Genomic DNA, 107,475 nt, shown 5'->3' with positions numbered 1-107,475 from the left:
CTGACATTCTCTTCCTCAGTTCTAGAATCATTAGCATCCCAGAAACACAAGTGTTCTGGATTCCCTGGCATGGAAAAAAAACAATCTCAATAATCTAGCTCTGTGAGCATTACAAAATACCCCCACATTCTAGATCACAGACATTCCAGAACACTCGTGTTTTAGAATCACTCACCTTTTAGGCCTCCCACTCATGTTCTAGATTCTCTGGCAATCCAGAACCCCTTGACATTATGGACTTCTTCGAATGCAAACAAATCCTCTAGTGATCTGGAAGGGAAGGGCTGGCATTCCAGAATATGCCTATGCTCTAGATTTCCTACTAATCCAGATTCCTTTCTGTTTCCTATAATTATCAGCATTCCAGAATGCCTGGCTTGCAAAATATTCCTACTGGTGTAGATTCATAGGCGTTCTAGAAAACTCCTCTGTTCTAGAATCATTGACTTTCCAGGTCCTTTTTCAGAAACTTCTACAGTCTGGATTCTTTGATATGCAGGGAGGAAGCCTAATACTGCTCATCCACTAGTACTCTAGAATATTCCTGTGTTCTACATTTCCTAACATTCTAGACCCCACTCCCCTATGTTACAGAAGTTCTGGCATTCCAGAAACTCTGGAATTCCAGGGTTAGCATATTCTAAAATCCCTTGTTCTTAGTTGGCCCACTTTCTCTTCTATTCATTGACCCAAGGAAAAGATGCAGAAAACTTCCCTGAGGTATTAACTGGGGAAAAACCTCAAGGATGTCAGGCTGGGGTGAGCTGATCCTGTTCTACATACCCTCCCTGGTGTGGGCAAGAGAGGGGTGAAAGACTGGGCAGCCAGGGATATGGACAAAGTGTTTGCAGTGGTGAGGTTTGGGGTACAAATGTCACCTAGCCGACATCTGTGTTTCTGCCAACCTGTTGGCAGAAATTCATCCCTGTTTGTGGTAATAGTACCCTGAATCACCTTTCAGGAACTCTTCCTCCACTGTCAACATGGGGCTGACCTCACTGCCTGGCTCGTGAGGGCACGTGATCCCTGGAAGGACACAGTGATTGGTTCAGGAATGGCCATCTGATTCAGTTTAAGTCAATGAGAATCAGTCCTGTGATTTTGCTGCTGCCAGAGAGAAAAACGTTGCTAAGGAGCTACCTGGAGGTATCTCGGCACAGAGGGGGGAAAACCTGACTGAGAATGATCCCAGAGGAGAGCAAAGCCAAAAGATGGAAAGATATTCTGGATGAGTGTTTGAGCCCTGGATCCAGCCATGCCTGAAGCCAGAGTGTAAACCAATTCCCCTTCTTTACTTAAACCAGGAGAGACAGATGTTCCTGAATCTACAGCCAGGGACCTGGTTGGGCACCACGGCTCTCCTACCCTTTCCCTAGGGGTGCCCAAACCCTCTCAGAATGTGACCAAGGTGTTGGCAGTGAGAACTTTATTAGGGAAGGGTGACTTTGGCTCCAGAAAAGGGAGATGATGGGGGCCTAGTAACACTAACCACTCCAAGGAGGCCCTGGCCCTGAACCCAGGGCTGTGACAGGAAGCGGGGCAGGCACCTGAGTTCCCCAGGGCCTGGGTATCTCAAGGCACCATGGCAGCCATGTTCAGAAGGAAGTTTCAGTGAGCTTCATCTTGGGGGGTGCAAGGGGAGCCCCGAGACCCGCGGAGGGCCGGGGGGCTGGTATCGGTGGCCGCTGGGGCTCCGGACCACTCCGCACCAGTTCCTGGCAGCGTTCCACGAAGCTGCCTCCCCAGCGGCGCCGGGCCTCAGCCTGTGGGGGGCTCGGGCTCCCACGGCGGCCAGACAGGGAGGTGCTGCTGAAGGCTGAGTGGAGACTGAGCGGGTGATGAGGGTCAGTGCAGGTCATCAGGGTGGAGCTGGGTCCCTCCTGCCCCCAGGCCACCGTGTTCTGCCCTCCGCCCCATTGCTCAGAAGGGGAAGTGGAGTCACGCCTACCTGGTGAGAGAGGTCCGGGGCGAGGGGCTGGGGGGAGCGCCCCTCAAGGAAGCCAGCGGGGCTAGTTCGCACTGCTCCAGCTGTTCCAGCAGCTCTTCCTCTGTCAGGCCCCCTGCTGGGGGGGAGCAAGGAAGCAGGGTCAGGGGCAAGACAAGGGCACAGGTCAAGAGACAAAGGTCATGTGCAAGGACTGAGGTCGGGATAGGAGGAAAGATGCAGAGGTCGATGGACAGGGGTCAGAAGCTAAGAAAGAGAGGTTAAAAAGCAAGGGCGGGGAGGGGTTGGGGGGCAGGGAAAGGGGCCAGAGGGCAAGGGCTTGGGGAGGGAGCTCATGGTGAAGGAGGTTGTGGAGAGGGTGCAGGGTGGGTCTGTGGGGCTTGGGACGGGACTGGAGCGGGAAGTACCAGGCGCCTGGCCGAGGCCGTCCATGGCGGTGGTCAGGTCCCACATGGCCAAGCTGCCGTTGGCCTGGCCAGTGAGCAGGTAGCGCCGGGGCCGGGAGCCCAGCCTCCGGGAGCCCTCACACTCGAGCACCGTGAAGGCGGTGGTGGGCGAGCCGTCCACGGAGCGCACGGAGCACACCCTGAGAGGGGAGGGGCAGGGGTCACCTTGGCCACACCAGGGCCTGGCCTGGTCCCTCTTCTCATCTTTATACCCCTCCCAGGCCTCAGTCCCCACCGCCCTTGTGGTTTCAGTTCCTGCTTCTCGGATGATCACCCAAGCCTCTCCACCCCTCCCAAATCTACTGTCTTGGGTTCCAGCCCTCTGGGGACCAGGAGCCTCCTGGATGTCCCCAGCCCCACACACCCACCATGGGGCCCAAATGGGATTCTCCCCCAGACATGTTGCCCTCCCTGTTCCTGTCTCAGGGAGAGCCCAAGACTCATCCTGGGTGCCTCCCTCACTTCCCAGCATTCCCCATGGCCGGCCCCCTCCTCCCCTCCCCATCTGGCCCTGACCAAGCCCTGCCCTCTCCGGCCAGGCATCTGTCCCAGCCTCCTCCCTGGGCTCTTGGTCTCCTCTCCAACCTTCAGTCCAGCCCCCTCAGAGTGGCTATGGCTCCCCAGGACACTCAGGACAGTCTCAGCTCTTCCATATGATTGGCAAGGCTCCGCCCCTCTGCAGCCCCATTTCTCACCTCTTGGTGCTCCAGCCCCCAGAGACCACGTGCATGTCCCTGGTTATCCTCTCTGGCTGTTCCAGCCTTTGCACATGCTGCCCCTTCAGCCAGGCACAGACTTTCCCCGCCTTCCTTTCTTCTGCTCATTCCTATTTATCCTCAAGGTCTCTGCTCAGAGACTTCTATTCTACAGGCCCCCTTCCCAGGCTGGAGCAAGCAGGCCTCTGGGCTCCCACAGCTTCCCGTCCCTCCCCCATCCTGGCCCTGGCCCCCCAGCCTGTGCACACACCCCCAGCCCCCAGCCCGGCCCTGACTACACTGGGCATCTCTGCTTGCGGTCCAGCAGGGGCACCTGGGATTGTTCCAGCTTCACTCCCATCCACACATGTCACACCTTTGATACCCCAAACTCCAAATCTAGGACCAGGCTTGTGCTCCTTCCCAGCCTCTGCTCCTGCGGTGCCCCTTGGCTGGGATGCCCTTCTGACCTCCCTGGCATCTTGCCTTCTCCTCTGACACCCCCCCCCACCGTTTGACGCGACAGTCCTCACCGCTGACCAGTGGAGGAAAGACGCACGAAGAGCTGGCTGGCATTTGGTACCACCTTCTGAATGAACACTTGCTGGTCATCCCGCTCGCCGTAGGGGCCTGGGCCAGGTAGAGGGGGGTAGTCAGGGCCAGCTGGGGTCCCTGTGACCTCCAGGTCCCAAGACTCTGCCTCCTTCCCCACTGATGAACCTCCCCCCCAGGACCAGGTCCCCATCCCCAGGTGGCTAGAGTTGGGTGAGGTCAGACAGGGTTGGGTGTCAGCAACAGTCAGTGCAGTTCAGGCACATCAGGGGCAGGGGGCGGATCCTGGGTCAGCAGGAATCAATGGGGGTAACAGAATTCAACTGGGATAGCTGGGAGTAAGCGGCGGTCAATAGGGGTCAGGTGGTGATGGGTGGAGGTCAACCCCATCAGCTCGGTGGGTCAAGAGAGGTCTACAGGGGTCAGGAAAGGGATCAGTGGAGGCCAAGGGAGGTCAGGCAGGGTCCGTGCGGTGGGGGACCCGGGGCTAGGAGGCACCAATGTCATTGCCAGCACTGCAGCCGCCATGCCCATCAGCCGATTCCAGCGCCAGGATCTTGAATGAAGCGAGCGGGGTGGAGCCAGGCTGGGTGGAAATCATGCCACGGAAGCGAGTCACAGACCACGTCCGCACGTGGTTGTTGTCGGCACAGACTGAGGAGCCAGGGGGCAGTGGCAGGTCAGGCGCGGCCGGGCATCACCACTGCCCGACCTTCCTGAGCCCCGGGATGACCTCCTTTCAAAGGTGTCAGGATTCAGGCCCCTCTGAATTCTTCCCTTTCAGAGAATTCTCTCTTCGCCAGAACTCCAAATAGTTAACAATCCCGTTGGCTCTGCCTCCAAGTCATTCCAGGGCCTGATCTCACTTTTCCCTGTCCACTGCTCCCACCCCACCCCTACCCTGGTCCTGTCCATCTCATCTCCTGCCTGGACCATTGAAGCAGCCTCCTCCTTGGCCTTCCTGCTCCCATCCTGTCCCCACATGCAGTCAGAGGGACCCTGTGGACACCTGTGTCAGGTCACAGCCCTCCTCTGCTGTGAGACCTCCCGCAGCGCCATCTCATTCAGGGTTAAGGACAAAGCCTTCTCCATGGGTTACAAGGTCCCATGGACCTACCCCATCACCCCCCACCCTCTTCCTCACCCACTCCACTCTGGGCCCAGTGGGCCCCTGCTCTTCCTTAGACACACCAAACATCCTCCCACCTCAGAGCCTTTGCAATGCCTGTTCCCTCTGCCTGGAATGCTTGTCCCCACTGACCTGCACTGCTCATTTCTGTTCAGAGCTCCTTCCTCAGGAAGAACTTCCCGAACCATGCACTCTCCAGTGATCCTGGCACTCTCTTGGCCTCTCACATAGCTTTGTTTTTATTCATGGCCCCCATCCCCATTGCCAGATAGTGATTTATATTTTTATTGATTTATTGTCTGCTGCCCCCACTAGAGCATCAGCTCCACGAGGGTAGGGACTTGGCCTGTCTTATCACTGTATCCCCCGTGCCTGGCAATCACTAAATTGATTAATTTTCTCCTCTCCCTGGCAAATCCACTCTCCCCCAGACTGGTCCCCTTCACGGAGTTCTCCAGAGGCCACTCCCCACACAATGTCTCTCCCCAGTGGAAACCCTCATCCACCTGGCTTCGTGCTCACAGCTAAGCCATCCCTCCTGCAGGGAGATGGGCATGCGGGGCAGCCAGGTAAGGCTCACCTGAGATGAGGTGCTTCTCTGACAGCATGATCTTGGTGACGGGGCTGCGGTGCACGGTGAAGGTCTGAAAGAGCTGAGGCCCCGAGCCCACGGTCTCAGGATGCTGCACAATGACACGCACACCCCCTGAGCTGGTGCCATAGGCGATCTCGATCCAGTTCCCACTGTCACCTGGTAGGGGCCGAGGAAGAAGAGAGGGACAGGGTCACAGAGTGACAGAAACCAAGGTAGAGAGAAGAGGCAACAAAGAACAGATGCAGAGTCAGAAAGTAAAGGGAGAGGGAGAGGTGGAGAGAACAAGGTGGCGAGACGTGGGAAACAGAGGAATGGGAGACAGAGGGACAGGGCAGAGAAACCAGAGACAGAAATTAAGACAGAGAGAGCGACAGATTGACATATGTACACTAATATGTATAAAATAGATAACTAATAAGAACGTGCTATATAAAAAATAAATTAAAAAAGACAGAGACAGAGCTGAGAAGAGGGGGAAGAGAGATCGAAAAATAGAGAAACAGGGAACCAAGAAACAAATCACAGGGAGGGATACAGAGACAAAGACTGACAGAGAGAGAGAGATGGAATTCGAGAGAAAGACAGAGAAACATAGAAAGGGACATATAAACAAACAGGCCAGGGTTCAGTCTCTTCAGGGAACTAAGATCCTGCAAGCCACATGGTGGGGTGGGGTCAGACAAACAAACAAAACCAGACAGACAGCAAGACAAGAAAATGAAACTCGACCCAGCGTGCCTGAGGGACTCCCCACCCTTGCCAAATTTCCACAGGGGAAAGGTTTGTTGTAACGTCACAAACTTAATGGACCATCTTAAGGAATGTGGGTAAAATGTGGTTTTAATATTTTATGCAGGAGTTAGAAGCAATGGATTCAGGTTATGAATAGTAACATGGATGGATATTTAACCTAGGGCAGGATGGACAAAAGTAAGATATATAAACTGAGTTATATACCCCATACCATTTATGCAAATTCAAAAACATGCCCATGGGCTTCCCTGGTGGCACAGTGGTTGAAAGTTTGCCTGCCGATGCAGGGGACACGGGTTCGTGCCCTGGTCCGGGAGGATCCCGCATGCCACGGAGCGGCTGGGCCCGTGAGCCGTGGCTGCTGAGCCTGCGCATCCGGAGCCTGTGCTCCACAACGGGAGAGGCCACAACAGTGAGAGGCCCATGTACCGCAAAAAAAAAAAAAAAAAACATGCCCATAATATCCATTTTGTAAGGACACATACAAATGAAAATATAAATGCTAAACATGAGAGAATAGTGGCACGTGGTGAGGAGGGGGATGGGGAGGAAAGGAGTAAATCAATGAAATAAGAAAGGGGCCTTAGGAATTCCCTGGCAGTCCAGTGGTTGGGGCTCCGCGCTCTCACTGCTCACTGCCAAGGGCCTGGGCTCGATGCCTGGTCAGGGAACTAAGATCCCACAAGCCACACGGTGTGGCCAAATAAATAAATAAATACAGTTTTAAAAAAGAAAGGGGACTTATGTGATGACATGCTGTGAAGTTAAGTTTATTATTAGTTTACGCCTGCTAGAAAAAAAATTCACTGTGACCCCTACCTCACACCATACCTAAAAGTTAATTTGAAATGGAACAGAAACCTACGTGTAAAAGCTAAAAGTGCAAAGCTTCTAGAAGAAAACATAGGGAAAAATCTTCACAACCTGGGGGTAGGGTAAGAGATCTTAAGCTCCAAAAAAGCACTAACCATTAAAAAAAAAGTAATCGTTACCCAAAGTGAACAAAGTCAGACACAAAAAGCCACATACTGCATGATTCCATTTACATTAAATGTCTAGAACAGGCAAATCCATAGAGACAGAAAGTGGATTAGAGGTGTCCAGGGGCTGTCAGGAGGGAGGACTGGGGTGTGACTGCTAACAAGCATGGGGTTTCTTTTTGGGGTGATAAAAACGTTCTGGAATTAGTGGTGATGGTGGCACAACTTTGTGAATCTACTAAAATTACTCAGTTGTGAATTTTACGGTATGGGAATTATATCTCAGTAAAAACAAACAAAAAAAACTATTTCTCTGCATTTGCAATCAAGAAAACAAAACACAAAGACTGTCTCAAGTGAGAGAACTCAGCTTCATCCACTGTAACACATGCATCCTCTTTTTGTTTGATCGTTTATGTTTTTTTGATTTTGTTTGTTTTGGGTTTTTGTTTGTTGTTTTTTTTTTTGGGGGGGGGGGGTTGGCCATGCTACACAGCTTATGGGATTTTAGTTTCTGACTAGGAATCGAACCTGGGCCCTCGGCAGTGAGAACTCGGAGTCCTAACCACTGGACCACCAGGGAATTCCCAAGACATGCATCCTCTTTGTTTTAGGAGCGTGCAAGCATCACGCCCTAATCACAGATATGGGAAAGAAACACCAAGATCAACTACTAGAGGTCAATTTTGCCCCTGGTGAAGAGGCCCGCCGTGGCTGAGCACCTAGAACAGTGCCTATATGTAAGTGGTGCTCAGTAACTGTTTGTTGAATGACTGTATGAGCTGAATCTGTCTCCTTCTCCATAAATCTCACTGGGTCATGCTACACAAGTGATGGGGAGACAGCTCCAGGCTGCGGCCGGGGCTGGCTGCTGATGGCAGGGCGGGGAGCTGAGCTATAGCTTACTGGTCTTTGGGGTGAGGTAGACGCTCAGGGCTGTGACTCCATCCTCTGCCGGGTCCCGGTAGAGCTCGCTGACAAGGAGGTCATTGTCCTTCATGCGCAGGGGGAATTTCTGCACATCTGGGGTGGACAGGGAGGATGGAGTGGGTTTGTTCAAGGTACCCCAGCCTTTCCCCTCCTCTCCCACCTCTCAGGGGAGGTTCCCAGGCAGCTGGGGTGCCGGCTGCTGCTCACCCACGTAGTAGATGGAGCCGTTGTTGCAGCCCAGGAGGAGGAAGGAGCCTGCGGCATCGTAACTGGTGATGGGCTGCACCTCCTGGACCTGGGGGTGGGGCGGGGTGGGCTGTGGCCATGGTGCCATCCCTTCCTGCCTTTGCCTCTGCAGTGCCCCCCCTGGCATGCCCATGCCTCCCTGCTCCAGCACCCTCCCTCCAGCTTCTAGGCCCACTCCTCCCCAGCCTGGCCTGCTCCAGGCCTGCATCATCGGCGTCTCTGAATGGCTCTTGGTTGGCGCTTCTGTCTCGTGGCCTCTCCTTGACTCTGTATTTCTGACATTTCTTTATTCATCTCCATCTTTCTCTCTGTGTCCCTTCATCTACTACAGTCATCCTGGTTTCTCTCCATCCACCCTCTTTCTGTCTCTCTGGCACCTCTGACCTCCTGTTTCTATTTGTCTGTTTCTCTGCACCTCTGTTTCTTTCTCTCTCCTTTCTGTTTGTCTGTCTCTCTCAGCCAAACGCTCACACTTTAGAAAACAACGCTGTGGGTGTATTTTCTGTTTTACAGGTTGGACAGAGCTTGGGGCGAGTGCAGAGAGAATGACGGACGTTTGCACGTCTGTCTCTGGGTTTCCGCCTCCTCTACCATCTCCCCCCACCCGGCTTCCCACTCAAGTGTCTGGAGAATCCTCTCTTCCTTTCCAAACCCACCCTCCTTCACGTCAGCCACGAAGGTCTCCTGGATCCTCCTTTGGCCTTTATCATACCCCATCCTACCCCACCCCTGGATCTGGCCCACTGCTGGGTCCCCTGGTTCTCTCCAGGTCGGGTGGGGCAGAAAGGAACCCCGCCCTGGGTCTGACTGGTCTGGGCACCTGAGAAAGAGGCAGCCAGGTTGGCCAGTGCCCTGACCTGCCAGTGCTTGGTGACGGCATTCCACACCCCAATGCGCCCTGTGTGGCTTGTGGCGATGAGCTGGTTCCCGACGAAGAACAAGGCCTCCACAGGCACGCCCAGATGGAAGACTCCTGCACAGGGTGAGGAAGGCTGAGCCAGGACCCCCTTTCACGGGGGAGAAGAGGGGTGGCAGGAAGGACTCCAAGGGCCAGAGGATTCAACTTGGTCATAGAATCTTTACAGGCTAGAGGATTCCAGCAGGAATTACAGAGGATTACAACGGGCCAGATTCCTGCTGCGGTGTGGGACTCTAACAGGGTGTGGAATTCTAACACAGCTAAGATTTTCAACAAAGGCAAAAAACTCTATGGGCGGCAGAGGATTCTCACGAGTATTAAGATTTGTTAGGGAACAGATTAGTCGAAGGAGTCAGATTTCTAATGGGAACAGATTCTAACAGGTCTGGGGTTTTACTGGCATGGAGAATTCTCCCCAAGCAAAGAGATCTAACAGGGCAGCGAATTCTGACGGAAGAGAGAATTGTATGTGGGTGGATTTTTCTACCAGACCAAGGAATGCTAACAGGATACGGAATTCTAAAGGGCTGGAGCATCCTAATAACGCAAAGAGAATTGTGGCACGTGGGCTGTTTTAACAGGCCACAAGTTGAAGTAGAATTCTAAAGGGCAAAAGGGTTCTGGGAAAAGCCTGGTGCCATACCTATCTCAGAGCCACCGCCTTCTGCCTGCAGAGCCCACAGCAGAATCTCGCTGCCCATGGCTGCTGCCACCATCTTGTCATGCTCACCCAGGGCCCCACTGAGCACCCGGGCTGTGAGTGCCAGTCGCTCAATGGGCCAGTCCAGGCGGGGACTGGAGAACACCAGCTGCCAGCCAGAGGCTTCCTTTAGCCTGGAAGATTGAGGGACATCATGAACCCTCACCCTGAGCCCTCCCCATCAACAGGGCTTAAGGTGTCCTCCCACCGCCTTCCCTGAGCACCTATAGCAGACAAGAAACTGGGTATAGGCCACAGCAATCCAGTTGTTGTGTCCACACACCAGGCGCACCATTCCCGGCTCCTCTGGTAGCCCTTGGGGGGAAAGGCAGGGATCAGGGCAGGGTCACAGGGGCCCACTGGCTGCCCCAATCTCCCAAGAGACAGAAATGTACCTGATGGGGAGGGAGGGGCTTTCTCATCTAGCATTCGGCCCAGCAGCCCAGCATTGCCCAGGTTGGGGGGCATCGTGTTGCTCCGTCGAACAGGGGCTGGGCGTCCCCCTGCTTGCTGGGGCCCCACCAGGCTGTGCCTGTTCCGCCGCTTCACTGGGGACACTGTGGCAGGGAGAAGGGGCAGAGTGACAATCATTGTCATAATTGTAATAATTGTCACATAGCAAGCACTTAAATTGTGCCAGATACTGATTTTGCCACGTGGGTAGCATCGTCTCCTAGAGAAAAGATTTTCGGTGGTGCAGGGACATGGCGTTAAATGAGACTGAATCACAAAGCGAGCTGCTCCCTTTTCAGTTCCTTTGAGCCCATCACAAAGAAAGAATCAGTTTGGGGCTGCCACGATATCGATACCTCTTCAATATTTGGCAATCTTTCCTTTTAAGAAATGGAAGCCTGTCTCAGTGGCAGACAACAGCATCTACCCAGAGTTTAATTACACTGTTATGTTTGGGGTTTATTTCACGTCTACTTATTTATGGCATGAAGATAGTGACAAAAAGCTTCTATTTAAAACAATTAAAAAAAACAGGGTCAAACTAAGTTAAGAGAACAATACGTCTTCATATTTGACAAACTTCATGAAGGTTGTAGGTCTTGACTGAGGTTAGGGAAATAAAGCCGTAAACTGAATTTCCCCACTCTGTTCCTTCTACCTATCAGCAAAGCCTAGTAGATTACAGTTCCCAATAACCACTGGTGCATATTCTCCATGGCCAGTGGGCTGGCTGCTCCATGGAGATTATAGTCAATAACTCTCCTCTAATATTTCTCCCCTCCATGCAAAGGACACCAGTTCTCCCTAAGCCTCCCTACAAGGAAATCAAACCTGGACTACAACTCCCATTAGGCTCTAGGGTAAGCTTCTGAGCCTCAGGGAGACTAGCTTGGCCCATTGCCTCATTGGAAATGCTGTTTCTTACTTCCTTTCCAAGCATCAGTCCAAGCATCTGATATGGAACTACAACTCCCATAGTGTCTCAGGGCCCACAGCTTAGGCACCCAAGAGCTGCAGCCTTATGGGAAATGTAGTTTTTAGTCCCCCCTCCATTCCTTAGTAGTTCCCACCTGGTGGAGGCAGGAAACCATTGAAGAGGACGTTTCCGCAAGAAGATCGATCCAACTCTTCCCGAAGCTGCAGACGACGAACTAAGACGGAAGGACTCAAAGGCTGGGACTTGGAGAACACTGAAGCAGATCCCTTTCCCTCTCCCCCATCTCTTTCTCCACAGAATATCACCACCCTCCTGAGACCCACGACCAAACCCAGGGCTCTCAGCTCTAACCCAACCTTCTTTCAGGAGAGAGGGGAAAGGGGGAGCATCACTAGAGGGCTGGTTTTCTATGGGATGAGGATGCTAAAGGGGGCCCCACTTACCCAGAGGAGTGAGCCCATAGAACTGGGCTTCGTGGAGGAGGCTGGAACCGTGGACACCCCTGGGTAGTAGAATTGACTAGGGGTCAGGGTCTGGGGAGTGGGGGTGGACAGAGAATTCTGAGGACGAAGTTTTCAAAACTGCACAGAGAATCTCAGGAGGTAGAAAATTTTGATGGGATCAAGATTCTAAAGGAGCAATGATCTGGGCGGTGAAAATGTGTGTGTGTGTGTGTGTGTGTGTGTGTGTGTGTGTGTGTGTGTGTGTGTGTTTGTGGGGGAGAATTTTAAGGACACATAATTTAAGTATGATCAAGAAGCTTAAGTGAACATTCTGAGGGGAAGAAGAGACTTCCCGGGGGGGGGGTGAAGACGGTGGGGGACTCCCCTTTATCTTCCATGCCAACCTGGGGTCCAACTCTTTGGTGCGCAGGAAGTTGAGGATAGGGGCGAAGACGGTGGGGTCCCTGTCGATGAAGATCTGCGGGGAAGGGAAGCAGAGGAAAGATAGGGCAAAGAGCGGGGCTGAGCGCGGATGCTGTCCCTCCTCCTACCGGCCGCCCCATATCAGCTCTTGCTCTACTCACGGCTCCGGTCTCATCTTTCAGTGTTGAGATGCGTCCGCTCAGAAGACTGCAGGGAGGGGACGCAGAGCAGGTGTCACGGGCCGGGGTGTGTGTGTGAGGGGGAGATTAGGTCTCCCCATACCCTCTCCTCCCGCCCCCCCACCCCAAACTCGCTCTTCCAATCACCTGGAGAAGAAGGAGTCTGGGATCCAGGTGAGAGTCTGGCGAGAGGTACTGAATCTGTGCGGGGACCGTAAGCGGACGCGAGATGATGGAGGGAAGATGAGGAATGAGGCCCCCAATCTCAACCCGGTGAGTTCCCTTCCTTCCCCCAGCACCCATCCAGGCTCCCCGCCTCCAGCAGGGGGCGGAGCAATCCCTAATGGACAGGAATTCCCCCTGGAGAGGCGGGTACTCCCACCCCGTTCCCCGCTCCCGAGAGTAGCGCCTCAGGAAACTCCTACACTCACCTCTTGCCTCCCACGTTCAGATGAATCACCTCCCCGGGAGGTCCCCGACCTGGGACCCCGTCTGCTGCAGGGGCTGCGGCTGCCATGGCCCCCGGGCTAGCCGGTCGGCCTGCACCCGCTTCCGGGTGTGCATCCCGCCCCGCCCCCACCGGGTGCTCATTGGGCAGGAGACTCCCGGAGCCACCGGCGATTGGGTAAAGCGCTCACCCATCGCAGTTAATTTCTCCGCCTCCTTAAAGGGTCCCGCCTTTCCTGTCCTGGACGGGGCGGACCGAACGGCTCCTTTGGGGAAGTTGTTACCAGGGATAGCAAAACGTTCCTCCATCCCTCTGGGGTTCCCGATTTAGGAATGGCATCTAGGTGATTCGTCGGGGACACGTGTTTAGATCTCGAAATTAGTCCACACCAAGAGGGACATCTAAATGTTCTCCGCAAGACAGTTTCTTCCCCTCGCCCCACCCAGTCCTCCTGGGCGCAGCCCATGAAACGCGAACAAACCAGCACAGACCGTCAAAGCCAAAGGATTTATTATAGGTACACAGAGTGCGCGCCTGCCACACGCCCCCACACCCCTGGGTCCCAGCGGCTTCTCCAGGTAGCCATGGGGGCTGCCCACAACCCGGTTCCCCCACTCCCCAGGAAAGTGCTCCAGCCAGAAGCATGCAGGGGGAGGGCTTCCCCTCGCCCCTCCCCTCCCGAAGTGGCATTTACAGCTGGAGGGGGGAGGAGAGAGGAAGACAGTTTTGTGCTTTGACGCCCCTCCCATTAAAAGCCTTCGCGGATGCGGGGCAGGGGGAGAGGAGGAGGTCGACGTTTTGCAAAAATAAACTAAGTCAGGAATTAACCGCACGGTTCTGAGACGGCGGAGTGCGGGGGCTACGGCCCCTTCACTCCCCCTTCCCAGACAGAGATCAAGGCAGCATTGGAAGTGAGGTAAAGGCGGGGAGGGGGGCGTCCCCTCCCCACCCCCTAGCACCCTGGATGGTCCAGGGGACCTCACCAGCGCCCCCATGCCCATCCCTAGGGCGGGAATTATCGCCCCTACCACCCCAGCTTCTTGGGGCTGGATCTGGGCATCCGGGCAGGGAGCTTGGCTCAACTGGCCCCTTACCCGCCCCCCCCACAAGCTCAGTTATTGCATAAAAATAATGGAGCCCCAGCACCTGGGGTGGAGGTGGCGAGCGGGAAGGGGCCGAGATATGGCTATAGGGGCAGCAATCCCCCCACCACTTCTTGGGGTGCAGAAGTCCCCTCCTTTCCGGTGCCGGTCAGGGCGCGTCCGCAGTGTTGGTGGGACTAGGGCCTCCCACCCCTGCGGAAGAGAAAGTGTCTTTGTGCCCACAGTGCGGGGAGGAGGGGCGGGGAGGTGAGTCAGGCCCTGCGGGTGGGAAGTCACTTCCGGCGCCCGCTGGCCCTGCGCTCCCCCGCCTCCCGCTTGGGATTGCCCTCGTCTGTGGACGACGTGGTGGGTTGTGTCTGGCCCCAGCGGGCGATCTCGGCGTGTTCCCCCACCGAGGCAGCCACAGCCTCCAGCCAGCCGTTCATCTCCTCCTGGTGAGAGAAACAGGACACAGTCTATATTTGGAAGACAGGAGACTGATGAATCTAGAATCAGACTGCCCACTCTGAACCTAAGTTTCCTCATCTATTAAATGGATAATAATAACAGTAATGATGATGATGATGTAAATAGTTACATAGCACTTATTTTGTGCCTAGCTCTGTTCTAAGCACTTTTGTGGATTAATTCACTTAATCCTATGCATTTGGATTATATCTAACTCCCACTATAAACAACAAGAAGCAATAATATCAGCAGACACAAAGCACTGTAATTTTATGGGCCCTGTAAGTGCTCTATCTGTATCAACTTATTTAATTCTCACAATAATCCTATGATGGAAAACTATTTTTATCTCCATTTTAAAGATAAGTAAGAGGCATGGAGGGAAGAAAGGCCTACTTCATAGCCTCTTGTGATGATGAATGAGGTAACAAGTGTTACTATTTTCAGCATCTCTTCAAACCACCTCCATGCCTGCTCCTCCTCCCCTGACCTCTCCCCTTAGCCCCAGGCCCAAGGTCCACTCACATTCTTGTCTCTCACCCACCTCCTCCTCCCCTCCCCACAGGCCTGCCCTAATCCAATCTTGTGCTCTCCCACTTGGGTTCCTGCCCTGGCCACCTCCTGTGCTCCACACCTCCACTCTCGCCCTCTCCAATCTACCCTGCACATGGTAGCCAAAAGGATCTTTCTTATCCATCGCTGTAACCCTCCCTTGCTCAAAACTCTGCCATGGCTCCCTAGTGCCCTTAGAATAAACTCCAGCCTCTGAATGATCCACGGTGTCCTTAGAGATCCAGCCTCTGGGAACCTTTCTGAGAACTTTCCTCCTTGAACTCTCCTCCAGCACAGTTAACCCTTTGCGATTCTGTACTTCTGGTTCTTTGCACTTGTAGTTCACCTTTTTTTTTTTTTTTTTAAGCTAACTCCCTCCCAACTTTCTAGTTTCATCTCAGAGGCCAAGGCAAGGAGGTTGGACGTTGTCCTGGGGCCTCCAGGCCAGCCCCTGATCTTCCACCTCCCCCCAGCTAGATTAGGAACTTCTTCTGGTTTCTCATTGCCCATGGGCTTTCCCATTTCAGCCCTGGTAACTCTGGCTTGTGCTTCTCCTCTTCACAGCCCCATCACTCTGGGCCAGGAGTCAGCCAGCCAGGTGGTTCCTGAGGTCAAATAGGGGAGAGAAAGGAACAGATCTCACCTCATCTTTAGCCTGGAGCAAAAACTCACTGCCATCCTGGGTTCTGTGGGAGAGGACACAGGATCTGGGGGCTCTGAGGCAGAGGCCCAGCCCACCCATCCACCAACTGTCCTCCAGGGAAGCAGGGTATTGCCGGGAGGGGGAAGGTGGGTCTTGGACCCTCCCTCTTGCCCATTGAGGGGGCTCACTGGAGCTTGAAGACGTGCTTCTTTTTCTTGTAGTCACTAGCCACCTCGCTGGTGGCCTTGTGCAGGCTGAGCAGTGGCTCCCCGCCATGTGTGCCCCCCGATGCTGGGCCCTTGGCGTCCTTGTAGAAGCCCAGCTCCCCCTTGCTGAGCACGCAGTACAGGCTCACCCACGACCTGGGGTGACGACATGGGGCTCAAGGCAGAGTCGCAGCACTCTGCCTGAGTACTCTTCATTAATACCCTTCATGGGCTGAATATGCTTGAGCCTTCCTCCCTCTGGACCTTTGCCCTAGTTGGGCCATACACCTGGAGTGCTCTTCCTATGGCAGTTGCTGAGCTGAGAGGAGGGTCTAAGTCTCTGGGTACCAAGCCTTTGTCCAGGCTGGCCACTGCTGAGGTTGGCCTTCCTTATCCCCGCCCACACTAAATTTCCTGAAGGCAACACTTAAGCTGTCTCCTCCACAGGCCTCTGCTTGGGCATGTTCCTCGCCACTCCTCCACCACCCCCACCCCGAACCCCGAATCCCCTGAAGGGAGATCTATTGGTCTATTGGTCTACTGTCTGGAGTGAGGAATTCTTGTCTCCCCATTCAGAGGAAGCACCAACCGAGGAGGAAGTCTTCCACGATCAAAATACATCCAGGTGCCCCTGTTTACTCCCACCTTGGTCTCAGCACAAGGAGGAAAGACTACCTCCACAGGCAAAACCTCAATCTGTTCTGCCAACTCCTTCTGCTTGTTCAACGCCTCCCGTATGGGCTCCACCTCTCCCCACATTCTGCCTCTCAGTTGGACAAAAAAGGGTTGGACAATCGGGAGCTGGACTCCAAGAGTAGACACATCACTGTTAGGCCCCCATCTGGAAACCTATATGAGGTGCCCCCCACCCCTCAGCCCTCAGTTTGGGATCCGCCCCTTATCAGGCCCCTCCTCAATTTTAAATTGAAATAAATGAACCCACCCCACTCACTGGTTGAAGGACCTCTCAAGGCTCCACCTCACGAGCCTTGAGAACCCTCTAGACGAGACCCCACATCGTTTGCTATTAGCTCTAGTTAACTCTTGAGTTGGTTGCTATGAGATTGAGTAGTAATAACTTTTTCTTCAGGTCCCGCCCCCATCTAAGCTCCACCCACTCACCCATTGGACGCACTAACCTTAAGCCCCGCTCCTCCGGTTCATTGATTGATTCTTTGAAGTTAAGGCCCCCTTTTCAGGCTTCGCCTACCCCGCCACGGGTTGGGCGCCCTGAAATTTAGCCCCACCCCCCTTTTCAGACCCACTTATTCATTCATTTGGCCCTGAGCTTGGGACCCGCCTTCCAAAGCCCCGCCCACACGCTCACCGGTTGGACGACTTGCGGTTAGCGTCGAGCTCGCGCTTGCGCAGCAGGAAGCCCTCGTGCTGCACTGTATGAGTGGGCGGTGGCGGAGGCGCGGGGGCGGAGCTGCCCTGGGCCGGGGCGGACCGCGAGCGCCGGCTTCCCCCGCCCTCACCACCCTCTCGGGGCCGCGGCCGCCGTCGCGGCTTGGGCCGGTCCCGCGCCCGCGGCCGGTCCGGCCGAGGTGTCCGCTCGGGCGGCTCAAGCCCGTTGGGCAGGCGGCCGGGGGGAAGCTCGCGAGGCTGAGGCAGCGACGGCTGTGTGAAGGGAGGGGGAAGAGGGGTGCTGTCCATAGTGGGGTGTGGGAGCCATCTGTCTGGGGGAACTCACAGGTCTGGGGGTCCCATCTGTCTGCAGGGCAATCTGTCTTGAAGGCGAGTATGGGAGGATCTCAGGGTTGGAGGCCCAACTCTTAAGGGCTCCCCCGGTCTTGGGAGTGGGTCTGTCAGGACCCCTACGTTTGGAATCCCTCTCTATCTAAGGGGGAAGGGAGTTAGACCTATGGAGGTAGGGGGTGCAGGCAGGTAGATGTCCCAGCATCTTTGTAGGAGGAATCTGGGGCCTCCTGTGTGTGTACGGTTGTCGGTAAGGAAATCTGAGACCCCCACTGGGCTAGAGAAAAAGTCCAGGACAGATGTGGGAAGAGTCTGGAGTCTACTTGTGTGTGTGTGTGTGTGTGTGTGTGTGTGTGTGTGTGTGTGTGTGTGTGTGTGTGTGGAGGGCGGTATGAGTCTCTTATGTCGGTGGCCTCATCTTTCTAAGGGAGAAAATTTCAGACTGTGGGAGGCATCTGGGGGCCCTCTCCATCCCCTGAGAGCCTCTGCAGGGTTCAGATAGGGGGGCAGGGCTAGGCACTGGTGTTTCTGGGATTCTGACTCCGGTTCTGAGGAGAGGGGCCCCCACACCCCCACCCACACCGAGGCTCAACTTACCCCAACAGGGAGCCCTGGGCCTGCCTCTTTCTCCTGCAGCTGCTCCACAATGTCAGCCAGGGTGGCCTTCCTGGGGGTGGGGGGGTGGGCACAGAAAGACCCAATGGAACTGGGATGCCTTCTCCCAGAGACCAGCCTGGCTGGCCAGAGGAGCCTCAACCTCTTAGCCTGAGATGCCAGGTCCCTGTCCACTTCTGCAGCTGCCTGTCTCAGATGTCTGCCTTACACACCACAGGTGCTCAGCACATGTCTGCCAAATGGAAGATGGAACCTCTCTCCCCTCTTGAGTTTTAAGCAACACAAAGACCAAAATGCAAACTGGTGCCTTCAAGCCTTTGAACATACTGTTGCCTTTTTCCACGCACCCCCTAATCTTTCAAGCTCCCTGGACTTCCCCCATCCCAGCCCTGATCATTCTGGGTCACACTCTCTGGTGACAAGTCTGTTTCCCCCACTGGACTGTGAGCCCCATGAAAGCAGGGCTGGAGCTGGTTGGGTCATTGCTCTCCCCAGCACATACCACACACAGAGTGGGCACTCAGCCAATGTTCACGAAATACAAAATTAAAAGGGGTCAGGAAGTCATTGTCACTGAAACGTATTTGACCAAAGGCCTCTTTCTGGGGACACAGCTGGTTGAAGTGATGTGCACAACACACTCAGGATTCTGAAAGGCCTGAGTTCCAGTCATGCTTCACCCAAGCCGAGTGACTTGCCCTCTGTGAGCCTCAGTTGCTCCATCCATAAAATGGATATGATTACAGCACCCAGTTTATAAGGTTGAGAGAGACTGTGATAAAGGGTCTTAACTCCAATCAGGGAGGTGATGGTTCCACCATTAGCCCAGTGGAGAAACTGAGATGCAGAGAGGATAAAATCCCTGCCCAGGGTCATCCAGGGGATTTGATGCAGGGGTCAGAAACTCAGTAGCAGAGAACCTGCACCTAGAGGAAGCCATTGCCACTGTGGGATAGTGGGAACGACTCCCAACCTCTTCCAGCCTCAGTTTACATCTCTGCAGAATGGGTGCCACAAATGTGTATCTCCCTCCCTAGGCAGTTCTGAGCCCGGAAGCCCTCTCCGCTGGGCCTGTGCGGCTCCAGGAGCTCTCCGTGTCCCCCTTCCTCCACTCCCTGGGCACATGGGGCCTCACCCCTTGGCCAGGTCTCCTCTGGTGGGCATCTCCTGTTCGCTGGACTCCTGCCGCTCCAACCGCCGCTCCCGCCGCTCGCGCCGCCTCTCCATCTGCTCGTAGCGGCCCAGGGTAAGGCTGTGTGCCACCTCATGTTCCGTTGACTCCGGCCGCTCTGGCCGCCGCCTCCGCGCAGCCTCCTCAGATTGCTCGGCCGATTCCTGCCGCTCCTGCCGCCGCCTCCTGGGCAGCTCCTCCGCGCGATCAGCGGACTCCTGGCGCTCTGGCCGCGGCCGGACCTGCTCCACTGCCGCGGGGGCCCCAGGGGTCTCCGCGGCGTCCTCTGGTGCAGCCGGCAGGGCCGTGGGCTCCACCCTCCCCGGGACCTCCGGCAGCCGATCGATGCGCGGCTGGAGGCGCTCCGGCTTGAGCTCCTGGCGCACGTACCCCACCCGGGTCCGCACCTCGGCCGAGAGCGTGTCCGAGGCCCGGCGGGCCAGAGGCTCCAAGCCCCTCTCATAGCCCCCTGGTCGCAGCAGGGGCGCAGCCTTGGCCGCCAGTTCCGCAGGGTCTCCAAAGAACTTGCGCCCCAGTAGCGGGGTGGGTGGCTGCTTGCTCTGTTCTGCCTTGAGTTTCTCGATCTGGGGACAGAGGGGCCAGGCTCAGGTGGAAAGGCGGGGTGGGGGCGGGGCCTGGGAAGGTGGCTCTGGGTCGTCTGCCTCACCACCTAGTTTATTAGTTATTAGTGAAAAAGCAAGGTTGTCCAGGCCTGTCTCTGCCAGGAGCTTAATACCTATCTTCTCCTGCAAACACCTAGTGTTCTTTTAAGAATTGGCTAAATCATCACTTTCTCTAGGTGCCTTTCTGCCCCCCTCCATTGCCTCCTTCCTTCCAGACCTTAAGACTTTTAATTACAATGGTCCCTTCTCCTCCTTCTTCAAGTCTCAGATCAGACTCCCCCAGGCCAAGCCAAGTGTTTCTGGGCTCTCATGTCCCCCCGTGCTTCCCCCATCCTAGCCCTGGACTGTCGCTGGTGACAGGTGACAGGTCTGTCCCCTCCCCCCTTCAACCCCCTCCCCCCACCCCTGTACCCCCCAGAACTGGGAGCCCAATGAGGGTGTGTCTCGGCTCTCACTCAACACAGCGCTGAGCCCGTGTGTTTGTCTCATACAGAGAGATGGGTGTGGAGCCGTGGGAGGGGCGCTGGGGCAGGAAATGGGGTGCTGACCGTGGTCAGGCGCCGTAGAGAGCTGAACCTTTCTTCCCAGGCCGCAGCCGCTTTGCGGAAGGCCTCGTGTCGCCGGATAAGCTGCTCCACCTCGTCCACGCTGCTCCCCAGCTCCCGGCTCTGCAGGAGCGGCTCCTGGGCCGTCAGCCAGGCATCAGCCACCACCGCCTCCTGGGCAAACTGGTGCACTTCCAGCACTGAAAGACATTTGGGGTAAGGGTGCTGGGGGCACCTGTGGGCCCTTCACGGGGGCAGTGGCTATTTTTTCTGGCCTTCCACACCCCCTTTGGTTTCCCAGCCCTGACCGCTCTGGGCTCTGCAGGAAGGAGAGAGGCGGGGGCTATTTCTGAGGGCACCAGCTTCTCCCCTAGGTGTCTGCCATCAGGGAGTCAATGATAGGGCAGCCCCCTTGTCCACCCTCTCAGGCCTTCATGTTTGCTGCTGAGGACCCATGGGGTGTGCAAAGCATGACTGTCACCCTCTGGGCTTTTCCTGACACGCTGGGGCATATCCCTGTGCCCTTGAGTCACGTGTGTCTGGGGCCCCACTCACTCTGCTGCAGCCATTCCCAATGGCGGTCCCACTTGTCCGACACCTCCTCCTTCCTGGTTCCCAGCTTGTCCAGCTGTGCCTGGATCTGGGAGTGGTGGGCGGGGAGGGAGAGGCGTCAAGGGTGGCTCCCACCCCGATGGGCACAGATGGCAGAGGGAGACCCCTGCTCCCCTCCCACCTCATCAGCCACGGCACTCTTGTTGAGCAGCAGAGAGCGCCCCAGCTCCTGGCAGGCTGTCAGCTCGGGCACCCGTGCCTCCAGCTCAGTCTTCAGGGCCTGGTGGTAGTTCATGAGCACCTCCACCGATGACACATCCCTACAGTGGGCGGTGGGTAGGAATCTGAGCCATGGGCCGCCTCCCTCAACCTCTCCCACCCCTTCACATACGCAGCTCCTGATGAGCCCAAATCCCTGAGGCTGGGATTCCACACCACCTCGGGACACCCCCCTCCCATGATCAAGTTCTGAAGGGCCAATCTTCTTCACTGATTCAATGATTCCAACTTTCCCAAAGGGCTAAAATGTCCCACTTTGGTGATTCTAACCTAGAATTTCAAGATCCAATTTTTCTAATTTTCTAAAGCTATACTTCTGAAGCTTCCACTAGCCAATGATTCTAACCTAAGTCTGTGCTGTCCCATATGGTAACCACTAGACATGTGTGGCAGTTGAGCACTTGAAATGTGGCTGGTCTGACTTGAGATGTGTTCAAGTGTAAAGTAGACACCATATTTTGAAGATTTAGTATAAAGAAGAAGGTAAAATTATCTCGATAATTTTAATATTGACTACATGTTGAAGTAACAACATTTGGGGTATAATGGGTTAAATAAAATGAAATACTAAAATTAATTTTCACTTGCTTCTCTTTACTTTTTCTAATGTGGTTACAAGAAAATCTTAAGTTATATATGTGGCTCACATTTGTGGCCTGCATTGTATAACTATTGGACAGTGCCATTCTAAGCTGTTATATGGCCAACGCAAATTCCAAATTTCTGAAGGTTCTGTCAGTCAACAAGTGTAGCTTTATAAGTCTTAATATGTCCAGGGACTTCTCTGGTGGTCCAGTGGTTAGGACTCCACGCTTTCACTGCTGAGGGCCTGGGTTCGATCCCTGGTTAGGGAACTAGGATCCCACAAGCCACACGGTGCAGCAAAAAAAAGAAAAAAAAAAGACTTAATATGTCCAAATGTATTTCTGATGGTCCCACATTGTAATGATTCCTACCTAAGACTTCGTATGCCTAGAACAATCTCCCTGATTCTCCCCTATCTCCCAAACGTACCCTCCCCAAAACTGTCTACCTCAGTAAATCCACCCATCATTCATCCGTGACTCCTCTTTTTCCCTCAGCCCCTTAAGCTAATCCATCAGTCAAGACTGGACATTTATAACTTGAAAACATACTCTGTGAAATGATATGAAATCTGAGATTTGTTTTAAAATAACTCCGTCAAGGGTGGAGGGGACGTGGGGGAGTGTATAGATGAAGATGGGCCAGGTGTTCACTGTACACATGTGGGTTCCCTATGTGTTACCGCTACATCTGCGTAGAGTTGAAATTTTCCATAATGAAAAGATTTTTTCAATTCCTAAAATCAATCATGCTGCCTCATTTCTTCAACGGCCACACTGGGCCAAGCCAACATCACCTCTCACTTGGATGATGGCAGCAGCCTCCTGACTGGCCTACCTGCTTCCACCCTGGCTCTCCACAATCTATTTGTCACAGGTACCCGGAGTGATCTTTCTCAAATGTGTATCATATCACATCACTCACCTGCCCTAAGCTCTCCCATGGCTCCCATCTCACTCCAAGCAAAGGGAAACTCCTCAGCATGCCCTATTGCCCCTCTAACGTCATTTCCTGCCATTCCCCACTCTCCCCCCTCACTCCAGCCAGCCACAAGGACCACCTAGCCTTTGCTGAAACATGTCTGACGACAGCCTACTTCAGGGCCTTTGCACTTGCTGATCCCTCCACCTGGAAGACCCTTCCCCCCAAAACTTTACCCAACTCACGATCACTTCACTCAGGTCCCCTTACCTTGCTCTATTTTTCTTTAATTACTCTCTGAAATAACATTACGTGTTTGTTAATTTACTTATCTGTTGCCTGCTTCCTCCCTCAGAATGTAAGCTGCATCAGGGCAGGGTCTGGACCTTGCTCACCATCTGGCATACAGCAGGCATCAATAAATATTTGCTGAGTAAACGAATGCAGGCTCAAGGCCCTACAGTTCACAAAAACAATGTTATGTATCCACCACTCTCCAGGCCCTTGTTTTCCTGGACACACTGTTGGGCTAACATTTCCCAGCCTCTCTAGCAGATAGGTTGGGACCACTGAGCCAACAGAACATGAGTGCAGGTTTAATCCCTAAAAGGTCCCACGGTATCCTCCCGCTCTCTTTTTCTCATCTGTAGCTGGATGCAGAAGGTCCAGCAAATCACCCCAGGGCTGATGATGGAAGAACACTGGCTCCCAATCACCGTGGGACAGGCTTCTGCTGGATACTTATATCGAACTGTTACGTGAGCAATAAATCAGTGCCTACTAGGTTAAGCCCCCAGTACACCTCCCTGTCCCTATCTTGAGTCAGCCCATCCCATGCTGCGACACCTCCACAAAGGCAGGAGGATGCACTGTGCTCTGAGCCCCAATGCCAGGCCTGACAAGGGGTCTTAAAACACGAGAAGCATGTAGAACAGTGCATGGTAGGCAGAGATGCCACACAGGTATTGGCTATTGTGATTTTTTTTTATGGGAAGGGGACTGCTGATGGGCTGGGGGTGGCTGCCCAAAGGCAGGTCAGAAGCCTGAGGTGATGAGGGGCACCTGGGCTTGTCAGTTGCCCCAATCTGGCTGGCGATGCCATCCATCCAGGAGAGCAGGTCACGGGCCTGGCTGTGGAATCGCAGGGCGTCGGCCGTGGAGCTCACGTGCAGGCGGGCGTCCTCGCAGGCTGCCAGCAGCTCCTTCCAGCCCAGCAGCACCTCCTGCTCCCGGCTGGCGATGGCCTCCGCGTACTCGCCCGCGTACACCGTCCGCAGCTGGGCTGCCCCCTCCTGGAGCTGCCGTACCTGAGGGGCATGCCAGGTCGAGCACCAGCCCTCCACGGGGTCCAGGCTCCACCCTCTCTTTCCCCCATCTGCTGGCTGGGTGCAGAGCCTAAAGAAGTAAGGAGCCTGCACCCCTGAGATTCCAACTGGGTTTCATTCTTAACCGCTGCCTGATTTCTTTTTGACTTTCCCACTTTCTGACTTCTTTTAGACCCACTACCGTATTTCTCTCATGTCTGCTGCCTGATGTTTCTTTGACTTACCTGCATTCTGACTTCTTTTACACCTACCATCAGGTTTCTTTCAGTCTACTGTCTGATTTCTTTTAGTCTGAGAGCTCTATTTCTATTGGGTCTGCCACCTCATTTTTTTCAGGCTCACCTCTATCTTGTTTCTTTCAGGAAACCCTTCCTCCACCCTGACATCTATTAGACATGCTGTCCAATATTTTCCACTCAATTTTTTCAGACCTGCTCCCTACTATCCAATTTCCTTCAGAATCGCTATCCAATTACTATCAGGTCTCCTGCCCAATTTCCATTGGTTCTGCTGTGTGAGTTAGACCCACTGCTCACTCTCCATGAGCTCAACCACCTGATTTCTTTTGGAGGGACCACCATACTTGTATCAGACCCACCATGTAATCACTGTCAGTCTCTCTGCCTGATTTCTAACAGTCATCTGTATGATGCATATAAAATAATTGTCCAATTTCTGCCTTCCATTAGACCTGCAACCCAATTTCCTTTGGTTCTACTGCTTGAGTCCTATTAGGCCCACAGCTTCATTTCCATCTGATTTCTCAGATCCACCTCCTAATTCCTATCAGACCCACTGCTTGATTCCTATTAGCTCTGATTTCCATTCATTAAATCCAAACCCATCAAATTTCTTCAAGGAAAGTCATGTGATTTCTATCAGAGACCTGCTGCCTAATTTCTATCTGCCCCACAGCCTAATTTCTCTCAACGCCCTCCCAATTCCTTTTAGACTCTCCATCTGGATTTGGGTAACAGTTTCTGGGAGAACCCCTGCCCCATCTCCACTGGAAACACTGTCTACTTTCTATCGGCCACGCTATACCACTTTTCTTCCATCACTGTCTGAGTCTGTGCAGCAGGCCATCAGTCCGTTTTCCACCTGCCGCATCATGTGACTTCTCCCTGTTCCGTGGTCTGTTTTCTATCTATCCCACCATCTAATTTCAATGTGGTCCACAGCCTGATTTTTGCCTGCTCTGCTGCCCCCATCCCTTGGTCACACTGTCCAGGCCCTCCCACCTGTCCCTCCTGGCCGCCAGCTCCGCACCTGGGACACGAGGAGCTGCAGGTCATGTTCAAAGGCGCGCAGGGTCCGCTGCATGGAGCCGGCGCCGGGCCTCGGCTCAGGCGGGGTGGTCAGGCGAGGCAGTCGCCTCCGCTTCTCCTCGATCTGTCCCTGAAGCTCTCGGGCGTCGCTGAAGAACTTGTGCAGCTCCCGAGAGGCGGCCAGCAGCTGGGCCCGTGTGCCCATTAGCTCCAGAAGCTCAGCCCAGGCCTCGTTCAGCCCGTCCTTCCATTCAGCCATGGTGGCCGCCGCCGTGTGGCCGCCCTCGATCAGCTCGTCCACCATCTGGTTCACTGCCGCCAGCCGCTCCCGCCCTGCCGTGCCGGTCTCACTGGCGAACTCCGAGAATTTCTCCTGCAGCACCTGCCACCAGGAAATGGGGGGCCCAGCGTGGGCAAAGGTGTTGTACACGCCAGCCCCCTCCAACCCACCATCTTGTGGCAGGTAAGAATAATAACAACACTAATGATGACAACCAGAACAAAAAATATCCTACACTTACTGAGCACGCATTCTGTAGCGATAACAGTAACAAGAATAAAAATAAGACGACAAGAATAGGCCCTGTGTGTGCTCAGTACCGTCCTAAGGGCTTTACATTAATCCATCTGTGTCTCAACAGAGCCATGAAGTGGTGCTATTACCATTCTCCTATTATGGATGGGGAAACTGAGGCCCAGAGAACCTTAGTAGCAGACACAGTGGCCACTGGATCATTGTTCCTTCCTAATGCTGCTCACCGTGACGTGCTCAAAGTCCTGGCCAAGCTCAGGTGAGCCAGCTACCACCTCCTTCTCTGCGATCCAGTGCTCGAGCTCGTCCACCTGGCGGCTGAGCTGGTACAGCCAGTACTGCTGCTCCAGGCCCACCCGGCGTTCCTCGCCCAGCTCCTTGAGTGCCACGTACAGGCGGTCCACCTGAGACTGCCGCCGGCTGATCTGCTCGCTGCTGGGGGACAGGGAGGGGCAGGGATGGAGCCCCCTGAGACTTCCAGGACAGAGCTCTGACCCCCTGCCACCCCCTCGCTCAGGGCAGAGCCGTGCAACCCTTCAGGCAGGCCACCCTTCAGGCAGGGTTGAGTCCCGTCAGACTCCTTCACGAGGGACTATGTTCTGCAAGCCTTGGATGCAGCCAACCCAGCACTTGCATCTCAGCGCTCAGGGAAAATTCTGCTTTCCTAAGCTTGATAAGCTCATCACCCCCTCTCACCCCCTCCCAGCCTTCCAGTCTGTGGTCCCACACCTGGCCCCTCCAGCGACCTGAGTGGGACTCCAGACCCCCTACTTGGGTCCCCAGCCAACCCACCTCACCTCCAGTCCCAGTCTCCAGGCTCAGGCGGACAGAGGTCTAGCTCTGTGCCTCTGTCTCAGATCTCACCCCTCGGCCCAGCCTCCTAGATGTGGGCCCTGCACTTAAACTCAGGGAGGCCATATGACCCGCTGTCCAAGAGGTCTCAGGCCATGCCCAATCACAGTGCTCCAGGATTTTCTGTCCTAGGGAGAGGACCCTTCTCTGTCCTGAGCTCTTACTTCTCCCCTCAGACCTAGACATCACCCCCCTCCCCTACACTCAAATCCCAGTGCTCCCAGCCCCACCCCCTCAAACATCCCTGCGCAGCGCTCCTCTCTTCCTGGCCCCCAGCCACTTGCCAAAATCCGAAAGCACCAGCCCGGGGCAATGAGGGACCCCTCCCACCCCAATGTCCAATCCTGGCCTTGCCCCAATTTCCAACAGCAAAGCTCCAGATCCTGCTGGACCATCCCCCAAGAACCGGCCCCGCCCCTGCGTGGCCCCGATCCCCCGCCCGCCCACCTGTCCGGGTGCCCCATCTCCAGCAGCGCCCGGCACTGGCGCGACAGCTGCGCGATGCTTTCCTCGTAGTTCTCCACGCCCTGCTCCACCTGCAGGTGCTTCTTGAGCAGCTGCAGGGTGCTCTGTTCGTCCTGGGGGCACACGGCGCCCGCGATGAGGCGGCAGGGGCCGGCCCCGGGCTCCAGCGCCCCCAGGCCCCCCCGCACCCCCAGCCCGGGCGCACCTTGCCCTTGTCCTCACTCATCATGAGCAGCTCCTGCTCGCCCAGCCACGCCTCCACCTCGGCCACGTCGAAGTAATACTGCTCCACTTGGAAGGCGGCGTCCAGCACCTGCTGCCGCCGCTCGGCCGCCTCCCGCAGTCCGGCCCAGGCGCTCTGCAGCTGCTCTTGGCCGCGGCGCACGGCCTCAGCTTCGGGGCTGCGCAGCGACGCCAGGGCGCCCGCGCGCTCCAGCACCTCCTCCAGGCGCGTCCCGTGCGCCTGGATCTCCCGCCGCAGGCCCTGGGGGTGGGAGCGGAGAGGAGCGTTCAGAGGGCGCCTCCATGACTGGCGCTGCCCAGGAGAGGATAACAAACAGCTGCAGATGGCCCACCACGTGCCGGGTACCACTTAAGCATTTTGCGGTTCCTCGATCACTCATCCCCCCCCACCACCACGTTTCAGGTGGGAAAACAGGCACGGAGAGGTGAAGTACGTTGCCAGAGAACAAGCAGCTAGTAAGGGGGTGACAGGATTTGAACACAGGAGGCTGGATCCAGAGACTCTGCTCTCAAACAAGATGCCCGATGATAGCAAGATTACCCCCCTAATGGTTGCAACACAGGCCTAAACACAGGTATCATTTACATGCGTATCATTTACATACAGTGAAGTGCACAAATCTTAGGGGTACAGCTCGACACATTTTTACACACTATACACCTGTGTACCCAGATCAGGATACAGAATTCTTCCGTCACCCCCAGAAGGTTCTCTCCACCAGCGCTGTGATTGCTGAGTACTTTAGTTAACCTCTGCTATGCCTCGGTTTCCCAACTGATCTGGAGTTAATAATAATAGCCAACACCAAGTGCCTGCCAGACACTTTGCTAAGTAAGGGCTTTGCATAATGTAGCCACTCTTTTTTTTTTTTTCCTGCCACACCGCATGGCATGCGGGGTCTTAGCTCCCCACTAGGGAGCGAACCTGTGCCTCCCGCAGTGGAAGCGCAGAGCCCTAATCACTGCACTGCCAGGGAATTCCCTGCATAGTAAGTCTTTAATCGATGTATTATTATTATTGTTATCATTATTATTATTTTTTGGCCATGCCGCGTGGCATTCGGGGTATTAGTTCCCCCGACCAGGGATTGAACCTGTGCGTGCCCCTACAGCGGAAGTGTAGAGTCTTTTTTTTGGGAGGATGGGAGTTTCTTCTTTTTTTTTAACATCTTTATTGGAGTATAATTGCTTTACAATGGTGTGTTAGTTTTTGCTGTATAACAAAGTGAATCAGCTATATGTATCCATATATTCCCATATCCCCTCCCTCTTGAAGCATAGAGTCTTAATCACTGGACCACCAGGGAGGTCCCATCACTGTATTATTATTACCTCTCTTATATATGTCTTACTTTGGGCTTTGGTGAAAGAGTGGCTTTGATCAAAGGGTTCCTCTGCAATTAGGTTCCTCTGCAAAAGGGTTCCCTAAGCAATTGGAGAACCATGGCTCTAGACCAAGTCTCTACTTATTTAGATGTGGAAATTGAGTCTCAGAGAAGTAAATAAAGGTCCAGAGATTTTTAGTAGCTCAGAAGCCCCCCACTGTGCTCGGTGTAGGTGTCAGCCTCCGATTATCTCTGTCCTCTCTCCCTATAGGTGTCTGCGGTTCTTGTTGGTTTGTTGTTTTCTTTTTCATGGCCCAGTAGCCAGTGTCCTTACTTCTAGTCACAGGACCCTAATTTTCATTTGGGGAATCCCCTTGCCTCCATCTCAGCCCAGATAAAGTTAAGGCTGACCCCACCTACAGGTTCCAAGGGTGAGCCCTTAGTCCAGACCAGGCCATTCAGAGCTGTCTAAATCCCTGGCCACCATGATTAGTTCAGCATGGACATGTGATTCAAGTTGAGCCCCAAAGAGTTATTCCTGGGACTACTGCTGAAATTATTGAGAGAGAAAAATTCTCTTCAGTTTTACTGGTGGGATATAAACTTGAATCTGTTGGAGTTCTTTTACCAGCAGGAGAGGAAAGCTGGCCTGAGAACAAAGCTAACAGGAAAAAAATATATGGAAATGAGAGATTCATGACATCTTGGAAGCACCTGATGCATCTATCTGCGGTCCACGGTCTCCCCAATTACAAGAGCCTATAAATTCCCCTCTTTGGCTTTAACCACCTTGAGCTGTTTTCTATCATTCGTATCCAGATGTGTCCTAACCCACTCCCTTGCCGTGGCTCTGCTCACCTGGTTCTTCTTGATGTACTGCTGGACGGCCTGCAAACCATTGCCTCGCTCTGTCTGCATGGCCAGTGGCAGCCGCTCCTGGACCCATGCCTGGAGAGGAATCAGGGAGCAGGTCAAGGTTAGGACACAGGGAGCAGGGCAAGGACCCCTCCCTCCCAGCTAAACTGTAAGCATCCAAGCCTCCCCGGCATCCAAGGCCCTTCCTCACCTAAAAGTCTGCTCATGTCTTCAGCCTCCTCTCTGGACATGTTCTGTCTTGCTCTCTGCACTCAAGCCAGGCTCATGCTTACCTGTGGCCTTTGCACAGGCAGGTCTTGCTTCCTCGAATTCCCTTCCCACTCCCTCAGCAGGCTCCCTCAAATGTACTCTTCCTTCACGTCTCAGCTCAGACATCCCCTCCTCCAGGAAACTCTCCCTGACTTTGGAACTTGGCCAGATGCCTCCTCCCGGCTTTCACAGCCCCCTGCTTCCCCCATCACATTCCTAACCACACTGGGTTGTCACTGACTTAGGACAAGTCTGTTTTCCCCTTTGGACTCATCTGTGGGCAGGAACAGGGTCTGCCTTGGCCACTCCTGTGACCTAGCATCATGTAAGCACAGGGTTGCGCCCAGAATGATCAAGTGAATGAGCAAATTAGTGAATGACTGAATGAGGAAATGAATGGATGAGTGACAAGCGAGTAAGTGAATAATAAATAAATGAGTGAAAGAATGAATAAAGGATGAGTGGATGAATAAATCAATAACTTCATGAATAAATCAATGAGTGATTGAAAGTGTTAATGAAATGTGAAAGAGTGAATGAATGAGTGAATAAGTAAGTGAAAAAGTTAAGGACTGAATGACTGAGTCTATCTGCTTATTAGTGGATAGGTCCCTCAGCCATCTCCACCCTTGAACCCTCCTAAGTCCCATGGCCCCGCCCCCATCCCAGTCTCCACCCCCTCTGCCCGCTGGCCCGCCTCTGGCCTCCTGCCCCGCCCCACCCTCGCACACCCCTCCTCTTATCCTGGCCCCGCCCCAGATCCCCGCGCAGATCCTCACCAACTCGTCCTCGACGTCGTGCGCCACCTGGTGCAGCTCCTTGGAGGCGAGCAGCAGGCGGCGGCGCTCCTGCAGCGGCTCGAGCAGACGCACCAGGCGCTCGCCCACCGCGTTCTGCCGCTCGCCCACCAGTTCCTTGCTCGCCGGCTCCAGCGGCAGCGCCGCCGTCTGCGCCTGCAACTCTCCCACCTCGCGGTACCACTCCTCCACTTGAGACTCCATCGACTGTAGGGACAAGGGTAGGGTCAGCAGGCCCCACCCTCCCTCCTGATCCCGCTGTGGCTCTCCAGTACCTTTATGGTAGAAGCCAAACCCCTGATCGAGGCCCACTATTCCACTCTCCCCTGGCCCAATTCCTTCCAGAAGCGCTGCCCTCCTCTCTGATCCTGCAACCCACTAAGCTAGTTCCTGTCTCAAGGCCTCTGCCGTAACTATTCCCTCTGCCAGGCATGCTCTTCCCAGTCAATCAGATTTCAGCTCAGCTGTTACCTTTTCAAAGAGTCTTTCCTGACCCCCTGGACTAAAGTGGCCCATTAGTTCATTAGTTCTCAGAAAAACCCTTTGAGGTTGGTGGTATCCCTATGTTACAGAGGAGGAAACTGAGGCCCAGAAAAGTTAGGTAATTTGTCCAAAGAGTCAACCTTTCCAAATATCAAAAATAAATACAAAGCTATAATGGTTGATGTGCCACAGGGATAGACAGAAAGTGGAAAAGCAGACCCAAATACACAGGAGAATTCATACAGTTTATAAATGCCATTGCCAACCTCTGAGGAAAGGATGGGTTATTCAATGAATGGTCAGGGGCCAAGTCACTGACCAATTTAGCTGGATCCCTTCCTCACTCTTTATGCTGAAAATAATTCCAGATGGATTAAAGACTTAAGTGGAATAAGTAAATCCATAAAGCATACTAAGAAAACCGGGGCAAATGCTTTTATAACCTTGGGATGGAGACAATCTTTCCAGGCACATAAACCGTAAAGGGAAAGATTTATAAATTTGGCCACAAAAAATACTTTTGTTTTTAAAAAAATACTTTTGCAACAACCAAAATTTCTAGATTTAGTTAAAGGCAAATGACAAGCTGGAAAAATAATGTGTTAGAGCAAGGCACTAGTTTCTTTAACAGTAAAAGAATTCCCTTTTATCCTGCTTCCTTTGTCTCTGCAGCACTTAACCATCATCGGATAACTGTCTTTACTTGTGAGGCCTTTTTTTATTGGTCTCCTGCTTCTGGAATGTTAGTCAATTCACCTCTGTATTCCCAAGTGCCTAGAATAGTGTCCAGCATGTAATAGGCCTTCAATTGCGATTTGTTTAATGCACAAATGAATGACATCAGCAAAGAGAGGTTGCCCCAAAGAGAAATGGGCATTAGATGTGAACAGGCAACATAAAGAAGAAAAATTAAGCGCACGAAAAGATTCCTAGTCTCACTAATCAGCAGGATAATACAGATTAAAACAAGGTATCCTTTTCTATTCAACAGATTGGCAAAAAATTAAAAGATCAATAATATCTAGTGTTGGCAAAGATACAGGGAGATGGGCACACTCAGCCACTGTCAGTGGTGGTGTAAATTAGTAGAGCCTTTTTGGAAGGCAGTTTGGCAGGTCCTATCAAAATGCAATATGTGTCAAAATGCTTTGATTCAGCACTGGCACTTGCACTTCTAGGAATGTATTTAAAGAAACACTGGCACAGAGACTTCCCAGGTGGCGCAGTGGTTAAGAATCTGCCTGCCAATGCAGGGGACATGGGTTCGAGCCCTGGTCTGGGAAGATACCACATGCTGTGGAGCAACTAAACCTGTGCGCCACAACTACTGAGCCTGCGCTCTGGAGCCCACGAGCCACAACGACTGAGCCCGCATGCCACAACTACTGAAGTCCGCGCCTAGAGCCCATGCTCCACAACGAGAAGCCACCGCAATGAGAAGCCTGCACACCGCAATGAAGAGTAGTCCCCACTTGCTGCAACTAGAGAAAGCCCATGCACAGCAACAAAGACCCTACGCAGCCAAAAATAAAATAAATAAAATTAATAATAATTTAAAAACTAAATTAATAAAAAAAAAGAAACACTGGCACATATGCACAAAGATGTTTGTCTGAGAATGTTCATCATAGCAGAGATGTTTGTCCAAAGACCTCAACATAGCAGAGCTTATAATGGGGGAAAAAAATGGAAACAACCTCGATGCTCATCAAGAGTGAAATGGTTAAACAAATCCACATCAGTATTGAATAATACCCAAGATTTACTGTTAAGAGGGAAAAAAATTTAGAACATACTTATGAATAGATATTTGTAGTGGATTACACATGCATAAAAATTCCCTGGAATAAACAAGAAATTAATAACAGATGGTACCTATTGGGGGGATGAGAATTTAGTGAATGGGGACAGGGATGAAGGAGAGACTTTTCACATAGGATTTTTTATATAGTTTTTGATGTCTGAACCATGATATTTATTTATTCAAGAATTTAAGTTAAGCATGAAATCCAAAGAAAATAAAACCATTGGTAATCCATATAGGTACATCTATTAACACATAGAAAGAGATCTAGAAGGATGCACACCAAGTAATAGTTGAAGTCCCCTTTGGAGTGTGGGATCCGGAGGCATGTTGAAGTGAGACTTTATGTTTTACCGAAGATATCTAGGTTAGTAGGATCTTCCCCCTGCCCCCAAATTTTATGTATTGTGTGATTCTAAACAGATGGGGGAAATCTAGAAAAGAAAACAAAATAATGAAATTAAGTGGTAACAGATTACAGCAAAAGACTGAAACCCAAAGCTGGAAACTTAAGAACCAAATCAAGACTTTTGTTGGAAGGTTCTGTAGTGCAGAGGGGTTGGTTTTGCCTGTCTAACATCCGTCCCTTCCTTTGCAGCACCTGAAAATCCACTCTCAGGTCCTGAACTTCTTGAGGAACTAATAAAACCTAGAGGGCCAAGGTGGCCACATAATCTAAACCTGGCCAATCAGAACACTGGGTCAGGGATGGTCATATTACCTAAGCTGGGCCAATGAAAACTATTCCTGCTTCCTAAGGGGCTGATGAAACCAAGCGGTCCAAGAATGGCCATGTGACTCAGGCCTGGTCAATGAGAACACTGAATCACCCTGGCCACAAGGATTGGGTAAGAGATGGCATGTAACCTAAGATCAGCCAATGAAAACTCTTCCCACTTTTGCTGGAAAGGTGTGTGAGCTCAAAAGGGGTGGCCTCCTTCTCATCGTATTCCTAAAGGTAGAAGAACACAGACCTGGGATACTGGAGACAATTTTGCCACCAAGAGGGAACAGGCTCCCCAGTGACGGTGCCAACACAGAGAAAAGCAGGGTGCAGAAACAAAGAGAGATTCCTGAGGACGTATTTGAGGAACCGATCCAGCCATGCCCCAAGCTCATACCCCCTGGATCTTCCAGCTATGTGAGCCAACACTGTCCCCTTTTAGCCTAAGTCCTATGAACTACACCCCAAAGAATCCCAGCTGATACAGTTCACAATCTGTAGGAGTCATAAAAATGGGTAAAAATCAAACCTTATAACAAGTCAAAACAATGTACAATGGAAAAAAATTTAAAGGCACAATTATAAGTGGCAGAAATCAAAGAAAAATGAAATAGTCATCCCCAAAACGTTTTCGCTAAGAAAAACATTGTAGTGATGTGTAGGAAAATAAAAATGCATTAGAATTCAGGAAACTTTCAAATATAGTCTGAAATATGAAGGTTATAAGTTCCACTTGCCCATGAAATGAAAACTCCTCTACCACCTCTCCAGCAAGTGGCCATGTGACCCGAGATGGAATAATTCCAGGGGCTGCCACTTTTCTACTTCTACAAAAATGCCACGTATTTTGAACACCCATTTAATGTGTATCCTTTCCTGCAAACATGGGCTAAGGATACAGAAGTACAATGGTCCTTAAACACATGAAAAGATGTTCAGCCTCCTTCAATATTTAGGAAAATGCAAATTCAAATAACTACAAAATAGTATCTTTCACTTCTCAGATTAGCAGAGATGAAAAAGCTTGCTAATACCTAATGATGTCAGCCATGTGGGGAGATGGATGGCTCTCACACTGCAGGTGTGTCCACTGCCATTTCAGGGGAACACTTGGCAATATTTATCAAAAAGTTTAGTGCATACATCTTTTGGTCCCAAAATTTTACTTTGAGGATTATTATCTACAGAAATATTTGCACGTAGGCTCAAATACATATGGACAGGGATGTCTGTTGTGGCATTATTTATACGAGCAGAAGATTGAAAACAGCCCGAAGGTTTCTAAAAGGCTGGTTAATGACATTGTCAAACTATCCCTGGAATACCATGCAACAGTTTAAAAGGACAGACTATATCCTAGATTTTGTGACAAGGAAGGATGCCTCGGGTGTTTTGTCAAGTGAAAAGGCAAGCTTCGCTACAGTCTGTATGTCATGTGTATGTGTGTGGGTATGCATAGAATATTTCTAGAAGGATAGAGAAGCAACAGTTGAGAGCAGTTACACCCCTGCGGAGTGGGACTTGCATGTGGAGGAGGAAGGAAGACTTCACTTTTCACATCATACCCTTCTGTTTGAACTTCTTGCCATAACAGCAATAACGGGTAACACACCCTGACTGCTCTAAGCACTTGACAAGAATGAATTAGTTTAATCCTCACAACAGCATATGAGGTCAGGGAAGATGCGGATGTTTGTATTATTCACAACTGGAGACCAGCTCCTGGCTCCATGCCTGGCACAGAGTAAGTCTCCATAAATGTGTGTTGATTTTGTTTGTTGGATTGGTCGCCATGCTCTTCTGCATCTCTTGGTATTAAAGGTTAACATTAAAAAAAAAAAGTAAACTAGCTTTAAACGTTAAAACCAAAGAAACAACATGGATGATTCTTGAAAACATTAAGCGAAAGAAGCCAGACACAAAGGACAATATATTGTACGATTCCATTTATATGAAATGTCCAAAATAGGCAAATCTGCAGAGAAAGTAGACTAATAGAGGGAACTAATGGGTGCAGGGTTTCTCTTTGGGGTGATGCAAATGTTCTCGAATTAGACAGTGGTTGAGAGTCACTTGACTTTGTAAATACACTAAAAATCACTGAATTGTACTCTTTAAGAGTGTGTATTTTGGGAATTCCCTGGTGGTCCAGTGTTAGAACTCCGTGCTCTCACTGCTGAGGCCCTGGGTTCAATCCCCGGTCGGGGAACTAACATCCCACAAGCCGTGCAGCACAGCCAAAAAAAAAAAAAAAGATAAAAAAAGACATTAAAGGTAAAAAACAAAACAAACAAACAAAAGACAGAAGAGCCTACTTCCAAAAGAGCTTCAGGAGCTCTGCCACATGGTGACACACAAGCCCTGACCCCCACATCAACCTGATTCCTACTCGGATCCACCTGCTGTCTTCCCATATTCCAGCTGGGGAGACTGAGGCTCAGAGACGATCAATGCCTGGTCCAGAGTAAAAACTGCCAGAACCAGAATTTGAACCCAGGACCATGTGACCACGAAACCCTAGTGGCCCTCAGTCACTCTGCTTCTCTGTAATTGGGGATGATGCAGCTCAGAAAGGTGGGGTCACTTGTCCTCAGTCACACAGTAGGAGAACGAGGGTTCAAACCCTGGACTGTGTAGCTCCTGACTCTGGGCCATGATGAGCTAGATGAAGAAATGTGGGGGCAAAGAATGAAAAGGGGCGAAAAGAGTGTTTTTTCGGCCAGAGAAAAGAGCCTGGCTTAGGGTGGGAGGTAGTGTTTATGGACTCAGCTCAGCAGCTGCAAAGACTCCAAGTGCATCTTCCCCTGACTGGTCCCCCTTAGATGGCAGGAGACCAGCTCCCCGCTTCCCTCCCCAAGCAAGAGCCCATGGCTGAGCCAGCCCAGCTGGTCAGACCCCTGGGACTGGGAAAGCAGGGGTTTGGGACTCTACCATCTGGCCCCTCAGCCGGGAAGGACAGTTGGAGGAGGCCCTGAAGGAGGACTCTGGGTCACATGGCCTAGACCTGGGAGGCGGGGCTCCAGGAAGGCTGCTGCAGCAGCTGGGGTGGGGGACAAGGGGAAGGACACGAGGAGGACACAGGGATGAGGAGAGATCAAGGAAGAGGGGCAGAGATGGAGAACTGAAATGAAAAGAGACGGAGAGAAGAGAGTGAGAGAGTAAGACAGAGAGAGAGAAAGAGACAGAGACAGAGAGACAAGTGAGAAAGAGAGAGAAAAAAACGAAGAGAAACAGAGACACAGAGGAACTGGGGGAGCAGGACTGGGAGACAGGCCCAGAGTGAGGCAGAGGGGGAAGAGATCACTCTCACAGCCACACCCTCTCGGACCCCAAGCCAGCACCGCCCCCAGCCCAGCCTGGCCCTGGTGCCCTGAGGGGTAGGGCAGCCAGGAGATGCGCCCGGCTGGACCGACCCCTTCCCTCCTGCATATGCCCAGTGTCTGGGATCTCAGGCAGGTCCCAGGGGACAGCAGGGCCTTGGGAGGCCACTCCCCTCCCCAGTGGCAGCTCCTGAGGCCCAGCTGGACTCCATATGGGGGCCTTGGCCCACCGAGTCACTCCCCACCTCAGGCTCCCTCTACTGGGGAAAAGGGCCAGGAGTCCTGTGCTGGGCCTGCCCATCACTGCGTGACCCCCCGACCCAGGCTCTCATCCGCCCTGGGCCTCAGTGTCTCCCTTAAACAATGGGGACCTCACCTCCTGGTCCCCAGGGCTTGGTGGGCCTAACCCCCTCCATGTGGAGGGAAGAGCCGGCTCTGCACTTGTCTAGGGCAGGAGGCCCCAAACCTTCCCTCTGAAACCTAAATGGCCAAAAAGGGAGACAAGGATGCTCAAGGTCACCAGTTCCCCCCAAAATGCAAATGCAAAGACCGCAGTGAGATATGCTGCCTATTCACCAGACTGGGAAAAAACTCTGAAAAGTCTGCCAACACCAAGTGTTGGCAAGCGTGGGTAGAAACGGGAGCTCTCATTTGCTGCTGGGGCGAGAGCATGAAATGGCATCAGGACTCAGGCGAGCAATCTGTCACAACCAGGTGAACTATAAACTGACAGCTCTAACTCTCGGCGCTATATTAACGTCTCATATAGCACCTCCCCCCGCCCCACCAAATACATTTTTTAAAAGCTACATGGATGGGGGGAAGTGCCAAACTGGAATATAATCAGAAACAAATGAAACAACTATTTCACATAAATAACATAATCTATGGAAGGCAGAGAAATAACCCAACTTTTGAACACAGTATAGTGACATTGTGCCCTCTGGTGGAAGACAATTAAAAATTTAAAACCTGTAAGCAAGAATTGTCTCTTAGTTAGATTTGCTGGGTCAGCAATTCTGAAACTACATCATGCAGTACGTCTTGTAATCTTTACAACGTTCGTATGAAATCACTACTGTTATTATGTCCATTTGACTGAAGAAGAAACTGATGCACAAAAAGAGAAATAATTCCAAGTTAGCCAGTTGGTAAGTCACAGAGCGGGGCTTAACCCCAGGCAGCCAGGCTCCAGCATCCATGGCCTTGACCTTGGCATGTACTGCCACCCAGAGTCCCGCTGTCACCAAATGGCTTAGCATTAGGGTCCTTCCCTTTGCACAGAGGAGGCGCCTGAGGCTCAGACCAGAGGCAAAGCCACGTGCCTAACATCACACACCTCGTAAGTGGCAGAGTTCTGATTCAAACCCACACCTGCTGAGTCCTGAGTCTGTGCTTTTATTCACTGCAATAAACTGCTGAGGAAGAGTTAGTAATCATCGTAAGACAATGAATAATCTTAGTAATAGTTGCTGCCGTGCTGGAGGTCTCCATTTGCCCCTCCTGACCCACAGTCTAAGCTTCTCCATCCTGCTCTGTGCCCCGGGGTCGGCGGGGGCGGAGTGGGGTGGGCTGACCTGTATGGACCACAGAAACTGGCTCCCCTGCCTTCTGGCTTCCAGGTGGGCTGGGCTCAGGATTGGCTACATAATTTGCAGGGCCCAGTGCAAAATGAAAATGCAGGTCCCTTGATTCAAATGTTAAGAATTTCAAAACAGGACAGGGACTTCCCTGGCGGTCCAGTGGTTAAGAATCCACGCTTCCACTGCAGGGGGCACGGGTTCTATCCCTGGTCGGGGAACTAAGATCCTGCATGCTCCGCAGCACGGCCAAAAGAATTTCAAAACAGGACAGCAGAGCATAAAACCGAGTGTGGGGTCCCGTGGGACTGCACCCATGAAGTAAGTCCTGTGAACTAAGCAGAGGGGACCTATCATTTCCCGGCTCCTCCCTGCAGCAGCGGCCATTCTTGCCTAAGGGTCCCCGCTCCTTCCAGGCGACTCTGCACCCCTGTCCTCCCCCACCCCCCTCACTCCTGCCCGGAAGTGAAGCTCCCTCCTACTGGCCCCAAGGCTTCCCCATTCCCTGCTCACACCTTTGTCAAGACTCTCGATAGGCCCTCTTCAAATCGTCCTCAGTGGAGCATGCCTTCTGTTTCCTGTTGGGACCCTGACAGTCACAGATCCCCATTTGCTGGGAACTCACCACATCCCAGTGCACACCTTCACCTGGCCCTGGGATGCCCGCGCTGAGGCAGTCCTACTTAAGATGAGACGACAGAGGTTCAGAGAGGGACTACACTTGTGCCCTGGCTGGGATTTGAACCCAGGTCTGTCTGCCACCCCTTAGGGCCTTCACCACTTGGCCCCTGGCTGCTACTACTCCTTGTTCCCTCCTCTGTCTGACCATCCAGGCCACCACTTGTTTCTGCCAATATTCCAGGTGATCCCTCAGAGCAGACCTGGGGCCGAGTCATCCCTGCGTGACCACTGCCTGCGCAACTAATGCAGTGTGGACCTCGGGCAGTGATGGATTTTTCAGAGGCCAGTGAGAGGGTCATGTTCCCCACTATGGTCTGGGAGTATTGAGGGAGAAGGGTGGATGGGAACTAAATGTGGTCCTGAATGGCCACTTGGTGGCTGTGTGGCGTTGGGAGAGCCAGGACTCCTTCTGTGTTGTGGTTTCCTCACATGTCCAGTAAGGATAAACCACAGCACTTCCCTCGTAGGGCTGCTGGGGAGGAGGGACACGTTAGCAGTGGCTGGCACAGAACACAGATCAGCGGTTCTCAAAGTGTGGTCCGGGTACTCCTGGGGATTCCCAAGATCTTTTCAAGGCGTCTGCAAGGTTACAACATTGTTTAAAAAAAATACTAAGCTGTTGATTTGCCTTCATCCCTCTCATTCTCTTCCAGGTGCACAGCAGGGTTTTGCAGGGACCGTATGACCAGTGCTATTGCAAGAGACACTGAATACAGAAGCAGAGGTGAGAAGCCAGCGCTCTTGTTTTTTTTGGCCACACCGGGTGGCATGCAGGATCTTAGTTCCCCGACCAGGGATTGAACCTGTGCTAACCACTGGACCGTCAGGGAATTCCCTCCAGTGCTCTTTTTTTTTTTTTTGCTGTACGCGGGCCTCTCAGTGTTGTGGCCTCTCCCGCTGCGGAGCACAGGCTCTGGACACACAGGCTCAGTGGCCATGGCTCACGGGCCCAGCCGCTCCACGGCATGTGGGATCCTCCCGGACCAGGGCATGAACCCATGTCCCCTGCATTGGCAGGTGGACTCTCAACCACTGCACCACCAGGGAAGCCCCCTCCAGTGCTCTTTTAAGCCAGGCATGAAAGGGAGCTGCAACATTGAAAACGATGCCAATCTTCTGCTTACGTTTTTTTGTTGTTTTGGAAAATACAGTTATTCTTCATAAAATAATGCTTTGGGGTTCATATGTGATTGACTTATTGTTGTTGTTTTAAAACAAATCAATCGTTTAAATGTGTCTCAGTTTTCATTTTTTAATATAGTAAATATTAAACACGCAAACAAGCTCTCTGGGATCTCGGTGATTTGTAAGAGGTAAAGGGATCCTGGAGACAAGGCAGTTGAGAACCGCTGGGGTACAGAAAGCAATGATGTCCCTGACATCCTATTCAGATCTGTTGCTCTTTGCTTCTTTGCCCGTCTCCCTCACCAGAATATGAGCCCCACGGGGGCCCTGCGTTTTTGTCAGTTCTGCTTACTGCTGTATTCCAGAAAAGCGCCTAGCGTGTTGACGTAGGTGCTCAATAAAGATCTGCTGCATAGATAACTGCATAAATACTAATTAGTGTCATGTGCTTTTATTATCAGTCGACTTTTTTTTTTCTTTGCCAGACACTGTGTCAAGCACTTTAGAAGCATAACTATGCAGGAGTGGTGAAGAGTTGTGGGACCTGGATTTGAATCCAAGCACTGCCACTGGCTACCCTGGGCCACTAGTTCACCTCCCAGAGCCTCAGGCATTGTTCCTGGGATGTAAAGGCAGGAGCTGTCACACCTTGGGAGGTGAGATGCAACTCCTACATTCGCACCTCCAGTCAGCGCATCAAACAGTAAGATACCGAGCACCACAGGCTGCCAGCCTAGGAGCAGAGATAAAGCAGACACTGCATCTGGAGACACTGGCTAGCTGTGTGTCCTTGGGCCAGGCAGTCTACCTTCCGTGCCTCAGTTTCCCCGTTGGTCAAATGGGGGATAATAACAGTACCAATCTCTCAGGGTTGCTGGGAGGAGTCAGTGAGAGCTCGGCACAGAGGCTGGTGGGGGAAGCACTCCATGAATGCCGTTATTTTATTCATTTATTTATTTTGGCTGCCCGAGTAGCATGGGGATCTTAGTTCCCCCACCAGGGATCGAACCCATGCCCCCTGCACTGGGAGCGTGAAGTCTTAACCATCGGACCGCCAGGGAAGTCCCATGAATGCTGTTATTATGCTGTGCAAAGCCAGCCCCCTACCTCTGGGCCTTGGTTTCTCCATCCAGGAAACAGGTGTCAGGGTCCTGGAAAACCCGCAGTGTGCTTGTTATCTACCTACTGCTTTTTGGCTCTAAATCTCTCCTCCCCCTTTGTACCCCCTGCCCTAGGGGTGGTGGGTGCTTCCAACAGTGGCTACTAGCTGGACTGCCTCAGTATTCCCTTTCTGTTTCCAGCTCTTCTAACACATTTGAAATAAACCCTTATCTTAAATCCCTTCTGTCTGAAATATCTCAAGTGGGATCTGACCCTGACTCTGGCCCCACTGTGTTTAGAAAGCCCCCATCTGTGTCAGCCAGGCCGTACCTGCAGCTTCTTGAGCTGGCTGTTGACAGTGGCCAGGTCCCCACCAGGGTCCACATCTTGCAGCTGGCTTTCCATGTGAAGGAGCTTCTTGTCCAGCTCAGCGAAGCTCTGCACCAGCTGGTCGGCCTTGCTGGCCTCAAAGAGCTGCCTCGCCTTGGCCTGGGTGGTGCTCTCCAGCTCCGCCCAGCACTGCCGGATCTCACCCAGCTTCTTCCGCACCGAGGCTGCCAGCTCTGGTTTCTCCTGCATCAGTTGCTGGCCCTCCTGCCCCAGACGACGGGAGACAGGAAATGAGGGGGAGGGAGTGGATGGTGGGGAGGGACAGAGAAATATGGGGGCAGCAGAACATAGGGAGAGATGTGGAGAGAGAGACAGAATCAAGGAGTTGGAGACACACAGAGAGACAGAGACATGAGGGGTGGTTGGAGAGAAAGCACCAAGCATGGGAAGAGAGACGAGGAGAGACAGACAGACAGAGGTGTGGGGAGGGAGACAGACAACACAGAGGCATGAGAAGGAGACAGAGAGAGACAGATAGCCATAGAGTGATGGATACAGAGACGTGCACAAAGTTAGAAACATGGGAAGAGGACCATAAGACAGAGAAGGGGAGCGAGAGACAGAGATGGAAGAAAGAGACAGAGAGAGAGAGAGGCAGAGAGAACAAACCTCCATTAAACTCAAAGTCAAGGAGAGTGGCTTTGCCACGTGCCACCATTATGGGGCATCGGTGGCCATTTAAGGGTTTAAGACCCACCTGGGTGCCTCTGTTTGAGTGAAAAGAGTGGGGGGATCCAGGGCAGCAGGTCTAGGGGCAGTTTTGGGGGTTGATGCTTAGAGCAAAAATCTGCCTGGGTCCCTCCAAGCTGAAGTCAAGCGCCAATATATGTTGGCCTAGAGCCACATATATCATATTACATATTAAAAATAACAATACCATAGCAATTACAGCTCCTAGGTGCCTGGCCTTGTGTTAATAAGCACTTTATATACTCAAGAGCCTATATTTATTATTTCCTAATTTTAAAGCAGAGCATAAACAACAAGGTCCAATTGTATGGCACAGCAAACTATATTTAAAATCTTGTAATAAACCATATGAAAAATAATATATATACATGTATATGTATGTATATATGTATACACATATATATAACTGAATCACTTTGCTGTACACCAGAAACTAACACAACATTGTAAATCAACTATACTTTAATAAAAAATTTAAAATTTAAAAAATAAAGCGGAGCAAACTGAGGCTCAAAGAAGTTAACACAATTCTCCCAAGGCCCCAGAGCTGGTAACAGGCATAGACCGAATGAGAACCCAAGGGTGTAGGAACCCACTGTTCACTTTAACCCCAGCTTCCCAGGCCTGCCCCAACCTGACTACCTGACTTTCTATTTTAAATGCTCCAAATGGTGTGGAAGGAAGCCTGGCGGGGGAGATTATAAGAAGGGGTGAAATATTTAACAACCATTCAGAAGAGATGTTGGCCATTTTATAGACACGCAAACTGAGGCTCAAAGAGGTTACATTAATTACTCAAGGCCACAAAACTAAAAGCAGATGTGGAAATTATCTGAACCAGTTCAGGGGTATGAGAAGAGCAGGCTGGCAGTGGAGGGTGAAGGAGGTGAAACATGGGTTCCCTGGAGGCCCCTGGCACCTGGCATGGGCAGCAGGTCCTTCTGCATACTCACCCTCTCAATCTTCTCCAGCCACTCCTTATTCTGAGCCAGCTCTGCCATGAACGCCTGATGCCGGAGCCATCTCTTATGCAGCTTGTGGCCGTCTTCCCGCGTGCTGTCTCGCGCCATCAGCATCTTCTCATGGATCCAGCCATCCAGCTGTGCAGGATGGGGGAGGGGCTCAACCAATTCCCACAACCTGTCATAGGCCCCCCCATTCCCTCCATAATGTCCCAGGTTCAGGGCCTAGGCTTCTAGGACTGGGGAGGGAGAGAAGGGTGGGATGGAAAAAGCTGTGCAAGTGAGGCCTTTATGGCAGGGGTGTGCAGCTTAAGCCCTTTCCTAGGGAGTAGGGGATGGATGAAAGGGTCCCCAGAATGCATCATCTCTTAGCCCTCTGTCCTCAGGGCAGCCCCTCTCAACTCCTCATAAGCCCTAAGCCCCAAGGTAGGGTTCCTAGGCCAGTCTTCCCACCCATAGCCAAATCAGCCCTCCAAAACAAGCCCTCCAACCTAATTTAGCTCACTTTCAATTCAGTCTTGCACCCCTCACCCCCAGCAATACTTAGACCCTTCAATTCAGTCTCAGCCACCTCCCATAAGGACCAATTCAAGATCTCCAACCCATTCCCAAAGGTATCAGGTGAAGCCCCCATATCTAGTCCCAGACCCCCAATATGGCCAGATGAACCCCTAAAAAACATCCCAACTAGTGCCAAGTCTAGTTCCCTCCAAACCATCCCTCCAGTGTGGGGTAGACCCCTCCCCTGCAGCCCAGATCCAGCCTCCTTGATGAGCCCACAGGACTCCCCAAATCCAGCCTTGAGGATCCAGCCCAAGACCACAGTTCACCAAAACCATGATGCATTCTGGCCCCCAACCAAAGCCAACCCCCCAAATGCAAGCATCAGGGCTACCTTCTGGCTCCCCAGATGAGTCTACCCCAAATGAGATGCTGCAAATCTAGCATCACACTCTCCAGCGTGGACCAGATAGAACCTCAGCAGCCAACCCCCCCTCCCAAACTAAAGCCATTTCTAGTGCCCCCACTCACCAACAAAACCAGTCATCCCAAATGCAAGCAACAGGAGTGGGCCCCTCTCACTACCCTCAGCAGGCCCAGTCACAGGGCTGCTTTCTGAGCCACCCCTCCCTCCCAATGAGACTTGTCCCTCAAGGAGGAACCTCCCCACTAATGACCAAACCTGGCACCTGGGCAGTTTGCTCCTCCCCTTTCTCCTCCCCCCTCAGTCACAAGATCCTCCTCCTCCCTCTTGGAAAAAAAAAACAACAAAAAACCACGGACTCTGGCTTACAGTCATAGCCAAGGACAAATTCCCAGTCGGCCAAACCCCACTCCATGTCCCCTGAGCATGTGCTCCCCAGGGGTCCAGGACAGCGTCATACTCCCTCATACATACACAGACACACACACGAGCCAAGTCAAATGCTGAATCCCCCAATGCTATCAGATTCCCGACAAGCAGGGAAGAGTTTGCCAATGGCAGCCACAGCTCATAGGGAAGGCAAAGCCCCTGAAGGAGAGGTACTCTGTCATCAAGGTAAAGCCCCCCAAAAGTGATTGACCCCCATCACTGAGGGCAAAGCCAGAGTCCCCAACAACCCAGGAAAAAAGCTCCCAAATGTCAGAGCCCTCCAAACCCAGAGCGAGTCCAAGACCCTCATCGCCCAAGGCAGACCCCCGCAAAAGTGATTCGCCCCCATCATCTAAGGCTAACACAGATTCTGCAAGAACCAGGGAAGAATCTCTCCAAAGGTTGAGAGTCCCCCAACCCCAGGGCAAATCTCAGATGCCCCATTAGCCAGAGGAGAGGCCCCTAGAGAGGCTGGGACCCCCTTAACCCCCAGGGCAAATCCACACTACCCCAGGAGTAGCCTTAGAAGTCCTCCCTTTCCGCTACTCTCCCTTGGGACCCGGCCCCTCAGTCCGGCCCGCAGCAGCACCGCGGACAGCTCCCGGCATCTGGGCCCCTCCCCAGGGCTGGGGTCCCTGCGCCTTACCGACCCGCCCCCGCGCCGCCGGCGCCCCTCCCTCCCGCGGCGGGCGGGCGAGCACGCGCCCAAGCCCCCTCCCCCGCCCGCCTCGGCGGGGGTGCGCGTCAGCCCCCTCCCCTGGGCGCCCCTGAGACCTGAAAGTGGCGGAGGCGTTGGCGGGCGGTCCCTGCAGCGGGCGGGCGGGCTCTTGCCCCTCTACCGCGACGGCGGCAGCAGCGGTGGTGACGGCTGAGTCTCCGGCGGACGCGCGCCCCCTCCCCCGCCACCGCGCAGCGGCAGCGCGCCCGCCCGCGCGCGCCCCCTGCCTGCCTACGTGCCCGCCTCTCTGCCGGGCCCCAGATGCGCGTAGAGGAGAAATCATCACCCTCCCTAAAGCATGGGGAGGGGGGTGTTCCTGCGCCATCTCAGATGATTGCTGCTTGGTCCAGAACAATCTAACGAGAGGGGGAAGGGGCTCCTGGGCCAAATCAAACGGCGGGGGGGAAAGAGGGTAGGCTGGGGCCTGGGCTACCTCAGCTATGTGAAGGGGTGAGGTGGGGTGGGAAAGGGCTCAGATTCCTGGCTACCTCAGCTATACAGGGGTAAAAACTATGGGAGGGAGCGGGAAATATCTCTTATAAGACTTCAGTCCAGAATAATCTCCAGTGGGAAGAAGGGGGACAGGGGGTTCTTGAACTCATCTCTAGTGGGCTCGAGTCCCAGACCCATCTCTAATGGACTTGAGTTGGGAGGGGGAATATGGAAGCCCTTATCCATTTCATGTGTGGGGAGAACATGGGGGTTCACCATGGGGGGAATCAAATCATCTTTAATTGGGGAGATTCGGACCTGGTTCCTGAACCATCTTTGGTTGGGGGAAACTTAAGATGTATCATCGCGGAGGGGGTACTAATTATCCTGAGTCAGGTAGATAGATGAGACCAGGACCATCTCTGTTTGGGATTAGGAAAATGTTTACTGGGCCATCTCTCATGGGGCCATCTCTTATGTGGTCAGGGTCCAGAATAGTTTCTATGGAATGCAGGGTAAGGAGAGAAAGGCAGCGTATCTCCTGGGCTGTCTCTAATGGAGAAGGGGACCTGGACCACCTCTGATTTGGGTTGATCCTAACGGCTGTGTAGTTCATGTCTAAAGGGGCAGAGCTTGATTCCTGGACACTGTTAAAGGGGCGAAGGCTTGGCCGGGGACTGTCTCTGACCGAAGCTGCGCTCTGGGCTTCTGGTCCACCCACGGCTCCCCCCACCACTCTGCTGTCTCCCGTCCCTCTCTCCCCAGCAGAGAGCTTCTCACGAACCTCCGGCGGGGAAAGGTGAGATCAGCGCGCGTCCCCGCGGGACCTGTGGGCGCGGACGCGCGCCGTTGCCAGGGGCACCCAAGGCCCCTCCCTCCTTCCCCAGCGCGTGGGTGGAGGAGACTTGAGGAGCATGCGCACTGAGGCCAGGATCCGCACGCCTCCTGGCGGTGTGAGGTGAACCTCGCTCCGCGACCCACTTAGACGGGGCGTCCCCTCCCCCACTGCGCCTCAGTCCTGGAGCACCTCCCTGCCTAGGAAAGAAGTCCCTGTGCCCCAGCACAGGTGGAGTTCCTACCTCGTGGCAGTCTCGGAGGAAGTGCTGCAGCCCAAGTTGGTCGTGTAGCTTCTGCATCCATTGCTGGGCCCGTAGTTGGTTTTCTTGGCTCCTGGGGGTGGGGAGATAGGAATTGGGGGAAGCCTGTGTCTGGGGGCGCTGGCAGTAGGGCTGTGAGGGCGTCTGGCTTGGCAGGGCTAGGAACCTGGGGCATATGTACGAGCGAGGAAGAGGAGAGAGCAAGGTAGGGATGGGAGTAAAGGCAAAGAAACATCAGTGGGGGCAGAGCCAGGGACAGAGCTGGGGGAGGAAGAGAGAGGAGGGAGGGAGAGGAAGGCGGGGGAGAGAGAGAACGGGAGAGAGAGGGACAGAGACAGACAGATATCTGAAAAGAAAGAAATACCCTTAGAGAGACACAATCCCATAGAGAGAGGTAACAGACCTATAGAGTAAGAGATACTGAGAGAGATAAAAACTTAGAGAATGAGAGACACCTAGGGAGAAAGAGAGATCAGGAGGGAGAGATAGATTGACGGGGGGTGGGGAGGTGGGGGTATGCAAAGGCTTAGAGAGATAAACAGGAACACATACAGGCACAAGACCAAAGATAAAGAAAAACAAAGACTTCAAGAGGGAATGATTGACAGAGACTTGGACTAGAGACAGACAAAGAAAGAGACCCAGAGATAGAGAAAATAGGAAGACACAAGGGAAGAAATGAAGCAAGGGTAGTGCCAGAGACAGCGAGAGAGATAGAGAGACAGAGAGGAGAGCAGTAGACAGAAAGCAGAGGGAAGGAAAGTGACAGAGAGGGTCAGGGGAGGGACAGCCCAAAAAGGGACAGGAAGAGAAGTGGCCAGATGCCCCCAGTAAAAGACACAGACAGACAGACAGACAGAAGGCTGCAACAGAGTTGGAGAGAGGGATGAGAGCAGGGCATGGATAGATGCAGCTGGAGCCACACGGAGGCAAGGACGGGCAGGCCCTTGGCCTAAGTGAACTGGCCGGGCTGGACCCAGGCCCCGCCACCCCGGAGCCAGCAAGCACCGCAGCCCCAGGCAGTCTGGCCTCCTGCCCACAGTGCAGGGCAAAGTGCCCAAGAGGCCTGGTGGAGAGGGCTGAGGGGGTCCCTCTTTGCTGTGCCTTGAATAAGCAACTCCCAGCTCAGGGCCTTGGCACTGGCTGTTTCCTCTGCCTGGAATGGTCTTCCCTCCAAAGTGTACTCAAATGTCACGCACGTTCTTAGCGAGACCCCTGCTGATCACTCCCCAACACTTTCTGGCTTTCTTTCCTTCTTTAACTTTCTCCTTTGCACTTAACACTATCTAACATACTGTATATGCTACATATTTCTCTTGTCTGTCTCCCCCCCAGGATTTCATTCCATGAGGGCAGGATTTTTTTGTCTGTTTTGCTCACACCTGTATCCCCAATGCCTAGAAAAAGGAGCTGGCACACAGTAGGTGCTCAATACGTATTTTATGAATGAAAGAAAGCAAGAGACACAGGCAGAGAGAAGAGGGAGGGCAGAAATAAAAGTAAAATATCCGAGAGAGAGAGAGAAAGAGGCAGAAAAAAAAGACAGAGAGATGCAGATATAGGTAGAAAAAACAAGGAGAGAGAGACAAGGAAACAGAGATACGTAGTTGTACAGGGAGATGGAGGCAAAGAGATGGAGTGTGTGGGAGAAAGTTACAGAGAGAACCAAGGTCAGAGCTGGATGGAAGGGCCAGAGACAAGCAAAATATGTACTCCCTCCTGCCAAGACTCAGCTCAGGAACCAGGAAATAGGAAATGCCTCTGAAATTGAACCACACTCAATCCCTCCAGGCCTTCAGCAGCCAACTTGTCAAGCATCAGTCCTAGGGGTGAGGAAAATCCCTTGTTTCTGGGAAGGTGAGAAAAGAGCTGTGACCTCTGGCAAGTCTGTTCCCCTCTCTGAGCCTCATGTGCCAAATGCAGACAAGATGCAAGAGCGCCCTGCACGCAGGACTGGGCCAGGTTCCAGGCGAGGTGAGGCTCGTGGAGAGAGAAGTGACTTGCTCTGAATCTACAGGTTGAGAGGCAGAGCTGGGACTAGGACCAGGTCCTGTTTGACCCCAGGGCTCCCACGGCCCCCTGCATCTCTCCCATCCTGGCCCTGACCATTCTGGGCCATCCTTGTCAGACAGCATGCGAGCTCTCTGAGGGCAGGAATCGTATTCTGTCCTGGTCACCGCTGCGCGCCCAGCATTGCCCCACACAGGGCCTGGAACACAGCGTGGACTCAGTACTTGTTTAATTGGCTGAAGAATAAATGAATAGGGACTTCCCTGGTGGTCCAGTGGCTAAGCCTCTGTGCTCCCAATGCAGGGGGCCCGGGTTCGATCCCTGGTCAGGGAACTAGACCCCACATGCTGCAACTAAAGATCCCACATGACGCAACTAAAGATCCTGCACGCGGCAACGAAGCTCCCACGTGCTGCAACTACGACCCCGGTGCAGCCAGATAAATAAATAAATATTTTTTAAAAGAATAAATGAATAAACAATAGAATGAAAGGAGCCACTAATGACTGCAAAGGAATGAAGGCATGACTCAGAAGGAACAGCCCTCCAGGCTCCACCTCCTCATTCTGCAGAGCCCGGCAGAGAGCAGACACTCAAGAAATGCTGGGTAAAAGAAGGAAGGGGCCAGGCCTGGAGCGGAAGGACGCTAGATCATGAATTTGCATCCTCAGGATGAGAATCTCCATAAAAATTTTCCTTTAGGAAACTCCAACCTTGTCTCAAATGAATTTAGGGAAGCCAGAGACTGAAAAGCCAAGGGGCTGGGGCCTCGGGGCTGTGGACGGTGGTGGAGGGACTGGGAATGATTTCCATCAGGAGACAGAAGATGGAGCAGCACTGGGCTCTCTTCCTGCCTCGCTCATGCCAGAGAGGAGAAAGCTGGGGTCACCAGGACGGGCAGAAACAGCAACAATGACGGAAAGAAAGAAGCGGGCCTGAAGGAAATCCTATAAGGGACTCTGCTTGAGGGCTGGGTTTTTTTTTTTTTTTTTTTTGCGGGGTGGGGAAGGGTTGCTGTTTTGTTCAGGGCTTAGAATAGTGCCTGGCACACAGTAGATGTTAACATTTTAACAACCAGTCCGGCTATCCCAGGCTGAGGGCAGGCTTGGGAGAGAAACTTTTCATCGTATATCCTTTTGCAGCTTTTGGGTTATCAACCACAAGTTACCTTTTCACAGATCATCAATTTAAAGCGAATCTAAAGCAATATGGAATTAAATAGAAATCAAAGACACAGAGAGGGAATTCCCTGGAGGTCCAGTGGTTAGGACTCCACGTTTCCATTGCAGGGGGCATGGGTTCGATCTCTGGTCAGGGAACTAAGATCCCGCAAGCCGCATGGCACGGCCAAGAAAAGAAAAAGAGAGAGACAGAAGAGCAGAAATGTGATGGAAAGAAAGGGAATTCTGGCCTCCTCGACCCTCCCCTGTGCCGAGGTCCCACCCCCTGTGCCCCTGGGGTCTGAGGGACCTACTTCTCCAGCAGCCGAGTCACGGCCTCCTGGGCCTGCTCCCCGTAGGCGTTGCCCTGTCTCAGCAGGCTCTCAGCAGCCTGCACGGCCACCTGCATCTTCTGCTGGTTCAGCTCCATCGTGGTGAGAAAATCCCGGTGCCGTTTCAGTGCCTCTTCCACCGACTCCACGGTGCCCGGCAGGTCCAGACCCGACAGTGCCACCTCCTGGGAATGGGGGAGGGGTGATGCTCCGTTTAGCCCTGCTTCATTCCAGGACCAGGGAGAGGCTGCCAGCCTGCCTTGCCACCACTTTCCTCTCCCTTGCTCACTGTGTTCTAGCATTGAACACGCCAGGTATGGTCCCACTTCAGATCCTTTTCCCATGCTGGTCCCTCCAGATAGCCCCATGGCTGGCTCTTTCACTTTCTTCAGGTCTCTGACCATCTGTCAAAAATAGCATCCTCCTCCCCCAGCCATATCCCTTTATCCTGCTTTATTATTTTTCATAGCATATACCTGACATGATATTATATATGCTATTACTTGTTTATCATCTCCTCCCCCACATATATACACACACACTAGAATGCCAGCCACACGAGGGTGGGATTTTGTGTTTTGTTTCCTCTGTGCTCAGCCGCAGAATAGTGCCTGGCACAGAGGAGGCACTCAGTAAATATTTGGTTATTTGATGAAGACTGACCTGGGTCCTGTGTGACTTCAAGGAAGTTCTTTCCCTCTCTGGGGTTAGTTTTCTAACTGGTAAAATTGGTGGATCAGAAAGGGTCTCTCAAGGCCACCTCAGCTCCAATGTTTAGTAACCTCATGATTCCAGGGGTCCCTGGTCTGTTTCTCCAGATAATCCTCTAACTGGGTCAGCTTTCTCTAGATAACCAGCACAGGTAGTCATGCTTTCTAAAATGATCCCTAGGGACTTCCCTGGTGGTCCAGTGGTAAAGAATCCACCTTACAATGCAGGGGACGCAGGTTTGATCCCTGCTCAAGGAACTGGGGTCCCACATGCCATGGGGCGACTAAGCCCGCGTGCCACAACTGCTGAGCTCGCACGCCTCAACTAGAGAGACTGTGTGCCGCAAACTACAGAGCCCACGCGCTCTGGAACCCGTGCGCCACAACTAGAGAGAAGCCCATGCCACAGCGAAAAGTCCCACATCCTGCGGGCCGTAACTAAGACCCGATGCAGCCAAATAAATAAATAAAATGACCCCTAAAAGCTGGTACCTACTCTTGGACAATCTGAAAACTGGGTGTTCCATCTTGTCCAAATCCTCAAATTTGGTTCCCATCCCAGAAAGACCCCCCAAATGGATTAGCTGTTACCAGATAACCACGGCACTTGATTCCTCAAGCCATAAAGGCAGTTACCCTCTCCAGAAAATCTGCAAATTACCATTCCCAATAAGAAGATAATCTGCTAATTTAGGCCCCCAGAACCACTTAATCCACCATCATTTACTGACCCCAATAATCTCTCAGCCTGAATTCCCTCTACCATAATCTTCATCCTCTGTTATCCACCCCAAGATCTTCTTTAAACCCCATTGACCATCACCAATCAACCTCATACTCTTATTTCCTTCCAGATAATCCACAAACCCAAGAAGCCACTCCAATGAACACCCAAATGCATTACTTACTCAGAATAGTCCATAAACTGTTAGTCACCTAAAATAAGACGCCACCCCACACATCGTAATACTCATCGTAATCCTCAAATTCTGTTACACATCCACCCACACATGTTCACACTGGATGCTCCACAAACCCAGCCATCCGTACCAGATACCTGCCACACACACACACACACCGCCGCTGACAGCAGATAAGCCACGAAGCCAGTGGTCCCCGCAAACACACTCCTCCATACATTCCCTTGTCCCCGAAATCCCCCGCGGCCTCAGACACCCGCCTGCGTCAATCCCGAAGCGGGCACCTGGTTGCGCAGCACCGCCCGCGCCTGGCGTAGGTCGCGCAGAAAGAGCTGGTAGACGTGCGCCTGGACCAGCGCCTCCCTGCGCGCCTCCCACAAGCCGAGCAGCTTGTGCCAACCAAGTTCGAGGTGCGGCAGCCACTCGTCGAGTGCCAGGCCCGGACCCAGCTCGGTGCCGTCGCCCGCCAGCAGTGCCTCGCTGGCCGCCACGATGCGCGCGTAGTCCTCCTCGCGCTGGTCCACTTCCTCCTTGAGGGCGGCGTGGCGCGCCAGCAGCGCGTCCGCCTCTTCCAGGCTGCCGGGCAGGGGCCCCTCGCCGCCGCCCGCCGTCTCCTGGGCGCGCACCAGCCAGTCCAGGAAAGCGTCCAGGTCATGTAGGAAGCGCTGTAGGCGCCCGGCCGCCGCCACCGCCTCGCCACAGGCCTGAGCCGCGCTAGCCAACGCACCCCACTCGGCACCCAGTTCCTCGGCACCCTGATGCAGCCGCGCACCCTGAGCCGGGAAGCGCACAGCCAGCAGGGCCGCCTCCTCCTGGAGGGCCGCCTGGCGCGGCTCTAGCGCTTGCAGAGCAGCCTCCAGGCCGCTGAGGGGCCACTGCAAGGCGCCGCCCGCGCGGGGCGCGTTCTCCACAGCCCTCCGCTTCTCGCGCACCTGGGCGCGCACCTCCGCCACCTCCAGCAGGTGGTTCTCCACCAGCAGCACCGCGTTCACCTCCTCTTTGCGTTGTTCCGCCAGCTCCACGATGCGGTTCCACCTGCCCAGGGGAAGCAGGGCGGCTTAAGGAGGACGGAGACCCCTCTTGGGTGTGGAGGGCCCATCGACCCTAGGTAGAACCCGTCCACTGTGTGGCCTTAGAATGTCACCTTATCTCACCGAGCCCCAGTTTCTGTCTGTGTAAAATGGACTCTACCGGGTACATTTGCTTAGAACAGCGGTTCTCAAAATGTAATCTGAGCAAGGGCAAAACTATCTTCATCAAAATGCTAAGATGCTATTTGCCTTTTCACTTGCATTCTGTCCCGAGTGCACAGTGGAGTTTTCCAGAGGCTGCAGGACAAAGACTGACTGCAGAAGCAGACCTGAGAACTCAGCTGCCTTCTCTTAAGCCAGACATGAAACAGATGTGCAAAAACGCAGAACAACACCATCCTTCTTGCTACATTTTTTTTTGTTTTGAAAGGTTTTTTTTCATTAAAACATGTTAGCTATGTTAACAGACTAAGTTTATTATTGTTATTTTTAACGACGTAATATTTTAAAATTACTCAGTATTAATTTCTAATATAGTAAATATTAATAGATATAACCCACTAAAACAAGCTCTTTGGGGTCCTTAATAGTTTTTAAGAGTGCAAAGTGTTCTGAAACCAAAGAGTGTGGGAACTGCTGGCTTATGACATCAGATAATACATTGGATGCAATGAATAGTTACTGAGCATGTACTATAAGCCGGGTGCTAAGGCAAACCTGTTTCATTCCAAAATAAATAAATGGGGAAAATTACACATTGCCCTGTGCCTTCAGGCAAGTGATGATATTTCTCTGGGCCTCAGTTCCCTTTCATAGGCAGTGTATGGTCCAGTTTATAAGCACAGAATCCGAGCCAGACTGCCTGGCTGTGTCAGGCTCAAAGTCAAATCTGAGCTATGTACCCTTTGGTTAGTAACCTTCTCTGTGCCTCAGTTTCCCCGCCAGTAAAATGGACATAGCACAGTATCTACCTCATAGGGGTGTTGTGAGAGTCAAATGAGTTATGGTTTGTGAAGTGCTTAAAACAGTACCTGTTAGCTACTATTATTGAGTGGGGATAATAGTCCCCACTATTGATATGGGGACTTGATATGGCCCCGAAGACCATATCAGGGCCTTTGCCTTGGCTGTGCTCCCTGCCTGGAATGCTCAGTACCCTCCCTCCCCTCCCCCATATGTACTCTTCCTGTGGCTGGATCCTTCTCGTTCCCCCCACCCCTTTTATTAAGCTCTGCCCTCACCATCCTGAAATCCTTTTCTCAGCCAGCCCCCAGGGAAGTGGCCCCAAAGCAGGCTGCCCTCCCTTCTCAGGGAAGCTGAAGGAAAAGGGCTTCCCCCAGGTCCACCCGAGCCCCCCGGGTCCCTCACCTGGAGGACCCACCTGATGGGGGGACCTTCCTTGGCTGCCTTCTCATCCCCTTTGAGGGCCCAGCTCAAAATGTTATGGCTGACCACAAGATCTAAAATCACCCCCAAGCTCCAGTTATGCCCTACCAGGTCATAAATCCTTAAATAAATCCTTAAAACTCTCTAAATATCTTGTCCATGTATTAGTCTATTTGTGAACTCTCTGTCACCTCTAGAATGGACACACCACAAGGGCAGAAATTAGGACTCTGAAAGCAGAAGGACTCAAGTTCAAGTTCTGCTCTGGCCAGATTTGCCATGTGAACTTGGGCAAATCATTTCCATCTCTGATCCTGTTTCCTTATTTGGAGAATGGGGATAATTATGTCCACTTCATTGGGTGTTTAATGAGTTCATGTGGCTAAAGCACTTAGCACATCATCTCACTAAACGGCGTAAATCACTATTGCTGTCATTATCTTTTTAGGCCCTGGTGCCCTGGGATTGTTGAGTCTACAGAGACTTGGAAATCACTGGATATTGGGATCTTCCAGCACAGCAGTTAAGGGCACAATCTTTGGAGTCAGACAAATCCAGGCTTGATCCCCATAACTTGCCATGTGACCTCAGGCCACCTTCCCCTCTCTGAGCCCCCATTTCCTCCTCTCTCACATGGGTAATTTACACCCCACAGAATTGCTGGGAAGACTGAATATATATATATATACATATATATATATATATATATATATATATATATATATATATATATATATATGATCAAGAGCCCCAGTTCTGGATTCAGGCAGAACTGGGTTTGGCTCCTACTTACTAGACTGAGTAAGCTTGAATAAGGATTTCACCTCTCTGGATCTGTGTCTTTATCCATAAACCCTACCTTGCAAGAACTACTGGCAGTGTTCTAGCGGGAAAGATTTAATTTGTTGCTATTTTTAAAGACTTCTGAATTCTGGAAACGTTACTATGGAAATTGGGATATTGGGAGATAAAACCAAAGTACTTGGAAAATTTCCTGGCAGATAGTGGATACTCAATAAATCATTTCTGAACAAGTAAGTTAATACCCCATTGAAATGTATCGTGTCCTCATTTTACCACATCACCACTAGCACTGGGTATTTTAATTTTTTCAAGATTTTGCTAATTTACTAGATGGCCCTTATCATCTCGGGGATTTGAAAGTGCACGTTCTTGATTTCTACAGTTGGTGAATGAGGAAAAGAATGATGGGAAGAACTGGTGTGGGATACCTAGAAGAACTTCCAGCCCCAGGCCTCACCTACCTGCTGTTGAGGTGGTCCTGGCAGGAGCGCACCTCCTCTGAGCTGGGGTGGCCTCCTTCCACCAGTTCCTGAACTGTGCGGTTCACATCCAGGACACGGCCCATCAGACTGTTCATCTCCTGGTCCAGACTCTCAAATCTGTGGAAGAAGGATGGACGTGCTCAGAGAGGCCTGGACCCTGGGGACCTGTTCACTGGCTTTTGGGAAGCTGCCTTCCCCTGGTTCTTCTCCTAACTCTCCAACCTCACCTCCTTAGGCTCCTTTGCTGGCTCCTCTTCTTCTACCTGCCCCTTAAATGTTAGATTCCTCAGGGCTCCATCCTGGGCCCTCTGAGCTTTCCCTCACATCCTGCCTGGCCCATCTCACCCACTCCCACAGTCCTTGCCCCTGAACCCATCACCCACACATCTGTCTCCAGCTTCAACCTCATTCCTTTTGAACCTGTCTCCAACATTAAAGCCTGCTGTGCATCTCCTCCAGGGTCCTCACTGTACTCAAACTAGCTTCAACATCTCCCCCAGTTTGTTCTCCCTCTGGGTCTCCATCTCAGGGACAGCCCCCACCCCCATTCCCTGGGTTCTGTTTTGGACAAACAGTCCCCCCAAGCCTGTCTGCCCCCATGGCCTGTCTACTTAGGCTCCAGCCCTGGTCCAGTCCTGTCCTCTCCTACCTGAATCCTCACCCCAGCTGCCTCTCTGGGCTCCCAGCCACCATTCTCACCCCCTCCAACCTACCCTCCACATGGCAGCCAGGGAAATCTGTTTTAAGTTGGCCATGGTCCTCCCTTGTTTAAAACAATGCCCAAGGCTGTGGCTTGGGTAACTGTGGGCACCTAACAGCGGGGACCAGGCCTGTGTTTCCAGCAATGCTCAGCCCAAGACCTGGAACAGGGCAGGAGCTCAATAAGTACCCACTGAATGAGTGGATGCATGAACATGCTCAGAGAGAGATGCAGAGGGTTCATCCGCTATTTTAACAACCCGTTTCTAAATCTGCCAACAGACAAATCAGTATCTAATGTGTCACACGGTGGTAACTGCTGTGAAGAAATGTGAAGTGGGGTGAGGAAAGAGAAAGTGACAAGGGTCAGAACAATTTTATAGCTAGGGAGGTAACATCTATGCAAGGGCAGTGGGAGTCCCAGGGAGAGGGGTCAGGCTGGGACACCCCTGGAGGAGCTCAGGTTAATTTCGTGCCAGGTGACTATAAGCCTCATAGTAATAATAGCAGCCGCTCATGGAATGCTCCCTGGACCCAGGCATTTGCTAAGTAGTTTGCACATACTAAGTCATTTATTGTTCTCCAGTAGCCTGTGAGGTTGGGACTAATATCATTCCCATTTTACTGGAACCCCCGGTTCCAGGTGAGTGGACATGGGAACTGTTGAACCAAGGAACGCGAGATTGTGTGCGTGAGGAAGGGGACCGGGGAATCCCAGCAGTGCGCGCTCACCGGTGCTGCACCACCTCGACGTCGTCGAGTGAATCGGGCACACGCATGGCGAGCAGCCACTGCTCCTTCTCACCGATCCACAGCTCGCACGCGTGCACCTCGCCGAACATGCGGTAGACAGCGAGGGCATCCCGCAGCCACTGGCGCCGCAGAGCAGCCACCTCGGTCACCTCGGAGAATAGCTGCTCGGCCTCCACCACGCGCACCTGAAGTGCCACCACCAGTGGCCCGGCGCCGCTGGCGCCCCCCAGTGCCGCCAGCTGACGCCGCAGGCCGCCCACGGGCCCGCGATGCGCCTCCACCTCCCCGGTGAGCGCGCGGTGCTGGCGGGCCAGGCGGCGGCTGGATGCTTCGTCGTGGCCGAAGTCGCCCGCGGCTGCTAGGCGGTAGGCGTCGCGGAGCCAGTCCAGGAGACCGTCGAGGTCAGCACCGAACTGGTGCAGCGCCCGCGCCTCCTGCAGCCGCCGCTCGCGCCGCGCCGCCGCCTCTTCCAGCCGCTGCCAGCGCCGCCGCGCGCTCGCCGCGCGCTCCGCCAGGCCCGCCAGGTGCACCGTCTCGGCGCCCGGGCCCACGGCGCCACCGGCCGCGGCCAGCTCCTCGCCGCGCCGCAGGGCCTGCTGCAGCAGCGCCCGCCGCCCGCCCACCTCGCCCTGCAGGATCTTGTGCTGAGCCAGGAGGCGCGCGGTGCTGTACAGGTCGTGGGCGCCGTCCGCCGCTCCCGCCGCGCCGCCTCCGCCCGCCGCCTCTAGGAGGCGCTCCTTGTCGCGGGCCCAGCTCTCGGCCTCCTCCAGCTCCTGCAGCAGCGCCCACAGGCTGCGCGAGGCCTCCAGTTCCGCGCGCCGCCCAGCCGCCTGCTCCTGCAGCTCCGCCAGACAGCCGTGCACGTGGTTCACGCGGTTGCAGATGACCTGCGGATCGCAGGGCTGGTAACCTGGACCAGGAAAAGGGGCAGATCCCGGGTTGGGCACGGGCCAGGGGGCGTCCAAGAGAGGGTGGTACAAGGCTACCTGCCTAGTCCTTGGCCCGACTTTATCAGATGCCAGGTTACACCTCCCCTCCTCCAGGCAGCTTTCCCTGACACCCCAAATCTGGAGCAGGCGCCTTCTCTGGCTCTCCCAGGCTTCTCTGCTTCCCATCCCAGCCCGGACCACTCTGCCTGTGACTCCTTCACCCAGCTCTGAACCCTCTGGGCCGTCACTGACAGTCTGTCTCCCCTACTGGACTGGGAGCCCCGTAAGGACAGGGCCAGGGACTGTCTCCAGCACACCATGTCCCCACCACTGCCCAGCACAGGGTGGAGCCCAGAGCAGTCACCTAGTGAAAACGGTGACTTACTGATTGAATGATGAATGGAAACAGAGATTCAGAGAATCCTAGAATGTGTATATTTTAGTGTAAATATACAGTGTTTTCCCTTCAGAAATGGACCCGATGGAACTTCTCTACTCTTAAGCTGTGCTTCTGGGTTCCCTCTCTCATCCTCTGTCACCTTATCTATTAACCCAGTGATGACCTAAACTCCTTTTTTGTCTTCAAATATTTCACCTTCCTCCTGGACCTCTGGTTTGTGACTAAGAACTCTGTGAGATTAACTTAATGGGTTGCAGCCAGCATTTCTTTAATGAAATGGAATAGAATGAATAGAAAATATCAGAGGTAAGGAGAAGCATTGTTTTATAAAGACTTTGTGTCTCTGTGTGTCTGTGTGTGTGTGTGTCTGCACGTGTGCCTGTGAACTCTGGGTCATGAGGTAAATGTATTTCTTACTGGGTCAAAACAGTATGAGAGACACTGCCCTAGATGGCCTGTGGGATTTCTGCATTCCTGGACATTCACTGAAATTGACCCAAATATGGAGGCATCCAACTGAATAATAAACATCAACAGCATCCATGTATCTGGCCCTTACTCTGACACACTGTCATTTAATTCTCACAACCATTCTATGAGGCCAGTATCCTCCTTAGCCCCATCTTGCAGATGAAGAAACTCACACCCAGGGACGGAAGCTACTTGCCCAGGATCAGCTAAGAATTAGTTGAGCAGGATGCCACACTCTGGACCACTTATCAGACAGCGCTGCCTCCCGTCACCATGACAACACCCCCACACACACTAGTCTCTTTGCTGTTTCCACGGTGCTGCTGGCGCATTGTCACCAGGCACCGAGACCTCACAGGGAAAAGACCGAGGGAGCTTCCTTGACAAACATCCGTAAGAATGAGGATGAAGAGTGAAGATGAAGGAGAGGGTCCCCACAGTGTCTCGTGGGGTCATGAGGTTGGTGATGGGCTGAGCTAGGATGGGGATGTCTGCACTGGGGCTTGGAAGGAGACCTCAACATCTGCTCTTAGGACATGACCCAGTCCATGAGGGTGAGAAACCCCTGGCCATCCTGCAAGCTGGACAGCGTCTTCCTTTCCTAACAATGCTCCAGGATTCCCAAGGGCCATGGCTCCAGATAAAGGAGTGAGACAGACTCAGCCTCCAAGCGCTCTCTCTGATCAGCTCTGCAGCTCTGGGCCTCAGTTTACTCATCAGTGAGAAAGAAAAAAGCAGCCCTGATGCTGTCAGCACTCATACACAGTTGCACAGGACACAACATCAGACAAGACCGCTCTGCAATAGGGATGCAGCGGGACGAAGACAAGACCGTTCCACAATCACGTCTGAGAGCACCCAAAACAAAGTCACTGTGCAAACCACAAAAATGGCCACCCCCTGCCCGCCCCCTCACCTGGCCAAGGTGAACCACTCCTGCCAATCCTGTTCCTCCCACTACCTGGATAAAAATGATTAAGATGTGCAATCATCTAATTACCCCCACTTCCTGACAGCATCCAATCTGCAGCAAAACACACTATGTTAAATCATCCCAAATCACCTAACACAAGCCCACATCCTATAACAAGCCCCTCTTAACATCCTCTTACTAAGATGCCCCATGGTTCCCCTGGTGTGTGCAAAGGACCAAAAAACCCAGCTTGGTTTGACTACAGCAGGGTTCCTGGTGGTCTTTGGCTGGAGGGCGTTGACATCAGTAAAATGAGAGCATTTTTAGAGCCAGTCTGGGTTTTGCCTATCAGCATCCATGTCCCTGCATCTGATAATGGCGCCCCACCCCCCTCCTTCTCAGTTCATGTCTTTGAAGGGAGCTGACCCCACTCTTGGCTCTGGGAGGGCATGTCGCATAGATGTGGCCAATTAGATCACTGGATAGCCTGGGGCCATAATGCTTGGCTGAGTGATGGGAACGGGACCTACAGTGGGCTAATGAAAACTTTCCTTGGACCTTTTGCCAGGATATTGAGAGAAAGGGGCCTGTCTCTTGCTGGGTCTGCGAAGCTGCTGGATGATCCCAGATTTACACCACAAGGGGAGGCACAGCCCAATAGTGACACAGACATAAAGACTGGAGTCAGAAACAGATGGAGTCTTAAAAGCATCACTGAACTATCCCTGGATCCAGCCACACCTGAAGCAAAGCTCATCCTTTCCTGCACAGTTAGTTACATCAGCCAGTACCTTCCCCTTTCCTCCTTAAGTGAATTGAATTGAGTTTCTCTCACTTGATGCTAAACAAGCCTTGACAATAATTACCTTACCCAGTCTTTTTATGGTATTCACTGAGATCAGTTGTGAAAGGCTTAGCACATAACAAGTGCTCAAGAAACGTGAACTATTACTGCAGAATCTCAAAACAGGAAGAAGTCATGTGGTCCAACCTCTCACTCAAGGCACTAATTTCCCATGTGATATCCCTGATGGAGTGTGATCCTAGTTGGTGCTTGAATGCCTCCAAAGATGGGGAGCTCACTCCTTCATTCTGTCTCTCAGGAGACATTCTGCTTCTATTAGCACCAGCCCTGAAAGTCTCCACCCCAATCCCCAACCTCAGACTCACCCTGAAGCTGGGAGAAACGCAGGGCACAAGCATTGAGCGCCTCCACCCGCTCACTCTGGGCCGAGATGTCCCCCTCCAGCAGTCCATGCTTCTGCAGCAGGTCCTCTGCCTCCACCAGGTGCTGCCCACACTCCCGGGACAGCAGCTGAGCCTACAAGTAGGGTCAGCCCTGAGTATATTTTTGGCCTTGGCCCTTAGGCCACTCGCGCCTCCATCGCCCATGCCAGCCCTCTGCTTCTCTACTCCATCACTTGAACTCTGATCTGTCTCAGTCTCCGTGTATCTGTCATCATCTCTCTCCATCTCTGTCTCTCTGGATGTTCCATCTCTCATCGTCTCCCCAATTCTGGGCTCTGTCTATGTCACCGTGTCTCCCTCTCTATGCCTCCATCTCCCTCTTCTTCTGTCTCTCTTTGCCTTCCCCCCTTTCTCATTTACACTTCTGTCTCCATCTCGACCTCTATCTCTTTCTTTCCATGTCTCTCTCTCTTTTTTAAAAAAATATTGGGACTTCCCTGGTGGTCCAGTGATAAAGAATCCACCTTCCAATGCAGGGGACGCAGGTTTGATCCCTGGTCAGGGAACTAAGATCCTACATGCCGCGGGGCAGCTAAGCCCACGCGCCACAACTACTGAGGTCACACATCTCAACTAGAGAGCCTGTGTGCCACAAAACTACAGAGCCCACACGCCACAACTACAGAGCCCATGCGCCCTGGAGCCTGTGCACCACAACTAGAGAAGAGAAAACCCTCATGCCACAACTACAGAGAAGCCTGAGCGCCACAACGAAAGATCCGGCATGCCTCAACTAAGACCCAATGCAGCCAAAAATAATTAATTAATCTTTTAAAAAATATTTATTTATTTATTTGGCTGTGCTGGGTCTTAGGTGTGGCATGCAGGATCTTCTGTTGCAGCATGTGGGATCTAGTTCCCTGACCAGGGATCGAACCTGGGCCCCCTACATTGGGAGCATGGAGTCTTACCCACTGGACTGCCAGGGAAGTCCCTCCATGTCTCTCTTCGTGTCTGTATTTCTCTCTCTCTCTTTGCTTCCATCCTTCTTATCTCCATCTTGCTCTGTATCTGTCTATCTGTCTCCAGTAGGTCTCTCTCTCTCTCACATGGATTCCATCTTCCTATGTGTCTTTCTCTGTAGCCATTTAGATTTCTGTTGCTACCTTTGGGTCTGCTTCTCCAGCTCTCTCTCCTTCTTTCTCTGATTTCTCTTTCTCTCAAACTGTCGCGATCTTCCTCTGACTTAATCTCTCTGCCTCTCTGTCCCTGACTCGCTCTGTCTCCATATTACTGTGTATTTTTATCTATTTCTCCAGATATTTTTCTCTCTTTCTCACACGTTCTTTTTTCTGCCTCTGTGTCTCTCTCTGTATCTTTCACTCTTTCTTTTTGTCCCCTTTTCTCTTTACCTCTTTCTGTCTCTCTCCCCTTCCCCCTCCATCTTTGACAACTCTTTCAGTGTATATACCCTTTCCTCCCCTCCTGGCATGCCACTCCCATCATTGGCCCCCGATCTGGCCCCTACCTGCATCTCCTCCATCCAGTCCACCATGTACACCATCTCCTGGAAGACTTTCTGCAGGGCCAGGTTCTGCTCGAGCCGTGTCCGCCGGGCACCTACCAGCCCAGTCAGCAGGGCCCACTGCCGCAGGACACTGTCACGCTGGGCTGCCACTCGGCGGGCATCATAGTAGCTTTCAATCGCCAATGCCTGGGCCAGCTCTGCCACGCCCTGCACCCGCTCCTCATAGGCTGCAATGTCTGCCTCAATCGCTTCATGCTTCTTCATGGCTGCCTCCACTGCTGGCAGCTCATACCCAAAGTTGTCCTGGGGCAGGGCAGGCCACAGACACTCATCCGCGTTGCCTCAGCAGTCAACCTGTTACCTTGAGCCTGCGTGACCCTGGAAACTCCCCCACTGGCTCCTGTTACTCTGGAGACCAGTCCCATCCTTCTCTGTTACCCTGGAGAGCAGCCCCACCACCCCAAGTTACCCTGGAGACCAGCTCCACCCTTCCCTGTTACCCTAGAGACAAGCCCCACCATCCCCAGTTACCCTGGAGACCAGCTCCACCAACCGCAGTTACCCTGGAGACCAGCTCCACCCTTCCCTGTTACATCTCTAACCCTAAACTTGTTACCCAGGAAATAGGCCCCATCCTTCCATTTCCTTAGAGACTGGGGACCAGGCCTACCATATCCTGTTACTTAGGAGACCAATTCTATCCTCCTGAGTTACCCTGGACACCAGATAACAACCTCCTTTGTCACTTAAGAGATAATTAAATACTCTCCCTCTTCTGTCCTCTCTAGTTACCCTGGAGACCAGTCTCACCTTCCTATTACCCTGGAGAGCAGGCCCACACCCCTCCCCCGCCAAACACTTAGGAAAACAATTCTCCCTTCCCACCTTCATTTGTCACCTAGGAGACTAATCCAACACTTCTCTGTTGCTTAGGAGATCAAGTCTCTCTCTCTGGTCCCAGGACCATCAGCGCCATCCTCCCTCCCTTTCCCCCAGAGCCAAGCCCTACGCCCTGTACCTGGGACACCAGGCGCTGGTTCTCATTCAGCCAGCTCTCCCGCATAGCCACCTTGTGGTCAAACCTCTGGGCTAGTAGTTCCAGCTTCTCCTGCCGGATCAGCTCAGCCCGTAGGGCAGCCTCCCGCTCGTGTTCTGCCTTCTCCAGCTGTCCCCATGCCTAAGGAGGCAGGAGGAAGCAGTCAGATTCCAACAACTGCCCACAGTTTAATGGCCCTGGCTCCTCTATTTGAGGTCACTCCTAGCACTTGTGGCACCTTTGTGCAGATTGGAAAGAAACGTTGCTTCCTCGGGACACTTTACTGCTGGAAAAACCATCAGAATGAATATCCAGTCCATGATGTCTGCAGTGTGAACGGCTCCCTTGAGCAGTGCACAACCTACACAACTTCACAGAGCAACCCTTCCTCTCCCCTACATCCTCAGCCTCACCTTGTCAATATCCCAGATGCCACAGCCCTCCCGGGGCACGTAGAGGCGACGGTTGCTGGCACGCAATTTGCTCTGGATGCTGAAGAGCAGCACCTCCAGGTTCCCCTTCTCCTGAAACCTGAAGGGGCCTGAGCTCAGGAACCCTGCCTCCACACCTCCACCGGCTACCCTCCCCCCGGAGCTGGGCCTCACTTGACGGGCTTCTCCAGTGTGCAATAGGCTGTGAAAGCCTGAAGCTGCTGCTGCACCCCACTCAGTGAGTTGGCAAACTTCTGGTTGCTGATGAGGCCCACGGTGCGGTGGATCCAGGCCAGCAGCTCGGCTGCCAGCTCCTCGTAGCGCTCAATGATCTTCCCCACCTCCAACACCTGGTCCAGGACCTGACCCGGCAAAGGAAGGTGGGGTCAGCCTCATCCCAGATATGGTTCCCAGGCTCCCACCCTCCCCATTCCCTGGCTCCTCTTACCTTCCCAATTCGCTTCCCCTCCACAGCCAGAGCCTTCATCTTAGAGAAATAATGGTAGAAGGAGACCACATAGGTGATGATGGACTTCTCATCCGGAGCCTCCATGTTCACATCTGATGATTAAAGGAGAGTGAGGGAGCATGATGATGAGCGCTCTGACAGAGAGACTGAAGGTATTAAGTGGTGGGAGGGAGAACTCACTCTTACTTGCTGTGTGACCTTGGGCAAGATAACTAACCTCTCTGTTCGTCAGTTTTTGTATCTGCCCAGTGGGCATCTGCCTCATGGGATTAACTGTGCCTGACACATATAAACCACCATAGAGAAATTATCTATAATAATTTTTTTGGGGCTGCTTTGGGTCTTCGTTGCTGTGCACGGGCTTTTCTCTATTTGCAGTGAGCAGGTTTTCTTCTCATTGCGGTGGCTTCTCTTGTTGTGGAGCATGGGCTCTAGGCGCGTGGGTTTCAGTAGTTGCAGCTCATGGGCTCAGTAGTTGTGGTGCACGGGCTTAGTTGCTCCACAGCATGTGGGATCTTCCCAGACCAGGCTCGAACCCGTGTCCCCTGCACTGGCAAGTAGATACTTAACCACCGTGCCACCAGGGACGTCCCTCTATAATGATTTCTGGAACACACTATTCTACCTTCTACCTCAGGGCCTTTGCACATGCTGTTCTGTCTGAAACACTGTTCCTTTTCTTCATGCCAAACTCCCACTCATCCTTCAGGGCTCCACTCGACTTAAGTTTCCTCAAATAAGCCTTTCTGTTCATCCTGTCTAGAGATGGTCTCCTCGTGTTATTCTTCCTCATAACGTCTTATCATTTCTTCCTAGAATGAATCACAATTTATAATTACATATTCTCTTATGTGATTATGTTCTTACCTAGAGTTTGAGCTCCATGAGGACAAGGGCTATGCCTGTCTTTTGCCACTGTTCCTTCCATGCCCAGTACACAGTAGGAGCTCAGTAAATACATACACTAAGTGTATGAATGGTATGTGAAGTTTGAAGTCAAGGACACGGGCTTTGGAGGCAGCCTGAGCTTGAATCCCAGCTCAATCACTTACTCACTGAATATCCTTAAGAAATAAACCTAACTTCTTGGAGCTCAGTTTCCCCATTGTTTTTTTGTTTGTTTGTTTGTTTTTGTTTTTTTGCATACGCGGGCCTCTCACTGTTGTGGCCTCTCCCGTTGCGGAGCACAGGCTCCGGACGCACAGGCTCAGCGGCCATGGCTCACGGGCCCAGCTGCTCCGCAGCATGTGGGATCCTCCCGGACCGGGGCACGAACCCGTGTCCCCTGCATCAGCAGGCAGACTCTCAACCACTGCGCCACCAGGGAAGCCCCCCACCTTGTTACAGTAAGGATAGTCACAATGCCAGCCACCTAGAAACACTATCAGTATTAGAGAGAATAACCTGGCACAGAGGAGAAACTCAGTAAATCCTGATTATCATTTTAATTTACTCATTGAATGCACAGCATTATACTTTGCCCTTATTCTTCCTCATCTCATGAAACCGACATCCAATAAACACCTACTATGTGTCAGGCACTGTAAGAGGCAAGGTAGAGGAATGATTCAGACCATGAATCCTGGAATCAGAAAGTCGTGTTTACTGGGTTTTCAGTGTGATGCTGGGCTACTGACTTCACATCTCTGAGCCTTTGTTTCCATCACTTTATAACAGGATTGATGACTTCTATCCAACCAGGTCAGTGTGAGGATGAAAGGGAACAGTGCTGATACAATTCCCAGCCATGTGCTTGGCACATGGTAGATGCTCAGAAAAAGGGAGCAACCCTTATTCCAGATATGAGGGATTGGTGGGGTAGGATTATGGCCATTATTCCAGAGGTGGGGGGTTGGTACTGGGTGAGATCATAGGCTGGGAATGAGGTTGAAGTCAGGGGTGGGGTTGGGAATAAACTGAAAATGGGAAAGGGGTTGGGGATGAGGACAGAGTTGTGGATGGGGACAGACAAAGGGATGGGCTGGGGATGGGGAGGGGGTGGGCATGGGAATAGGACAGTGCTGCAGATTGGGTTGGGGATGGTGTTGGCTTCAGGGATGGGGCCGGGGTTAGGAAGAGAGGGGGGTTGGGTTTGGTGGGGAGGTGATGAAGGATGGGGTTGGGGAAGGGGGGTTAAGCTGAACACAGGAATGGAGATGGGGTTGGGTTTGAGGTAGAGATAGAGAAAGTAGAAGATGTGGGGATGGGAAGGAGGTGGGATTGGAGATGAGGAAGGGGAGGGAGATGGGAGGGAGCTGGAATTTGAAGTGGCCTTGGGGTTTAGGATGATACTGCAGCCAGATGGGGTTGAGTTGGGGATGGCACTGGGGTTGGGAGTCCCCCAAGAGGAAATCTGGGCTGGGGCCATGCAGGGCTCACCCTCAGGGTCCAGCAGACGTGCCAGCCCCAGGTGCTGCTCAGCCGTGCGGAAAGCTCTCTGCAGGTTGTAGTTGGCGTTGGACTTGGTGAGTTTGCTGAAGTCCACGAGATCGGGCCTGGGCAGGGGCACAGAGAGGGCAGGCAGCAGGCAGGCTCCAAAGCCAGTGGGCAAATGGATGAAAAGACATCCCTGTCTGAGTCCCACCCAGGGCGAGGGCAGGAGGAGCACGACCCGGCCAGTGGGAAAGCTGTGTGTGCTGGTGCGCGTCTGTACAGCACTTAGCTGTGGGTGTGAGCGCTGCGTGAGGGTACATGTACGTCTGACTTCATAACGCACACGTGTCTACGTGGGTGTGTTTCTGTATAGTATTATGTAGTGCTTGGAAGTATGAGGTCTGGAGCCAGTGCTCCTGACTCAAGCCCCAGCTTGGCCATTTCCTGGCTGTCACTCTGGGTGAGCTACTGCATCGCTTTGTGCCTCAGTTTCCTCGTTTGTAAAATGGGTAGAATAATAGCATCTGCCTCTTAGGGTCATTGAATATTAATGACTTATTGGAAAGCACTTAGACCAATGCCAGTACACCCAGTAAATTGTCCCTTTGTTAGCAGGACCCTGGTTACAGCTTGCGGGTTTCTGGGTATATAGGTGGGGCTGGGTCTCCCCATATGTGCATGAGTGTGTACATATGGGTTCTGGCTTCCCTCACACTAGAGCAAGTCCCTCCCAGTCTCTAGGCCTCAGTTTCCCCAAACTGTCACATGGTCAATCATGATGTGGGTGTAATTTGTCTGGGTACCCTTCCTCAGCCAGCTCAGCCCCGGGCCCTGAAGTATGACTAGGTGGGTTCACAGGGAGGCAGATGGGGGGCCTGGGAGCTCACCATGAGGAAGGACTTTCTGATGGGAGGAGATGCTGTGCACACTCCAGAGTGGACCATCCATGGGGAGTGAGCTGCCCACCCTGTGGGCATCCAAGCAGCAGGCAGAGGTAGAAGCCATATATGTGCATGAGTATATTCCTGTGTGCACACATCTGTGCAAGGGCACACGTGTTTCCATGTGTGTACAGGGTATGTGGCCCGGACAGGGGTCTGTGTGTGCATCTGTGTGTAAGTGTGTGTGTTAGAGCATGTGTGTGAACGGAAATGTGTATGTGTGCAGAGAGGGGAAGGGGGTGGGTCCTGTGTCTGTGTGTGTCATCTATATACATCCGTGTACAGGTGTGTACCTGAGGGATGGGGGCGGGGGTAGGGTGCAGGGCAGGGCTGCCCCAGGCCAGGTGGTACCTGTGACGGTGGATGAGGGCATTGAAGGCCAAGCCGTCCCGCCAGCTGGTGGTAAAATTCTGGATGTTTACCTCAGGGTAACTGGCAGCATGGAAGGGAGAGACAGAGGAAGAGATGGAGAGAGTCAGGAGGAAAGAGGCAGGAAGGGAGAGACAGACAAACAAAGATGGATTGATGGATGGTTGGATAGATAGATAGATAGACAGATAGATAGATAGATAGGAGATAGATAGATGATAAAAGATAGATGATAGATAGGTAGGTAGATAGAAGGGTAGATAGATATAGATGATATATAAGTAGATAAGGAAGAAAGAAAGAAAGAAAGAGAGAGAAAAAGAGAAAGAAAGGAAGGAAGGAGGGAAGGAAGGAAGGAAGGAAGGGGAAAGAAAGAAAGACAGAAAGAAGGAAGGAAAGAAAGAAACAAAGAGCCAGGAAGATGGAAAGAGAAAGAGAGAGGGAGGGAGAGGGAAGGGGACAGGAGAGGAGCAAGAAAGAGAGAGAGGCAGAGGGAATAAGCAGGAGAAGGAAAGAAGGAGAAAAGAGGAACGGACAGAGAGAGACAGAGACAGAGAGAGCAAGGTACAGACAGAGATGGGGAAAGAAAGGAGTGCGGAGAGAGATACAGGAGGGGAGAGAGGAGGGGAGGAGAGATCGGAACGAGGAAAAGCAGACATAGAGGTAAACACAGACACACGGAAGAACAGATAGCATTGCAAGACAGACAGAGAGCCCCAGGAGGACAAGAGTCAGAGAAAGCCCAGTCTGCATCCATACCTGCCCCTCCCGCCTTCCTCCCAGGGCTGCTCTCCAGAGGGCACTTCAGTTTCATGTCAGGCCCCTCCCAGCAGGGGGACCAGGGACATGCCCGGTGGTGTCTGCGAGCCCCTCTTCCCAACCCCACTGAAGGTACCAGGACCCTGAGCTGCCTGAGCCGTGGTGTGTGCCCCCCCAGGCTGAGGGGTGGCTGCTTTCAGGGGTGGGGGAGCGGGGGAAAGCTTGGGAATAGGGTCAGGGGTCCATCCAGGTACACATGAGGCCTTTTGAGGTGCAGGACGAGATGGGGGGGGAGAAGGGAGCAGGATGAGGACAGCCCACCACCTTCTGACATTGTTCCCTGAGGAGTCTGAGTTCTAAATTTGAACCTGGCCTTCCAGATTGTTATACAGGTTTATTCATCAAGGTCGGAAGAGTCTGCTACCAGTTCATTAATTTCAGATGTAACTTTTGATGCTGAGGATTTGGGCTGCCCCTTGAGCTCCTGTCCCAGAGGGAAGCCCAGAGGTTAGGGCCTGGCCCTCCTCGGGGTGGGGGAGCTTACCCAGCTGTCTTCATCTGACACCACAAGAGCAGCGCGTCCTTGGCCGAGCGAGTCTCTCTGTTGTCCTCAGTCTCAATTTTGATGACTTGAATCTGTGAGGATACAAAACATGGCTGTTGGGGTGTGGAAGGCTTGAGCCTGAGAGTGGCAGCAGAGATGGGAGAGGCAGCTTCAGGCTGCGGGTGGGAGAACCCCTTCTCTCCCCCTCCCCTTCCCATATGGCATGTCCACTCCTCCCTCCTCCCAGAGTCTTTCCTACCTGGCCCCCTCTTCACCTCCTTATGGCCACACGGTGGTCCAGCTCCAGTCTCTTCCTTGGGCTCCCAGCTCCCAATTTTGGCCATGACCCTCAACCCAGAGGGATCCTTCTAAATCTGATTATGCCCCTCCTCTTGATAAAACTCTCTAATTTCTCCCCATCTCAGACAGAGTAAGATCAAATTGCTCATCACAGATCACCAAGGCCCTGCCGACCCTTCTGAGCTCAACTCCTCCCTGTCTCCCCCCTGCCTCCCAGTCTCTAGCCATACTGGTCTTTCTGTACCTGTAACATGCCAAGCTCATTCCCACCCCAGGGCCTTTGCATCTGCTGTGCCCCCTGCCTGGAATGCTTTCTCCTTTCATCTTCACTCAGCCATCAGCTTCTCAGAGAGCCCTTCTCTGGTCCCCAAGGCTAAAATCTCAACACAATCAACTGGATATTTTAGATCGCTTTTACTGCTTTATCATAATCTATTCTTTTCTCATAGCTCTTTTTACTTCTCTGCCTAGAATTGATCCTTTTCCCATACATGTCTTGTTTGCACATTGACGTGTTTATTTATTATCTGTCTAACCTCCCCACCCGTGTCTTGCTCCATAAAACAGAAAATTTGTCTATTTTGTTTCTGAACTGGAGCAAGACTGCCTGGATTCCAGTTCCAACTCTACTACCTAGCTGTGTGATCTTGAGCATATTACTTCACATTCCTCAGCTTCAGTTACCTCACTGGTAAACTGGAATAATGAATAGTACCTAATTTTTGGGGTTGCTGTGCATATTAAATGCCAAGTGCTTAGAAGAGAGTAAAAACTATGTAAACGAGGATCATAATGATGGTGGTGATAATGATTTTTTAAAACAGGGTTCCTGGAACATATTAGGAATATTTTTGGAATGATTGATTGAGTGGGTGAGGGACACCGTCCTAAGGCCCCACCCCAGGGGGTGGACTGGGCTGGAGTCACTTGGAGATCACCTGGAAGCGCAGGATGATGGTCCAGACCAGCCCGAGGGTGAGTCGGTGGTTCCCGTCCACGATGTCATGTGAGCCCACGTTCTCCAGGTGCACACGCTGCTCCTTCAGGAACTGCAGTGCCTTGTCTACATTTTCCAGTGAGTGGATCCTCATGCGACCACGCGTGGGCCTTGGCTAGGGCGGCAGGGGCATTAGGAAATCCGGCACCTCGCCAAGAGCACTGTGCCCTCGACCCCACCCCTTCCAAAGAAGGCCACCCCCATAACTACGCTCCCCAACCCCATGTCCAAGTCCAGGCCACGCCCCTTCAGTCTTATCAAAGACCCAGGACCTAATCCTTCTAAAGAAGGCCTGACCCGTTCATAGCCAGAACCTTTCAAGTCACCTCCTTTCAGGACTTTTTCAAGTTCCAGGCCTCGCCCCTTCAACTTAAGCTCCACCTCCAAACTGATAGCCACGCCTTTTATCATGAAGCTCCGCCCTCTGCCTGTAGCCATACTCCCGCCCCTTCCATTGGATCTCTGCCCCAGGCCACCAATGTTTTGCCACTAGTTCCACCACTCACTTCCTCCTTTTCAGGTCCCTGTCTTGAGCCACGCCCATTCTATCAGGCCCCGCCCCACTCCAGGGCTCTCCTCTTTTTTTATAGCTCTATTCCTTCCAAGGGTGTTTGTTCCTATTCTATAGCCATGGCCCTCACGACTTCCTGAGCTTCAGGCTCTGGTCCTTTAACCAATCTCTAGCTCCATCAGAACACCACCCTTTGCGATGAAGTCCCATCCAAGCCCAGAAATACAACTGCAACCCATACAACAAGCCACACCCATACAAGAGTTCCTTCTCTCCCCCAGACTCCCGTGACCTAGGCCTCACCCTTCCGATGACAACCACACCCTCAACCGTAGACCCCCTACAACAAGAGTCCTGCCCCTGTTTTATAGCCATGCCTCCTACTACCGCAACCCCAGGCCAGTCCCTTCTAATAAAGCTCCTCCCTTTTCCAATAGCCCCACCCCTTCCAGCGGAGCCCCACTCAAGCCCAGAGTCCCGCCCCGAAGGGCAGCCCTCTCTGACGGAAACCCGTCTCTGTTCCAAGCCACAACCCCAGGCTCCTCACAACCAGGCTCCATCCCTGGGCCATAGCCCCGCCCACCCAAATGAGGTGCCTTTTACCCACCCCGCCTTTCTTAGGTGGCTCCATCCACCCATTAGCCAGGCCTGCAGTAGTCCAGCCCGAGACGCTAGGGCCGCCCCCTTTACCCAGCCCTTCTGGCCCCCTCACCAGCTGCTCCCCGGACAGCACTTCCAGGAGCCGCGTGAGCACGAAGCCATCCCTGAGGTCCGCATAGAGGTCCCCGATGTGGCAGCCAACGCGAGCGAGGTGCGAGTTCACCCACTTGGTGAAGGTTTTCTTCTGCACGGCCTCCCGCTCATCTGCAGGACACGCCCTGATGAGCCCTCGTCTCCTCCAGGAACTCCCCCTTCCAGCTTCACCCCAGCCCTCCACCGCCAGCCAAATCCTGCTCAGGCCCAGCTCCCTGCAACTATCAGGTCTCTGGGCAGGCGGCTCCTCCTACCTGGGACGCCCTCCCCCTCTCCCCCCCCTCCCATGCCCACCTGGAGACCGCTTCTCTGTCCTTTCAAGTTTTCCTGAGATGTCACTTCCACAGGAAAGCTGCCCTGTTTCTTACCCTAGTCAGTGCTGTTCATTCGTTCAGGAAATACCTGAGCACCCACTATGTGCCCCACACTGTTCTAGGCTCTGAATACGAGGCAGAGCTCAGTTTAGTGGGGACACATAATACGCTAGGGAGCCACAGAGGGTTAAGGAGGGAGAAGGACAGGATGAGAGTTGGGTCTCAGGAATATCTCTGGCTTCTGTGGGAAGGGTGCATCAGAGAGAGCAAGAATAGCAGCCCAGAGCCCAGGGAGGAAGAGACTGGGGAAAGGACCCAGGAGAGAGAGGAAGAGGCTGGACCAGGGCAGAAGCTGAGGGGATGGGAGGAGGCATACTGGAGAGTTATTTAGAGATGAAAAAGTAAGAGTCAGCCACTGACAGGCTGTGGGGAATGAAGAGGAAGGAATATGCTAGACTGAATGTCCCTTGAGAGCAGGAACCACATCTCCCCCTCTGTAGTAGCTGGACTGCCAGGTTTCCCACATCCCTGGGGCAAGAAGTAGGCACGGGATTACTTAAGCGGGGTGGGGGAGGGGAAATGTGTACACTTTCCGCCTTGCTTGCTTACAAAGAAATTGTTTGGGACCTCTCTTCCCTCTTCCCATTTTTGTTGTTTTTTTGGCGGCGTGGCATTTGGGATCTTAGTTCCCCAACCAGGGATGGAACCCATGCCCCTGCGGTGGAAGCGCAGAGTCCTAACCACTGGACCGCCAGGCAGGGAATTCTCGCCCCATTTTCTTTTTTTTAAGTAACAGTTTTAGGGACTTCCCTGGTGGTGCAGTGGTTAAGAATCCGCCTGCCAATGCAGGGAACACGGGTTCGCTCCCTGGTCCGGGAAGATCCCACATGCCGTGGAGCTACTAAGCCCGTGTGCCACAACTACTGAGCCTGCGTGCCTAGAGCCCGTGCTCTGCAACAAGAGAAGCCACCGCAATGAGAAGCCTGTGCACCACAACGAAGAGTAGCCCCTGCTCGCTGTTACTAAAAAAAGCCCACGTGCAGCAACGAAGATCCAAAGCAGCCAAAAATAAATAAATAACTTTAAAAAAATAACAGTTTTAGTATGAGCTACATTCCCATACTATAAAATTCACCCTTTTAAGGTGTAAATTCAGTGGTTTTTAGTATATTCACAGAGTTGTGCAACCATCACTTTTATCTAGTAACATTTTTATCACCCCAAAAAGAAACCCTGTACCCATTAGAAGTCACTCCCCATTCTCCCGTCTCCTAACCCTAGGCAACCATTCATCTATTTTCTGTCTCTAAGGATTTACCTATTCTGGATACTTCACATAAATGGAATCATGCAGGCCTTTTGTGTCTGGCTTCTTTCAGGCAGAATAATGTTTTCAAGGTCTGTCCACGCTGTGGCATGTATCAGTACTTCATTCCTTCTACAGTCAAGTAATATTCCATTATATGGATATACTACATTTTACTTCTCTATCCATCAGCTGATGGACATTTGGGTTGTTTCCACTTTTTGGTGATTATGAACAATACTGCTACGAACAATAAGGTACAAGTTTTTGTGTAGACACGTGTTTTCAGTTATCTTGAGTATCAACTGGGAGTGGAATGGCTGGGTCATCTGGTAACTCTATGTTTAACCTTTTGAGGAAATGCCAGACTGTTTCCCAAAGCAGCTGAACCATTTCACATTCCCATCAGCAATGTACAAAGGTTCCAATTTCCCCACATCCTCGCCACCACTTGTTATTTTCCTTTTTTATTTTATTTTTTAAAATTACGGTCAACCCAGTGGGTGTGAAGTAGTTTCTCAATGTGATTTTTTCCCCCAGGTTCATAATTTATTGTACAAATTGAGTATCACATGATGAGTTGACATTAGTTTCTCCAGGCATGAGAACTTATGAGATGAGGTACAGTTTAGAATCCATTTATGTGGCTTTCACAGCTGGAGTTTTTTTGGACCTTAACTTGAAGTATAAGACTATCCAAGCAATGCCTTTATACGTGACCAGTACACAGTTCATTCTCCCTGTGAGAGTATAAGAGTTGAAATATTTTTTGATACCAGTGAAATGGAATTGGGTGTCAGTTTCTGGACCTGCCACGATTTCAGCCTTCTAAAAGGCACAAACCGCCAGCCTGTCTCAAGGTGGTTTCGACTTGCACTTCCCTAATGATGAATGATTTTGAGCATCTTTCACATGCCTATTGGTCGTTTGTATTGCTTCTTTGGTGAAATGATCTATGCAAATCATTTGCCCACTTTTATTTTATTTTATTTATTTATTTTTGGCTGTGTTGGGTCTTCGTTGCGGCGCATGGGCTTTCTCTAGTTGCGGCAAGTGGGGGCTACGCTTTGTTGGGGTGTGGGGGGCTTCTCATTGCTCTTGTTGCAGAGCACAGGCTCTAGGCACACGGGCTTCACTAGTTGTGGCACGTGGGCTCAGTAGTTGTGGCACACAGGCTTAGTTGCTCCACAACATGTGGGATCTTCCCGGACCAGGGCTCGAATCCATGCCCCCTGCATTGGCAGGCGGATTCTTAACCACTGCGCCACCAGGGAAGCAAGCCCTGGTCCACAGAGCACGGGATGGAAGAAGGAACTGGAAACCCACACTAACTGCTTGGAGCAGAGCCTCCTTGCCAATGAGGCTGCTCATGTAGGAACTATCCAGGGGAGAGAAATAAGCTTCTATCTCCTTTAAGCCACTGTATTTTTGGCTCTCTTGTTACAGCAGAGACCTTAGCCTGTACAGACACTGTTTGCATTTTATCACTAAATAATTTAGCAGTCGCACTTTTAAGTTTCCCATGAGTACAGAAATCATGATTTATATTGCCAGTTTATTTCCATTTTTAGCCACTTGAAATCTCCCAATAACTTTTATTTCCTAACATTAACCATTTGTAACATTATCAACACTGCATTTGACTCTGGCAGTAGAAAATACACATTGCTAGAAAACACACACTGACTGACCTGTATTTTTTTGTGCTTCAAGTTGGATCTTGAATGTTTGCCTCTAATTTGAAAGTGAATATGCAGAAACAAACAGTAAATCCAAATGGCAATCTTGTTTGCCTAAGTGTGGGTTTTGTGCTGTTTGGATAGGATGGGGGACCTGTGTGAACACATGGATCACACATGAGGAAGTGATGACAGAAAAGATGCTGAACTGGGTATTTGGTGATTCTGCCTTCCAAAGGCGATGCCCATAGCAGATTGTGGTCCATGCTGAGGCCCAAGTAGAACTTGAGTGCATCCCCAGCATGGTGCAGAATGAGGGCAACTGGATTCAGTCCTGCTTTTACTGATGACCAGCTATGTGACTTCAAGAGCACATCCCTCCTCTCTGGGCCTCCATTTTCCCATTTCCAAAATGAGGGTTTAGGACTAGATCAGGATTTCTTCAGTGGGTTCTGGGGGACCCTGGGTGTTTGGGAACTCATGCTTGGAAGACAAGGACCCAGGAGAATATTTTTAATTTTGTAACTTCATTTCAATGATCCTCAGAGAAAATTAATAGAAACACATCCTGGACTACCTGGATGGTGACTTTATAGAGGACTATGCTGTGAGACTTGGGGGTTTGTGATTACAATCTCGTTAGCATGAAGCTGGGGTCCAGAACTGAAATGCCCACCAGGGCCAGGCAGGCTCCACGTGAGAGAACGAGGCCCTCCTAAAAGGGGGCAGCGGCCACATGGCCCTGGCATCTGGAGTCTCACAGGAGTGAAGGCCTAGTGTTGCCATATCACATGATGGCCCATGAGGTGCCAAAAATCTGGAGATAAAAATCTCCCTGTTTTTAAACGTTGGCAACTGATTTACGTTTTTATAAAACACAGTGGGGCTGAAAACCAAATGTGTCCCAGAATGCCACTTCTGACCTAAGTTGACATTGAATGTTTACTGTGTTGGTGAGTGTGTGTGGCTACCTCACTGGGTGTCTTCCGTCTGCCCCTCAGGTGCCTTCTCCCCTCTTCTGCACCTACTCTGAGCCCAGGGAGCCTGGCTGGCGTGAACTATATGAATGGGCTCCCTGGCCCTTAAAGGCCTCAGACTTTTGGCTGGGTTTCGCTAGCAGGAGATGAGAGGAGAGAGAAAGGGCTGAGGGACTTGTTCCCTCCCTGCCTGACCAGCTTCCCCAGGACCTGGTGCCTCTCCCTACATCCCCCACTCCTCCTGGGGATGCCTCTCTCCCCTCTCACTACTCCCTGCCCTGCCCCAGTCCCTGGGGGTGGGGAGGAATCTCCACACACCTAAATAGTCCCTTCATTCAACTCTCCTTAATTTTACCCCTTTGAGGGGGCCATCTGCTTCCTCCTGGCGCTCTAGCTGGCACACATACCTTTGGGTTGTCAAGACTCCAAGGCAAATGACAAACGTCCTACCTCTGCCATTGTGCTCATATTATTTTGCCATTTATATATTCTTCCCCACTGTGGTAGTCACCAATCACAAGTGAAATGCATTTCCTTAGAATAACACTTTAATTTTTCACATCTTTAATACATTGAGGTTTTCATAGAGTAGGAACTAACTACTCCCTTATCTACTACTGGTTACAAAGAAAGGATAGAGAGAGACAATATGTAAATGATATGTTGGCTATTAGTCTGCGAAAAGTTAGGAAGCCGGAGACACTAAGTATTGGTGGAAATGTGAGGACATCATAACCCTCATGCCTGCTGGTGGGGCAGCCATTCGGAAGGCAATCTGAGTCAAATTAAATTAGTGCATAGCCGCCATGGGCCAGCAATTCTTTCCCTATGTATATGGCCCATAAACTTTTCCATGCTGGTTTATAAAGAGCATGTATGATGATGTTCAGTGTAGTGCTATTAGCGGGGACGGGGCAGGGACAGGTTGGGGGTTGGGGAGAGCCTGGTTGTCCATTACTGGGAAAGTGGAACATGGCGAGTGCACACCATCAACTCCATACAGCAGTTAGAAGCCAGAGTAGAGGCGCACAGAGCCACATGGATGAGTCTTGAGGCTACAAGGCATAGCACTGAATGAGAACATAATGCAAAAAATGCAATCGAGACTATGATAAAACATGCATCGATTAGCAATACCTGCATGTACAAACCCACATGTATAGGGCTCCCAGATTTATGACAAAGTGAAATTGCAGTTCAGTAGGGAAAGTCTTTTCAATAAATGGAGCTGAGTCAACTGGACATCCATGTGGGGGAAAAAGAGAACCTTGACCCACACTGTACACAATAATAAATATACTAAATACCATTTGGCTTATAAATCTAAATGTGAAAGGAGTACAATAAGGCTTTCAGAAGAAAACATCAAAGAATATCTCCATGACCTTGGAGTAGGCAAAGATTTCTTACACAAGACACAGAATTTTAGCTGTACAGGAAATAATGATTAAGTAATTATCAAATTAGACTACCTTTAAATTAAGAAATACTGTTCATCAAAAGACAACGTTAAGAGAATGAAGAGGCAAGCCACACAGTGGGAGAAAATATTCACAACACATATATCAGACAAAGGACCTGTACCCAGAATATATAAGAACACCCGCAAAACAATTAGAAAAAGGCAGGAATATTAATAGGAAAATGGGCAAAAGACTTGAATGGGCACTTCACAGGAGGCTATCCAAATAGTCAGTAAATATATGAAGAGGAGCTCCACTTCATTCGTTGTTTTTAGTCATCAGGAAAATGCAAATTAAAACCACAGTAGAATGCACACCCATTAGAATGGCTCAAATTACAAGACTGACCACACCAAGGGTTGGATGTACAGCAACTGAATCATTCATACACTGCTGGTGGGAATGTGAAATGATACAAACTGGAAGTTTCTACTAAAGTTAGATATACACGTACCTTATGACCCAACAATTTCACTCCTGGGTGGGTATAAGCCCCCAAAATGAGTGCTATGTCTCTCAAAACATGTATATTTAGAGCAGCAATAATCTGTAATAGTCTGTGATACTACAAATCACTAGTTTGTAATAGTCTAGTTTGTGACATCCCCAAATTAGAAGCAAACCAAATGCTCATCAACAGGTGAATGGATAAACCATGGCATTTTCACACTGTGGAATACTATACAGCAATGAAAAGGAACCACCTACACATACAGGTAGACATGGGTGAATCTCATGAGGAGCGTGTTGAGTGAATGAACCCAAACACAGAAGGGTACCCACTGCATGATTCCATTTATATAAAGTTCAAATGCTAGCAAAATGAATGTACACTGGCTAGGACAGTGTTTACTCTCGGGATGATACAAAGGCAGCCTGAGAGGGACTTCTCTAGGGCTGTCAGATTCTGTTTCCTGATCTGGTTAAAAGGGGGTGCTCATTGTGGAAATTCTGGACACACAATATATCTGCCTTTCTGTGTCATGTAATACCTTTTAGAGTTTAAAAAAAAACATGGATATATGCACACTAATGAGCAACGCACGTGTTGTGAAGAAAAAGATTTGCATTAAAACAATCAGAATGATTGCCTATAGGAGAGAAGGCATTGGTGTGAGATTTGGGACTAAAAGAGAATAAAGGAGTAGATCAAGAGGAAACGGGCTTCCAACATTGTGAAGCAACTATAGTCCAATTAAAAAAAAAAAAAGAGGAAAGGGGCCCCCACACAAACTGTGGAGCATGGGACTTCCCTGGTGGTCCAGCGATTAAGACTCCGTGCTCCCAGTGCAGGGGGCTGGGTTCAATTCCTGGTCAGGAACTAGATCCCGCATGACGCAACTAAAAAGACCCTGCATGTTACAACTAAGACGCAGTGCAGCCAAATACATAAATAAATATTTAAAAGAAAAAAAAACAAAAAAACTGTGGAGCATGATTATGGGAACTCTCTGTAGTGGATGGGACCAGACAACTTTTAAAAATATCTTCATGCAGGGACTTCCTGGCGGTCCAGTGGTTAAGACTCCATGATTCCACTGCAGGGGGCATGGGTTCGATCCCTAGTTGGGGAACTAAGATCCCGCATGCCGCACAGTGTGGCCAAAAAAAAAAAAAAAAACACCATGCAAAAACATATTACGGAGGACTCTGCTCAAGGGTTTGGCCTTAGTGTGAATAGAGGAAAACCATGAGAGAAGTGGGCAAAGGGATGCAAAAGAAAATGCACCCTAGCTGTCTACGTCATGTTAGTATCTTGACCAGCAGGATAGCAGCATCTCGAAGTCACTGTTAAGCTGAAGTTACTGGTTTTGTGGTTTGGGTCTGGAATCCAGTATAATGTGTTTTAGTTGTAGAGAAGCATAGGCATAAGAGATATAAACAGAGCTGTGTGTTTTTGTGCATTTAAGAAAACCATATTTCAATGATAACACTTATATGTGGCATCTAAAATACGACACAAATGAATTTATCTATGAAACAGAAACAGACTCACAGATATAGAGAACAGACTTGTGGTTGCCAAGGGGGAGGGGGATGGGGGAGGGAAGGACTGGGAGTTTGGGATTAGCAGATGCAAACTATTTTATTTAGAACGGGTAAACAACAAAGTCCTACTGCATAGCACAGGGAACTACAATATATTCAATATCCCGTAACAAACCATAACGGAACAGAAAACCATAGTTCTAATAATTAAGTAGACACAGGGAGTGTATGAGAATTTTTTTTTTTTTCTTAGCTGGGTCCCTACATTTCTCTGGACTCTGTGCTGTCTGAGGTGTCCAGGGCTGGTGCTCTCTGAATCAGTGGTTCTAACAGTTGAGGAGTCCTTGATCCTCACGTCACCACATCCCACTTCTGCTTAAAATCTCACCATAGCTCCAGGTGCCCTCACCCTCTTTGGAATGGCCTTCAAGGCCCCTCAAGATCTGGCGGCCACTGGCTCCTTGCCTGCCATCATTTACTCACCACTTCGCTCCAGCCACTCTCAACTTCTAGAGGTCTTGCCTATTCTGTTCCCTCTCTCTGGAATATTCTTCCACTCTCCTCCCCAGGGTTCACTCTTGTTTGTCCATTAGGGCTCAGCTCAGCCATCTCTTCCTCCAGAAAGCACTCTGATTCTCTAGACTGGATCAGGCCCCTCATCTGGTCTCCTACAGCCCTGAACTTCCACATCTGGCCTCTGCCTGTGCCTCCCCCATCTCGGCCCTGGTCCCTGTGAGTCATCATTTGGGGCTGGATCTAACTTTCCCACTGGACTGGGAGCCCTGGAGGAGCGGGACCAGGGCTGCCTCAGTCACCACTATGTCTCTCATATTGTCCAGGACAGGACAGGCGCAGAGCAGTCACTGATTAAATATTTTGTGGATGAAATAATAAATTCTAGAATTCTAAGTAGATACGTTCCCAAGTTTTTTAATCTATGAGTCTAAAAATACAATTTTGGGACTTCCCTGGTGGTCCACTGGTTAAGACTCCACACTTCCAACACGGGGTGGGCTCAGGTTTGATTGTTGGTTGGGGAACTAAGATCCCACATGCCGTGCATCACGGCCAAGAAAAGAATAAAAAATTTAAAAAAATTTAAAATACAATTTTGGGCTTCCCTGGTGGCGCACTGGTTAAGAATCTGCCTGCCAATGCAGGGAACACGGGTTTGAGCCCTGGTCCGGGAAGATCCCATATGCCGCAGAGCAACTAAGTCCCTGCACCACAACTACTGAGCCTGCTCTCTAGAGCCCACACACCACAACTACTGAGCCCTCGTGCTGCAACTACTGAAGCCCACGTGCCTAGAGCATGTGCTCTGCAACAAGAGAAGACGCCACAATGAGAAGCTCGCGCACCGCAACAAAGAGTAGCCCCTGCTCGCCGCAACTAGAGAAAGCCCGTGCGCAGCAACAAAGACCCAGTGCAGCCAAAAATAAATAAATAAATAAATGTATAGAAAAAAAATTTTAAGTTTCCACGAGTATATGTTTATATTCTTCTAGGTGTCTAAACCAGAGGAAGCTAGCAATCCATGGGTTGAATCTGGTTCAGACTTTATGCACTTACAATTGTTTTTTGTTTTTTGTTTTTTTTGATTGGGAAATTGCAGATAAACATCAGAGCTAGCAGCTCTGGGCCTGCCTTTCCCCATGGTTAGAGCAGGTGACTAGGGCGACCACAGTCCCCAGGCCACTCACTCGTGTATGTCACCTGCTTTCCCAGAGGTCCTTGAGTTTAACAACCTGCTTGACATCTTATACGTTTCCAAGGATCTTAATATTGAAGATCCCATGATTGTCAAATGCTGAGTTACTAAAATTCTGAGTTACTAAGATTCTAAGGGAACTCATTCTGACTTTTGGATTTTAAGATTTCATGACTCTTGACAATATATATTTTATGTGTATAACACTCCATGTTTCTGAGATATTAACATTCCAAGGGTCATCGTGCTAAGGGTCTAATGTTTTAAAGGCTTATGATTATGGAGTTACATGTCTCTGAAGGGTCTTTGTTCATAAAACTTTACTATTGATGATTAAACACTTCTGAGATTCTAAAGCCCCGTGAATACAAAGTCCTAAAGTTCAAGGGCCTACAGTTCCAAAGGTCTAAGATCGTAAGACTCTATAACTATACAGTTCTCCAGTCTTTGCTTATATTGTCCTAAAACATCCAAGTATGGTGACCAACCATTCCAGTTGTCCCAGGACTGAGGGTTTCAGTGCAAAAAACATGAATGTGTGGTTATTCTTTCTTAAAGTGCTCAGGATCCACGTTTCTAATCTGAAATCCTATAGGTTTAGGATTATAAAGCCCTAAGGATCTCTGTGCATTAGAGTTTAAGTTTCTGATGTTCTAAGACCCTAGGAGCCAACGATTAAAATGTCTTAAGATCTGTGATTATAAAGTTCTGTTTACACGAGTCTCCACTTCTAAAGGTCTTGGGTTCAAAGAATCTCTGGGTATGACATTCCAAGGTCCTAAGATGCGAGGTTTCAGCACTTCGGGATTCTAAGGAAGTATGCTTAGAAAGTCGCCCGTTTCTGGGATTGTATTAATACATTTCTACGTTTCTATGGCTGCACTGCTCCATACAGCAGCCACAAACCACATGTGGCTATTGAAATTTAAATTAATTAAAACTAAATCAAATTAAAAATTCATTCCCTCAAATAGCACTGGCCACATTTCAAGTGCTCACAGCCACAGGTATCAGTGGTTAGTATATTGGACATCACAGATACAGAACATTTTCCCATCATCATGGAAAGTTCTATTGGACAGTGCTGGTCTAAAGATTCAAGGTCCGGGCTTCCCTGGTGGTGCAGTGGTTGAGAGTCCGCCTGCCGATGCAGGGGACGCGAGTTCGTGCCCTGGTCCGGGAAGATCCCACATGCCGCGGAGCGGCTAGGCCCGTGAGCCATGGCCGCTGAGCCTGCGCGTCCGGAGCCTGTGCTCCGCAACAAGAGAGGCCACAACAGTGAGAGGCCCGTGTACCACAGAGAAAAAAAAAAGATTCAAGGTCCAAATGTCTGTAACTCTCTTCCCATCCTCCAGGCCATCAAGGTACAAAGACACCATCCCAGCAGCTTCCTCCCTTCCTTCCCTCCCACCCTCGCACCCCAGCCCTCCTCCAGGTACCTGCCAAGGCCTTGATCCTGGAGCACTCAAAGAGTGAGGCGGCCGCGGTGGAGGCGGCTGGTTGCTCCCGTTCCCAGCCCCGATCTGGACTCTCCCAGCGGGCTGCAGGGTTGTTATTGTTAGGGGCTGGCGGCCCCTCCATGTTATCCACTTCCCCTGGTACCTGCGCCATCAGGGAAGGTGAGGCCTGGGGATGAGGAGAGGAAGGTTAGGACTAGAAACAGGGCCTGAGTTCAGAGGTCCCACTTCTAACAGCAACTGGCTGTGAGTCCTGTTCCCTCTCACCTTCAGTTTCTCTGTCTTTAGAAGGGACATGATAATAATGGCAATAGTGTTCACCCTGACCACATCATAGGGCTGTGGTCAAGCACCAAGTTTAGTGCAGGGTGGGGGCTCGGCAAATTGTCACTGTTGGGACTTCCCTGGCCGTCCAGTGGTTAAGACTCAGCGCTTCCACTGCAAGGGTCACAGGTTTGATCCCTGGTTGAGGACCTGAGATCCCGCATGACACAGAGATCCCGCATGCCGTGCGGCAAAAAAAAAAAAAAATTGTCACTGTTATTATTGTTAGAAAGATAACATTGTTATCAATAGAACTCTATAAGGCAGTAATAACAATAATTCACATTTATTGAGCAGTTGCACTGTGCTCAGTACTTTATATGCATTATCTTATTTAATTCCCACAAATTCAATTCTGTAAAGAAAGGTACTATTAAGCCTATTTTACAGAGGAGGAAGCTGAGGCACAGAGGGGGTAATTCACTTGCCCAAGGTCACACAGCTAGTGAGTAACCAAGATTCAAATGTAGCCACTATGATCAAATAACTGCATTAATGCCCTCAGTTCTTCATCCTTATAGCCACACCCTTTGCCATATAACTCTTCAGTGTTCTCCCACTCTGGGTTTGGGAGGAATGGAAGAGGGGGTTGGGGGGACATGCCCTACCCCTTGACTCTGGGTTTGGCCACATGACTTGCTTTGACCAACAGTATTAGGTAGAAGTGCTGGTGAGTTCTGAGCCCAGGACTCAGGAGACATTGCATGTTTTTGCTTGTGTTTGACTGTGGCCATGAGACTGCTAGGCTAGTCCAGGTCCAAGGCCCTCATCACAGCCAAGGTCAGCTAGAGCAACCAACAGTCAACATCCCCCTACCCATCCCAACTGGTGAATAAGCTCATATAAGCCCAGCCTAAGTCGCTGACCTCAGACTGACTCGAGGCTAAATAAATGCTTAGCGTTTTAAGACACTGAGTTTGGGGGTGGTTTCTTATGCAACATTATTGTGGCAACAGCTAACTGACATACTGTCTGACTCCAGAGCTATGTTCTAGAACACTGCCAGATTGTAAATATGAAATTTAAGGGTGTGGGAGACATTAGATACATCTCCTCCACCCTCTGGAACCCCAGGCCTGATTCTAAGACTAAGAAAGGAGGGAGTTGAGAGGAGATCAGTGTCCCCATTCTCAAAATATTCCAACAGTTGCCAACTCACCAGATTTTAGGAAGGCAGGGTCTAGGTCTTGGTCAGTGTAGTGGAGACTGTCCCTTTCAACAGACACTCAAAAATCCATTATTATTTTTCCCTTCTTCCATGGAAAGCTGTAAGTGGGCACCTGTGTGACCTTGGCTGAGTCACTTACCCTCTCTAGGGCTCAGTCTGTTCATCTGTAAAGTGGTAATGATAATGGTACCCATTTCCTAGGGGTGTTTGAAGATGACAGGATTAATAATGCAGGGAACATGGTATCTAGTACACAGCAAGCCCTCAATACGTGGGCCTTGCTATTATTATTCATCCTCCAGTCACGTATCTTAGCAAATAAAAGTGCCTGTGCTGGAGTCTGATAGAAATGAGCTCCAAGTCCTGCTTTATTCTTGCTGTATCTTTAAACCCTTTAACTTGGCTTCTCTGTGCCTCAGTTTCCCTCCCTGTGAAACGGTGAGCACAACTGTTTCCTCAGTGGAGGATACTTGGAGATGGAGAGGCACTTAGCACTTCGTGATCTCTCAGGCAGTCTGGCGGTGGAACAGCCCTGGCCATTACGTGATTCAACGGGAGAAGGAAGGGAGAAGGCGGTGGCGGAGGTGGAAGGGGGTGTCCTGCAGACTCCAGGAAAGGTTGGCTGGGCGAGGCTGGGGATGGGACCTGAGATAGGATGCTTTAACCCTTCCAAGGCCGCGCCTCTCTCTCCCTGCAGTCTAGTCACCGTTCCCAAGGAGAGGGGCCTGGGAAGGACAAGGCTTGGATGAAAGACCCTCGCATGGCACGGAGGCTGGACTGGGCTGAGGGATGGGAGCTGATTCTGCCCTCGACCCTCCGCCTCCCCCAGCCGGGGAGAACCTCGGGGCTCAGGCCATGCCCAAGGCGCGCGGGGGAGGGATGCTAGGGCAGGTGGGAAGATGCTGGAGGGAGGGGCTATCCATCCCCAAGCCGCTCACCTGGGCCCGCGGCCGCCGGTGCCGCTGTCCCCGCTGCTGACCGTGCCCGACCGCCCTCCCTGTCGGCGTCCACTGCCCGGCCTGGCCGTCTCTGCTCGGCCCCACCGGCCCAGCCGCTCGGTCAGATCCGCATGCGCCGCGGCCGCCGGCGCACCTCCTCCCGCTCGCGCGGCCGCCGCGCTCGGCGCGCCCCCGGGACCCCCTCCCGCCCGCGGTCCCCCGCCAACCCCGGCCGCCTGCAGCGCCGGCCCACGCGCGGTCACACACCCGGCCACGGCGTGTGATACACAGCTGCAGGGGCCCGAGATAGCGTCACACACAGTCCACACTCTCACGGGGTCACACAGTCCCACACTGCCACACACACACGGGGTCACCTACAGCGTCACAGACATTATCCACATCCACACACTCACACTGCCACCCCCTCACATGGGGTCACACAGTGTCAAATATTCAAACCGTCTCACGCAGTCATAAGCTCACACGAAGTCCCGCCCTGGAACAGGGCGCGACAGCGTCACACACTGTAAAACACTCAAATACTGTCACCACCATTCACGCGTTCTCATACACAAGCACACATATGCCACACACTGTTGCACACCTCCATGGGGTCACAAAGAGTGTCATATACTCACACATCACACACTGCTTCCCTATCACACAGCGTCACACACTTTTACACACTCAAACTTGTTACATCCCTTACACACTCGCATGGGGGTCATACACCCTGCACTGTCACCCACTTACACATCACACAGTCACAGGTCACAAATAGCACCACCACAACAGTCAACACCCACAGCCACACTCAAATGATGGCACGTTGTCACACAACTTACATGACACACGCAGTGTCACACACTAAGTCACACACTCCCACATAACACAACTCACACATGTCCCACACTCACACCATATCCCCCAGCGGCATGGATGCATACAGCATCACAGACTGACACACCGTCACCCAGTGTCACCACAAGGTCTCAGAAGAACAGCATCAATGTCTTCCACACGTGGTGTCACACACAGTCTCATACTGTAATACGGTGTTTTACGCAGAGGATGGCACATGGTATCACCCACAATCATGCTCTCCTTTGGCGTTATTCACAGTCACACAGGGCCACACGGGCACATAGACACGCAGTTACACAGTGTCACACCCACGCACCCACACTGGCCTCCCTCACTTTTTCCCCTTGTAGCCTAGAGGAGCTTTGGGGCGTAGTGTGAGTCCCAGATCAGCCTAGTGGCCCTGAGAGAGGGGGTCTGAGCGAGGAGATGTGGGTGTGGCCCGCGCTCGCCCCGCCCCTCTCTGGGAGTTTAGAGCTCGGAGGCGGGGCACTGGGTTCACCTTCGTAGACCGCCAGATACGGCCACGCCTCCCAGTCTAAGGGGCGGGCTGGAAGGCGGTGCTGGGCCGCAGGCGGAGGCGAGCCGACTCCCGCCCCGCCCACCCCGTTCTTAACCAGAGGAGAGGCCTTATGGCCCCGCCCCTCGGCTGGAGTCGGGGGCAGGAGGCTGGCTGAGGCGTGGCCCTCTGAGCGGCCCCGCCCCGTCTCTCCCACTAGGGAAGGACGGAGAGGGCGGCCTAGCCGCCAGTCGGTTCCCGCGTGTCCTGCGACTCCGCGGCCTCGCACCCCCACGACCCCGCAGCATGGCCGTCAAGAAGATTGCCATCTTCGGCGCCACCGGCAGGACCGGGCTCACCACCCTGGCGCAGGCGGTGCAAGCAGGCATGAGCTGGGGCGGGCAGGGGGTGTCACGGGGTGCACAGACAGAACTTTAGGAAGTGGCATCATGGGGTCGGGCCGAGGCTGGTTGGGGCCCTCAGTGCCTTGGTGTGTGAGGACCTAGGGGGGCAAAACAGGTGGCCACGGGGGCAGAAACGGGGGACGCTGTGAGGTCCAATTTTACGTGAGCCCAAGGAACAGGTATTGGCCCTAGGAAGCTGGGGGACTGTAGTGACAGGTTTAAATTAAATCCAATGCTCTGATGAAATGTAGTTGTTATTGTGGTGCTGGTGGTTGCACACCCAGCAAGGGCTTAACTAAGCCAGGCATTGGGCTGGCCTCCCAGCACTGTCCTCTCTTAGCACGTGTTAAATTCGCACAGCATTCATGTCGGGTAGGAACTAGTATCACGCCATTTGACAGGTGAGAAAACTGAGGCCCACTGAGTGATCTGCCCAATGTCACATAGCTGGAAAGTGGCAGTGCTGGAATTTGTACCCAGTGCTTGCTCTTTGTTTGTTTTTTATTGAGACCACCAATGGGTCTTCCCCCCCCCCATTTTATTTATTTATTTATTTATTTTTGGCTGCATTGGGTCTTCGTTGCTGCGCGTGGGCTTTCTCTAGTTTCAGAGAGCAGGGCTACTCTTCGTCATAGTGCGTGGGCTTCTCATTGCGGTGGCTTCTCTTGTCGTGGAGCACGGGCTCTAGGCGTGCGGGCTTCAGCAGTTGCAGCACGTGGGCTCAGTAGTTGTGGCTCGTGGGTTCTAGAGTGCAGGCTCAGTAGTTGTGGCGCAAGGGCTTAGTTGCTCCGCCGCATGTGGGATCCTCCCGGACCAGGGCTCGAACCCGTGTCTCCTGCATTGGCAGGCAGATTCTTAAACCACTGCGCCACCAGAGAAGTCCCACCAGTGCTTGCTCTTAACTGCCAAAAGTCCACCGGCTCTTGGTTTGGGCACCAGGGCTTAAAGTTGAAAAAGCTGAGGGGTGGGTTGCTGTGGGCACCTAATGGAAAGAAGATCACAGAGACAAGGGTGAAGACTTGGGCACACGGGTCCCGGGAAAGTCAATGAGCACTGCAAATTTGCAGTTGCCCCAGGAAAGGGGGCAGGAAAGGGCATCAGTATCATGCAGCAGTACCCTGCCCCCACCATCCAGACTTCACCAACCCCCCTTGGAGCCTGACACTTCCAGATATAGCACCCCACCCTTGCTGGCCTTGGTGACTCTGAAGATATTGACTATCTGGTTGCCCCAAAAGGGTGGAGGCCGCCAGGCTCCCACTCTCAGCTGTCTCCTAGCCCAGCTCTCCCTTCAAGGGACTCTGCCTGAAAGTTCCCCATTCGGCCCACTGCTCTCCCCCTCCCTGGGAAGACCTAGTGAGGATCTTGGCTTGTAGGGACAGGAGAAGCGAATTTGCTGGTAAACATTTCCTGGCGGGGAAGTAAGAGGGAGAAGTGGAGAGTTGCTGAGTCACCCTGAGGGGCTGGATTCTCATGTTACTACCTTTCTCTCAGTCCTGGATTCTATGAAATTCTGCTCATCCACCCTGCTGGGCACAGCTGGGACTGCACCTGGGGGTGTGGAGCATTGAGGCCTACGGGAGTCCCCGGCTTTTCACTGTGGCTCTGACAGCTCTCTTCAGAGCCACAGTGAACCTGAGCCTCACTGTCCCCATCAGAAAAAGGAAGGGCTTGAATGAGCTCGGCTTTTATTTACCTCAGTGATTCTGTAAGGCTGAGTCCTGACAGGCATAGACTCTGGTGCCTGTGTGTCTGCATTCCAAACCCCAGCTCTGCCACTTAACAACTGTGTGGTCAAGTGCCTTGTCATCTGTGTACCTAGATATCTGTAAAGTGAGGATGAAACTAGGAGAACATGACCTGGGGTTCTTGTGATGATTAAATGAGATATTACAATCTATGGAAAATGCTTAGAACCGTGTCCAGCATATAGTTGGTGCTCAAGAGGCACTCCTTGGCTGAGAGAACTCAGATTATAGCTGTGTGATCCTGGCCCAATTACCTAAAATTGCCTTAGTTTCCCCATCCTCAAAATGGGCATATAATACAACCTACTTTGTGGAGTTGTTGCAGTCTGGGGCTTTTCAAACTGTGGGTCATAATGAGTTCTGAAATATATTTAATTGGTCACAACAGTGTCAGAATGTATCACATGTTAAATATTGGTTTTATGAAACTTTCGTTTCAATTATATATGTATGGGTTTGTGTATACTGGGTTTGGAAGTGAAATCTATTTTGTATGGAGGGTTGAGATCAAAAAAGCTTAAAAGGGGCATGATCTCTACAAGTGACTCTCACATCGTTAGGAAAAAACTTTATACACATATAATTATACATGTTATGTATATATTTTATATATACACAGAGAGAAAGATAAAGCAAATATGCGAATCTAGGCCTTGCAGCCTTCCTATAGGTCTGAATTTATTTCCAAATTAAAAATTAACAGAAAAAGATAAATAAAGTAAGGGATTTTTTAAACAAAAAAAAGAAAGAAAGAAAAAAAGAAATGTTTAGAAATAACCTACAAATGCTCTCGTTCTTTGTAAAGGGCAAAATTTGTGAATTCTAACACTATAGTTTGGTATGGTAGCCACTAGCCACATGTTGCTATTAAAATTTAAATGTGGGTTGTGTTAAAAATTTTTGGAAAAAAACGTCATTCATCTGCAGAAAGGACTTAGCACAGCACTTGGCACATAGGAGGCTCTCTCTCTCTCTCTCTCTCTCTCTCTCTCTCTCTCTCTCTTTTTTTTTGGCTGTGCCACACAGCCTGTGAGATCTTAGTTCCCCGACCAGGGATTGAAGATTGAACCTGGGCCGTCAGCAGTGAGACTGTGGAATCCTAACCACTGGACTGCCAGGGAATTCCCTAGGAGGCCCTCAATAAATGTCACTAATCATCAATAATGTACCATTAACAGGCACTCTTGTGCTGGGCCTGCGTCAGAGCTCTCACTGTCCATGAGAAAGTTTCTCCTCCAAAATACCCACGATTTACTAGGGTCCGTTTTAACGAATACAGTGGTAATTAACCAGTGCCTGCGGTGGCATCATGAAAGCTCTCATTGCTCCCTGATGTGTGTGAGGGCAGCACAGGTGTCATTCCCTTATGAAAGGTGGTCACACAGGATGGGGATGCTAGGGATTGTGATTTTCACTTTAGAGAGGAGACTGAGGGCCAGTCAGGGAAGGTGTTTCCTGAGGTTCCTCAGCCAGTAAGTGGAGCTGGGGCTTCCCTTGCGGTCCAGTGGTTAAGACTCCACACTTCCACTGCAGGGGGCACAGGTTCGATCCCTGGTCAGGGAACTAAGATCCCACATGCCCGGCTGGGCCAAAAAAAAAAAAAAAAAAAAAAAAAAGAGGTAGAGCCAGAGTTCGAACCCAGGTCCGTGCGCTTTTGTGTTGATATAAAAGTCAGGGAGATGGTGGCGAATATGTCACAGTCCCTGGACCCACGGGGCCCTTGCTTGACTCCAGGTCAGCATAAGTAGGGCCATGACAGAGGAAGCACAATTGGCTGGGGGTTCTGGGGAAAGAGGGTAAGGGTGCTCCAGGCAGAGGGGCACGTGCAAAGGCCAGGAGGCAGGAAACAGCGTGATGCATTTGAGGAACTGAAAGAAGTTCAGTGTGTGAAAAGGGCCATGGCTCCAGCATAGGTGAGAGAGGAGAGGCCATATCCTGGGGGGCCTTGAAGTCTGTCATAAGGAACATGACTATCTCAGGGCACTGGGGGGGTCAGGGGACGGATCTGAGCCAAGGGCACTTTGATATAACAGTGGAAAGCTCTACCTGGCTACCATGTGAAATATGGGTTGGAGGGGTTGAGAGAGGCCAGGAGCCCAGGGAATGCTAGACCAGGACAGGAAAAAAAGTTGTGAGATGGTGAAAAGGTATAACAACCAACACCCATATAATGCTCTTTCCTGTGCCAGACACTCTTCTAATCTTTTCGTTTGTTTTCGTTTTGCATTTTTTAAATAGCAGCTTTTTAAAGATATCATTCACATACCATACAATTCACCCATTTAAAGTATACAGTTCAGTGGGTTTTAGCATATTCACAGACTCTGCAAACCTCACCACAATCAGTTGAAAACATTTGCATCACCACCAAAAGGAACCCTTAGAAGTCACTCCCCGTTTTCCTGCTCAACCCCTTCCCCAGCCCTAGGCAACCACTCACGTGCTTTTTGTTTATATGGATTTTCCTGTTCTGAACCTTTCGTATAAATGGAATCATACACTATGTGGCTCTTTATGACTGGCTTCCTTCACTTAGCAAAAAAATTGTGTTTTCAAAGTTCATCCATATCGTAGCATGTGTATCATTTCTTTTCATTGTTGAATACCATTACATTGTTTAGATATACCACATTTTATTTATCCATTCAGTTGATGGAGATTTGGGTTCTTTCCACTTTTTGGCTATGATGAGTAGTGCCTCTATGAACATTCATGTATGAGTTTTGTATGAACAGATGTTTTCATTTCTCTTTGGCATATACTTAGGAGTGGAATTGCTGGGTCACATGGTAACAATATGTTTAACCTTCTGAGGAACTGCCAGATTATCTTCCAAAGCAGGTGTATCATTCAACGTTCCCATCAGCAGTGTGTGAGGGTTCCTGTTTCACCACATGCACATCAACATTTATTATGTCTTTTTGATTATGACCATCCTAGTGGGTATGAAATGGGATCTTGCTGTGGTTTTGATTTGCATTTCCCTGATGGCTAATGATATTGAGTATCTTTTCATGTGTTTATTGGCCATTTGTATAACCTCTTTGGAGAAATGTCTATTCAGATCTTTTGCCCAGCTTTTTTATTTATTTATTTATTTATTTATTTATTTATTTAGGCTGTGCTGGGTCTTAGTTGCAGCATGCAGGATCTTTGTTTATTTATTTATTTTTTTAGTTGCGGCACATGGGATCTTTTAGTTGGAGCATGCGGACTTCTTAGTTGCAACATGCGAACTCTTAGTTGCGGCTTGCGGGATCTAGTTCTCAGATCAGGGATTGAACCCGGGCCCCCTGCATTGGGAGTGTGGAGTCTTACCCACTGGGCCACCAGGGAAGTCCTTGCCCAGCTTTTAATATTCATCTTTTATTATCAAGTTGTAGGTGTTCTTTATATATTCTAAATACAAGTCTCTTATCAGATATATGATTTGCAAAATTTTTCTCCCATTTTGTGGGTTGTCTTTTCTTTTCACTTTCTTGATAGTGTCCTTGGAAGCACAAAATTTTTTTTTTTTTTTTGCGGTACACGGGCCTCTCACCCCTGCGACCTCTCCTGTCATGGAGCATAGGCTCCGGTCGCGCAGGCCCGGCGGCCATGGCTCACGGGCCCAGCCGCTCCGCGGCACGTGGGATCCTCCCAGACCGGGGCACGAACCCGCGCCCCCTGAATCGGCAGGCGGACCCCCAACCACTGCGCCACCAGGGAAGCCCCAAAATTTTTTAATTTTGATGATGTCCAGTGTATCTATTTTTTCTTCTGTTGCGTGTGCTTTTGGTGTCATAGCTAGGAAACCATTGCCTAATCCAAAGACGCAAAGATTTATGCCTATGTTTTCTTCTAAGATATATTTTATTAATTTATTTTATTCTATTTATTTTGGGCTGTGTTGGGTCTTCGTTGCCGTGTGCGGGCTTTCTCTAGTTGCAGCGAGCAGGGGCTACTCTTCGTTGAGGTGCGCAGGCTTCTCATTGCGGTGGTTTCTCTTGTTGCGGAGCACGGGCTCTAGGCGCGCGGGCTTCAGTAGTTGTGGCACACGGGCTTAGTTGCTCCTCGGCATGTGGGATCTTCCCGGACCAGGGCTCGAACCCGTGTCCCCTGCATTGGCAGGCAGATTCTTAACCCCTGTACCACCAGGGAAGCCCTCTTCTAAGATTTTTATAGTTTTAGCACTTACATTTAGGTCTTTGATCATTTTGAGTTAATTTTTGTATATGGTGTGGTAATAGGGATCCCACTTCATTCTTTTACGTACGGATATCAAGCTGTCCCCGCATCATCTGTTGAAAAGACTGTACTTGCCCCATTGAATCATCTTGGCACCCTTGTCAAAAATCAACCAACTACATTAAACTTCTAGAAATATTATTTAGGCAGTTCGTTGGTGGTCTAGTGGTTAGGACTTGGCGTTTTCACTGCTGTGGCCCTGGGTTCAATCCCTGGTCAGGGAACTAAGTTCCTGCAAGCTGCATGGCGCGGCCAAAAAAAAAAAAGAAATGTTGTTTAAACCCACAATAACCCTATAAGGTAGAGACTATTATTAGTATCATTTTAAAAATGAAGGTCCTAAGGCCCAGACAGGTTAAGTGAGTTGCCCAGTGTCACAACTAGGTAGTGGTAGGGCCAGACAGAATTCAAACCCAGGATTGCTTTGAGGATTAAATAAGCTAATAAATGTAAGGAATTTGGCACCTGGCATATAGTGAGTGCTCTCTAAGTATTATGTATCATTATTATTATTATCACTGCACCAGAGTGTACAAATTTCTAATCATTTGTTTTTTACATATATGATGACAGCTATCAAGAGAAATGTAACAGGGGCGTTCCCTGGCGGTCCAGTGGTTAGGACTCCGTGCTTTCATTGCCAAGGGCCCGGGTTCAGTCCCTGGTCGGGGAGCTAAGATCCCACAAGCTGTGTGGCACAGCTGAAAAAAAAGGGAAAGAGAGAGAGAAAAATGGAACAATTTTGTTGTTTTCCCTTTTCCTTTATCACTTTCAGAATAATGGATTAATCCTTTGATAGGTTCCAATGATGACCAATGAAGTTTCTTAGTATCATTATGAGCTCACAGATTTTTGTATATTTGATGTACTTCATTTCTTTGCCATCAGTATTCTTCTGGACAAATCATATTGCCCCCTATTTGCCTTGTGGGAACCCCTTCAAGTGGCTTCTGTGTCCTCTTGACATCACCCCATCATTTTTTGAACACCACCTTACCAGCTGGAGGTACAAGATAAGATGTTCCAGGCTCATCTTGTCCTCTCCCTGGCATGGCCCAGCAAGCGGCCATTTCTTCAACGAGGTCTGGCTCATTTTTCATGAGAATGCTATTTAGAGGCTGTCTTCATCAGCTCAGGCCACTATAACAAAATGCCATAGACCGGGTTGCTTAAACAACAGACATTTCTCACAGTTCTAGAGAGCGGAGAGTTCAAGATCAAGGTACTAACAGGTTTGGTTTCTGATGAGGGCCCTCTTCCTGGCTTGCAGATGGCCGCCTTCTTGCTGTGTTCTAACATGGTAGAGAGAGAGCGAGCCTTGGTCTTCCTCTTCTTATAAGGACACTAATTCCATTATGGGGACCCTACCCTCATGACCTCATCTAATCTAATTACCTCCCAAAGAGTCCATCTCCAAATACCATCACATTGGGGGTTAGGGCTTCAGCATATGAATTCAGCATATGACACAAGCATTCAGTCCATAACAGAGACTACAACTACTAATTTTATTTTTTTTTTGCAATACACATAAACATTGATATATTTTGCCATTATTTAAAACAAAGGAAGAACTATGTTGTTTGTAATCTTTAAAAGGGAGGGTATGTGTCAGAAAGGGGACACAGAGTTACAGAGTTATCCAAAATTCTAACTGTTTAGTAACTGTTTAGTAACCACTAAGTCAGGACCCAGCCCTTCAGAAGTAAGACCTGGGGAACCAAACCCAATGATGGACAACCTTTGGGCGGCTCATGTCCTTCTCTGTACCTCAGCTTGCTCCAGGACCATGGATGGGGGGCATAGACCAGTGTGATGCCAGGCATTAACCCTTTAGTTGCCGGAGAGTGGAGAAGTTGCAGGAGTAGGGACTGAAGGGAAGAAGAGACCCTTGGAGGCATCAGAGCAGGTTATTTATGAACCGACATCAAGGTATCACCTTATTTTAACAACCAGCTGGATATCAACTGTGGGTATGCCAGCGAAAATGTTTGAAGACCATTGTCTCAGAACAGGGGGCCTGCGGGATGGATTTGGGGGTTCGTGGCACCCTCCAGGACCCAGCCCCTGGAGGCTGGGAGTGCCAGCCCACAAGCCGACTGACCTGACTCTCTGCCCCTCTTTGCAGGCTATGAGGTGACAGTGCTGGTACGGGACACCTCCAGGCTGCCCTCAGAGGGGCCCCAGCCGGCCCACGTGATAGTGGGTGACGTTCGGCAGGCGGCCGATGTGGACAAGACTGTGGCGGGGCAGGACGCCGTCATCGTGCTGCTGGGCACCCGCAATGACCTCAGTACTGGGCGCCCCCTCTGCCCACGGCCCACCCCTGCACCTCGGCCCCCAGCGCCACCCCCGCCCCCAGCCCCGCCCCTGCCACCGCCGCCACCGCCGCCGCCCACCAGTGACAGCCACTCTCTGTCTCCTCTAAGGTCCTACCACAGTGATGTCCGAGGGTGCCCAGAACATTGTGGCGGCCATGAAGGCCCACGGCGTGGACAAGGTCGTGGCCTGCACCTCGGGTGGGTGGCGGGGTCATAGGGGTGGGGCTGAAGAGTGGGGGATAAGTACTGGATGGGCAGCCCAGGGGCTCCTACAAGGTGGTCTTAGAGCCACTCCAAGTTACTGTGTATTTATTGAGCACCACCTGAGTGCCTGAACCTTGCTGGATGGGGCCAGAGACACAATACAGCCCTGGGCCCTGCGCTCATGGTTCTCATAAGGAGGAGGGAAGTGGCAACAGAGCCATCATCAAACAGTGACCAGTCAGGGCCAGGGTTGGGGGAAGCACAGGCAGAGAGGTCAAGGCCAGGATTCGGTGGGGAGCATAGGCAGAGGGATCAGGGCCGGGATAGGGGAAGCCTAGAGGACTCTGGGGGCCCAGAGGGGTGCCTGACGCATCCTGAAAAAGGGTCAGGGAGAGAGCGTCATAGAGGAAATGACAGAGCTGTGTATACATAGGCCAGGTCTTTACCCTCACAGAGCTCCCAATTTATGAGGAGATGGTATTAAACAAATGGTTGCCCGGAATAATCTGAAAGGAAGGCTGCAGGGTGTGTGACAGGAGCAGTTAATGCTAACAGCATTTATTGATCTCTTATTGTGTGCTCGGCACCATGTGAGTGCCTTACAGATGAATGCCACTTAATCCTCTCCAAACTCCTTTGAGTAGTACTTATATTCACAGTGGAACATAGTAGGTGCTCAGTGAATAGTAGCTGTTCTTATTGCTTCCTAGCTAAGGGGGTGGAGGCACAGAGAGGCCCATCACCTTACCCGAGATCACACAGCCTGTGGCTGGCAGAGCTGGGGTGCGGAATCGGACTGTCTCCGTGGTCCACACTCCTCACCTTTGTCCCATCACACATTGTCTCCCAGGGAAGGGAAGTGACATCAGGGCGCAGTGGGAGGATAAGGGGACTCCAGGCAGAGGGATCAGCATTTACAAAGGCTGTGAGGTGGGAGGGAGTGTGGCTGCAGCAGAGCGAGTGAAGGGGAGAGTGTTGGGTGGTGAGGTCACGTGGGGCCTCGTGGACCCGATGGGGCCTTTGCTTTTACCCTGAGTGAGATAGGGTCACAGATGAGTCTGACCCCTCTGGCTGTGCTGGGGGAACAGAATGTGGAGGGCAGGGGCAGGGAGACCAGGGAGGAGGCTGCTGCCATGGTCTAGGCAGGAGGTAACGGGAGCAGGCAGGGTGAGAAGCCTGGAGAAACTAGAGGGCAGTAGTGAGCCCCCGTAGGGGTGGGTCCTGGCAGGACCTATGAGCCTGTGGGCTATGAGCCTGGCCAGGCTGTCCTCAAGCCTTGGCTGATCCTGCCCTGTGTGCCCCCAGCCTTCCTCCTGTGGGACCCGTCCAAGGTGCCCCCAAGACTGCAGGATGTGACTGATGACCATATCCGGATGCACAAGATACTGCAGCAGTCGGGCCTGAAGTACGTGGCTGTGATGCCACCACACATAGGTGAGTGGGTGGGGACCCAGCTGCAGGGTTACCACCAGCCTGCCCCCTCCTGTCCTCTGTCGACATTCACTGGGCCTTCCCTGGCCAGTTGAAAATTGCAAACCTTCCTCCCACACTTTCTATGCTCTTTCCTGCTTGATTTGTATCTCCTTTCTAACATACTTTTCAATTATCTCTGTTGTACAAACTATCCAAAATTTTAAAACGTAAAACAAAAACCCTCATTTATGATGACTCTCTCAGTACTGGGAGCTGACTAGGCTCTGGGGGCACTCCTTGCAGGGGTCTCGCATGCCTTTGCTCAGTAGCTGGCAATAGAATTGCGTGGAAGGAAGCCACGACAAGGCTCGTGGTAGGTGCAGACTGTCTGTCCCTGGAACACCTGCATGCTGCCTTTCCTAGCGTCAGATCTCTCAGGGCTGCTTCCACTGTATTCTCTTTATTAGAAGCAAGTTATGGGACTTCCCTGGTGGTCCAGTGGTTAAGACTCCATGCTCCCAATGCAGGGGGCCCGGGTTCGATCCCTGGTCAGGGAACTAGATCCCACATGCATGCCGCAACTAAAAAGATCCCACATCCTGCAACTAAGACCTGGCGCAGCCAAATAAAATAAATACATAAATAAATAAATATTTTTTTAAAAAAGAAGCAAGTTATACTGGGGCTGCCCCACATTCAAGGGACAGGGACTTATGCTTCACATCGTCTCTTTCTTTTTTTAAACCCATTTATTTATTCATTTATTTGGCCACACCATGCAGCATGCAGGATCTTAGTTCCCTGATCAGGGATTGAACCCATGCCCCCTGCTGTGGAAACATGGAGTCCTAACCACTGGACCACCAGGGAAGTCCCTCGTTTCTTTCTTTATCTTACTTAGTGCGTGTCTCCCACACTAGAATTTTGAAGTCTGAAGTTTTGTTTGAAGCACAGATTTTGTCTTGTTTTGATTACAGCTGTGTTCCTAGTGCCTAGAACAGGGCTTGGCATGTAGTAGGTGCTCAGTAAATATTTGTCCCATGAGCTAATGCCGGGGAAGATGCCTCACCTCCAGGTGGTGCTGTGGAGGGAACCACACCCTCTTTTCCCCTCCCAGGTCTGGAATACACATTGAGAGAGAGTCAGACTGAGGGAGAGATGCATTTACAAATGTCTCTTGCATAGGAAGTGTGTGCCTGGCCATGATTACAAGTACCAATGATGTAGTCTCTGCTCTCATGAAGCTTACATTTCTAGCGGGGGAGACAAACGAAATAGATGATCTATATTACTGTTGGGTCATGCTACACTGAATGAAGAAACCATAAAGTTCAGTGAAGGAACTTCCCTGGTAGCGCAGTGGTTAAGAATCCGCCTGCCAATGCAGGGGACACGGGTTCGATCCCTGGTCTGGGAAGATCCCACATGCCGCGGACCAGCCGCGGAACAACTAAGCCCCTGCACCACAACTACTGAGCCTGCGCGCCACAACTACTGAAGCCCGCACACCTAGAGCCCGTGTTCTGCAACAAGAGAAGACACCGCAATGAGAAGCCCACTCGCCACAACTAGAGAAAGCCCGTGCGCAGCAACAAAGACCCAACGCAGCCAAAAAGAACTCGGTGAAGAGAGTAAGCCTCAGCTGTAAGCAGAGGCTCGCTAAGGAGATGGCCCTTCCCCCAGATACTCACCTGATTCCCCCACTCAGGGGACTACATTCAATGTCCTGGGCTAAACCATAATGGAAAAGAACATTAGAAAAGAATGTGTGTACATATATATATATACACATATATGTGTGTGTTAAAAAAAAAAGACACCAGGCCTGTTATGTTTCATGCTATGAAAAACATTAAAAAAAAAAAAAGATTGTTCCAGGTTAAAGGTGACATGGCGACTGAACTGGATCCTGATTTTAAGGGGAGGGGGAGGTTGGAAGATTTTTTTGGCAGTTGGGGAAATCTGAATTTCTAAATTCATCATTCTAAATGATGTCTCTTGCATAGGAAGTGTGTGCCTGGCCACAATTCCCCTCAGGGGGAATCAGGTGAGTGTCTGGGGGAAGGGAGGACATTCTGGGATGAGGGAACCGCAGTGCGGATGCCCGAGCCAGGCACTTGTATCTCCTTCACATTTGCCTGCCTGCTGGATGAGCACTTCTGCTGTGCCCTCTGCCTTCTGCTTGGAGAAAGACGAGCCCTGCACACCTTACAGAGGTTCAAGTAAGCTCAATGTTGAGGTTCAATTCAGGATTCTTGTTGAGACGAGAATCCTAAGCTCTGAATCAGTAGTGAAGCGGCATGGTGGAGAAGCCGGGCAAAGTCCCAGCCCCAGCACTTTGTGGACTTAAGGCCCATGGCCTCTGAGCCTCAGTTTCCTCATCTGTAAACGGGGTTCAGGATATTACTTCTTGATCTCCCAGGTTTGAAGTGAATATCCAGAGAGATCATGCCTAAAAATTATTTAACACAAAGGGTTTTTTTTAGTTCTTCTTTTTTTGAATATTTATTTTATTCATTTATTTTCCTTTTCCTTTTTTTTTTTTTTTTGGCTTCGTCGGGTCTTAGTTGCGGCACACAGGATCTTTGTTGAGGCACGCGGGGTCTTTTTCGTTCTGGCACGCGGTCTGCTCGGGCTGCTCTCTAGTTGTGGCCTGCGGGGTTTTTCTCTTCTCTAGTTGTGGCGCGCAGGCTCCAGGGCACATGGGCTCTGTAGTTTGCAGCACGCGGGGTCTCTCGTTGAGGCGCGAGAACTCAGTAGTTGTGGCGTGCGGGCTTAGTTGCACTGCGGCATGTGGGATCTTAGTTCCCCGACCAGGGATGGAACTCGAATCCCCTGCATTGGAAGGCGGATTCTTTACCACTGGACCACAAGGGAAGTCCCAGTCCTTTTTTTGTACGTGTATGAAAACTTTGAAACCTCCAGAAAAGTTAAAGAAATTAAAGGTTTGTGAATACCCATAAACCTTTCATCTAGGTTCACTTGTTAACATTTTGGCCTTTTTGCTTTCTCTATCTATCTATCTATCTATCTATGCATGCATCTAATGTGTATGTGTATATATGTGAATACATATGTAATGTATATATCTTTTTTAAATAAGTGTGTATTTTTATATTTTTCTTTTTCTTTCTTTCTTTCTTTTTTTTTGGCTCAACCATTGAAAGTAGGTTGCAGACATCGGCATACTCTACTCCTAGAACCTCTTGATAGGCATCTTCCAAGAAGAAATATTTGGATACGAACCACAGTACTGTTATCGCACCAAGGGAACTGACATTAACTCTACCACATCATTTAGTATCCAGCCCATATTCAGATTTCCCCAACTGCCAAAAAATATCTTCCAACCTCCCCCTCCCCTCAAAATCAGGATCCAATCCAGGATCGTGTGTTGTGTTTAGTCACTATGTCATATTTAACCTGGAACAATCCTCCATATCCTTTTTTTTTTTTAATGTTTTTATAACATGAAACATAACAGGCCTGGTGTTTTGTTTTTTTTTTAACATATATATACAGTCTTTCTAATATTCTTTTCCATTATGGTTTGTCCCAGGACATTGACTGTAGTTCCCTGTGCTATACAGTAGGACTTTGTTATCCCAGGTGTCTTTTAAAATATCCCACGTTCTGGACTTCTGTAGTTATTTTCTTACAGACTCAGATTAAAAATTTTTGGCAGGATTGCCACATGGGTGAGGGTGTGTATTTCTTATTGCACATGATCCCAGGTTGTCTCTGTGCTGGTATGCTGCATTTGATCCCTAAGTTAAGTTGGTCACTGTCAGAATACAGGCGCTAGATGCCCTGGTAACAGCCAGGTCATGGTGGGGGAGGGCGGGCGGGCACAGAGCAAATGTAGCCTTTGCCACTGTGAAGTCACCCTCTGCAACCATGGGACATAACTTCCTCTCTCCAAGACTCAATTTGCCCACTTGTAAAATAGAATTAATAATAGTTCCTAGCCCATTCTCTGCTTTATGTCTCACCATCTAACATATTGTCTATTTTACTTTCTTATCTTACTAGTTGCCTTTTCCTAGTGACTGTCTGAACGCTGAGGGCAGGGATTCATATCTATTTTGTCCCTTTCAGTGTGCCCAGCACCTGACGTATAATAAGTCATCAATAAGAATTTGGCGAATGGGACTTCCCTGGTGGTACAGTGGTTAAGACTCCGCGCTTCCACTGCAGGGGGCAAGGATTTGATCCCTGGTCAGGGAAGCTCTGCATGCTGCGCCAAAAAAAAAAAAACTCACTTAGCGAGTGAATGAAGTAAAGGGTACAGGTTAGTGCCCTGCACGTGGGAAGGGTTTCATGCATTGTTGGCTGTTATACCATCTTATAGCATCTGGGCTGGGCACACTGTAGACACCCTGGGATGATCATTGAAGTGATCACATGTTGGTCGCAGGAGGGGAAAGGACATCTGATTTACCCAGTCCCTTTGTCTTTACCTTGCAGGAGACCAACCGCTGACTGGGGCCTACTCAGTGACCCTGGATGGACGAGGGCCCTCGAGGGTCATCTCCAAACACGACCTGGGCCACTTCATGCTGCGCTGCCTCACCACTGATGAGTACAATGGGCACAACACCTACCCCTCCCATCAGTACGAGTAGGACCCTGGCCCCGTCCAGGAGGACAGCATCCCAGGAAATAGAGAGCAAAGGAAGGGAGCAATAAATCTTGAGCCAAGAGCTTCAAGTTATCTTCGAGTACCCACCTCTGTGACTCCTCCTCTCTCTGGCTCTATCTGGGTGTCTCAGTGTCTCTGTCTGGCTCTGTGTGAGATTTTCTGGGTATTCATTCATTCATTTCCTCGCTTGGTCCTGTGCTGGGGACCCAGTGGTGGCTGTGAGGAACCAGCGGTGACCCTGCCTTCACAGATCTCACAGTCCAGTGGGGAAGACAGCCCTGCCCCTGTCAGTGACAACACAGAGTGGCCAGGACTCTGATAGAGGAAGTACAGAGGGCTGAGGGACCCAGCTTGAGGAGTGAACAGGGTTCTGTGGAAGAGGGGATGTCCCACCTGAAACCTCGTTTGGTGAGAATGAGCCAGGAGAAGGTTCTAAGGAATGATAGCATTCTGGGCAGAAGATACCACATGAGCAAAGGCCAGGAGGCTGGAGAGCACACAGCCCCTTTGAAGAACTAAAATCTGTCCCCTACAGTTAATGACACTTTGCTCGGAGGAGAGAAGCAATCAGCCCCAAGAGGCTGTTCGAAGGACACTAAACTGTCCAGGGTCACTGTAGAAAGTTTAAGCTTTAGTCTAAGGTGTTATGCAAGGAGTGGAGCAGGGGAGAGGTGGGGAGGGGACCGTCAGGTTTGTGTTTTGTAAAGCTTCCCTTGGCTACTGTGTGGAGGTGGGTCAGAGGATGAAAGAGTGGAGGCTGGGGACCCAGGGGGTGCCCAGAGGCAGAGAAGGGAGAGTGGGCGGGAGGGAGCCTGAGTGGACAGTTTGTTGGGGAGGGGCAGGGAGGGAGGCATCCAGAAGGAAGCCTAGGGCTATATCCTGGAGATGGGGTTTTACGGGGGCCACCCTGAGAAGGAAACCCTGGAGGAGCAAGTCTGAGAGGGGGAAGGGGAAGAATCGCCCCTTCCTCATCATGTCCCTCTTTGGAATTTACCTTTGTTCCCTGGAAACACCCTTCCCAGGCCTGAGCAAGCCAGTGCTCTCTCCCCTTCGTACCCCCCCGCCCCCCCCCCCCAAATCCATTCCAATCATGTACTGCTTCTGCAAACAGCTGGATGACTTGGTTAACACATTCCAACCGATGAGAACTGGTCTGAGGAGCCTTAAACCTTCCTTCCCAGGGGTGGCCTGGAGAAAACTGTCTCCTCTGCCCCTTGGTGACAACTTGTTGTGGAGGTGAGGCAATGCTGGTTCAGGCTTTCAGGGCACTAGCACTGTTTTATTTCTTCCCTCTTTATTTCTTTCTGTCACATTGGGCATTTAACAAACTTTCACTGAGTGCCTGCTTTGTGTCCAGCCCTGTGCGAGGTGATGCTGTGGACCAAGCAGTGGGTGACTGAGATAACCTTGGTACATGTCCTCAGGAGGCCCACAGTCCAGACAGAGACAGCCCAGGGCCAAGATGGGGGAGGCAGGGGCAGAGGAGTCAAGGCCAAGATAGAGGAAGCACAGGACACCATGGGAGTCCAGAATGGGTCCTAACTCATCCTGGAGGCTCAGGGAGGGCTTCTGAGAGGAGGAATCCTTTGAGATGAGTTCTGATGAGAATTCTGGGTTCTGGGAATTGAGGGTGTATTTTCAGGATGGGGAAGCAAATTTAAAGATCCAGAGGCCTTTTATTTTTCTCATTTTTGAGAACTTGTTATGTACCTGAGATTGTTGTAAACACTGGGGATAAGGCAGGAAGGAAAACAGAATCTCTGTGTTCATGGTGGTGGAGGGCACTTGAAGCCATTTTAGAAAACCTGAAAGTCAATCCGTGTGGCAGGATTGCTGGGATCAAGGAGGAGTGTGTATCAGGCCAGACCTGAAGGGCTTTGAGGCAAAAATATGAGTTTGGACTTTGTCCCCAGGACAGTGGGGAGCCGTGAACCAGTTTCCAGCAGCGGGGGTTGCCACCCTGAGAGAGGAAGGATGGGGCGTCAGGAGGATGTATGAGACACCACCAGAGGACACGCTGCGGAAAAGTCCTTATAAGAAGAAGGCCGCGGGGTAAAGGGGGGCGGAGCAGAAGGACAGGGGCGGTGAAGGGGCGGGGTTGCGATCGCCCAGGCAACATAGGCCACGCCAAACTATTGGCTGGTCTTCAATGCGTCATCCTCCTCCGCCCCGCAGGGTCCGCCCTCGGAACCCAGGGGGCGCGGCCTCAGCGAGAGGCTCAGACCCGCCCGTCCGGAAAACGGGTTGGAGTGGGGAGTGCGAGGCACTCTTGCTCCGCGACGCGGTCCAAGCTGGTATAAAGAGATCGTAGAGAGCAATAATGACGATCTCGGAGCAAGGATAGTAACTGAGTTGAAAGAAACAGCGTTGATATCCCCTCCACTCTAGAGACGTGCCCCCCCCCCCCCCGCAGCGAGTTGCAATCCTTTAAATGTTCCGCGGAGCAAGGGAGGGGAGGACCGGTGGGACGTCTCCTGGCGACGGCCTGGTGGCCCCGCCCAACTAATCCGCGCCCCGCGGCGGGCAGCACTCCAGCCAATCGTGGCTCGCGGCTCGGCTCCCGGGCTGAGCTGGGTGGCCCTGAAGCCAGACTGAGAGTCCCCGGAGAGGTGAGCGAGGGCCCTACCCAGCACTGGAGGGTCGCAAAGCCGCGGGCGTTCCCGGAGGTGGTCATTGCGAACCTGGTAGTTGAGGTGAGGTGTGGCTGCCGGGCTTGGGATCTGCCTTGGGTTGGGGGAGGTGGAGGCGCGCCTCCGAGAGTTGCGGAGGCGGGGTACTGGTGGGAGTAGGAGACGCAGATTAAGGGGAGGGTTAGGGACCGGAGTTTCGAGATCCTGGACGGAAGGCGAAGTTTTGGGGGCAGGATCTTCAAGTGAAGGGAGTTTGAAGCTGGGACATGGGGTGTTTGGAGAAGCAAGAAAACTAGAGAAGGAACTTTTGGGGTAGGAAATCTGAAGATTAGGACAATTCGGGCCTCCGGGACGGGTTGAATTCGGGGTTCTGGTGTTCAGGAAAAGGTGTGAGGGGTTGGGCTGGGATCCCAGGCATTTGGAGAAGCGCGAGAACTAGGGGCAAGGACACTTGGTCTCCAAGACGCCGTGTCGGAGAGGGGGTGCTGGGGAGAGTTCCCTGTCAGGTATTGGAGCCAGAGGGGGAGACTGGAGGTGAAGTCGAGAAGCGTTTGAAAGACGGGAGAACAGGGGAAGTTGACGGGAGAAGGTCTCAAAATTGAGATACCTAGTGTCCCGAACGGAGTGCGTCGTAGAGCATTTGTAAATCTTTGAGCATTGTGCATTGTGTTGGGGTCTGGGTCTCTGGACCCGAGGGCAGTTTGAGGGGAAAATCCAGGACCTTCTGCGGTCAGAAGAAAAGCAGTTTCACAGCCCGAGTCTGGAGTGGGGGAGGGGTGTTCCGGGCTTGGAGCTCAGACCCTCCGCCCTGGAGGCGGTGGAGGGCGGGGCTCGGCAGGCGCCCGGCCGCTGGACGTCCGGGTTCCCTTCCCCCACGTACTGCGGGCCCCTCTGCGCATGCCCAGGGGGAGGGCGGGGAAGGTTAGTCCCTGCGGCGTGCGGAGCCTTCCGGGAATTGTAGTGCGTGCTCAACGTCAGTGCGTGTACCTGGTGGCTATTGGTCCACATTTCCCAGAAGCCTCTGGGCCAAATTGGGGCGTGTCTGAATGCTGAAAGGAGATTCCGTAAAGGGGCGGGGCCTGTAGAGGGCCCACGTCTGGTTGGATGGGCCGGTAGGGGCGGGGCTTGGCTTGAGTCGAGTTCTAGCAAGTTTTCCTGCGGGGCGAGCCCTGGGTTAATATGAAGGCACCCTCGAGGGCCTGAGGGAGGCTCCTTCACTGTCATTGGGCGCGCTCCCAAGTCAGTTAGCGAGAGGGCATGGACAGAGAAACATCTTCCCTGTGAAAGACGAGTGTCCATAGATAGGTGCCCTTACAGGGCTCCAGGTGGCTGGAATATAGTAGGCACTCAAAATATCGAATGAATAAATGGCAACTAACTCTTGTTCATTAAGTGTGTAATGTCACATTACTTCCCGAGATCACACAGCTGAGCAGCGTGAAAGGCAGAATTCAAACCCAGGATTTTCTGCTTTGAGGCCGGGTCTCTGTACTCAACCCCTGTCTTGTGTATGTCACATCTGAAGAAGGGTATTGTGGAAAGAACAGCTTTAAGATTTAGGGGGACTTGAGTTAGTATCCTCATCTTGCAGATGAGGAAGTTGAGTCTCAAGGAGGTAAATTCACTATTTGAGCCCACATGGGCAAGTAAGTGGGATTCAAACCCAGCTGTTTAAGTCCAGATCTTGTTTTCTTTTCTTTTTTTTTTTTTTTTTTTTTGATGTGGATCATTTTTAAAGTCCTTACTGAATTTGTTACAATATTGCTTCTGTTTTATGGTTTTCTTTTTTCTTTTTCTTTTTTTTGGCCGCGAGACATGTGGGTCTTAACTCCCCAACCAGGGACCGAACCTGCACCCCCCTGCATTGGAAGGCGAAGTCTTAACTACTGGACCACCAGGGAAGCCCCCCAGATCTTGTTTTCTTTTCTTTTCTTTTTTTAAATTAATTAATTTATTTTTGGCTGCATTGAGTCTTCGTTGCTGTGCGCAGGCTTTCTCTAGTTGTGACAAGTGGGGGCTACTCTTTGTTGTGGTACATGTTTCTCATTGCTGTGGCTTCTCTTGTTGCGGAGCACAGGCTCCGGGCCCATGGGCTTCATTAGTTGTGGTACGCAGGCTCAGTAGTTGTGGCGCACAGGCTTAGTTGCTCCGCGGCATGTGGGATCTTCCTGGACCAGGGCTCGAACCCATGTCCCCTGCGTTGGCAGGTGGATTCTTAACCACTGTGCCACGAGGGAAGTTCCAGATCTTGTTTTCTTAATCTTATACATTTACTCTCCTCCTTAGCCTTGTGGGATTCATGCTATCTCCATTTTATAGATGCAGAACTGAAGTTTGGATCATTACAAATCAACAGCAACCATACAGGAGATTCAGGGTTTGAACTAGCCCTGGTGTGTCTAACTTGCCCCTCTTCTCTCTACAGGGCATCATGGTAGGAGGCTTGAAGAGGAAACACTCAGATCTGGAGGAGGAAGAGGAGGATGAGAAGTGGGACTGGGGTCCGGCAGGCCTGCGGAGCTACCAGCAAGCCCTGCTCCGTATCTCCCTAGAGAAAGTCCAGCGAAGCCTGGGTCCCCGAGCACCCAGCCTTCGCAGGCATGTCCTCATCCACAATACCCTCCAGCAGCTCCAAGCTGCGCTTTGCCTGACTCCTGCACCTGCCCTGCCCCCAGAGCCCCTCTTCCTGGGCGAGGAGGACTTCTCCCTGTCGGCCACCATTGGCTCTATTCTCAGGGAGCTGGAGACCTCCATGGATGAGACCGAGCCCCCTCAGAATCCAGTGGCTCCCCCAGGCCCTCAGAATGAAGTGCTGCCCCAGCCCGATCCAGTCTTCTTAGAAGCTCTGAGCTCCCGGTACCTGGGGGACTCTGGCCTGGATGACTTCTTCCT

General features: G+C 51.5%; 5 protein-coding genes across 6 annotated transcripts in view; 2 read left to right on the top strand and 3 right to left on the bottom strand.

The window, feature by feature from the left end:
• Positions 1 to 1,418: 1,418 nt before the first annotated feature.
• SHKBP1 (SH3KBP1 binding protein 1) lies at positions 1,419 to 12,842 on the bottom strand (the record flags this gene model as incomplete). The annotated part of the gene is made up of 18 exons (XM_079722928.1): positions 1,419 to 1,827; positions 1,949 to 2,063; positions 2,353 to 2,531; positions 3,620 to 3,716; positions 4,137 to 4,292; positions 5,348 to 5,518; positions 8,002 to 8,118; positions 8,233 to 8,320; positions 9,129 to 9,244; positions 9,834 to 10,024; positions 10,115 to 10,205; positions 10,286 to 10,447; positions 11,414 to 11,494; positions 11,724 to 11,782; positions 12,128 to 12,201; positions 12,308 to 12,353; positions 12,473 to 12,526; positions 12,757 to 12,842. The coding sequence occupies 18 exons, from the start codon at positions 12,840 to 12,842 to the stop codon at positions 1,596 to 1,598; spliced, it is 2,115 nt and encodes a 704-aa protein (XP_079579054.1). The 3' UTR covers positions 1,419 to 1,595.
• Positions 12,843 to 14,148: 1,306 nt separating this feature from the next.
• SPTBN4 (spectrin beta, non-erythrocytic 4) lies at positions 14,149 to 83,370 on the bottom strand (the record flags this gene model as incomplete). The annotated part of the gene is made up of 35 exons (XM_079723839.1): positions 83,184 to 83,370; positions 72,265 to 72,416; positions 70,983 to 71,156; positions 69,745 to 69,836; positions 68,424 to 68,504; positions 67,138 to 67,253; positions 64,738 to 64,850; positions 64,464 to 64,651; positions 64,272 to 64,389; positions 63,841 to 63,999; positions 62,823 to 63,125; positions 61,277 to 61,427; positions 57,373 to 58,303; positions 55,921 to 56,058; positions 52,523 to 53,273; positions 50,591 to 50,793; positions 47,089 to 47,179; positions 43,497 to 43,643; positions 41,794 to 42,057; positions 30,628 to 30,852; positions 29,582 to 29,671; positions 27,361 to 27,639; positions 27,138 to 27,268; positions 26,066 to 26,270; positions 25,308 to 25,688; positions 23,776 to 24,020; positions 21,110 to 21,248; positions 20,932 to 21,016; positions 20,380 to 20,576; positions 19,173 to 19,792; positions 18,020 to 18,089; positions 17,052 to 17,344; positions 15,707 to 15,880; positions 15,519 to 15,561; positions 14,149 to 14,307 (listed from the first exon to the last, which is right to left on the bottom strand). Exons 1-35 carry the CDS (start codon positions 83,353 to 83,355, stop codon positions 14,149 to 14,151), a joined length of 7,680 nt encoding a protein of 2,559 aa, XP_079579965.1. The 5' UTR covers positions 83,356 to 83,370.
• LOC307066204 (ATP synthase membrane subunit K, mitochondrial-like) lies at positions 74,565 to 77,040 on the bottom strand (the record flags this gene model as incomplete). Its single annotated transcript, XM_079723304.1, has 2 exons — positions 74,565 to 74,753; positions 77,032 to 77,040. The coding sequence occupies 2 exons, from the start codon at positions 77,038 to 77,040 to the stop codon at positions 74,565 to 74,567; spliced, it is 198 nt and encodes a 65-aa protein (XP_079579430.1).
• A 3,854-nt stretch (positions 83,371 to 87,224) lies between the features above and the next one.
• On the top strand, positions 87,225 to 102,025 carry BLVRB (biliverdin reductase B). Of its 2 annotated transcripts, XM_079723601.1 has the most exons (5): positions 87,225 to 87,379; positions 95,502 to 95,666; positions 95,803 to 95,892; positions 97,204 to 97,332; positions 101,779 to 102,025. In XM_079723601.1, the coding sequence occupies exons 1-5, from the start codon at positions 87,301 to 87,303 to the stop codon at positions 101,934 to 101,936; spliced, it is 621 nt and encodes a 206-aa protein (XP_079579727.1). In that variant the 5' UTR covers positions 87,225 to 87,300; the 3' UTR covers positions 101,937 to 102,025. The 2 variants fall into 2 exon arrangements, with proteins under 2 accessions (XP_079579727.1, XP_079579728.1); XM_079723602.1 differs by lacking the exon at positions 95,502 to 95,666.
• Positions 102,026 to 107,014: 4,989 nt separating this feature from the next.
• SERTAD3 (SERTA domain containing 3) overlaps positions 107,015 to 107,475 on the top strand; it is a gene marked incomplete at its 5' end in the record, with an annotated part of 1,264 nt that continues 803 nt past the window's right edge. Inside the window, one exon of the mRNA XM_079723191.1 lies at positions 107,015 to 107,475. This exon is cut by the window's right edge and continues 803 nt beyond it. Coding sequence (XP_079579317.1) covers positions 107,015 to 107,475 — 461 coding nt within the window.

This window comes from Hyperoodon ampullatus (assembly GCF_949752795.1).
Source record: "Hyperoodon ampullatus genome assembly, chromosome: 18".
NCBI lineage: Eukaryota > Metazoa > Chordata > Mammalia > Artiodactyla > Ziphiidae > Hyperoodon > Hyperoodon ampullatus.
Note: the sequence above shows the minus strand (reverse complement) of the source record. Positions and strands in the feature narration are given on the sequence as shown.

Coding starts and splice junctions, on each gene's coding strand:
- BLVRB (XM_079723601.1), top strand. CDS start 87,301: ATGGCCGTCAAGAAGATTGCCATCTTCGGCGCCACCGGCAGGACCGGG. Junction 87,380..95,501: donor GGCGCAGGCGGTGCAAGCAG/GCATGAGCTGGG, acceptor CCCTCTTTGCAG/GCTATGAGGTGACAGTGCTG. Junction 97,333..101,778: donor TGTGATGCCACCACACATAG/GTGAGTGGGTGG, acceptor TTTACCTTGCAG/GAGACCAACCGCTGACTGGG.